The sequence below is a fragment of the Oryx dammah genome, unplaced genomic scaffold (genome assembly GCF_014754425.2).
Source record: "Oryx dammah isolate SB20612 unplaced genomic scaffold, SCBI_Odam_1.1 HiC_scaffold_9, whole genome shotgun sequence".
NCBI lineage: Eukaryota > Metazoa > Chordata > Mammalia > Artiodactyla > Bovidae > Oryx > Oryx dammah.
Window position 1 is genome coordinate 55,041,676 of NW_024070193.1, and position 144,179 is coordinate 55,185,854.

The window sequence follows — 144,179 nt, forward strand, 5'->3', positions numbered from 1 at the left end:
GAGAAGAGGGAGGAAGGAGATAGAGGTGACCAGGAGAAGAGGGGGAGTCAAAAGGAGAGAGAGATCTGTCCATTTATCAGTTCCCTAAGTGTTCTCCAAAGCCCAGGACACCCAAGAAGATTCACAGAGTTAAGTAGAGTAGAGAAGGGGGAGGGATGAGATAAAGGTGACCTGGGGAGAGAAAGGAGAGTCAGAAGGGGGAGAGAGCAATCAAGCTCTCATACTCCTAAGTAAAAATTGGCACTGAAGATTGAATTCTTAAATGTACAAAATTGATAACAGAAAGTAATCAATCATACTCCTAAGTAAAAATTGGCACTGAAGATTGGATTCTTAAAGGTACAAAATTGATAACAAAAACCAAAAAGCAAAGATTAAAAATCTAGAGTAGAGCTTAGACTCTCAAAAATACAATATTAAAAAAACAAAATCACAAAAATTATAAAATATATGTATATGAAATTTGCTTTAAAAATAAGATCTTTTTTGCAAAGTAATAGTAGGTTATAAAAAGAATTAAAGGAGTATTAATAAAGGACTAAGAATTAAATAAAGGACAAAAATAATAAAAATGGAAAACATTAAAAAATTATAATAGTAAAGTACATCTAGGAATTTCTCTGGAGCTGTTGAGGGCAGTGTGGGGTCAGTTCAGTTTCAGACAGTTCCTTGTTCCCACTTATCCTTCTTCTCAAAGTCTATAGGCTCCATCCAGTGTAGTCAGTGCTAACTACAGGGTTTTAATCTTGCACCTGTCACTTCCAGAGCCGTTCCCTCTTCTTTATTTTGGCTTCCTCTGTTTGCAAGTCTCTTCAGTGTCTAATTTCCCCCCTGACAACAAGGGGGTGAAGGTGGTCACTTATTTAAGCTCACTTGTTCAGTCGTGCTGTGGGGAGGGAGGACCACTGCAAACAAATATCACTGGCATATGTGGGGAGTGCTCGCAGTGTCTGGGCCACACTGGGTTTGCCCCCGCTCATGGCGTGTGTGCTTTCCCGGTCTACACTGCTCAGGCTCCAGGTTGCTCTGCAGGGGAACTGTCTAAAGTAGGCCCTGGGTAGCGTGCACTTCCCAGGTCTAAGCCGCTCAGGTTCAGGTTCAGGTTCTCGGGTACTCCACAAGGGCGCAGACTCGGTGGGGCCTGCGTTTTGTGCCCTTCCCAGGTCCAAGCAGCTCAGCTGACCAGGTGTTTGGTGAGTGCTCTCTCTCCAGGTGGGGGTGCGTCTTATCGCCTCCCCAGTCCCAGCCCCTCGGTTTCCTGGGTGGCAGCGTGAGCGCTGTCTCAGGCGTGCTGTGTGTCTCCTCTGGGGAGCTGATCTCTGACTGTGACCCTCCTGGTGGATGTCAACCATCCAGGATCCCAGGAAGACTTGGTTAGTAACTGGGAGCCTGCTCACAGCTTGGTGGAGGATGCCACTTGCCTTCCCGCTCTGGCTGTTGCCCACCTGCCTCCCTGCCTCCAGCAGGGGGAGGGCCCCGTCTGCAGCCGGCTAGCTCTTCTCTGGTATTTGCTCAATCCTTTGTTCTGTGAGCGGGCTAGGTTGTGCCTCAGAGCTTTTCCCAGGAAAGTTGTCTCTTTTCTTTTCTCTCTGGCTATCCCACAGTTTGGGTTGCTATCTCAGCTTAGCTCCCTCATTTTGTCCTCAGGGCATTCAGGCCCAGCACCCACCCTATGCATGCAGCCCGCACCTCCCTGTTGAGCCCCCGCTGCCGCTGGCGGACGCGAGTGTCTGGGCTACCTCTCCACTGGGAGTCGCAGGTAGGCACATAATCTGTGGGTTCTTTTTTTTTTTATTTCCTCCCGGTTATGTTGCCCTCTGAGATTCCAAAACTCCCCACAGACCAGCCAGTAAGACGGTTTCCCGGTGTTTAGAAACTTCTCCTTCATGACTCCCTCCCTGGGACAGTCTCTGTCCCTAACTCTTTTGTCTCTTTTGATCTTTTATATTTTGCCCTACCTCCTTTCACAGAGAATGGCTGCATTTTTGGATGCCTCGTGCCCTCCGCCAACGTTCAGAAGTTGTTTTATGGAATTTGCTCAGTGTTCAAATGATCTTTCAATGAATGTGGCGGGGAGAAAGTGGTCTCCCCATCCTAGTCCTCTGCCATCTTAGGACTGCCCCTCCAAATTGCCATTTCTTGAGGATCCAAAATAAACCCATTTTTTGCTAGAGAAATAAATGGAAGAATATTTATTTTAAGTCAGCGTAGCTTTATAGTGTGTTTTCAAAGTAGAGTAAGCCTTCCAACTTAGTTCTTTCAGAATTGTTTGTGCCATCTTAGTTCCTTTGCACTTCTACATACATTTTAGAATTTCCTTACTGATATCTATCCAAAAAAAGTTAGAATCTGGATTGAATTGTCTTGACTCTACAGATCAGATTGGAGAGAATGGATATCTTAGCAATACTGAATCTTCCAATTCATGATCAAAGAATAGCATTCCATTTATTTTGGTCTTTTCTATTCATCAATTTACTGTGGTTTCCAGTATCTAGATCCTGCATACATTTTGTTAGTGTTTAAGCTGGTAGAGCTTTTCTCACTTTGGGGAAGTCGCCATTATGCTGTCTTCTACTCTTGTCCAGTTTCTTCACTAGCATCCTCAATCTGTATATTTTCCAATGAATTCTAAAATCTAAATCATCTTACTTCTTTTAACTTTGATATATTTCCTTCTTTGATATATCCATACTGTCTACTCTGAATTTTGTAATAAAAAAAGAAAGAAAGAAAAATCCCAGTGTCTTTGAGTAAGGTAAATGAAGAAATTGTGGTGTATTTGTGTTTTAAAAGGTAAACTGAACTGTAATAAATTGTGAAGACTTACAGCAAACATCTGTTGGAATAGGGGAGTGTCAAACCACGAGTAGTTAGAAGTACTTCATGGAAGGGAGCTAGTGGCAAGGTTTTATACAGAAGACATGGCTCATCTTCTTCATGGGACCATTTTACCCAATGACTTGGGGAACATTGTGTATTTAAAAAAAAAATTTACTGGAGTATAGTTGATTTACAATGTTGTGTTAGTTTCGGGTATACAGCAAAGTGATTGAATATATATATACATTCATTCTTTTTCAGATTCTATTCCGTATTGGTTATTACAGAATACCGAGTTCCCTGTGCTATACTGTAGGTCCTTTTTGATTATTTATTTTATATATAGCAGTGTGTGTATATTAACCCCAAGCTACTAAATTGTCCCCCCACTACAACATTTCCCCTTTGGGAACCATAAGTTTGTTTTTTAAATCTTTGAGTCTGTTTTTGTTTTGTAATAAATTCATTTCTGTTTTTTCAAAAATAGATTTCACATAGGAGTGAAATCATGTATTTATCATGCTCTAACTTAGGTCACTTAGTAGGATCATCTCTAGGCCCATTCCTGCTGCAGCAAATGGCATTATTCATTCTTTTTTATGGTTGAGTAATATTTCACTGTATATATACACACACACACACACACACACATACATATATACACCACTTCTTCTTTATGCTTTCATTTGTCAATGGACATTTAGATTGCTTCCGTGTCCTGGGTATTGTAAATGTGCAGTAGTGAACATTGGGGTGAATGTGTATTTTTGAATTATGGTTTTCTCTATATATACACCCAGGAGTGGGATTGCTGGATCATATGGTATCTCTTCGTTTTTTACGGAACTTCCATGCTGTTCTCCATAGAGGCCATTACCAATTTACATTTCTACTAGTGATGTAGGGGTATTCCCTTTTCTCCACACCTTCTCTAGAATTTATTGTCTGTAGATTTTTTGATGATGGCCATTCTGACCAGTGTGAGCTGATACCTTATTGTAGATTTGATTTGCATTTCTCTGATAGTGATGTTGAGATATTATGTCTCTAAAATATGACACCATCATAACTTCATTTTGGAGTAGATAATAGATCAAATTGCCAACATCCGTTGGATCATCAAAAAAGCAAGAGAGTTCCAGAAAAACATCTGTTTCTGCTTTATTGACTATGCCAAAGCCTTTGACTGTGTGGATCACAACTAACTGTGGAAAATTCTTAAAGAGATGGGAATACCAGGCCACCTTACCTGCCTCCTGAGAAATCTGTATGCAGGTCAGGAAGCAACAATTAGAACCAGACATGGAACAACAGACTGGTTCCAAATTGGCAAAGCAGTATGTCAAGGCTGTATATTGTCACCCTGCTTATTTAACTTATATGCAAGTACATCATGCAAAATGTCAGGCTGGATGAAGCATAAGCTGGAATCAAGATTGCTGGGAGAAATATCAATAACCTCAGATACGCAGACCACCATTATGGCAGAAAGCAAAGAGGAATTCAAGAGCCTTTTGACAAAAGTGAAAGAAGAAAGGGAAAAAGCTGGCTTAAAGATCAACACTTAAAAAACTAAGATCATGGCACCTGGCCCCATCACTTCATGGCAAATTGATGGGGGAAACAATGGAAACAGTAACAGACTTTATTTTTTTGTGCTCCTAAGTCACTGCAGATGGTGACTGCAGCATGAAAATAAAAGATGCTTGCCCCATGGAGGAAAAGCTGTGACCAACCTGGACAGCATATTAAAAAGCAGAGACATTACTTTGCCAACAAAGGTCCCTCTAGTCAAAGCTATGGTTTTTCTAGTAGTTATCTATGGATGTGAGGGTCAGACCATAAAGAAGGCTGAGTGCTGAAGAATTGATGCTTTTGAACTGTGGTGTTGGAAAAGATTCTTGAGAGTCCTTTGGACTTCATGGAGATCCAACCAGTCCATCCTAAAGGAAATCAGTCATGAATATTCACTGGAAGGACTGATGCTGAAGCTGAAACTCTAGTCCTTTGGCCACTTGATCTGAAGAATTGACTCACTGGGAAAGACCCTGATGCTGGGAAAGATTGAAGGCAGGAGGAGAAGGGGATGACAGTGGATGAGATGGTTGGATGGCATCACTGACTCAATGGACATGAGTTTGAGCAAGCTCTGGGAGTTAGTGATGGACAGGGAAGCCTGCCGTGCTGCAGTCCATGGGGTTGCAAAGTCAGACATACCTGAGCGACTGAACTGAACTGAATAGAAATCAATACTTACATGCACCTATCTCTGTCCTAACCACTTTGAAAATAGTGAACTCTATTTTTATAGTTATTCTTACTACTCTCCCAGGTAGGTTCCATTTTATTTGGTAAGGAATCAAATAGAATGATTAAAAGGCTCACACCATGTCAGGTAGTCAGTGCAGAGCTAGGATTTGAACCAAACCAACTGGACATGGAACAACAGACTGGTTCCAAATAGGAAAAGGAGTACGTCAAGGTTGTATATTGTCACCCTGCTTATTTAATTTATATGCAGAGTACATCATGAGAAACGCTGGGCTGGAAGAAGCATAAGCTAGAATCAAGATTTATCAATAACCTCAGATATGCAGATGACACCACCCTTATGGCAGAAAGTGAAGAGGAACTAAAAAGCCTCTTGATGAAAGTGAAAGTGGAGAGTGAAAAAGTGGGCTTAAAGCTCAACATTCAGAAAATGAAGACCATGGCATCCGGTCCCATCACTTCATGGGAAATAGATGGGGAAACAGTGGAAACAGTGTCAGACTTTATTTTTGGGGGGCTCCAAAATCACTGCAGATGGTGATTGCAGCCATGAAATTAAAAGACACTTATTCCTTGGAAGAAAAGTTATGACCAACCTAGATAACATATTCAAAAGCAGAGACATTACTTTGCCAACAAAGTTCTGTCTAGTCAAGGCTATGGTTTTTCCAGTAGTCATGTTTGGATGTGAGAGTTGGACTATGAAGAAAGCTGAGCACTGAAGAATTGATGCTTTTGATCTGTGGTGTTGGAGAAGACTCTTGAGAGTCCCTTGGACTGCAAGGAGATCCAACCAGTCCATTCTGAAGGAGATCAGCCCTGAGATTTCTTTGGAAGGAATGATGTTAAAGCTGAAACTACAGTACTTTGGCCACCTCATGTGAAGAGTTGACTCATTGGAAAAGACTCTGATGCTGGGAGAGATTGGGGGCAGGAAGAGAAGGGGACGACAGAAGATGAGATGGCTGGATGGCATCACCGACTCAATGGACCTGAGTTTGAGTGAACTCCGGGAGTTGGTGATGGACAGGGATGCCTGGTGTGCTGCGATTTATGGGGTCGCAAAGAGTCAGACACGACTGAGCGACTGAACTGAACTGAAGGAAGTCTGGCTCCAGAGGTCCCAATTTTAATGATTTTGTTATGAATAGACAAAGTATGACATTTTGAAGATACGTCATTCTTTTTGATGACTCTCTAGCACCAGGGCTATCATTACTGTCTACATTGCAGACACAGAGGGGGGAGATTAGAGGACAGTTTTAGCAGTGCTGTTTCGCATAGGCTGCACAAGTGTGACTTTTCAGGAAGGTGTTTGTGTGTGTGTGTGTGGAAAAAGTCAGACAGCACACATTTCATAGCATGTGCTATTTTAGCTTAATTAGAATAGGAAGACTCTTAAGATATTTTTAAATGCACCAATATCAGGAGGTATATTAGAATTAAATTTCACCACATGAGGCTGATTGGCAGGCCATGTAATGGGGAAAAGTTCCCAGTCTTGTCTTTATCTGAACAGTTTGCAAAGTAGGTCCCAAAGCCATGGCCCCACACTCATGGTCTGGAGCTATAATTATCCAAGTTCAAAAAACAAAAACTAATTGGAAATGTGATAAGTAACGATTAGGCAGCCTATTTTGGGAGGAAAATGAACAAAATTGCAGATGTCAACTTTAGTGACTTTTGTGAAAATGGATGGACAAGTTTGCTTAAATGAAAACTTCCCTGTCACTCAGGAAGGCTTTTCCCTCAGGACTAGACTATTAGTGGACACACTGTCATTTGCATAGAGAACTTAAAAGCCACCATTGCACACTAGAAACTGCCAGGCACAGAGAGTGCCTGCATTCCAGAGCTGCTGAAGGGTGTGAGAGCCAGAACCCTGCTGAGGGCACTTGGAGATTTACCACCACCAGGAATGCTCTCGACTTTGCAGTAGCCAGAACTGAAATAACCCAGGCAAAACGGAGCCCTCGAGGTGGGTCAGAAGACCTTGGCTCCCGTTTTGGCTGGAGCGCTTGGGCTGGAGCCCAGAATCCATTCCTTTGAGGAACAATCTTCTCCCTAACGGCCACCCCAACCCCTCCAGTGTGCGCTGCATCATCCTCATCTGGGTTTGACCCTAAGGAATCAGACCCTTGAGCATCCTAGGCTCCACCTGCCTTCAACTGCCGCTTCACCTTGTGTTCAGGGTCTATGTGTGGGCTCCAGAATCTGACTGCTTCAGTTGCAGTCCTGGCCTTAGGACCGCTCACCAGGGGCCCTTACTGATGTCTCACTCCCTGCTTCAGTTTCCTCACCTCTAATGTGGAGGTGAGACTACCTCATAGGTTGGTGGTGATGATGAAAACAGATACACATGGTAAAACACAGCACATGGTGTTTGGTGCTTCCCAAGGGCTTGTATGGATCTGCTTCCTTGCAGGGAGCATGCTAACCTCATCATTCCTCATCCCAGCCCCTGCAGCTGTCAAAAATAAGGACAATTATCTACTTAATGCATTAAAAAAAAAGTCAATTCAAGTTTTTAAACTCAGGTATATTTCAAGCCATAATATTTGTAAAAGTCCAGGCTGAATGTGTTAATTTTTTTTCTAGCATATGCTAAAAAATAAACAGACACACTTAAATGTTTTTAAAGGCTGGCACAGTGTGAAACTTTCTGAAGGAGCATGCACATTCGTCCCCCAGTCCTGCTCTCAGCAAGAACTTAGGCAGCACTTCTCACATGAGAGGAAGCGTGTCAGGCAGCACAGATGAGGACATGCACACCTTCCCTGTCCTGGTTGGGCATCCAGCCCCAGGGGGGCAGCGGGGGATGAGAATGATGGTGCTGTGCAGATGAGGCAGGACGTTTTGTGGTGATGTGGCCCTGTTATGCCACCGGGCAGACCAGCCCTCAGGAGACAGGACAGAAAAGAACCAAGCATTCCTCCAAATGATTATTCCAGGTTCGAGGTCCAAGACAACTTGGCTCTGCGAGCAGACCTACCTCTCTGAGACCCTAAGCTTCTTACTGGAGTCTTCCAAGCATTTCTCATCTGTGAAATGTTCACAGTAGCTGCGTCAGAGAGGAAGTCCAGGCCAGTGCTCAGTGAATGGGCATCCTCCCCAGATGACTGGTGTGTACCCAGGACAGGAGCTGCTCTGTGCTCCAGGCTTGCGGCACATCCATTTCTCCTCTGTGCTGTTAGCACTCCCTAAGATGTATCTCAGTCTTAGCCTCTCTGGAAAGCAGCCCTGGCACACTAAAGCAGCCTAACATTGGCCAATATGCCCTGAGGGCTTTCCAATTTCAGTACCAACTCCAAAAGCCTTACCAGTATTCCTTACCACAGTGGTCTCTGGTATCAGATGAAGCCTGTAAAAATTCCATTGTACACATGATTAAAGTGAGGCATGGGAAGATCAAGTAATTTACTCAGGTCACGTAGGTGGTAAATGGAGGATCAGGTGACCTCTAAAATTAGTAATCTCTAAAACGGCCAAGCTGCTTAGTTAAGATAGCATTAGAACTAATGCCCACAGTAGGACAGGACCACGTCCAGCTAAGCGACCCTCAGCGGGGATTTTGTCCCCAGGGGATATCTGGCAATGTTTGGTGGTGCTTTTGGTTGTCACAGCTGTGGGGGTGGGTGCACTGTTGGTGCGAATGCATATTGGTGCAACCACCATGTAAACCAATATGGAGGGTCCTCAAAAATTTCAAAATAGAGCTACCAAACAATCCAGCAATTCCACCTCTGGGTATTTATCCAAACAAAATGAAAACATTAACTTGAAAACATATCTGTGTCCCATGTTCACTACAGCATTAAGCCAATATATAAAATTAAGTATCCACTGATGGATAAATGGATTAAAAAATGTGGCACTTATATACAACAGAATATTTTCAGTCATGAAAATTTAAATCTTGCCATTTGTGAAAACATGGATGGAAGTTGAGGGCATCATGCTTAGTGAAATAAGTCGGAAAAACGCAAATACCATTAAGATCTCACTGATGTGTGGAATCTGAAAATAAAAAAGGTGAGCTACAGAGAACACACTGGTGGTTGCCAGAGAGGCAGAGGGTGGGAGTGGATGAAATGGGTGAAAGGGGTCAAAATGTATAAACTTCCAGTTTATAAGTCCCAGGGATCTAATGTGTAGCATGGCAACGATAGATAATAATACCATATTGCATGTTTGAAAGTTGCTAAGAGTAGGTTTTAAAAGTTAAGGAATGATGCTAAAGCTGAAACTCCAGTACTTTGGCCACCTCATGTGAAGAGTTGACTCATTGGAAAAGACTCTGATGCTGGGAGGGATTGGGGCCAGGAGGAGAAGGGGACAACAGAGGATGAGATGGCTGGATGGCATCGTTGACTCGATGGATGTGAGTCTGAGTGATCTCTGGGAGTTGGTGATGGACAGGGAGGCCTGGCGTGCTGTGATTTATGGGGTCACAAAGAGTTGGACGCGACTGAGTGACTGAACTGAACTGAACCATAAGAAAAAAAATTCTGTAACTGTGATGATGGATGTTACCTAAACTTATTATGGTGGCCCTTTCACAATACATGCAAATATTGCATCATTTTGTTGTATGCCTGAAACTAATATAATGTTTATATCAATTATACCTCAATGAAAAAGCTCCAAGCAAGATGCGGTGGCTGGGTAGACAGGAAGAGGCAGGAAGCATGACAGCTGGAGGAGGAAAACGATGGTGGCAGCCAGTTACTGTGAGAAGGAAGGGAGGGCAGAAGCAAGCATGTGCAGAGCCAAGGCTGTGCCACGCCCCATTAGAAGCCAAGCTCTGTGAGAAGCCACGCCCCAGGAGAAGGCACGGGGAAACAATGGACATGGTACTGTTACGAGATGCAGAGTGACACCGTGCTGACCCTGGGATGAGGAGCAAGACACCACCAGCACCTGCCACATGTCACGGTACTAAGTGACTGATTTTTAGAAGTAGGGACCTGCCACAGTCAGGTGAAGATGACAGGGAGCGTGGGGAAGCTGGAGAGGATCTGTCTTGTGGATTTTTCTGCAGACTACAAAATAACCAAGTGAGGCTTGCGGGCTCCTATGAACAGGAACAGGAGGCAGGAAGCTGACCTGAGTACTTTTGCTTTATTCAGTCGAATAAACATTTTATTTATATAAAAGACAAACAATGCATAGAATGAAAATAAGTGCTTGACACATTTGATATAAAAAGAGTATACAGCATTCACATTCCTATTTTAATACATGAGTATTGCTGAAATGTTCCATAAAAGAATAAAACTTTCCCTTTACGTAGTGAAAAAAGTCAGTATTTTTAGGAACTACAGAATGTTATTCCTTGGTCTTTTTCTTGAATAAGGAAAAAACAAACATCAAACAAGCCACAGTATCATCTACATTCCAGTTTATGCTGATGATGACCCAGAAGTGATAAAGCTCTTTTGAATCTTGGAAGTTCTCATAATGGACCAGTATTCTAGAAATTCACCACTAGAGGTCAATGAGCAACAGCTATTGGGACAGCATCACCAGCCCTAAAGTGCACGGGACTTCTGGGCACTTCCATGGCATTGTGGCCAAACTGCCTTATCTCTGTCAGTCCACCTGAACCGAGAAGGGTTCCTAAAAATTCCACCTAATCCCAACTTCAGCGTGTCTGCTAAAACCCCAAGGAGATGCGGCTTCCAAAACCCAAGCAGAGCTGATCTGATCATTGCCAGTCCCTCTCCAATATTCCTACCTATTTGGCTGAAAATAAGCTTCAAATCATTTTTACAAAAGAGCTTGTTATTTGCAGCATTAACACCTGTTTGTGGATTACCAAGTTTCCTGTGGAGGATTAAAGCTCATTCTTGGTTCTTACCCACATGGACACAGATTTCCTAACTGCAGATGGGACTCCTGCATCCCACATTCAAATTCTGCAAACATTGGGAAGGTGGGTATGACTAAGAGACTGGTAACCATGACAACAACTTCTTGGAGTAAAGGTCTCCCCCCTTGAATGCAGAGGGGAACACTCTTAACATACAAGCAAAAGAGTTTTGGGTTAACAGGGACCATCCAGAGGCAGTCCCTGTCACTCCAGAAAAAAAAGGCCAACTTCAAATTTTAACCCCAGGAAGGGAATCAAAACCACACTCTATTAGCCAGAGAATGGTTGTGTGAATGCACATTTCTTGCAGGGAACCTTGGCTGGGGAAAGAAGATTTAATTCCCAAACTAGGGTGAGAACAGGGGGAGAGAGCAGCTTTCTAAGTGTGTCTACACCTTCATCTGTGAATGACGTGGGGCAGCGAGAACTGTAAGCGGTCTGCTATCTAGTCTCACTCGGGGATCCCAAATTTTTTTGCAAAATCTCCAGATAGTTAAAAAGTGGCTCAATTTTGTTAAACACTGTGCTGGCCAAGCAAAACACACGTTCCGAGTGCCTGGAGAGATAGTCCTGACTGTCGCAGCACCATGCTGCTTCAATACTGTCCATGTAGCCAAAACGTGCTCAAGTCCCCTGGAGCCTGAGACCTACCAGTGATGCATAGCAAGCGGAAGACAGAAACCAAGCGTGATGAAAAACTGAACATCAAGAACCTGGAAGGGAGATCTGTTCCCTTTTAGGAACTGGGGAACAGTAACATAGGTGGGGGTGGGGGACTTTTTTAAAACGAACACTTTCTCATTAGTACAAGGTGTGGCAATTTCACCGGTAGGGAAACATGTCCTGATTTTTCTGTAGCTTGTGGAGGTAAAAGATGGGACTTAAAACGTTGACGCGATGAGACTTTCAGAGCTAGCTGAGGAAGGCGGTTCACAAACCAGACGTGGGTGTGAAGCTCAGTGCCGAGTCCAGGAGAGATGATGGGACGTGGGGACCTCGGGGTCTGGTCCCCGGACAGTGCGGCTCCAATTGGCTCCACAGCCAGAACAGGACCCAGTGCAGGGAGTTACTACGTTGCAAAAGCAAGTGCAATGTGGCACAGCAGGCTCCAAGACCTGAGCCTCTCTCTGAAGGCAGAGACCCCCTCCCCCTGTGCCCCGAGCCCAGCACATGCGTGCCACCAAGTGCTGAGGCTGCCCATCCAGCCCACGTCTGGACACGTGTGATCTCTGTCCTCACCTCTTTCCACGAGTATGGCTGTGTATATATAGACATATATAGATATATATAAACATAGCTATTTCATATTTATATACAGGCATTAATAAAGTGCAAATGTTATTGGCTATTGTAAGATCAATCTCATTTCCTGAGGAAGTGCTAACACAGCTTATCCTATGACAACGTCAAAGGCAGAGGCTGCTTCCTGCCACCCCCTCCCAGCTCGGGGGAGGGAGCACCCCGGGTTCCAGGAAGCACCGTCAGGGGCAGCTTCCTGCTGACCCTGCTCTTTGGCCACAGGGCGGCCGCGCTGGGCCGGCCGCGGGAAGAGCTATTTGGTAGTGTTGAGGGAGCCGTCTTCGGGGATCTTCTCCTCCGAGCTGCTCCTCCCCGAGAGCCTGTCCAGGTGCTCCAGCTCGCTGAAGCGCTCGGCCACGCACTGCGCCGTGAGCCGGGCCTCGGGGTCGTGGTCCCAGCACTCGGCCAGCGTCTCGCACACCGTCTGGATGCCCTGCAGGGGGAGAGGGTCCACAGGCCCCTGAGAGGGGGTGGCAGCTCCTGGGGTGGGGAGCCCCCCGGCGCCATCTGACCGCAGCACTTGGGGGCTCCCGCTCACAAGAAGCGGGGAAGCGGAGACACAGCACAAGGTCCCCAGCAGGCTTCTGGGGACAGCAGCATCCCGGTTCGTGAAAATTCCCAAGAAGTGGGCTTCCACTGCCATTTCCCACCTCTCTATTCTGGGGAGTGGGGGTGCAGTAACAAGCTTTACTACTGAGGGAAGCTTTAGGTTCACAGCAAAATTGAATGGAAATTACAGAATTTCCATACCATCTACCCCCTCCCCCCACGCAGACCGCCTCCCCCACCATCAACACCCTACATCTGTGTGAGGCATTTGTTAAAACCAGTAAAGCAGCACTAACACATCACTGTTGACCACAGTCAGCCAGAGCGAGGTTCATGGTGAGGTACAGGATCAGGGTTCTGACAAGCGTCCATCATTACAGCCCCCACAAGGTCACTGCCCTGAACACCCTCTGTGTGTGCCTCCTCAGCTCTCCTTCCGTTCCCGAGCCCCCAACAACCACTGATCTCTTAACTGTGTCAATGTTATTGCCTTTTCCAGAGAGTCAGAGCTGGAATCATATGTGTATGTTAGTCACTCAGTTGTGTCCAACTCTGCGACCCCATGGACTGTAGCCCGACAGGCTCCTCTGTCCTTGGGGATTCTCCAGGCAAGAATACTGGAGTGGGTTGCCGTGCCCTTCTCCAGGGGATCTTCCTGACCCAGGGATCGAACCCAGGGCTCCTGCACTGCAGACGGGTTCTTTACCATCTGAGCCACCTGCATTCCTATTTAAATAGGACTGACTATCCCAGTTGGAGTGACATGTGGGCATTAGTCTGGTTGCATTAGTCAAGTCCACATGCTTTGTAAGGATCCAAGCCCATCTTCCAACAGTTTCAAGGACACCCTCTGCTAGGGCCTTCCTCTCCAGCTTCAGCCTGCACCCTGGCAAACAGCTGTCTTCGTATGTCCTGCAGGCTGTATCAAGACCTAACCCCCTAAAGGCCCCACTCAAAAAGGCCCATCCAGAAAATGCTTGTCCACAACAGACAACAACGGCCTCTCTCATGACTTTAACTCTCATTTTGCAAATGTTTTTGTTAGTTCAAGTTGTTTTTTGGAAATAAGGCAGACATGGACTAATTACGTAGCCCAAAGAGTGGAAACAGGCTCTGCCTGTCAGAGGCCTGGCCCTGCCACTGGTGAGCGTGCACATGGGTGGCCTCGGGGGATGCATCCATCCCAGCCCTTCCCTGAGAGTGGCACCTTCCTGTCTGCAGTCAGCAACCCACACCCAGCACCTGCCTTCCCTTCCTGCCCCGTGAGTGAGCACATGATGTTGGATTAATTGTATAATTCCCCTAATTGATGGTATTGATTGATGGCCCTGTTAAGAGTGGAGTGTTATTGTTGGTACACAAGTAACATTTATTTTATTCTGGCACTGTAATTACAGGCAGTAAATTAAATTAAATATTAAGCATTAACTTGAAATCAATAGGGCAACAAATCTCATTAAGAGAAAAAAATGTATTATGCAAATTCTTTCCAGAATTTTATCATCATGAATAATGGCTATTCATTATAAGAACTGTACAGCAGAGGAGGCGACAGAGCTGAAGGAAACAATATCGCACCTTCTGGGTTTAGAGTGAACACAAAACAGCTTTGCATTTTCAAAGTCAAAGAGGCTCTGCTGAAAGCCGGGGAGAAACCTTGGGCCCCCATGGTAGGGTCCACAGCCTGGTGCAGGCTCTCCCCGATGTCAGCGGGCCTGCCCACTGAAGCGACTCTCAGCCAGGCAGGCACACACAGGCTTCCTGCGTCATCTGTCTCCTTGGCCACGCCTGACCTGTGGTTTCGGCTTCTCCTCTGCATTTGCCTTACCCTTAGGAAACCTAGGACTTAGCCCAGCCCTCCCTGGGTGAGGGAATTCATCCAAAGGCAGCCATAAAAGGTTTACGTCAATGGAAAAGACAGGGTGTCCTGAGCTGGGAGCACGGGGGTGTGGTCCAGAGCTCCTCCCTGCTGTGCCAGACCGCCCCCGGCTCCCGCAGCCCACAGGTTCCCCCCCCCCCCTCCGCTGCCCCATCAAAACGCCCCCAGAGCAAAGAATCTGCTGCAGGCGGACGGCCGCATCCACCGCCTGTCAGGAGGTTCTGGAAAGACAGATTTCCTGTCTGTTCCCTGCCCTCTGCTCTTCTTTGCCTTTCTTCATCCCGGCCTCCTCCCTGACAGGCCTGCCGCGGCCTGAGCACACAGCAGCCCCTCGCAGGCCAGCTGGCGGACAGTCCCCTTCTTTCTCACAAGTAGTTCCTGCCAATGCTGAAGGCTCCCAGAAGAAAACATTTGGAGCCCAGAAGAGAACAAAACACAAACTCCCTACGGAAAGGATGAGTGGCAGAGGCTGTAAACACAATATTTTAGTTCAGAACCAAGGGGTCTTGGACAGTATGACAGGTGCCCGTCACGTTCTGTGTGAGCCCTTTCTTACTTGTGGTGGGACATACAGTAACAAGGTCATCCCATTTTACTGAAACTCCTTTATGAAGAAAACCAAGCAGAATCAGGGCACACATCAGATTGATGCCCAGCAGCCTGGACTTCTCTGCTGCCTGAGCTGTCCCTCTCCCTCTGGGTGAATACGTCCCTCCTCACCTGGTGGTTGAGCCAGGAGCTGGGGATCTCTGGGCGGCCTCGATCTCTCAGCACGCTGTCCTTCATGCTCTCCACACAGGGGTGCTCCCGCACCGTAGACCCGAATGGAGGCTCGTAGTCCTTCACTTCTGTTGGAGAGAGCGGGCGGACACAGGGCCTTGAGAAGGGCATGCACGGCCGGGATACTGACTGTCGGGATTCGCCTGTGATTACGCTGGGGGTCGTTTTTAATTCTGATGGATTAATAAAATTATAAGGAGGGGTCATAGAAGGACCCTGAAGTAGTCAATACGTGACTGTTCATTGACCATGAAGTGCTAACGGCTGGAGACAGATCCGAGAACAAGATCAACAAGGTCAGGGGATATGGGCTTTAAGGATCATGGTTCCTGGGAGGTAGAAAAACCTTCCATATTACAAAGGTTTGTGGCCCTGCAAAGGTCCACAGCACATAAATAGATTTAATATGTGGTATTAAATTTCTTGCAGAGATTCAGCCGTATAAAAAAGGAATGAAATTGATAGATGCTGCAACACAGATTATGCCAAATGAAATAAGCCAGACATTAAACGACAAATATTGTATGGTTCCCCTTATGTAAAGTACCTAGAATAGGCTACTTCACCGAGGCAGAGAGAATAGAGGTTGTTGGGGGATAGAGAGACTCTGTTCACTAGTACAGCATTTCAGTTGGGGAAGATGGAAAAGTTCTGGAAATGGATGATGATGATTACACAACATTGTGAATGTACTTAATGCTACCCAACTGCACCACTTACTTTTTTTAAAATCGTAAACAGTTAAAAATGGCTAAACTGGTAAATTTTATATCATGTATATTTTCCCATAGGAATAAAAAGTCGTGGGGAGTAGTGATTACGAAAAAAAAAAAAGTCTACAAAGGCTCCTTTCAATAGTAATAATGAAAAAGAGGTTCAGAAATGCTGTTTTAGTTAGCTGACAGAGGAGAGAGATTGATAACAAACACAATTTTAAAATGTAATTTTCCTTCAGTGGTACTCGCTAAAAAGAAAATAATGAAGGATGATGTAAACCCTTCGTCAATAAGGTCCATTTCTTTTCTTTTTTTAAGGGAAATTCATGTCACTTATTTTCTTCTAATTTTTTCCAATTGAAGTATAGTTGCTCAGTCACGTCCATCTCTTTGTGACCCCATGGACTGGAGCCCACCAGGCTTCTCTGTCCATGGGATTTTCCAGGCAAAAATACTGGAGTGGTTTGCCATTTCCGACTCCAGGGGATCTTCCCGACCCAGGGATGGAACCTGCGTCTTTTAGATCTCCTTCACTGGCAGGCAGACCACATTGTATCAGTTTCAGGTATACAACATAGTAACTCAGTGTTTTTATAGGCTGTGCTCTTATAAAGTTGTAAACACAGCTATGTTTTCTATGCTGTCCACTGTACCCTTGTAACTTATCTATTTCATTCCTAGTGGTCTGTATCTCTTAATCACCCTCACCCATTTCCCCTCCCCTCACCCTCCACCCTGCTGGCAATGAGTGGCAGTTTATCTGCCTCTTATTTCATTCTGTAGATTTCATATTTAAGTGAAATCAAGCAGTATTTGTCTTTCTCTGTCTGCCTTATTTCACTAAGCATAATATCCTCCAGCTCCATCCATGTCATTGCAATGGCAAAATTTCATTCTCTTTTATGGCTAATATTCCATTATGTGTGTGTGTACACATATACTTTTTTGCATGTAGTATGAAATGTCATTTCACTCTTTCATATGTAACTGTCCAGCTTTCCCAGCACCACTTATTGAAGAGAATGTCTTCTCTCTGTTGTATACTCTTGCCTCCTGTGTTATAGGGTAGTTGACCACAAGTGTGTGGGTTTATTTCTGGGCCTCTATTCTGTTCCATTGGTCTACACGTCTATTTTTGTGCCTGTACCACACCATTTTGATTACTGCTGCCTTGTAGTACAGTCTGAAGTCAGGGAGCATGATTCTTCCAGTTTTGTTCTTTTTCTCTCAAGATTACTTTGGCTATTTGGGGTCTTTGGTAGTTCCATTACACATTTTAGGATTATTTTGTTCTAGTTCTGTGAAAAATGTCATGGGTATTTTGATAGGGATTACATTAAATCTGCAGACTGCTTTGAATATTATGAACATTTTAACAATATTAATCTTTTATTCCATGAACATAGGATATCTTTCCATTTACACTTATTCAATGTCTTATAGTGTTTAGAGTACAGGTAGTCTTCTACCCTTGGTTAAATTTATCCCTAGGTATTTTATTCTTATTTGATTGTAAATCAGATTGTTTTCTTAATTTCTCTCTTTCCAATAGTTCATCATTAGTGTTTAGAAATGCAACAGATTTCTATATATTAATCCTGCATCCTGCAACTTAACTGAATTCATTCAATAGTCCCATTAGATTTTTGGTGGTATCTTTAGGGTTTTCTACATATAATATCATGTCATCTGCAAATGGTGACAATTTCTTCTCTACTTTTGGATGCCTCTTTTTTTCTTGTTTAACTGCTGTACCTAAAACTTCCAATAATATGTTAAATAGAAGTGGCAACTGTAGGCATACTTGTCATGTTCTTAATTTTAGATAAAAACCTTTCAGCTTTTCACAACTGAGTATAATGTTAGCTGTAGAGTTATCATAAATGGTCTTTATTATGTTGAATTGTGTTCCCTCTGTAGCATATTTGTTGAGAGTTTTTATCACAAATGAATGAATCTTAGGTCCTATCCACAGTGGCCCATGCATAAACTTGAGGTGAAGATTAGAAAGGCTGTTAATTTAAGTAGGTGGGATGATACCCACGTCAGTGAGTCACAGGACAATTTAGAAAATAAAAACACTACAGTACTGAAACATGTCTGAGCCCAAAGGGAAGAGTGGGCATGATTCAACATTTTCCTCCAAAATAAATACAACCTTTGGCCTTTACTTCAAAATAACCCTGTTTAATGAGTGAAACTTTCAATAAATTGCCCTTACGGGCTTAGAATTGAAGAAGCGTTTAAGACAAAATGACATTTTGAAAAGAGATGGCTTGTCCTTGTTTATTTGACTTTCCCCCGTTCCCAGAACCCTCTTGCATATTTATCTTCTTCAGCCTCACCCAGCTAGAAGCACTGGCAGGATACTGTTTTTTTCCTTAGTTGGGATGAAGGCTTCTCTCACCCTCCTCATACCCCCCATCACTTTGAGACAAGCATAAACCATCCTACTGTGTGTCTGCTTCTGCCTTCAAGAGCCCGCAGCCCCTAAATCTGTACTCCTCTGGAGGTGAGATCTGAATGTTGATTTGGATAGTACTTAGATGTCTTGGAGCTTTCCTGGTGGCTCAGAGGTTAAAGTGTCTGCCTGCTGCAATGCAGGAGACCTGGGTTTGATCCCTGGGTTGGGAAGATGCCCTGGAGAAGGAAATGGCTATCCACTCCAGTATTCTTGCCTGGAGAATCCCATGGACAGAGGAGCCTGGTGGGCTACGGTCCAAGGGGTCGCAAAGAGTCGGACACGACTGAGCGACTTCACTTTCACTTGGATGTCTTATTTCTTTCTTCTATTCCCTTACCTTTTTTACCAGGCTGTAAATTCCTAAGGACCAAGACACAGATTGAGTTTTATGTCTTAATTCCCTCCTGAAATTATGTCTTATACATAGGTGGCTTTCAATAAATATGAGCTGGCTTGGATTCAAGCAAGAGCTGAGCACTGAGAATCAGTTTGTTCTCAGTAAGGATTTACTTTGACCTAAGTCTTCTCTTCTCTAAACTGAATGGGCTTCTGAACTGGATGACCTCCATGTCCCCGCTCCAGAGCTGCCTGTAGCCCAATCCGATCAAATGATGGTGCTCTCTTGGTGCCACGCCTTGAGGTGTGTATAATATAATGTGGTGTGACAGGGTCTGCATATGACATAAACCGCTCCTTAGACAATGTATTAGTCCACTGACTCTCCCTTTCCAGCCGTTTTGGCTGCCATAGCAGGTGTGGCTGGCAGCCTGCCTAAACCCCTCTTACTGAGCCATAGGCACTAGCCCCCAGCTGCTGCAGGCATTGGGTCGTAAGGGCACACGCTCTCTCCCTTCTATGGAGAACTGCCCTTGGCTAATAGGAGCTTCCTGGCCTGGAGATTTCTAGAACATGACAGCCTCAGCCCTGGGGGCAGTCTGAAGCCAATGACAACATGAGAGTCTGAACAGTCTAAGTGTCTTGCCTCTGGAGGATATGACTGTGGTGCAGTTCATGTCTGGATCAGGATCAGTCCCGGGATCAGGCTGGTGGCAGTGCAGGTGGGGAAAAGTGAGACTGTGGCATTTTCCTCTTTGTGCCCTTGATTAAATAATATGAAGAACAGCAGAGAAAGCAAGTCAAAGGGTAGGTCAGAGAGTGCCATCTTTTAAAATACCATCTTTTAAAAATTTGGGGACTTCCCTGGCAGTCCATAGGACTCTATGCTTCCACTGCAGGGACCACAGTTTCAATCCCTGGTCAGGGAACTAAGATTCCGTGTGCTGTGCACTGTGGCCAAAAAAAAAAAGAAAAAAAAAGGAAATACCTCTATGAAAAAAGAATCAGGGAGCTTAGAGAGTAAGATTAAGTTTAGCGCTTAAAACAAAAGTGCTAACAATATGCATCATAAGCAGGGATATTGTTGGTTGTGCCTGCCTGGATCCCATCACAAACTAGAGGTGAGGACTTGGAAGAGAGAGGGCAACACTTTGTGCCTCAGTTTCCATATCCACAGCACAAGAGAGAGTGCGAGTGCCGCCACCATCACTCAGCACACTGCTCCCTCAGCACCCGCAGGGGCCGGTCCCCGGACCAGAGGCAGACGGCAACATCCGCGGATGCCCAGTCTCCCACTTGATCCTCTGTATACGTGAGCTTTGCATCCGTGAGTCAAGCAGCTGTAGATCATAAACTCAATACAAGATCTGTGAGCAGTTAGAGCCAGGAATGCAGAACTGCAAATGCCAGTGGGAGGTACACTAACTGTCAACTGATAGCAGGTGGAAGGTAAACCCGGAGTCAGGGGTGTGATGCTGAGATGTGTGTGCGCTCTGCCCCAGCGTCCGCAGGCCCCAGCGGGATCATGCTTCATCTGTTCCCCAGGTAACTGCCTGGGGCTCACCAGCTCCCTCCACGTCCTGTCTCACTTGCTGTTCCTTCTCTCCTAGGCCCTTCCTGCCTTCTTTTCCCTACAGACTGCTGAACTTGGATTCCTCTTCAAGAGTCCAGCTGACCCAACGGTTCGGTCCATCCCCTGGCTAACACCCCGCTCCCCCAGCAGGACCACCTGCTGAGATCAGCGGGGAGGGGGGTGGTGGTGGGCGGTGGGGGACGCCCACCACTGCCCAGGGCTAGGTACACCAGGGACACCCTGGGATCTCCTTGAAGGCTTCAAACAGTTGCCGCTCTAGGAAGGTTCTAGATCTTGCTGCTCTTCTTTCCACCCCCATCCCAGGCTCCCCTGAGGGCCAAGGCCTCAACCCTACCCCTTGGCACTCTTTGTCTGGCTAGAGGCTGTCAGAAGAAAAGTCCACATCTCGAGCTCTGGTGCTCAGAGGGGCCTGGGCAATAGGGATGCTCCTCTTAAAGTCAGCATCTGGTCCACAGCTGCTGTTTTGATCGTGGTTCCAACTTCACAGAGCTGCAAAACTGTTGGCAGTTTTCCCCAGAGCGGAACCCTTTTATATCTGTCTTCCTTCCAAATTATCCTGCCTCAAAACGCAGGAAGATGAAGGTTGCTATCCCAGGCTCTCTTCACTCCTCTCCCACCCTCTTCCCTGCCCCCACCCCACTCCTTTCCTTTTGATTCATTTTTTTCTGCCTCACAGGCTGCAGCAAGCTGAGTTTGTTTCTTGTCGTCTTGTGAAAATACTTGCTCAGCTGGCTGCTGTGTGTCAGCTGCTATTCAAAGGCTGACATGGCAAGGGGTTTGAAAGTCAGGCGGCCTGGGGGCCAGTTTGGCTGGGTGACATGAATACTGCCTGCCGTGCTCCCAGAGAGGGGCCCTGAAAGGACCCACCTTCCTCTGCCTCCCACACATTACACACAAACTCCTGCATGGACACCAGACGAACCAAAAGCCAGGACAGAGATTTCTTTGTAAGAGAGCTAGTCTCCAGGTTTGTCCTGGAGAGATGGTGAGTTCATGACTTACTCCTTTATAAAACAATAACACACCAGCCAGCTCCTTCCATCTTGTTCCCGAATCCTCAAACAACTCTGAAAAACCTGTTTTCTTGGTTTTTCTGTTGCATACTTCCAGATGACCTAAGTCTCTGAAATAACAGTCTCTGTTATTAGCTATGCCCAGCTTGGTTTTTCTTTCTGCAACCATCATCCCCAGCCCTGATACTGACACACTACTTGTCTTTCTAGCATGTTTTGTTGTTCAGTTCCTAAGTCATGTCCGAGTGTTTGGCAACCTCATGGACTGCAGCACGCTGTATTAGGTCTTTATTAGACACTCTGTCCTTTGAGGACAAAGATTTTTCTCACTGCTGCACTCTCAGCATTTACAAAAAAGTTTATATTGGTCTATAGTTGATTAAAAATGTTGTACTAGCATCAGGTGTACAGCAAAGTGATACATTTATACATATATAGGTATCTATTCTTTTTCAATTTCTTTTCCCATTTAGGTTATCACAGAATATTGAATAGAGTTCCCTGTACTATACACTAGGTCCTTCTTGGTTATCTATCTGATACATAGCAGTGTGTATATTTCAATCCCAAACTCCCTATTTATCCCTCTCTATCCCCTTTTTCTTTAATAACCATACATTTTTCTAAGTCTGTGAGTCTGTTTTGTAATTCATTTGTATCTTTTAAGGTTCCAGGTATAAGCAACATATCATTTGTCTTTTTCTGTCTGAACTTATTTTACTTAGTATAATCACCTCCAGGTCCATCCATGTGGCTGCAAATGGCATTGTGTCTCTTTTTCATGGCCGAGTATTATTCCATTGTATATATGAACTACATATTCTTTATCCATTCACCTAGCAATGGATATTTAGGTTGCCTCCATGTCTTGACTATTTTAAATAGTGCTGCAATGGACACTGGGGTGATACCTATCCTTTTGAACCATGGTTTCCTCCAGATGTATGCCTAGGACTGGGATCGCTGGATCATATGGTAGCTTTATTTTTGGTTTTGTAAGGAACCACCATACTGTTCTCCCAGTAACAGTTCAGGAGGGTCCGCTTTTGTCCATAGCCTCTCTTAACATTTATTGCTTGCTCTGATTGGTGTGAGGTGCTATCTCTTTGTAGTTTTGATTTGCATTTCTCTAGTGATTACTCCTGGAGAAGGCAATGGCACCCCAGTCCAGTACTCTTGCCTGGAAAATCCCATGGGCGGAGGAGCCTGGTGGGCTGCAGTCCATGGGGTTGCAAAGAGTCGGACATGACTGAGCGACTTCACTTTCACGCATTGGAGAAGGAAATGGCAACCCACTCCAGTGTTCTTGCCTGGAGAATCCCAGGGATGGTGGAGCCTGGTTGGCTGCCATCTTTGGGGTCACACAGGGTCGGACACGACTGAAGCGACTTAGCAGCAGCAGCAGCAGTGATTACTCCAATCCTTTGGCCACCTGATGCGAAGAGCTGACTCATTTGAAAAGACCCTGATGCTGGGAAAGATTGGGGGCAAGAGGAAAAGGGGATGACAGAGGATGAGATGGCTGGATGGCATCACCAACTCAATGGACGTGAGTTTGGGTGAACTCCGGGAGTTGGTGATGGACAGAGAGGCCTGGCGTGCTGCAGTCCGTGGGGTCACAAAGAGTTGGACACGACTGAGCGACTGAACTGAGCTGAGTGATTAGCAGTACTGACCATCTTTTCATGTGCCTTTTGGCCATCTGTATAGCTTCTTTAGAGAAATGTCCTATTTAGGTCTTCTGCCCATTTTTTGATTGGGCTGTTTGTTTGATATTGAGCTGCATGAACTGTTTTTGAATTTTGGAGATTAATCCCTTGTCAGTCTTGTGGTTTGCAAATATTTTCTCCCATTCTGTGAGTTACCTTTTCATTTTATTCATGGTTTCCTTTACTGTGCAATAGCTTTTGAGTTTAATTAGGTCCCATTTATTTTTGTTTTTATTTCCATTACTCTAGAAGATGGATCTAAAAAGACATAGCTGTGATTTATGTCAAAGAGTGTCCTGCCTATGTTATCTTCTAAGAGTTTTGTATTATCCCGTCCTGTCTTTAGGTCTTTAATCTACTTTGAGTTTATTTTTGTGTATGGTGTTAGAGAATGTTCTAGTTTCATTATTTTACATGTAGCTGTTCAGTTTTCCCAGCACCATTTATTGAAGATATTGCATTTTCTCCATTGTATGTGTTTGCCTCCTTTGCACAGATTAATTGACCATTGGTGCATGGGTTTATTTCTGCCCTTTCTCTCCTGTTCCGTTGATCTGTATGTCTGTTTTTGCGCCAATACCATACTTTTTTGATTACCATAGCTTTGTTGTATAGTCTGAGGTTAGGGAGCCTGATTTTTCCAGCTCTGTTTTTCTTCCTCAGGATTGCTTTGGCTATTCTGGGTCTTTTGTGTCTCCACGCAAATGTAAAAAATTTTTATTCCAGTTCTATGAAACATGCCACTGGTAATTTGATAGAGACTGCACTGAATCTGTAGATTGCCTTGGATAGTATAGTCATTTTGACAATATGTCTTCCGATCCAGAAACATGGTGTATCTTTCCATCTGTTTGTGTTACCTTTGGTTTCTTTCATCAGCATGTATAAAATTTTTGGAGTACACGTCTTTTGCCTCCTTAGGTAGATTTATCCCTAGGTATTTTATTCTTTTTGATGCAATGATAAATAGGATTGTTCCTTTAATTTCATATTCTGGTCTTTTGGTGTTAGTGTGTAGGAATGCAACAGATTTCTGTGTATTAATTTTGTATCCTGCAATGTTACCAGTTCATTGATGACCTCAGATAGTTTTCTGGTAACATCTTCAGGATTTTCTAGCTCTAGTATCATGTTATCTGCAAACAGTGATAGTTTTACTTCCTTTCCAATTTGGATTCCTTTTTATTCCTTTTCTTCTCTGATTATAGAGGCTAGGATTTCCAAAACTGTTGAACTGATGAGAGTGGACATCCGTACCTTGTTCTGATCTTAGAGGAAATGCTTTCAGCTTATCACCATTCAGTAGGATGCTGACTGTAGGTTTGTCATATATGGATTTTGATATGTTGAAGTATGTTCCCTCTATGTCCACCTCCTGGAGATTTTCATCATACAAGAGTGTGAATTTTGTCAGAAGCTTTTTCTCTATCTGTTGAGAGGATCATATGGTATGATGGTTTATTTATATCATATGGTATGAGAGTTTACTATAAGAAACAAATTTATTCTTCAGTTTGTTAATATGATGTATTATGCTGATTTATTTGCAGATATTAGGAAAAAATCCTTGCATCTCAGTAGTAAATCCCACTTGATCATGGTCTATGATCCTTTTACTGTATTGTTGGATTTGTTTTGCTAGTATTTTTGTTGAAGATTTTTGGGTCTATGTTCAAGAATGATATTGGTCTGTGATATTCTCCTTTTCTGATATCTTTGTCAGGTTTTGGTACCAGAGTGATGGCTTCATAGAATGAGTATGGGAGTGTTTTTTGTTCGTTGGGAATTTTAAAATCATGGCTTCAATTCCACACTTGTGATTGGTCTGTTCATATTTTCTATTTCTTCCTGGGTCAGTCTTGAGAGATTGTACCTTTTTAAGAATCTGTCCATTTATTCTAAGTTGTCCATTTTATTGGCATATAGTTGCTGGTAGTAGTCTCTTATGATCCTTTGTATTCTGTGATGTCCACTGTAGCTTTTCCTTTTTCATCTCTAATTTTATTGATTTGAGCCCTCTAGTTTTTCTTGATGAGTCTGGCTAAAGGTTTGTCAATTGTGTTTATCTTTTCAAAGAACTAGCTGTCGAGTTTCACTGACCTTATCTATTGTTTTCTTTGTCTCTATTTCATTTTTTACTGGTCTAATCTTTACGATCTCTTTGCTTGTACTGTAGGTTTTATTTGTTGCTCTTTTTCTCGTTGCTTTGGGTATAACCTCAGGTTGTTTATTTGGGATTTATCCTATTTCCTGAGATGAGACTGCATTGATATAAGCTTTCCATTTAGAACTGGTCTTGCTGCCTCTGTTCTGCACTGTCATGCTTTTGTCTTCATCTGTCTCTAGGTATTTTCTGACTTCCTCTTTGATTTTTTCAGTCAGTGATTGTTTAGTAGCATGCTGTTTAGCCTCCACATGTTTTTGTTCTTCACAGTTTTAATGGAATGCTCTATAAATATCAATTAAGTCCCTCTGGTCTAAGGTGTCATTTAAGGCCTGTGTTTCTTTATTTTCTTTCTGAATGATCCATCCATTGATCAAAGTATGTCACTGTCAATTTCTCCTTTAATGGCTGTTAGTATTTGCCTTATATATTGAAGTGCTCCTATATTGGGCGCATATATATTTACTGATTACCTGGTGGCTCAGACAGTAAAATCGTCTGCTTGCAATGCTGGAGACCCGGGTTCAATCTCTGGGTCGGGAAAATCCCCTGGAGAAGGAAATGGCAACCCACTCCAGTATTCTTGCCTGGAGAATCCCACGGATGGAATATATATGCACATATATATGTACATATATATAAATATATTACAATTGTTATATCTTCCTCTTGGATCGATCCCTTGATGACTATGTAGTGTCCGTCTTTGTATCTTGTAACAGTCTTTAAAGTCGATTTTGTCTGATATATGTATTGCTACTCCAGCTTCCTTTTGATTTCCACTTGCATGGAATACCTTTTTCCACCCCCTCATGTTCAGTCTGTATGTGTCCCGAGGACTGAAGTATGTCTTTTGTAGACAGCACATATATAGGTCTTGTTTTTGTAAGCATTTAGCCAGTCTGTGTTTCTTGGTTGGAGCATTTAATCCAGTTACATTTCAGATAATTATCAATGTATATGTTCTGTTTTTGCTATTTTACTAATTGTTCTGGAATTGTTTTTTGTAGGTGTTTCTTTCTTTCCTTTCTCTTTTCTTCTCTTGTGATTTGATGACTTTAGTGTTGTGTTTTGGCTGGGCTGCTTTATTCGTGTGTATCTACTGTAGGTTTTCGTTTTGTGATTACCATGAGGTTTGGATACAGCAGTCTATATATAAACAAGACTGTTCTAAGTTGCTTGCCTTTTCATTTCAAACACATTTCCAATATCCTGTGTTTGTGCTCTCCTAGTCTCACAATCACTGGTTTTGAGATCATATTTGAATATGAATGATTTCCTACCATTACTGCATGTCTGCCTTTAATGGTGAGCTTTGCCATTTGTAATTTGCTTGTTTCTAGTTGTGGCCCTTTCTTTTTTGCCTAGAGAAGTTCTTTTAGCATTTGTTGCAAAGCTGGTTTTGTGGTGCAGAATTCTCCAGCTTTTGCTTGTCTGTAAAACTTTTGATTTCTTAATTGCATCTGAAAGAGAACGTTGCTTGTAGACTGCTTGTAGATTCTTGGTTGTAGACTCTTTCCTTTCATAACTTTAAATATATTATACCACTTCCTAAGAGTTTCGGCTGAAAAATCAGCTTTATAACCTTATGGGAGTTCTTTTGTATGCTATTTGTTGATTTTTCCTTGTTGCTATAAAATTTTCTCTGTCTTTAATTTTTGTCAACTGGATTATTGTGAGTCTTGAGTGTTCCTCCTTGTGTTTATCCTACCTGGGACTCTCTGAGCTTTCTGGACATGGGTGACTGTTTCCTTTCCCATGTCAGGGAATTTTTCAGCTGATATCTCTTCAAATATTTTCTCAGGTTCTTTCTCTCTCTTCTTGTGGGACCGTATGATGAAAACGTTGGTGCGTTTAACGTTGCTCCTGAGGTCTCTCAGACTCTTCATTTCTTTTCATTCTCTTTTCTTTATATTCTGTTCTATAGTAGCGATTTCCACAATTCTGTATTCCAACTCACTTATCCATTCTGCCTCATTTATTCTATTCGTTTGAGTGTATTTTTCATTTCAGTATTTTATTGTTCATCTATGCTTGTTCATTCTTTAGATCTTCTAGCTCTTTTTTAAGCATTTCTTGCATCTTTTCTATCTGTGCCTGCATTGTTTTTTTTGAGATCTTGGATAATCTTTACTGTTATTACTCTGAATTCTTTTTTGGGTAGATTGCCTATCTCCACTTCATTTAGCTGGTCATCTGGGGTTTATCTTGTTTCCTCATCTCAGACATATTCTGCCATTTCATTTTCTGTGATCGCAGTTTGTGTTCCACAGGCTGCAGGGTTGTAGGTCTTCTTGCTTCTGTTGTCTGCCCCCTGGTGGATAAGGCTGGTATAAGATGCTTGTGCTGGCATCCTGTTGGGCGGGATTGGTTTCTTCCCACCAGTGCATGAGACTGGTTCTTGTCCCTCAGGTGGGCAGAGCTGTGTCAACGGGTGTGTTTATTGGGCAGTCACATGCTCAGGAAGTTTTTAAGCAGCTTGTCTGTTAATGGGTGAGGCTGTGTTCCTACCATTCTGATTGGTTAGCCTTTGGCATCCCAGAATTGGAGCCTATAGGCTGCTGTGTGGGGCCAGGTCATGGTGAAAAAATGATGGCCTTTAGGAGGGCTCACAGCAATGAGAACTCCCCAGAACTATTCCACCAGTGTCTCTGTCCCCACAGTGAGTCACAGCTGTACCCCAGCCTTGCAAGAGACCCTCTAATACCCTCAGGCTCTTATGAGGTCACTGCTTTTCCCCCTGGGTCTTGGTGTGCACGAGACTCTATGCGTGCCCTCTAAGAGTGGAGCTTCTGTTTTCCCCAGTTCTGCAATCAAACCCTGCTGACCTTCAAAGTCAGATGTTCTGGGGGCTCCTCCTCCTGTTGACAGACCGCCAGGCTGGGGAATCTGATGTAAGGCTCAGAGCTTTCATTCCTGTGGCAGAACCTCCACAATATAATTGCTTTCCAATATGTGGGTTTCCCACCCAGCAGGTATTGGATTTGATTTTATCGCAACCACACCCCTCTTACTGTCTTGTTATGGGTTCTTCTTTGTCTTTGGACCTACAGTATCTTTTTTGGTAGGTTCCACCATTTCTTTTTTGTTGATGGCTCTCAGCAGTTAGTTGTGATTTGGGTGTTTTTGTGAGAAGGTGGGAAGCTCACTACCTTCTACTTTGCTGTCTCCTGAGAATCTCTGCACCCTTACCATTTTGAATAATGCCTGCCACACAGAAGGTACTCAAAAAATACAGGCTGGGTGAAAGAAATAATGAATTGATACATCTTCAGAGAAAAAGGGTAAAGAAGTTATCTCAGACTTTAAGGCACCGAGGCATGTGAGGTACACATGCTACAGCATTTAACAGCTTTGGGATTCCATTAACAGACTCACAAAGTCCACCACTGGAAACATGCTGCAGTGAGGCCACCACTGAATGTTCCCGCCAGGTGCTTTCAGAAAGGCTTCAAGTCAAAGGCCATTATACAGAGTAGGACTGACTACCCCTTCCACAATAATAATGGTAATCCTAGCTGCCACAGACTAAATAAGCTATCAATTCTGTAGTAGGACATTTAGGGTCTGTGGGCCAGAGTCAGACAACAGAGCTTTGATTTCTGTCTCCACTATTGTACTTCTTGAAGCCTCAGTTTACCCACCTATAAAATGGGGATAGTAACAGCACACCCTTCAAAGAACGCTTGGTAAGTGGGATGAGTGGTTCCATAATGCTATTGCTTACATAATGGTAGCTATCATTTCTTGGTGGCCTTCTTCATCTGGACCAAACCTACTTCCACCAGAAAGCCTTTCACTTTTGACCACCTTCTTCACTTATGACAATCCATGTCTTGAGCTCCTAGGTGGAATCTTGCGGTAAGAGAGCTGGACCAGCTTGCTTCCAAAAGGTGCTCTTACTATGTCTGCACGTTCTCATCTAAGAAGAATGTGGCTTCTCCAGTGTCATGCTTCCTCTTGCTCATGTTCCCTCCGCGCTGCTTGCACAGAGAAGACATTTCTGAGGCTCACTGTTCCTTCAAGAGGTGATTTAACCCTCTTTGCCTGACCCTGCTGTCACACTATCTTTAGCCAACCTGGGCACTCAGTCTGGTGTACCCTGCCTCGCCTGCAAAAAAGTCTCCTTCAGTGTTCCAGGCCTGGTAAACAGCACAAGACAAAGTCTAGTACTGAGTCTTGTGATAAATGCAGAAAAAAGCAGGCAGCACCTGGGCATCCAGGCCAAAAGTTTGCTCTCAGCCCTGAGAACAGAATGCGGTCCTGTTCTCCAGGGAGGAAAGCTGGGATTTCACATTCTCCCTCTGCAAGAGAGCTCCTTGATGCCTAGACTGCTGCTTCATTCAGTCAGATGTCCAGCTCCTCAGAATAACTGGGAGGGAATATCAGTGGATCTATTTTGTGAAATAAAATATCAATCTATAACTCACCACACTGAGGTGAGCATTTTCCACATTTCCTTTTCTGAAATGAGACTGTCCATGAAAAATACAGTAATTTCTTAGGTTGTATTTCAAGTTATACAAAGAAGTTTAAGCTTCAGGAAGGCCTTTTATATCCTGCCCTCTGTATAAACTAAAGCCTAATATCCACTAGAGTGGTATTACCTATTTTATGTGTAAAGAAAGAAATGTGTCTGAAAATGCAAATATTTAAAAAGGAAAGGGGGGAAAAAGCCTGTTTCATCAGTGGACAGCAAGCTTCTTTACGGAAATCTGTGCTTGTACAACAGGGAAGAGGCAACACATCCTAACTCCCTTTAGAAGGTCCTAACTTTAATGTACCTTCTAAGAAGCTCTTTAAGTATAAAAGTCTCGGAAATTAATATTAGGCTGAAAATCTGCCTTTGCAGTTTTTGAGGCACACATACATGCAATAATAATAATAACACTTTTAAAAGCAGGCAAAAGAAAGGGGTTATTAACATGTGAGTTCATACACTTAGTCAAGAGAAGGGCTGAATGCTGGACCAAAGTGAGGATAGACAAATTACTTTGATTTTTGCAGCCTGATGGGAGAAACCGTACTGTGGGCTTAAGATCAAACAAAATGAGAACTGGGATGGCCTCTTTTCCGGTTCCCCAAAGCCATCTGTTCTTATCCTAAAGGTTATGAGGCTTACTGAACAAACAGGACCCTGTTCCTTCCTTGGGAAAACTTGTTTATACTGTATCCGTTTTTAGATCTTGTAAAAGCTGGTGAACTCGGTTCTTCCCCACCAGCCAGAATTCTTCCACAGTCAGCAAATATCAACAGGAAAGGGCTTCAGTCATTGATAACTACGGAAGCAGGGAGCTCAAATCAGGCCTTAAGAAGGGGGACGGCAGAGACAGTCTCCAGCATATGTTCATAGAATGACGAGCCGTTTTGAAAGGATGAGAGAGATACCAAAATCTAGGTGAATTTATTCTGGCAGTGACGGCAGCATTGTCTCCTCCTTCACAATTCACGCTGGTCTGGTCTAAGGATTCATTTTGGAACTGTCAAAGCTTCGAGCGGAAAATGATTCTCAGTGACTGAAACTTGGTTAAACAAATTTCACTGTGCAAGGAAAAATTCAGTTACTTTTGGAATACTGTGGGGGAAGACATCTCATGCAGAAAACCAGAAAATAACTGGGTTAGCCAGACAGGAAGTGCTATGTCCTGTGCAGAGACTCAGGGATATGGGTGATAGGACAGCAAGGCTCCCAGCCTAGCCCATCCTGGAGAGTCAGCTAAGGAAGTTCTCAGCAGGAGGAATGATCAAAGCCAGCAATGGTGACAACCTAATCCACCTGGAGCAAAATGCTGGAGAGTCTGGCCCAGTGACCAAAACTGACCCAAGTGACAAATACTGATAATATCAAATATCCACAGAATAAAATACCCACAATCCCATAGTCATGTAAACACAGAGTAAAATGAATAAATAACAGGGGCTGGTGAGAGAAAGGACAGATATTTCCTAAGTATCTATGAAAAAATATGTAGAAGGGATAAGAAAAATAGAAAATCACCATTAAGCAAACATTGCAGTAATAATCGTTGTCTGTAAGAACTATTAATTGAATAAAAATCAGCAGGTAAAATTATTATTAAAAAACAGGCTTAGTCTCCTTATTAAACAGGTGTTTAGTAGAGACAGGTCAAAGTGCCTTCCCACAAGATATGTATTAATTACAAATGGAAAGGGTAATGTCTCCCCAGGGAGAGAGCTGGCGCCGCCTTCAGCGTGTGAAGAGAAGGGACAGCAGGCACACTGGCGCACCAGCCACACGCGGAGCCGAAGGCGCAGCACCATTTCTGTGGCATTCCTGCCTGGAAAGGCACAGTCCCAGTCTAACCACAGGAAGGCACCAGAGTGACCCGCAGGGAGAGGCTGTCTGTAAAATAACTGGTCTGAACTCTTGCCAAGGTCACGAAAGAAACAGGCTGAGTGACCATCACACGTTGAAGGAGACGGAGGTGGCCTGGACACCAAGGCAAGGTGGAATCCTGCTATGAATCCTGTTCCCCAATTCTGGGGACTTGGAAATACAAGCGAGTCCTAGAGATTAATTAAGGATATGGTACCAATGTCAATCTCCCATCTTTCACAGCTGTACTTGGTTTAGGTAAGAGATTAACAGGAGGGGAAGCTGGGTAAAGAGCATATGGGAACTCCCTGTACTCCTCACGCAATGATTCTGTGAGTCTAAAATTATTATGAAACAAAGGGTTAAACATAAAATTGGAGTTAGCTTGACTTGACTTAGCATCCAACCAGGAGCAAGTTAGGATATCTAAACTTCTAAGGTGAGACCTCAGATCCTGACGGTAACCACTGAGAGGAGGCTCAGAAAAGGATGAAGTGATGTGGACATCAGCCATGCCTATCTCCAGGAAGATAAGGGGACAATGCCCTCTAAAACATGACATCCCTGGTACCCCTGAAGAATGCTGCATTCCTCAATAACCTCTCTTCTCTACATTTTTCAAAACCTAAACAAATCCATCAAACCATTCTGCTTGTTTTCTCCAGCAAAGGAAAGTTAAGTCCATAAAAGTAAATTTTAAGTAAAATCTATTTTCTGGACCTTTTAATTCTGAAAAACCTTAAAATACAAGAAAAAAAATCAGATAATTTTCTGAATCATGGTTCTCATTTGATAAGCAGAAATGAATTCTTATAAATATTATTAGTGTTCCTCGCTTGCTAGATCTGTAGATACCAGTGGAGAGATAGGTCCAGGGAAAAGTAATTATATACTTCAGGAAAGGAGATAAAATGCTTTATGCTCCAAACCTGGCTTTCAGCTACAGAACCAGCTTTTTAGCACAATTAAGTGATTCCACATCATGCTGGAATATCTGTGTCCTACCAGATCTCAAACAGCTCTTCTGTATCCCTGAACTTGTGCTGAAGCAATGAGCACAACATCATTTGAAGGTGCACCAGGATGGTGGTCTACGCCTACCTCCCACGGCGTTGCAGCGAGACGTCATCTCCCAGAGCACCAGGGCCATGGAGTAGACATCCGTCTGCTTGAAGGACTCGACATTCTCCAGATTCATCCTGGACTCGAGGACCTCTGGAGCCATGTATCTCGCCGTTCCCACCTAAAGAAGAACACACACGGAGGCCCGTCATCCAACTCCAGGGGCAGATCTGCTTTCAAAATACGGCTAACGCTTGGCCCCCTACAGGACTAGTTAGTTGATCTTTAAAAAGCATGATGATTTTTAAGATAATGAGACCTGCATAGAAGGGCAGAGCTTATGTAATTTTTTAAAAAATAGGTTGTCTCTCCCTGAAAAACCTTGAAAGAATACAAAGAACAAATGCCAAAATAAGGAAATGGCAAAGCCCAGAGCTGCTGTGTCTAGGCTCAGGACACAAGATCATCATACCACGTGTGCCGTAACGTCCTTGCAGAGAACCTGAGACCACACTGGTGACTGATACTTTCAGTGTTTTTCCAAATTAAATATCTTTTCATTCTTGAAACTCCAAGATATGAGGTGAAAATAATAATTGCCAGGATTCTTTTTGCCCCCTGAGGGTTGCGTTAATCTTCTTTGTTCACCCCATGGCAGGTTCTAATGTGCCGAAGATGTCATATATTTACATAAAAGCTCTGCTAAGTGGAACTGTATGCAAGTATTTCCATTACAAGCTCAAATCTGGTCATTTTATAATTTTGATAGGCATGCTGTGTGATTTTATCTGACAGTATGAAAACACTGTGATACATAGGAAAAAAGAAATATTTCTAAGGAAAAAATCATTTCAGTGAGTGATAATGCAGCTTGTATAGACTGACTAAATAACAGTGAAGTCCTACCTTCCCAAGGATCCAGGGGAATGTTGATAATATTACTCCAAAATAATGCTTTTTATTGTCATGCATGAGAAGAAAATTTTCTTTTTAATAAGTCATTTCACGACTGGTCACCCTGGCACATGGATTCGTCCGAATTTCAACGTGCTTATCTCCTCACTGGATGTGCACCCCTGGAGGGCTGCCCGAGCAGTGACAAGGTGCTCCAAAACCACACCCCTCAGCCTGGTCAGAGGAGGTGACAGTGCTCCCAAGACGTCACTCTCAGTCACAGCCAAGCTTCTGGTGTGTGAAACACGGGGCCCATCTTTTATAAAGGATGACAGCAATGCTGTGTGTGTGCATGCGAAGTCGCTTCCGTCGTTTCTGACTCTTGCAACCCCATGGCCTGTAGCCCGCCAGGCTCCTCTGTCCATGGGATTCTCTAGGCAAGAACACTGGGGTGGGTGGCCATTTCCTCCTCCAGGGGATCTTCCTGACCCAGAGACTGAACCCGAGTCTCTCGTGTCTCCTGCATTGACGGGTGGGTCCTTTACCACTACTGCCACCTGGGACCCCCAGTGGTAACATCAGGCAGTTTCTAAGAGCTCCTTAGCCAAAAAAGGTTTCCATTTTAATCTGTGAGATGTTTCAAAAGCACTCTCCCTTCACCCAGTCACTCACTCACTCTATAGATACATATTGGTCTCTTTGCCTGTTCAAGGCCTTCTGTTGGATGTGACCAAAAGTATGTGGATTTGGACTTCAAGGAGACTGCCTTCTAAAATGGTTTTTTAAAAAAAGTAATATAAGGACCAAAAGCACAGAGCAGAAAGAGGCTGAGTACAGCCCTAAGGAAAAAGATATACCAGCAGTGCTTGAAGCAAAGAAAAAAAGTCTAAATGGACAAGAAATGAGGATTGACTCAAGGAGAAAATGGCTGTCCTGGATTGGGAAGGGTCCGAGAGCCAGGGGAGAGAAGTGCTGCTGGCTGTCGGAGGCAACCTGGCAGGAGAGCAGGGCACTTCCTGGGCTGAGTGGATCCCCTGGATGAGGTCAGAGTGCAGGGCAGATGGAGCGTGAGTGGGAGGGGCCAGCAGCAAGGGGCAGGGCCACCCTACCTGCCCACTGTTGGCCAGGTCATCTACCGACAGGGTGGGGTCCAGCCGCAGTGAGAGCCCGAAGTCGCAGAGGCAGCAGGTGAGGTCGCCCTTGACCAGGATGTTGGAGCTCTTGAGGTCCCTGTGCACGATGGGCATCTTGGGCCGGCCGCACAGGGTGTGGTCGCTGTGCAGGTGCGCGATGCCACGGGCCAGGGAGCCGCCCAGCCGGCGCAGGTCCTCCCAGCTGATGACGTGGCGCGTCAGGTACTCCTGCAGGTTGCCCTTGGCGTGGAAGGCGGTGATGAGCCAGTACTGCTTGCCCAGCTCCGTCTTGCGCTCCTCGGCCGTCAGGAACTGTAGGACGTTCTCGTGCTTGAGGTTGATGTCCGAGAAGATGTCCTTCTCCGTCTTCCAGGAGGCATACTCCTCGTAGGGGAAGATCTTGACGGCCACGGTCTCGAACTGCTCAGACGTGTTCTGCCTCAGCTTGGCCTTGTAGACCTCGGCGAAGCGCCCCTTGCCCACCAGGGTGTCCAGCTCGATGGGCAGCAGCTCCGTGTTGTGGTTGATGTTGTTGGCGCAGGTGGAGCTGATGTCGGAGCGGTCGTCCTCCAGGATGATGGCCAGGTGCTCGCTGAACTCCATCAGCTTGCGCGGCTTGCCCGAGTCCCAGGCTGGGCTCAGCTTCTGCTGCCGGTGGATGCGGTAGCAGTAGAAAGTGACGATGACTGCGATGGCAATGCCCAGCGGTGGCAGGAGGCTGACGCCTGTCACTTGGAAGATGACCAGCAGCAAGTCGGGGTTACTGCTGGTGTACTCTGGAGTGGAAACAGAGAAGCAGCGGGTCAGCAGGTGTGCCCTGGGAAGAAGTGGTCCGCACCCCAGGCACTGTGGGTTTTCCCATCAGCACAGTTTTTATGGACACAGTATGGTAAGTTTTTATTCCAGGCATGGATGCTTGGGTGTGCTTGTCCATCTGGCCATCTAGTCAGTGTTTTTTACTCTCCCCTCAAAACTTAGCTTGGAAATAAAAATTCACCATCAACCAATCAGAATTGAGAACAAGCTGATTACAAGCTTCCTCACTGGCCTTTAAAAGTGCTTTGCTGGCACTATTCACAATAGCCAGGACATACAAATAACCTAAATGTCCATCAACAGATGAGTGGATAAAGGTGTAGTACATATATACCATGGGGTGTCACTCAGCCATAGAAAGAATGAAATAATGCCACTGCAAGGTGCATGGATGGACCCAGAGGCTACCATACTAAGCGGCGACAGATACCATATGATATCACTTACATGTGGAACCTACCATATGGCACAACTTAACCTATCTACAAAACAGAAACAGACTCACAGACACAGAAACAGACTTATGGTTACCAAGAAGGGATGGGAGAGGGATGGAGTGCAAGTCTGGGTTAAGCAGATGCAAACTATTATACACAGGATGGATAAACAAACTCCTACTATAGCACAGGGAACTATGTTCAACATCCTGTGTCAAACCATAATGGAAAACAGTAGGAAAACGAGCACACAGACATATATATGTATATGTAACGGAGTCACTTTGCTATATGGAATTAACATTGTAAATCGACTATACTTCAATAAAATTTTAAAAAACAGGAAGAAGGAAAAATTTGGTGACTGAATCTTGAAAACCTAAGTTCTTACTCACACTGGCAGGCTGCATGGGACCCAGGGTAGGTGGGACTAGAGGCTGAAGTGTGACGGGAGAAAATGGTTGCAGGAAAAGATTGACCTACAGGAGATACAGAAACTCTTGTGGAGATGCAGATGGTCCCTGTTACCCAGCAAAGAATGAGCCTCGAGATCAAGACTGAGGGCACAGATAAAATGATGCTGATGCAGTGCCAGCACCAGATACCGCAGCCGCCGCTGCAGAAGACAACATTCCTCTCCTGTAACTCCGCCTCTACTATCTGGACTATCCAATGGGAATGTGTTCTTCAAGTGGACACCTGTCTGTAACAACATAACATGTCTTATAATTACATGTGTTTGATTCTCTGCTTGTTCCTCCCGTGAGAAAGTCAGCTCTACAGGGGCAAATCTAGAGGTACTGATCACCACACTCTACTCAGCAGCTGGCGCAGGGCACTTAGATGCTGAGCAGATGTTTCCTGTAGAAGCTCGATGAATGATTAATGAGACCACGTCCCTCCCTTCTTGGATAAAGGGGATGCGGTACATATAGACAACAGAATATGACTCAACCATAAAAAAGAACAAAATGCCATTTTTGCAGCAACATGGATGGAGCTAGAGATTGTCACCCTTAGTAAAGTCAGACGGAAAGACAAACACAATATGTTATCACTTACATATGGAATCTAAACTATTACACAAATGAACTTATCTCTGAAACAAACAGAATCACAGACATAACAAACAGACCTGTGCTTGCCCGAGGGAGAGGGTTGGGGAAGGGATGGATTGGGAGTTTGGGGTTAGCAGATGCAACCTAGTATGTATACGATGGATAAATAACAAAGTCCTACTGTTTAGCACAGGAAACTATATTCAGTATCCTATGATAAACCATAATGGAAAAAAATAGGAAAAAGGGAATGTATATATGTATAAATATATTCCTTTATATATACATATTGGAATGTACATATATATATGTATAACTGAGTTAATTTGCTGTACGGCAGAAATTAACACAACACTGTAAATCAACTAGACTTCAATTTTAAAAACTCCCTCCCATTCTCCACGCTGTTCAGCAGGGGTCGGCAAACTATGGCCCCAGGGGAAAGGGGCTGCTCTAGTTCAGCCTCAAGAGGGATGGATTTTCCATTTTTAAAGGGCTGTTTAAATTAAAAAAAAAAAAGACACTAAGTAGCTCATACAACAGAGCTCACTTCTGGCCCTAAAACATCTACTACCTGGCCCTTTACAGAAGAAGTCTGCTCGCCCCCCTTCTACTGGTGCTATTTTAACAACCTGCAATGGACCGGGGAAATCTGAAGACCTGTCTTGTTCCTCCAACATGAATATTCTTTTATGTATGAGAAAACAACTCAATGAAAAATTCCTAAATATTAATTGCATAATTATTTAGCTGTGTGTCCAATTCATTAAAGGGGGTAAAACATCCAAATGAACTGTTCATGTATCACTGATTATTTTCCAATTCCTGTCCATTTATGAAAAAGAACATTCCTTGCTGATTTCTAGTCTTTTTCGGGTTAAAGGAAACACAGAAACAGAAATCTGAAATTTACTGCTTAAAGAAGACTCTAGAAATCCCCCTTTCAATATCAGAAACCAAATGTTACCTTCCCCTCAAATTTCCTGTGATTTCTTTTTGAAAACCTACACATAAAAATTTGGTGGGGAGGGAATTATCTATTAACATCTGTCAGTCTTGAAACTTCAAAGAGGTGGTGAAAAACCCTAACAATAGCAAATCTGGCTGAAAGGAAGTTCTGGGATGTGGCTTTATCTAAACAGAAGCCACCCACACCCTCTCAGAGTTAACCCCTGAGTTGCTCCTAGAAAAACCAGCAGCTGTGGGTATAGCAGGTACAAGTCAGCTTCACCTTCACTCAGGGACCAGCAGGAAGTATTTCTTCTTGCCAACCCCCAATTACACATAGAAAAATAAACCGAATACAAATTATATACTTCTCTGTGTGCCAAGAGTTTTATATAATATTTATATTTAATTGACAGAAAACCCTATGAGATAGATATTGCTATTATTATAAACCCCATTCTGCAGATTCTCAGACTCTGATTAGAGATGCCTGCTCTTAACCCCATGCCATACTGTTTCTAAACTTCACATCACCGGGAGCCAATTAAGAATGCCTTTATACAAGCGCTCAATTTGATGAAGTGGTTATCTTCACTTGGGGCTGGCCTAAGTGACTTCAGGCCATCCACTAAGTGATCCCAGGGCATCCAAAGGGGCACCTTTGGGTGTGCAGACTGCTCCCTTCGGTTCTTAACGAAGAACCAGAGTTGAGCAGTGTTCCTGCCACTGTGCAAGTCTCTCCTGTCTGGGAATCAAAAGTCTTACACAAGGAACAACCTTAAACCTTTTTGCTTTCTTCTCTCAGCACCCAACATCACAGGACACAGCACGTAGGGAACTAGGATATAATTGCTGAACTACTGGTACTGAGGGAGGAGGCAGATGGGCCCCCCTGCAGGATAAAGCAACTGGAAATTCATTCTCTACTGACTAAAACTCTAAGACAAGAATAGCAGGACAATTAAGGGAGAAGGCTGGGCCCTGCTCAAACCACATACTTCTCATTCCGAAAGTCAGGAAACCTTCCCGACCACACGTGCACAGAAAAGCTCCCTGCAGGCCGGAGAGGGAGCTATGTCATGGGATGCTCTACCCAGAGGATCCATCTTGGCTAAGAGACGTGTGCGCACACTTGGGAGGATCCTGAGATATACCAAATACGGATTGTGAACCAGGCAAATCAAAATGACTGGCCAAAGGAAAACTGGGGAAAAATGCCCCATATAAGTGATTTAAACTGCCATGAGGATGCGACTCAGGGACTCTCCCTCTCAGTCTGCCTGTGTGTCGATCCATACATACTGTACTCTTTCCTGCTAATAAAACACTGCGCTGGCTTCACTGCGCTCCACCTTTGTGGAAGTTCTCTCCTGCAGAGCCGAAGGGCCAGGGCCCTTGTCAGTGACCACTGGCCTCGTGGCTACGGTCCAGTGCTTTTGCTGCTGCAGCCCAGCCCCAGTCTCTGGATGGGAACCCAAGCCCCGCTCCAAGACGCTGCAGGCCGAGGACGCCCGAGATCAAAGATCAGTACTCTCTATGAACTACTTGGACACACAGGTAACCAGTGCTCAGAACCCGAGGTTCACTTTACACTCCCTTGTTGCAACACGGGAAAACAGTAGCCACACTGAGTTCTGGGGTTCCTACAAAGGAGGGGATGCCTCCCAGGTGCACACAAAGGTGGCTCTCAGCCTCGGCTCCAGAGACAGAATTCAGTGGGCCTGTAAACTTGCGTGGGCAAAATGATACCTTTTATTTTCTCTAATCTTTAACTAAAATTTCACATTTCCCAGCATGAGCCATGCCATAACTTTGTCACCAAGAGAAACCACAGATATTTTTATGCCGTGTTAACGTTTCTTGCAGAGGCCTCAACGAATCCTCTATATGTAGCACTTAGCCATTCCAGTTTGTTCCATCTGATGCTAGATCTTGTTACTTAAACCATTACTATAGAAGCAAAGATTACTACATCACAAATTTCTTAAGTCCCTTGTATGGTTTAATTGTATGACTCTATGTTGGATTTTCTTTGAATTTCTGTGTGTGCTGTTTTAAAGACATCACTGTGAAGAGATCCACAGGCTTTGCTAGGAGTCCCAGCATGAACAGCATGCACAGCACCAGAGAGCTCTGGCAGAGTGAAGGCACTGAGTGCTGGTCTCTCTGCCTGGGTTTCCTGGAGCAGAAACTTCCAGACGCCTCTGTTTCTGCAGGAACTGAGTAAGGGAGAAATGGTGCCAACGAGTGTTCCTCCTGGGGTGGTGTGTTGTACCCCAGGGACAAGGGTAGATTTTGCCCTTGTGTGGGGAGCTCTGCAGTGGACAAGGATGGGAAACCCTCCTCTGAACTCTGTGAAGAACGGTGGAGGTAACCAACCCCTTATGGGTTTTACTGAGCTGAGTCCTGGGTCCCTCACTGTATCAGCAGCATCTCACTTTACTTCCCCAGCAGCCTTCTGTTCACTGCCTAGTTTACAGAGGAGGCTACGGGAGGGAAGGGAGGGGAAGGTGGAAAGGAGGGAAGGCAGAGTGAGCGTTGGAGTGGGCAGGGGAGAAACTGAGAGGGCCCCATTTCCTGCAGGTCTGATGGCTCCAGAGCCCGTGTTCTCTCCACACCACCAAGCTGTCTCCCCAGCAATGGACCCAACAGGCTGTTTCAGTTCAGTTCACTTGCTCAGTCATGTTGGACTCTTTGCGACCCCATGAATCGCAGCACGCCAGGCCTCTCTGTCCATCACCAACTCCCGAAGTTCACTCAAACTCACGTCCATAGAGTCGGTGATGCCATCCAGCCATCTCATCCTCTGTCGTCCCCTTTTCCTCCTGCCCCCAATCCCTCCCAGCATCAGAATCTTTTCCAATGAGTCAACTCTTCACATGAGGTGGCCAAAGTACTAGAGTTTCAGCTTTAGCATCATTCCTTCCAAAGAACACCCAGGGCTGATCTCCTTTAGAAAGGACTGGTTGGATCTCCTTGCAGTCCAAGGGACTCTCAAGAGTCTTCTCCAACACCACAGTTCAAAAGCATCAATTCTTCGGTGCTGACCACTGGAAAAACCATAGTCTTGACTAGGCAGACCTTTGTTGGCAAAGTAATGTCTCTGCTTTTCAATATGCTATCTAGGTTGGTAATTCCCCAAATTTCCAACCAAATGTGTCCCACATACAGGAGCCCAAGTAAGCTGCAAATAAAGAGCCATTTGCAAATGTCAGAATCTTGATAAATAAATATTTTTAAGGACAAATGTCAAAGATAAATGTTAGTATGCCATAAAAACATACAAACTGGCAGAAAACCTCAAGGGGAATGTCCTTGGTATAGGTTCCTCCTGAGTAATTTAAAAGTAAACAACTTGCCTAATCCCCCACACACACACCACAATGAAAAGAGGTCACTCCCAAGCTCTTTCAAGTCCTCTGTGAGGCCCAAATCCATCGCTGCTTGCCAAAAGGAACTTAACACTGAATCTCTATAATTTATTTTTTCTTCAAAAAAATCACATAGTGAAAAAGACATTAAACTAAGGTCAAGAGTGAAAATGCCTATATGGATTGCTTAATGCATCTGGATAAAAACCAAATCAGCAGAGCTGACCATGAGAGATGTGCGCTTACTTCGCTAGCTGAATTGGCTCTGCAATTCCTCTGACTCAGTGAAGCAGTCTGGGCAGAAATTTACCAAGGCACGAAGTGACCCAAGCAACAGAAAGGGCTACAGATGCTCGCTCTCTATGTGCCTCGGTGCACTGTTGAACACTGCAAGGCAACCACAGAGCTTCTTGAAGCCGGCAGTGAGACCCAACCACAGAGACTCCCCCATGCCAGCATGTGCATCTAAAGCAACAGGATATATATGCAACTGGCTGAGAGCCAAACAAGGAAGCTGTGCTCAGGAGAGAGAGGCTGGGGGAAGGGAGAATTTCCTGTCTAAAACCACTGGGTTAATGGTGATATTTAAAACTACAGCTTTCATTTACTGAGAACCTACTAAATGCCAAGCACTGGTTTCATGTGGATCATTTTGAAGTCCTGTAGCCACGCTGCTGGATCTGAATCAGGTCTCATTTCCCAGACACACACACGGGAATACTGTGTGAACAGTGGAGGCTGGCGTGGCAGGTCACTTCCTAGACACACACACGGGAATACTGTGTGAACAGTGGAGGCTGGCATGGCAGGTCACTTCCTAGACACGCGCACGGGGATCCTGTGTGTACAGCGGAGGCTGGCGTGGCAGGTCACTTCCTAGACACGCGCACGGGGATCCTGTGTGTACAGTGGAGGCTGATATGGCAGGCAGTGGCCAGCTGCAGGGGGAATGTCCCTCAAGAGGGATGCTGACGGTAGCTCCCAGGATCTTCAGCCAACAGAGGGTTCAAAATGAACTTTTAGAGAAAGGACCAGAGTATACAGTCAAAGAGAAGGAAAGAGAGTAAAGAGAAACACTGAAATCAGAGGAATGGAAAACAAAGACACAGGAGGGATCAGCAACACTCTGGATAGACTCTGCTGCAGTGACCAACACAGCAGATGAACCTTGGTGACACTGATGTGCAGCGAAGGGCAGACAGAGGCCTGGGGACACAGACTCTCAGGCACCGGAAAAACTTTTTGCCAGTAAGTTTGAAAACTTAAACAATACTGGTCAACGTCCTAAAAATTAATATGTGTAATTTACTAAAACTGAGCCCAAAAAATTGAATAATCTTACAAACATTAAAGAAATTGAGTAGTTATAGAGTACAACTGTAATTTCGAATCTTTTTTAAAGCCCATGATTCACTGTCAAATTTCTTAGTACCAGTGACTGGATACACATGTCAGAGTTTGTTTTTTGCAGAATTGTCAACCCCCTAAACTTCCTACAATAAAAATGCCAGTGGACTTTTTATAGAAATGTTTGACCATTGTCAAAACAAGTGGGGAACCATCAGATATATCCAGAATGTGCCTCAATGAAATCAGTGGTCCACCTGTTTAAAGTCAAAGTCACAAAAAATCAGAGACACATGGAAGAGTCAGAACAACTGAAGGCCATGCCTGGTCCTTGACTGGACCAGCAATGACCTCACTGCTTTGGGGAAACTGAACTGTGACTGTAATATACCCCCACTCCTGAAAATACCCACGGGGATGAGAAGGCGGCAAATGGAAAGGGAAAAGGTACACAGGGGCTCATGGTTGCATTCTTTCAGCTTATCTGAAAGTTTCTTTTTTCCCAGTAGAAACTGGGGAAGAAAGTATCCAAAAACATGGGAGCAACAATGTTCCCCTCAAAGCCCCTAATACACACCCATCTCAGATGAAGTTGAGAGCCACCAAGCTTTCAAGGATAGGTCATTTCAATGTCACCCAAACTCAGTAAATAGGAAAAGCACTGTGTCTCATACTTTGAAAACAGGACGACCAGAACCAAAAAGAATATATGAAAATTACAGAACAATCTCACTCACATACTACGATTTGAAAAATGAATTCTAAATAAAATTGGTGTGTTGTGCAGTGCTAAGTTGCTTCAGTCATGTCTGACTCTTTGCGACCCTATGGCCTGCCAAGCTCCTCGTCCATGGGATTCTCCAGGCAAGAATAACTGGAGTGGGTTGCCATGCCCTCCTCCAGGGGGATATTCCTGACCCAGGGATCAAACCCTTGTCTCTTATGTCTCCTGCATTGGCATTCATACCACTAGCACCAAGAATAAAAATGTTAGCAATCCAAATCCAGCCAAAGCTATAAAAGTATTATTTTAAATTAAAAACAAATATGCAAAGAAAACAACTCCTATCACTGACCACACTAATAATTTAAAGGAGAAAAAAAAATGTATGATCAATTCGGTAGATACAGAGAAAGTATATGATAAAGCAAAAGGCCTCCATAAGGAATACATACCAACAATCTTCAGCAAACCTTATTCTAATGGGGATATTTCAAATGCATTCCTTTGAAAAACAGCTCAGGCACTGAGGCCAGCTAGAGCTATTTCTACTCAACATGACTTACATCCCGACCAACCAGTACTGGGAGGCAGAATGGTGGAATGTGCCATACCAGGTAAGAAGGTCTACCCAGATAGGCTCATCTCACTTGGTCCTTTACACCTGATCAGTGTTGTTTAGTCTCCAAATGTCACTGGGCTTGCTCATCTACTGTATGAACAGAGCCACTCACAGGCAACTGCCTTTCTGATGATACAATTTATATGTAAGGGATGATGTGGCATCAGGAAGACAAGCTCACAATATTTAAAGCACTCTTCATTCAGTCCAAAAACCCTATTATTTCCAAAGAGACCAACACAAAGTACATTTTGTTAAAACGGCTTGAGAAGTTTTATCCCAAGTGTCCTGTATATCCCCAAATCATATCTCTGCCCTGCTGTGTTGGCTGCCTGGGGTTTAAGGTCACCTTTTGTACAGGACATTACCCAACAGTGACTGAATTTCAAATCCTGAATTTCAACTCCTTGCAGCCCTTGAAGGGAAACTTCTCTTGAGCTTTCCAAGTCTACAATCTAAGAAAGGTATTGTACTTTTCATGTTACTTCTTTGCCTCTAAACCAGACACTACATCGAGCTGAGATTCGATTTCATGATTTTCTTAATACACACTTACAAGTTGCCTTTATTGACAATTTGAAGAAAAAATTGTCAATAGAAGTCTAGAAAAAAAAGTTCTAGACTTAAACTAGTAATATTTTACCAGGCAATAGAAACCCCTAAGAATAATCAAAGTAGATTCTACAGTGGCAGTCCAGTGATGGGACTCTGTGCTTTCACTGGCAAGGGTCTGGGTTCTATCCCTGGTTGAGAAATTAAGATCCCACAAGCCATGCAGCATGGAAAGAAAAAAACAAAACCAAAACCTGCCAGTTATCATTCTGTATACTTAGGGGAAGCAGCGTGGTAGAAGTTGGTTTTCAAGAACTTGGGATTCTGAAGCTTTTGCACAGCAAAAGAAACAAAAAGACAACTCAGAGAACGGGAGACAAGGTCTGCAAATGAAGCGACCCACAAGGGATTAATCTCTAAAACATGCAAAGAGCTCGTGCAGCTCAATATTAAGAAAAAAAAAAAATCAAAAAAGCGGGCGGGGTTGTTCCTGGTAGCTCAGTGGTGAAAAATCCATCTGCCGATGCAGGGGATACGGGTTCAGCCAGACACAGGAGGATCCCACAGCCCGCGGAACAACTGAGCCTGCGTGCCACAACTACAGAGCCTGTGCTCAGGAGTCCCAGAGCCACAGCTACTGAGCCAACAGGCCGCAACTCCGGAGGCCCACATGACCTGGAGCCCAGTCTCTGCGACAAGAGAGGCCCGTGCACCGCGACGAGAGAAGCCCGTGCACCACGACGAGAGACGACCCAGCACAGCCAGAAGTAAATATTTTTTTTAATTCTGAAAAAAAATGAGAAGAGCTAAATAGACATATTTTCAAAGAAGACATATGTATATCCAAAATGCACATGAAAAGATGATCAGTACTTTAATTATTAAATAAAAGCGAATCAAACCTACAATGACGTACCACCTCCCATTGATCAGAATGGCCATTATCAAAAAATCTAGAAACAAGAAATGCTGGAGAGGACGTGGAGAAAAGGGAACCGTCCTACACTGTTGGTGGGAATGTAAATTGGTAACAGCTACTGTGGAGAACAGTATGGAGGTTTCTTAAAAACAAAGCTATCATACAATCTGGCAATCTGACTCCTAGGCATGTATCTGGAGAAATATGTTATCCCATGTAGCACTATTTACAATCGCCAAGACATGGAAGCCACCACAATGTCCATCAACAGTAAAAGAAGGCATGGTGTGTGTGTGTGTGTGCGTGTGTGTGCGTGCATGTGTGTGTGTGTGTGTGTGTGTGTGTGTGTGTGATGGAATAGTACTCAGCCATTAGAAAGAATGAAATAATGCCATTTGCAGCAACATGGGTGGACCTGGAGATGATCACACCAAGTGAAGTAAGTCAGACAGAGAAAGACGAATTTCATATGATATCACTTCAGGTAGAATCTAAAAACCGATACAAATGAACGAATTAACAAACCAGAAACAGACTCCGAGATTTCAAAAATAAACTTAGAGTTACCAAAGGGGAAAGTGTGGGAGAGGGGATAAATTAGGAATATAGGATTAGTAGGTACAAACAATTGATACTACATATAGAACAGGTAAACAATTAAGGACCCATATAGCACAGGGAACTATATTCAATACCTTGTAATAATCTACAGTGGAAAAGAATGTGTGTGTGTGTATATGTATATATGTATATATAACTGAGCCACTTTGCTGCACACCTCAAACACCCACAGCACTGTAAATCAACTATACCTCAATTAAAAAAAAAAAAAAAAAGCAGGTAGAAGGCTATGGAGGGAGTCAGTCTGGCTATACTAAGAGAAGAGAGGCAGGTGCTTTTTGGCTATCTGGTTTGAATTCTGTTTTCCCAGAGGCAAAACACAGTTTTACCACATATCTAGTGATGTTGGACCCAGTTATAATAAAGATGTTGAAAGTGAACAAAAGGTACCAACATCCCGTAAACATTTACTGGGTAAGTTCCAAGTGTGTTCACTCAACAAACAAGGGAAGCATTACTGAGTCACAGCCCTGGCCCCTAGAGGACATGGATCCCTAGAAGAAAATATACAGGCTATCGTAAGAAGCAAAGCAAACTGCCTCCTTATTCTGCGACATCCACATCCTATTAGCTTTCCTCTGTTCTTGCCCCGTCTCTCCCTTACGTCCTCATCCATCATACTACATATATACTTTCTAATCCGGGAGTTACTATATATACATACTTTCTAACTTGGGAGTTCCAAAATTTTGTATATTTTCTCATCTTTAAAAATACTGACGGCATGGTACAAAAAGAATCTCCTGGAACGCTGCTGTTCAGGGTATGCCCTCAGACCAGCGCAGTCAGCAGGCACCAGCTGGGGACTTGGGGAAACTCCGCATCTCACCCTGCAGCAGCAGCCCTGCGTGTGAGGGAGTCCTCTATGAGACTCACTTACACACTCCGGTTTGAGAAGCACTGCTTCAGCGAACATCCCTTGGGAGTCTGCCACAGACAGGACTTGTTGGCAAAGCCCTAGGACAACCATACACTGCCAGCCAATGAGAAAATGGCCCATGAGAATGTTCTAGTAGAAAAACTGCAGGGGGAGTGCAGAGAGAGAGATAATTCCCTATCCATCATCTCAAGAAAAAGTAAACAAATTCAGCCAAACAGTAAAAAACCATTTTAATTAAACAACAGAAGGCCAGGAGCTCATGCAGGGCCTAATTAAACTTCCAGCATGTGGACAGCATTGTTTGACACTAGACAGACTTCGAGAACACTTTTTCCCCAAATGATGAATTCTCTCCAGCCCATGTGATTGCTTTCTTCTAACTACATATTTCAGAAGTAAGTTTTGCCTCCCTCCTCACATCCCACTCCAGTCTCCATTACTTACTTCTTCCCTTCCTCTCTCCCCCGAAAAGGGCCTTTCAGGCAGTCTACTCCAGGATGACACCTCTTCAGAACACTCCTGAGAGGTGCAGAGGAAACCTGCCATCAAAGTAACCACAGCAGGACTCCACTCCTCTATAAGTCACCCCATACTCTACACCCCGACAGACATCTTAGGAGAAAGTCTTAACACTGGGTTATTCTAAAACACACTCTTTATAATCAGGTATGGCCTTCCCATAAGCCCGCTTACCAGCTTTCCTGCTATTCTCTGAAGCAAAAGATGACACAGTGCCTCCCTCTGCTATGGGATGGGAGTTCTCAAACTGTTGCTGGGCATTTAGCCCATTTCCCTAAATCATCTTTTTCAGGCTCAACATCTCTATTTTCTTCAGTCACTCCTGAAAAGACCTATTTATCACACTCATATTTATCAGACCCTAAAATCTCCCCACCCAGCAAGAAGCAGGCACCCCATATACGCTGGGTCCTTTTTCTGAGTATAGTGATCTGTTCTCCGAAATCATTCTTGTTCCTCAAGATTCTCTGTGACGTTTCACCAGACCCAGCTCCACCACGTGGAATGTAGTAACGCAGGACACCCACCGCTCTTAGCAAGGCATGAAGACGACTCCTAGCTTGTGTGCTCTTGTCTCCCTTACGCTGTCTTCACCAAGTCTCCAGTTTCAAAATGACCTGAACTCACCTCTGAACCCGCTGAGCAGATGCCGAGCCTGCATTCTGATAAGCTGCTTACTTGCCATCAACTGTGTGATGGACAGGCCTCGTCTCATACGTGTGTTTGGCCCGGTTTCCCACGTGGTCATTTCAGGCAGGCAGAGCCCGGGTCCTGTCCCCGTTGGCAGCATTCCTGCCCCTGTGCTGCTTGTCCCTCCCGCAGGAGACAGGGCCTACAAGGAGCCAGGCTCTGCCTGCGACGCGGACACATCTCATGACCGTCTTTTCTCCATGGGCTGACCACGCTCTCTGGAGCAGGATCTCCTCACCCCCTTGTCCAGGGAGAGTCCTCCGGGCGCTCACTCAGCCTGGGCTTGGTGTAGACCCCCCTCCTCGCTGCTGCCCCAATTCTCTCATTCTGCTCCTTGGCTGGAAAAGAACAGTCTGGGCCGTATCATCTACCCTGTCTCAGGGCCCTTCGCGTTTTCGCGAGACCTTAAGGTAGAGAGGCTGGGCTGGAGTGACCGCACTACCTTCTCCAACAGGGCGGCCAGAAGGCTTTAGGAAAGCACATCAATTGTGCACAGTACCAACACCTGCCTCGTTACCAAAACACCTCCACCCCCGGCCTTCCCTTTGGCTCCGCCTGAAGCACGCTCTGGCTGGTTTTCGGCCCCCACCCCTGCCATCTCTCCTCAGGGCTGCAGATGCACCACCCGGACTGTGTCATTTCACCGGTTCCGAGATGCCCACCCTGGCCTCGTTCCAAAGCGCGTGCTCGTGGAGTGCGGCGAGCGCTGTGATAGCCTCTATAAGGGGATCGGGCTCTTCCCCAGGGAAGGGCTGACCCAGGTGTGTGGCCTGCTTGTTCTTCTGCTCCTCTGGCCTTAAGGGCTGAATCTGGCTACTTCCTGTGGTGGCCGCCACTCTAATTGTTCCCATCCTCTTTCAGGTTATATGGGGAACAGGATGAAAAATATAAATCCCTTTGGCAGAACAAACTGTCTTGAATTCAGTGGTTTCCAACACTGGCTACATATTAGAATATCTTGGTGAGCTGGGGTTTTTTGTTTTGTTTTTTTTTTTTTTAATCCTGACACCAGGCCCCAGACCAATTAAGTCCAAAACTGCAGGGCTAAGACCCAGTTAATGAGTCATTTTTTAAAGCTTCTCAGGTGTTTCCAATGTGCAGCCAAGGCCGAGACCGACCTCATCCTGACAGCAGACTAGGATACGACCCCAGAAAAAGAGAAGTCGTGAAAAGAATTTCAGTCACCAAGTGGAGGGTCCCTTGTTCCTGACACTGAGCCAGCGACAGAGGTGTGTATATATTTTTTAAAGTAGAGAAGCAAATATGTATTGTTTCTTTAAAAGTTAATATTAGCTTTTGTAAGGCATAATTATTGCTGGGAACATTGAAATTTTACATAATTAGCAACGAGCAAGAGTTATTTGAGGATCAGAAAAGGTTTTCTGAAAAACCAGTCAGCCAGATATCCAACTAGAGGTAAATACAGCCTCTGGGGTTCAGAACGGGCGGAAATGAGGGTCAGTTTCCCAGTGGCTCGCTAACTCCAGTGTTTTTCCACTGGTGGGACATTGGGGTACTTGGAAAGGAGCAAACAGTCTCCTGGCCCCTTTTCACCGTCACCCATCTGTGTCTTGTTTACAGAACACGAGGCGGCGGCTGGGAGAGGGGAGACTTGTAACAAGGCCAGCCCCACTGGCCCAAGCATCTCACTGGCCACTCACATCCAGGGGCTGGGACTCGAGACAGACTGCGTCCTTAATGGATTCCACTCGGCTGTGATTCACGTCAGAATGAGGTTCCAGGGTAGAAATATTCACAGCCGGCAACCACACATGGCCTCAAAGCATCTCTGTTTACTTTGCTGCTTAGGGAAAAGGGGAAAAAAACTACAGAAGCCAGTTGCTTTGCCTGAAGACACTTCAAATACACGCTAAGCCTCACTGGACTGAGTCACTGTACCCTCCGGCATGTACGATCTTTATCATCTCCTTGACCAGACATGGGCTGTACTCGGGGATTCGGGGGTGCTTCTAAGTCATTCATGATCCAAGGCTCTTTCAGCACTGAGTCATCACCTCAAATAACTGATTTCTTTTCCCAGGAATGAGACGTGGAACTTTAATCCATAATTGTCTTTCTCATCTAACAACTTTTCTCCACCACGTTTCCACACTTACTGTTTTCCTTTTCCTTTGAGACCAGAAAGTAAATCTGCTTTGTTTTCCTTGAAACAAAAAGGCCCAGCTGGCGAGGCGGCTATTTTGAGTGGCGAGGGCGCGCTCACAGGCAGCAGCACACCCAGGGCCGCCCGGCACCAGCATTCTGCTGCTGCTTTACCGGCAGAAACTAGGCTCTCCCCCTCGGAACCAGCCCCTGCCTGCTGGAGCAGAAGGAACGCAAAGTGAGACTGGAGAGGAAGGAGGCAGCACATCCCAGCCCTCCCTGCCTCACAGACCAAGACGCACCCACAGAGCGTGCAAGGCACGTGGTCCACACACGGAGTGGGTCTGCTGGGTGGCGCGAAGCGACAGGATTAAGGGCACACAGGTCCACGGGGACCCAGCTCGCTGAGATGATCTGCTAGCAAGTTAAACAGAGACAGGAAACCGCGTGTCTGATACTGTAAAAAAAAGTCATCTGTCTTCCTGCCAGCTTTAGGCTTGCAAACCAAAGAGTCTGTTTTCATTTAAAAGAAACTCGACAACAATGAGAAAGGAATGATGGAGACTCTGTGGCTACCAGGAGCCCCGGCCCCTTGCGCTCGGCCTCTGGGGTACCTTGGGGCCTGCAGGCAGCTCGCGGGCAGCCAGCTGCACTCACATTGCTGCGTGGATGCTGCATCGCTGTTTAACCACATAGGGTGAGCTCTGAGTCAGAGTGGTTTCTAGAGCCCCGGTTTCTAAGTTAATTAGATATAACTGACGTATTTACTGACAGTTCCATCCTGTAAAAATATAAAATCTCATGCAACCTAGAGATAGATGCAGTCAGGGGAAAGGCCAAGAAAAATTAAGAATGGGAGCTGGAATCAAGACAAATGGAAAGTAGATGCAGAAAAACTGGCAAACGTGTGATGTCAGTATACAAAATCCACACCAACATACTTGCCAGAAGCATGACTCAAGCTCTTCTGGTAGCACTGTAGGGAGAAATACAGTAAAACGTGACATCCGCATCAGGGGCTGGCCCGAAGCCATGTTTTGTAAATAAAGTTTTATTAGAACACAGCTGTGTCCTACTTGTTTACATACTGCCTGTGGCTGCCACAGAGGCTCTCTGGCCTGTGAAGCCCCAAATAATCAGGAACTGGTCCTTTAGCAAAGAAGTTTGCTAATCCCTGCTCTATCTGAAGCTCTCTATGCTTCAAGCTGTCCTGAAGATCAGAAGCAAATATACCCTCATGAAGGGAATAATCTTTCCAAGGCAGAGAGCTGAGAGAAATTTCTCCCGGCTTTCTCAGCAAGGTGACATGCAGAGAATAGTTTCCTCAACAGCGTTCTTGACAGATTTCCTCTGATTCCCAGGGCTGTTGCTGATGATGGACAATACCTATACACGTGTCTGCTGAAGGAATTTTCTGGAAGGAGAATGCAACACGACGTTGGTACAAAGCGCCTCATTCCTCTGGCTAAATCCAAAGACAAGATTCAAATGGATCAAAGGAAACAACAGTGACTCTTTACAGCCAGAACGTGTAGCACACCTGCTCTCTGCCAGGCCTTATTCTACGTTCCACACATGAATAAACATATTTATCCTCACAGAAATCCTATTCAAAGTGAGCACTGTTTTCTATCTCCATTTTTCAGAGGGGAAAACTGAAACTGTTTCATCCAAGGACAAACCACTTATACATGGCTTAGCTGGGATCTGAACCCAGAAAATCTCCCTGGGGAGACCACGATCATCTCAAAAGATGAGCATCCCACTAGTCATCATTTGTGAAGATCAGTCCTCTCCCAAGCCCGTGAACGGTACAGCCTCTGGATGAGCTTCCTGCCTCGGACTGGCTGAATGGGAAGTCTGGGTACAGTTCAGTGACCAGGTGCCTGTCCATAGCCTTGCAGAGGGTGAGACAGTTGTTAACAAGCAACCCTCCCACCCCCGAACATGGGAGGTTGATGGTATTCCCTCAAAAACAGACCAAATTATCCAACTCTCCCACAGACACATGGTGGAGACCCACCTGTGAAATCTTGGGAAATTTATACATCACTCTCTAAAAACCCATTTCTTTGTGGGTAAAATGAAAAGAGTTTGGACGAGCTAACTGCATGGGCTTCCTTTCAGCATAAAAAAGTTATGGCCCTAAAAAGGACTGAGATGACAAGCGCTGCCGAGAATGTGAGGAAAAGGGACCTCCCTATACTGTCGATGGGAACGTAAGCTGGTGCAGTCGCCGTGGAGAGCAGTACGGAGGCTCCTCAGAAAAAGAGAACCAGCATTTCCATTTGACCCAGCAATTCCACTCCTGGGCGTTTATCCAAAGAAACAAAACCAGGATCTCAATGAGATACCGGTACTCCGTACTCACTGCAGTGTCATTAACAGTCAGCAAGACGTGGAAGCAACCCCAGTGTCCGTTAAGGGATGCATGGATAAAGATGTGCTGTGCATACCCGATGGCGTGGTATCCAGCCACGAAAAAGAGGGGAATCCTGCTGCTCGTAACACTACAGACAGACTTTGAGGACATTATGCTAAATGAAATAAGCCAGACAGAAAGACAAATACCTCGTGGTATAATTTACATGTGGAATCTTAAAAAAAAAAAGCTAACTCATAAAAACAGAAAAATGGTTGCAGATTGCAGTGTTATAGTTAGTGCTTTTTAACCACATTAGAGATAAACTTAGGTCCAATTGAATCCAAGAATACACACATTTAACATAAGCAAAATAAATGTGAAAAAGTCAGCAAAAAAAAAAAAAAGAAAATGGTGGTTGCCATGGGCTGGAGAATGGGGGAATAGGGAGAGGTTCTTAAAAGAGTACAAACTGTCAGCTCTAAGATGAATGAGTATTGAGGATCTGGTGTAAAACATGGTGACTACAGGTGATAACATTATTGTACAACTGAAATTTACTAAGAGAGTAGAACTTAAATGATCTCACACACAAGACAAATATGTGAGGTGATGGATATGTGAATTGCCTAGATGGGGGCGGTGGGGAGTGGAAATCCTTGCACAAAGTATATGCATATCAAGTCACCATGATGTACACTTTAAATATGTACAACTTTATTTGCTAAATATACCTGAGTAAAGTTGGAAAAAATGGTACAGTATGATGTCAAAAGTTATGCCTGTAGCAAAGCAGTGCGCCTGAAAGCAGTCAGCACAGGCAGACCAACCACACCAGGCTCCTACCCAGGAGAGAGGCCACTGATACTGCTGTTCAGGAATTTTCACAGCCTGGGTTTCAGGTATGCTGCACACCAGTTAAGAAGGGGGTGGGCCTCTGGCCTTGAAACCAAACTTTTCAGAGTCCAGGCTTGAGGTTACTGCTAATGCCCTTTCCCGCATGGCCAAGAGGCCTTGCCATTTCCAGAAGTTCAGCTCTAAGTCAGGAGGAGAATGGGATGGCCAGGGATCCAGCTTCTCACCCCCGCAGATGAACATAATAGACAATTGAGGAGCAAAATGATGCAGGCGAACCCGTTTAATGCCTCTCTACTCCTTGTCCAGGGTTCCTCAGGCTATCCAACAGCTCCCTTGGAGATCCAGTTCAGAACAGCATCTTGTGAAATGCATCCTGAAGGCATTCCTATGTGTCTTCCTGCTTTAGGTGATAGTATGGTTACAATTCCACAGAAAAAGTACTGTGAACATTATCATGGAAACCAAAGACATATTCCTGAAAAGGCACCTCACCTTCTCTATGTGCCCATGCTGGCACAAAGTCTGTGCCACACACACACACAAATGTCTTCACTACCACTATGGAAAAACACCTCCATTTCATTGGGGAATTCTGTCACATGAAAGGACTGAGTAAAGATTACTTAGCTCATTTCCAAATGACCAGGTTTAAGGTCAACTGTATCCTTCTTGGGTTGACTGATTAGTTTGGCAATGTTACCAAAACGTCCATCAACACATAAATGGATAAACGGGTGGTACATATCCAACCAGTCCATTCTGAAGGAGATCAACCCTGGGGTTTCTTTGGAAGGAATGATGCTGAAGCTGAAGCTCCAGTACTTTGGCCACCTCATGCGAAGAGTTGACTCATTGGAAAAGACTGTGATGCTGGGAGGGATTGGGGGCAGGAAGAGAAGGGGACGACCGAGGATGAGATGGCTGGATGGCATCACCGACTCGATGGACGTGAGTCTGAGTGAACTCCGGGAGATGGTGATGGACAGGGAGGCCTGGCGTGCTGCGATTCATGGGGTCGCAAAGAGTCAGACACGACTGAGCGACTGAACTGAACTGAACTCATCCATAAAAAAGAATGAATAATGCCATTTGCAGCAACCTGGGTGGACCTAGAGATGGTCATACTAAGTCAGAAAGAGAAAGACAAATACTGTATGAGATCACATATATGTGGAAGCTAAACTATGACACCAGTGAAGCTATCTGTGGAACAGAAACATGAACACAGGCAACAGATTGGTGGTTGTCAAGGGGGACGGGGCTGGGAGAGGATCGACTGGGAGGTCGGGATTAACAGACGTATGCTTTCATATACAGAGTGGATAAACAACGAGGGCCTACCGTACAGCACAGAGAACTGTATTCAGTCCCCTATGATCAGTCACAAAAGAATATATACAAAAGAATGAGTGTGTGGGGGACGGGGTGGGTGTATAACTGAATCACTTTGCTATATAGCAGTAATTACTAATAACACATTACAGGTCAATTATACTTCAATTTTTTTTTAAGTTTTCATTCTTTAGTATAAAGAAGAGATAGTGGCAATAAGAGAAATCGATCCCAAAGTGTTCTAATACCTGATGTTATAGGTGAGGAAAATATCCCACCATAGAGGAAAGACTTATTTTTAAGCATACTCCCTGGAGCATTTCAGAAGACTCTGAAATCACTCAGCTATCTGAGTCATCAGCTGTGCTGGATTTCTTGAATTGTACAATGAGAAACTGCCTTCATGCTGATTATCTCACCTCACAAGGAAACAAACAGTCTGATAATGAAAACATGAACGCGTGCCCATGATTATCACATGAGTGGAAATACACTGAAAACTGAAGTCATAAACACCTTAAGAGCATACAGGAGTACACACACACACATAAAATATATCCAACTTTCAAGCCATTTGTGAACTTTTGTCAACTTTGAATGAAATAAATTCTTCCATTGTGGATAAGCCAATATGCAAAAGCAAAGAAAAGTTTCACAGATGATAGTAAATATGAATGGATATTCCACTATTAGGGATTAACTCTTTTGGCTTAGCCTGGGCCTTCTTTTTAAAGGTGAAGTACTTGGGGAAGGTTAACAGGGTAAACCAGGACACCAGGGTTGCCATGTTCTAGTGTGATTAAATCTAGTTGCAGCATCTCTCCTAACTTAAATTACATAAGGAAAAAACGAAATGGCATGCTTGGAGGAGGAAAAGGTAGGAGAGAGGAGTGATTTTGAAAAGTGCTGTGCTAACAAAGTGCAGATACCTGCCTTTGCACGCTGAGAGTTTCACACGGACGGGAGGCTGAACAGGAAGGGAGGGAAACTGGCTAAAGGACACAGAGGAGGAGGGGTCTGCAGCGCCCATGAGCACCACAAAGCAGAGGCTCACCGTGCCCCGTAGCTGGCACACACACGGCAGAAGGGGTAGGATGCCAGCCCAGCACCTGGGTTTCCAAAGGACTGTTTATTGAATTGGACCTATGGAGGGCTAAAATAATTTTTCCTTATTCTGATTTACAATTCTAAAACCAAAAGAATATTATTTTCATTACTGCTTGGAAAAATTAAAAGACATAATCTCCAGTGTTGGAGAAAGTAGATGGAAATTCATACGCTTATGTATCTTTGGGGGCATGAGAACAACTTAATAGTAAATTATCCAAATTTAAACTGTGCATATCTCTGATCCAGAAATTTCATTTCTAGAAGTCTATCTTGCAGAAATATTAGCACAAATGTGTAAGATGTTCTTACTAAGATAGTCAGTGTAGCACTAAGTGGAAAACTGGAGATATCTAAAACAATCTATCAACAAGGGAATGGTTAAGTCACTTGAAGATATGCTTATACAATTCTAGATAGCAATTAACAGGTTACAATAGATCTATATATATTATCTTGTTTAGAAAAGGAATAAAAGTGGCTGAGTGAAAAAAAAATATTGCCAGGTAATATCTATAGTATGATTAACTATTTGCACTGAAAGATGGATGAGCGGGTACAATGAATGGATGGACAGATAGATGGATAGGTGGGTGGACGCATGGACAGAATAACAGATGGATGGCCAGACAGATGGACGGATGAATAGACAGATGGACACGTAGATGGACAGACGGATGGACAGATGGCAGAGTGGACAGACAGACAGATGGGCAGATGGAGGGAGGGAAGGTAAGTAGGAAGGAGAGAGGGACGGAGTAGGGAAAGAGGGGAGGGAAGGAAGGCTAATAAGGATGGAAGGCAGAGACAGGGGTGCACCCAGCAGGCCATCTACAGCTCATCTGCTGGGCTGGGGGTACAGGAACAGGTGAAGGTACTTCCATTTTAAAGTTGTTATATACTGTTGGATTGTCTGTATATTCGGTAAAGGGCATATACTACCTTTGTCCTTAAAATCACTGAACATGTTTCTACACTGTAGGAAACGTGGGTGCCCTCCTTCCACACTAGCCAGCTGCTGCACTTCCCCGATGGGCACTGGCTGAGCTGTGGGCTGGCCTCACTGCCTCTGCACCGCAGTCCTCCTCAAACGCGACAAAGGGTAAGTGCCCTTTAGACAAATCCGAGGAGTGAGCGTGCGCACACGACCACGTGAGCTGACTCAAAGCACGGCTCTTCCCGAATCACACAGCTCCCCCCACCGCTGGACCAGTCGTTCTCAAACTTGAGCAGCATCAGAGTCACCCGGAAGGCTTGTTTAAACGCAGACTGCTGGTCGTGCACCCAGAGTTTCCGGTTCCACGGCCAGGCTGGGGCCCAGAACCTGCACTTCTATCAAGTTCTCAGGTGAGGCCGCTACTGCCTTTCCAGGCCCTGCGCCTGGAGAACCACGGTGAAGAATCATAATGTGGCCCCCAGGAGCCAGACTGGATACAGACCGGAGCCGACCCTGTCACCCCTTAAGCCCCTCTTTCCAGCAAGTAAGGGGGCCTGTGAGCCCGCTCCCACCAGCCACGGAAGGGCGTACCCGCGCCTGCAGGCTTCGGAGAGGACACTTACCTTCGGAGAAGATGATGTGGTCGTTGCACTCTTCAGAGCTGCAGGAGCACATGAAGAAGGTCTCTCCCGACCCCTTTCTTTCCTTCATGATGCACTTGGGAGAAGCAGCATCATCCAGGACAAATCCGTGGTAGGCAATCTTGGGGTCGTGGCAGACCGTCTCCAGCGTGATGTTCTCATCATTCTTCCTCCTGGGTGCAGAGAAGGCAGGCAGGTGAGCGTGACCCCAACGAGGCGGTCTGGGCCGCGTCGACCTCGGGACATCGTCTCTAAGTGGCGCTGCCTTCCGTCACTCACAGCTCCATCTCCCACAGCTCGCCCAGCACCTCCCGCGCCTTCCCACCCACTCCACTCTCCCCTTTGCTTATCTCAGAGCCCACTTAGGACCACAACATGACGGCTGTCCCGGGGACTCACTTGTTGGGAAAGTACACTTGAAGCCTTAAATCACTCATTCAGTCATTAGAGGGAGGGCGTGGGGGAAAAGGAGATGGCTAGTTCCTGGGGGTGACTCTAAACCTTCCCTCCTGACCGCCCCGTGAGGCTGCCAACACATCCCTAGTTCGCTGGACAGAATCTAGCTAAATTATTCTCAGGGAGTGCGTCTGGCAAAGAGGCTGGGGTTCTGCTCTTTTTGTTTGCTGGGCCCGGGGCTCCGTGAGTGAGGGCGCCGTCCCAGCCAGCAGCTGGCGGGGCTGGCAACAGAAGAAACTTCCAGATGAAGAACTGCGGTTTCCTGCACGACAGAAAGGGACATGAGGGAAAATACAGAGCGACGTGGGAAAGAACTGCAAGGCGTCCTTCTGTGCCGACACCATAAACTGACTGTCTCTGCACACCGCACGCTTGGAGCCCAGCTCAGCAGGCAGCCCAGAGACTCCCCCACCAAAGTCTGCCGTTTGCAGCAACATGGATGGATTTGGGGGAAATTATGCTAAATGAAATAAGACACAGAAAGACAAGTACTGTATGATATCGCTTATATGTGGAATCTAAGGAACACGACAGAGCAGCGAACGTAACAAAACACAAGCAGGTTCACAAAGAGAACAAATCAGTGAGGAGGTGGGGGAGTGGGAGGCACAAACTGCTGGGTGTAAGGTACATGCAAGGATGGGAGCATAGGAGTATTTTCTCATCATTGTAAATGGAGTGTGACCTTTAAAAACTGCATAAAAATTAAAAAATAATTTTGAAAAACACACTTAAAAAAATCCTTCCCTTAACCCCCAAGTTATTGGGAGGCCTTGAGGAAAACAGTGGCCGTGAAACAAGAGGCCCTCCTTACCCCATAGGGTGTGGGCTGTGGAGAGAGCTCAAGGGCTCTCGGGGGGAACGCAGGTGGGTGAGCACACAGGTATGTGCTCATCTGTGTTGGGGGGGTCTGCGTCTGACTTTGGTAACAAAATGAAGGCACGCTGAGTCTCCCAAGCTCCCAGGGAAGGGCATGGTATCGTTCCTCTGCGAAGCTTCCAGGGGCCCTGGGATGGGACAAGGAAGAAACTGGGAGCTTGAAGAAAAGCTGCTCCAGAGCCCTGGGCCGGTTCTCTCTGAGTCCTCGCCTTTCACCGCCACTAACCGCAGAACAGGGACCGCAGGGAGGGGGCTCAACCTCAGTACCCGAGGCAAACCAGAAGCGCAGTCACGGACGTGGAAAACACATATGTGTTACCGGGGGCGGGGGCGGCAACCGGGGACTGCATACACGCACTACTCTATGCGACTGACACTAACAAGGACCCGCCGCATAGCACAGGGCCTCTACTCAGTGCTCTGAAATGACCTATACGGAGAAAGACTCCAAAGAAGAGGGGCATACATATATGGATACACGCAAACATACATGGGCTTCCCTGTTAGCTCAGATGGTAAGGAAACCGCCTGCAGTGCGGGAGGCCCAGGTTCAATCCCTGGGTCGGGAAGATCCCCTGGAGAAGGAAATGGCAGCCCACTCCAGTTTTCTTGCCTGCAAAACCCCATGGACGGAGGAGGCTGGCAGCCTACAGTCCATGGGGTCGCAAAGGGTCGGACACGACTGAGAGACTTCACTTCCTTCACTACATATATACATGAGTCAAAAGGAAAAAAACAACAACAACAAAACCTTGAGGCTCCGTAAGGTCCTTAAGGGCTTCCTCCACTCAGCGCTGTAACAGCGCCCCCCGGACAGACAGGGCCCGCTGTGTAAAACATTTTGGATTCACTGAAGCACAGAAAGGGAAAATACAGGGAAATGAACACAGACTTCTTTGTCCTGCAACTGAAAAGACTGTCAATATCCAGCACGAAAGAACCACAGTAATCAAATTAATATTGGTTCCAAAATATTTCTATCCTTGAAAAGGACTTAAGCATTTCACTTGGTGAGAGCGCACAACTGGCTTCAGTTCAACAAAGGAACGAGTGAGAAGACTAGAGCAGATCACAGAGAGCAGTCTTCTATTCCCCCGCTCGGCTGTTTCTAACACAGACTTGTGTCTGAGTGTGAGGCCCCGGCACGCAGACTCTGAGGCTGTGAGAGCTCCGTGCAGGTGCTTTGGGGAAATGTCCCTTCAGGGCGCAAAGCTGCAGAGCGTGGACAAGGGGTTTGCGATGAGGCCTCAGCTGCCCTGTGGGCTGCTGGGGGTTGGGAGGGCCCATCAGAGCCGTCCCAAGTTGAGGTGATGTGGTCAAGCATTCAGGCCCCTGCACCAGCCAGTCCTAGGTGGCTGGTCCCTGGAGGCAGAGCGACTCCAGCTTGGTCAGTGCAGGGGAAGGGCCCTCCCTGGAGGGCGCGGGGTGAGTGCCTCGGTGCTGCAGGGGTGGGGCCACAGGAGAGCGCCCACATTGGCATCCCCTCTCTTCGCCTCTGGATGTGTCTTTCTGCAGACAGTTTACTCTACATCTGAAACATGGAGGGGGCAGAGCGGGGCCCCACCTTCTGAGATAGCAAACCATCAATGCCAGGAGCGCGCGCTTCACATTCTACCCCCTGCACTTGGACTAGAGGTAGGGAAACCTCCCCTGAATGAAACAGTCTGCTTTTGGTGCAGAAGTTAAGTTCTCATCCCCAGTGGCTATGTAAGCAAGGGTGAGCAGAGAACAGACACGGAGGAGGAGCCTGGGGTCACCCGGTCGGGATCTGAAGCTTCCTGCCCTGAACCTGACCAGTGGTCACTCTCCCCGTCTTGACCTTGGTCTGATGCTTCCAGAGAAGGGCACCTGCCCCACTGGCAGGAAACCATGACTGAGAGAACACCTCAACTGACCTTGAGCTCAAGTCTGTCTGTCCATCCCCTTCGAAAAGCTGTGTGTCTCTCCAGCCTTGTAGGTTTCGGCATAACCATTTACTACATGTCCCACTCAAGAGCCCTTCCGCTCTCTCCGCAGAGCCCACGTCCTCTTTACTGGACTAACTGGCTCCCTGCCCCCGCCAGCCCTTGGCTGGCAAGCTTCTGGACCTCCCATCACACGTGTCCCTCTCCTCGAACACCACCTCTGTCAAAACCCTTTTGCAAAAGCAGGGCTGAGAGCTGGACACAGTGCAGCTGGCAGGTAATGGCGAGCCACTGTGACAGGTCTTGGCTGTGAACATTCCTTTAGCTCTTAAGAACCTGATTCATGCCCCGGTGGGTAGGGAAATATGCCAGGCTCTCAGATCTACTGTCCAGGCTGAGGGCACATGGTCTGGAGAAAGTCTCCGGAGACTCCTGCCCAAAGGCGCAGGCAAAGATAACTGGGTGGATATTCTCATTTGCTAACAGCCAGGAGACACAGAGCTTACTTTAAAAAAAATAGCTGATACATTGAAACCATCTATATAATTCTTCAAAATGTTACATTTCATCAACAAATGTATACTTTTTTTTTTATAAAATGAGGACTCTCTTAATTATCACTGTTTTTTTAATCTCTGGCTCATACCCCCAATTCATAATACGTGTTAATAACTACGTGCTAATCAAATGCTTCCCACTGTGTGTGTGTGTGTGTGTGTGTGTATGTAGCAAAAATGAGAGGATGGGGGAGGGAAGAAGAAAGAGAAAGAAAGGGAGGGAGGACAGAATCTGCTCCCAGAGGAAGAGGCGGAGTCTGGCCAGCAGTGGTGTGCCGCGCTGGCCAGGCTTCTGACTAAGGATCGGGTCATTTCCTGATGCCCGGAGTCGCTGCCCCATCTCCGACAAGTGCGTGCCTCTTGCAGCAGCCCGGCATCCATCTCTGTGAGGCAGGGCTGAGTCTGCTTCAGAACAGAGCTCTGCAGGGTCCCCAGGGGGGTCACTCAAGTGTCTGGCAAGCAGCAAATCCCTCTCCTTGACTCAAGGAAGGGGTGTGTGTGTATCTGAAACTGTACAGAGTAGCTCAAGAAATCACACTGCGTAACTGAGAGAGAGGGTCTGAAGGGGGGGGAAACGGGACAGATGCCGAAGAGACGAGACACGTGACTCTACACCCCACGAACGCGCACTGCTTGTAGGGGAGGCGGGAGCAGCACTGAGAGGCACCCTCACCAGACAGCCACGCAGACCTCCTCCGGCTTCTCGCAGATGGCCGTGATGCTGCAGTTGCTCCAGCAGGACTTCTGGTTGTCACAGGTGGACGATCGCACGTCGCAGAACTTACACAGCTGCGACAGCTTGACAGCGCCGTTGTGGTCAGTGACCATCACGTCGCTGTTAACTGCAGAAAGAAGAGAGACGCACCACACGGTGAGCCAACGCAGCCAGCTACCAACGGAGTCCTGATACAACACGATGCCAGATGAACCCAGGGCCACTAACAAGGCACGTGGAGAAAGGGTGCTAACACCTCCGCACCAGAGGAGAAGGCTGTGATGGAAGCCAGCGAGGGGTGGGGATGGCTGGGCTGCGGGAGGCCTGGCAACTCTTTGCCTCTGTCAGTGACCATCGTAAGGCACTCCTTCCACCAAGACCTCCGCGCTCAATCCAGAGACGGACGTCAAGTCAGCCTACCACGTGGTACTGGGTGCTGCTGGACATACTCTTAAAGGAAGTTATAGTTTAGCTAGTTGGGTGGAGATGAAAACAGACCAAGGCAGGGCAGTTCAAAAGAGAGGCACGCACAGAGGACACGGGAGCCCAACAAGAGGGCGGTGGGCAGACCGGGGTCACGCAGAGCGCAGCCACCGTATCTGCAAAGGGAGTCAGCTGGCTTGGAGCAGACCCTGGGGAAGAGGGCAGACTTGGCTGCTGCTTTCCCGACCTACACTCACCAGAGCATCAGGGCCTTCTTGGCAAAAGCCTGGCTCTGACTTCGCCCTATTGCCCTGAGCCAACTCAGCTGATAAAAGTGTGTCTCCCAGACAAACACACACACATACACACACACAACACACACGTGTGCGCCAGCGAGCTCCACCTCCGGGCTCTGCTGCCTGCCCCTCCCTGCCCTCAGCCCTCCCAGCACCACCGGCTGCCCGCTCTCTTCACTCACTCCCCTCGAGGACACCAGGGCCTCTCCCGGGAGAAGCCAGGCTCCCGTCTGCCTCAGATCCTGCCCTTCCTCTGGCCTTCACCTGCCCTCTTGCGCCTTCCTGGCCTCTGTTAAATGTCACCACGTGATCCTAAGGCAGCCCGCAAGGGACCAACACAGCGCTTCGTCTAATCTTCTGCACATTCTCCACCACCCAGTGGCTTCCAATCCACACCGAACGCAAGCTCCACGCGGCCTCTTCTCTGCGTTTCCACGCGGCCTCTCCAGGGCCAAGAAGAGGGGCTGTCACACGGATGCCATCCAAAACGTGTACTGATCGATGGTGACCGGCTTCCACGAAGGCGCAAACACAGAGGTGCACATCTGGTTCTGCACCAGGCAGGGAGGGACAGAGCGCGCCCCGCTCACGCCGGGCAGAGTGTGCTAGCAAACGCGAGACTCCTTCACGCTCACCAGTGACACGCGGAAGGCAGACTGTCCCTGCAGCACATGCCACGCTGAGGGGCGCTGACGAGGCACGACACCCTCGCCCCTCTTCTTCCTCTGTGAGACCCTCTGCCATTGGCAGTGCTGGTAACTGAAGGTGTGAGCCGGGAGTTGGAGCCCGGGCTGTCCTCAGCAAACGTGAACTCAAAGGCCCTTCTTGCTAGACGAGCAAAGACAGGGCACCCGGGCGCAGGGGCACAGGACCAGACCCACCCTCAGGAGGCGGGACGGTGCTTCTCAGGCCTGAGCAAGGCCTCCTGGTCCGCCCCTGCGTTGAGGATGCTCGGGCCTGAGGCCAGATGCAGAGCTTCAGGGCCCTCCCCCGCCGCTCCCTGCTCATGAATTCTAGTCTGCCATCGACGTTCTGCCACGCAGCCTTCTGTCGCTTGGGTAAAACACCTGTTTCCTGGGTCTCTAAAAATAAAAACTTACATAAATTTAAGATTTGCTTTCTTGTGGTACAATAAATATAGAAGCATAAAAAAAAAAAAGCCCATTCATCCCTCTCAGGCCTCAAGTCCATTTCAGGAAATGTATTTTGAGGTAACAAACTATTTTGAAATTCTCAATGTCTCCCGGACCAAGAGCTCTAACTAAACTTAGCTAAAAATACAGGCTGCAATGTTCTCTGAATCTTGCATTCCATTTGGGACTAAGACAACAGGGGGGCGGAAATACGTACATATATATATATATATATATATATATATATATATATATTTATCCTACACCGGTTAGATTTGGATCCATTTGTGAAACAGCTAATTTAACCCTTTGGGCTTCCCTAAAAGACATGGGCAAGGAAAAAAAAAAGCCAGGCCATGTTCTGTTTGATTTTTTCTTTTTTAATAGAGTAGCTTCAGACAAACATCTATTTGCTGGTTAGAAAGCTTTGTTGCTTTTAAATATAACATCAAGCCTTCAGGACTTGGAATTCAGCCTTCCAGCATTTTAGGATTTTAGCCTCTATTAGTGGTTATCAACTTTGAGGCCAATGCTGAAATCCATCCATCATTTGGGGTGCTTAACAAATTCATGGAACACTCCACCCCGCAGACATGCTGATATAATTATTCTGGAGGGTGGCCTGGGCACCAGGACTTTTAGAAGCTGCCCAGACAATTCTCACATGCAACCAAGGCTGAGACACTCAGCTGGAATTAGTTGGAAATGACATAACTGGCACAAAGCAAAACGGCACAAAAATGCCCTCCCCGTCCACAACACACACACACACACACACACACACACACAATGCATGTGACAGGGGAGGCCAGCCTCTCGGCAGAGCCGGACAAAAGCACGCACCCACACCACATGATCAGCACGCCGCCACCTGCTGATCCAAAGGAGCCCTTCCCTGGGCTGGCAAATCTTTTTCTAGCAACCAGCTAAGAAATGTGTCAAAAGTGACAGTCAGAAGTGATGGGAGAGCAAGACAGTCAGATGTGACTGGCAGCGAAAGCTGCAGCAGCAGCCACAGATGTGTGCACAAGCAGAAGTGCTTTAGATCTGACGCCTGCAAAACAGTCCACAGGGAAGAGGTAGAAAACAGAAGGAAGAGGAGGAGGAGAAAGAAGGGCCAGCAGGCTGCAGGGTTAGGGGGCCGGGCCTCGGGGCGCTGCCTAGCCTGGCTGCCCAGTGGGGAGGCCAAACGTGAGAATTCACGCCAGTGAATTCTGGGGAGAGGCAAAAGGACAATTTGACCCCCTGCTTGGAGGCACAGGCCCATGGAGGGAGGCAGTTTGTGTGCGCCTCACCTGTTTGTCAAGGTGTTCAGTTCCCCAGTGGCTCAGATGGTAAAGCCTCTGCCCGCAATGTGGGAGACCTGGGTTCGATCCCTGGGTCGGGAAGATCCCCTGGAGAAGGAAATGGCACCCCACTCCAGTACTCTTGCTTGGAGAATCCCATGGATGGAGGAGCCTGGTGGGCTACAGTCCATGGGGTCACAAAGAGTCGGACACGACTGAGCGACTTCACTTTCCCTTTCAGTTATCACAGAGCCGCCTAGGTTACCGCAAGGAGGCCCCATTTTTCCCTTTGTTACAGTAAAAGCTACCACTGCTAAAGTGAATGGACTTTCTAGCTTGGCAATGTTTTTTCTTTTTCAGTTTGAAAGCCTTGACACAGGGCAAAGTCCTTGCCATGCCCCCAGCCCTACCAGCCACTTCCTACTAGCTGACCAGGAGGCTCCTGACCCGGAGCATTCCACCAGCAAGTAACTTCCAACCTGTGCTCAAAGCCAGCACTGTCCTCTGTGAACAGGAGCCCTGGTGGGGCAGAGAGGTAAGTGCAGGAACGCAGCGCTCTTCACATCTTTGTTGGGGGTCACCTAATCTTGATAAAAGATTTCTGCTCTCACTCTGGAGGGAGGGTGTAGAGAGAAATGCATACAAACTTTGGTTCATTGCTTCACTATTCCCTGAAGGGCCGTAGTCCCAGGTGAAGAAACCTAGGCCCACTCCAGAGTCGTCACAGGTCACTGAGAACCTGCTGGATAGTTCAAGGCTAATTAGAATGGGAGGCAAGAGCAGCGGGGGGGAAGGAGCGGGGGCAGGGGGACATGGTCATTCACTCCACATACGACTGCCTCCGTGCATTCCAGTCCATGGGAAAAGAATGGCAACCCACTCCAGTCCTCTTGCCTGGAGAGCCCCAAGCAGAGAAGCCTGGTGGGCTATAGTCCATGGGGTCGCAAAGAGCCGGACACACTGAACCAGCATGCAGCATTCTCCAGAATGAGAAGCTCTCTCACCTAGAAAGCCACCCAGCAAAGGAAGTGAGCGCAGGTGGCCTCCTTCAGCATATGACAGTCACATGGACCGTCACATGTCACTTCTTTTCACACCGACCCATGAGTCAGGGCAAGACCTTCAGTCTCGATCACATCGCCTTCCTCATTTTAGAGCACGTTTTCCCCAAACTTGCTGCCTGGAGACCTTGCTGCCAAGTCTTGAGAATATGAACAAAGTAAATGCTTAGCTATGTCTATTTCTAGAACAGTACTGTTGTCTTTGAAGGTCAAAGATGAGCAGCCTAATAAGGGTTAGATTATTCCATAAAAATATTAAGGATTTTGCATACAAACTGTGACTGCTTACCTTTTGGAATGGTGTCTACCATTAGCTGAACTATTAGGTAAAGTCTCAAAATTCCAGAAATAATCCCAAACATTTGGGTAGAAATGCATTTGGGTAGCTTTGAATTCCTGCTTCTATCTACTGTCATTTTACAGCATGTTTTGAGGGCACTTAGAAATTCATTTATTCTACAAACACCTGTGGATGTCTTGCTTTGTGCTATAAATTTCATAGCAAGGATTATTAAAACTGATATAACCAAGTGCAGCATCTCAAAGAATAATCCAAGGCAACTGGCAAACAGAACTACTATGACTCAGAGCAGTGCTCCTCCGACATTAATAAGCACACAAATCCCCTGGGAACACGCTAAACCCACCTGGGTGTGTGTACTACATGTACTGGTTCATGCAAGGATGGAGATGGCCAGTCTGGAATTTCTAGCAGGCCGGCAAGCTGGAGACTTGGGCAGGAACCAGTGTTGCAGTTTTCAGGCAGAATTCCTTCTCCAGGAAACCTCAGTTCTTGCTTGTATGTAAGGCCTCCCAACTGATTGGAGGATCCCCAGTCACGTTACTGAGGGTAATCTACTTTTCGGAAAGGTCACCTGATTGTAGCTGTCAATCCTCTACCTTCACAGCAAGCCCCAGGCTCCTCTTTGATTAGAGAACCAGCACTGGAGCACGCACCAAGCACCCAACCAGCACGCACAAAGCACTCACAGGTACCGCCCCACCTCTCAGGTAGGTGCTGACCCCGTTCTCAGCTGACGCTGAAGCTGCCCGGTCACTCTTCGGGCAGTCTTGCGGAGAACCCAGTTTGTGGCTGGCCATGAGTCCCCTGTCTCCACTCATTCTGGATCTAGCAAAATTGAATATCAATTCCTCACCATTTTTCCAGCCATGCTCTCCTATGACAGTTCTTCCCATCTGCTCTTCTCTTGAGCCTGGCCCCATAAACGGTCGTGGGCCCAGAGTCTCTGATCACCATATGGTCCCGGAATGGAAAGACTTGTTCTCGGCAAGAAGGTTTTCAATTGCAGTTGGCATTTCAGAGTCAGACACGGAGGCTACCATCTGGCAGCCAGCCGCCATGGTCTGCGATGCAGGCAACAGACACCCAGGGCCCCTGAGACCAGTGGGACCAGCCTACGGGCCTGTCTCACGCGTTCTCTAGCCCAGAATGAAGCACCGAACAACCGCACAGGACCCTTCATATTCATAATGAAAGAGAGACATTCCCCAGTGAGTCAAAGCCTTTGGCCAATTGCTATAAATAAGTAAATAAATACACCAAAAAGACACCTCATAATTAAGCCAAAGAGAGCTGAAAAAGATTTTCCTTCTCTGAACATCTGCTGCATACTCGGAACTTCTAACACAAGGCGATACCTTCTTTACTAGTTTTAAAATTGTATTTTAACCCTCATCCCTTAAGTAATGATAAGTATACTGAAAGCAGGAGAGGAGGGGCTTTTCTCCAACGGCAGTCCCCCAAGGTCTTGGCACCAGGAGCTGTTCTGGAAAAACCACCACAAAAGTAACTGGGAGGCCAGAGTCTGCACAGGAAAGACTCAGAGACACTGGCCTGAAGGCATCCGTGTTTCTCATACAAATACTTTTTTGCAATGATAATACTCCTTAAGGACCCTCCAAGCATGGCCTAATCCATACTCTAAAATCTATCTGAAGAGGCAAGGAGATGGATCATTCCTAACAGTCAAAAGCCTAGTAAGAAAAGACACCTATTTTTCCACATTGAAACTGCCGACTACATGGTCAACAACCAGGGTTCATCAGGTCTCTGAAATCCTCTCCACACAGAAAGACACTTAAAACAAACATTAGGTGGGTCCCTGCCCTCCTGTGGCTTACGTACTAGATAGAGAGGCAAGGCTATCAGATGCAACCAACTTGCTTTCCGTGCAAGCAAGAGGTCAGAAAAGGACAAAAAGCTGATACGGGGATAGCCAGATTCATGGAGGAGCTTATTCTTAAAGGATGGGTGGTTTTCAGAGGCATGAGAGGGCAGAAAGGCACTTTCCCTGGGAGCAGAGCGTAGACCACGAGAGGCTGAGCAGAGCGGGGAATCCAGACAACCCAGGGGCAGGATCTCTGGAGACAGAGAATTATTCAACAACAATTGTTGTTTTGACAGATGGAGAGAAGGAGAGCCACAGGGATGTCCGAGGTTTACCCAGCTCATAGCATGGCTTGACCAAAACTAGATTTACAAAAGGCAAGGAGAGTGAGGAGGCATAAAAAACGTCCCAGCAGACGCACAACAGGCAACAACAGAATCTGATTTTGTCTGCCTAATCTGTTATGAGACTATAGACCAGGACTGTTCTATTCTCACTAGGACTGTTGCTGAAGCTGAAGCTTTAACACTTTAGCCACCTGGCGTGAAGAGCCAACTCACTGAAAAACACTCTGATGCCGGGAAAGACTGAAAGCATAAGGAGAAGGGGGCGACAGAGGATGAGATGGCTAAACAGCATCACTGACTCAACGCACATGAGTCTGAGCAAACTCTGGGAGACAGTGAAGGACAGGGAAGCCTGGCGCACTGCAGTCCATGGGGTCGCAGGGAGTCGGACATGTCCGAGTGACTGAACGACAGCAACACTCTAACAGTGAACTGAAGAAACTCAAGCCTGGTTTAAAAACTTAAAAATCAAGAGCTGGTAAAGAAACCCCTGAATCGGGGCAGTTGCAGGCCCTCCGCCCTCTTAATAAAACTCCAGTCTAATGTCACTTTTATGGAGCTAACTCTGAAGCCCTGGAAGGTGTGTGTGTGTGTGTCTGTGTGTCTGTGTGTGTGTCTGTGTGTGTCTGTGTGTGTGTCTCTGTGTGTGTGTCTGTGTGTGTGTGTGTCTGTGTCTGTGTGTGTGTGTGTCTGTGTGTGTGTCTGTGTGTGTGTGTGTGTCTCTCTCTGTGTGTAGTTCCCCACCCTCTGACTTGTTCAGCTGAGGGAACTTAGCTTTGAGGATTTCTTTTTTTTTTTTAGCCTTTTTGGCTCATGAGTTTAACGCTTCACTATGGATCTATGGATGGCTTTAAGCCATATAAACATAAATTTGTATTCCCCAAACAAGCAAATTAAGGAATTATGGGATGTTTCAAAGGGATTAATTCCATAGAGTACTTTAAATTGAAAACTTGATTGTGCCTTTGAACTAGGATTTTTAAATTTTGATTTGCAAGGAACTAATAAAGGAGTTATATACATATAAAACTAATAATATATGTTTAAGACAAGCTAGAGCTGACTAGAGTGACAAACGTAAAACAGCTGAGTAAGAATTTCACCTGCTTCTTCCCTATTTTATACTCCCCAGCCCCACGAACGGGGAAGGCAATGGCACCCCACCCCAGTACTCTTGCCTGGAAAATCCCATGGACGGAGGAGCCTGGTGGGCTGCAGTCCATGGGGCCTTTAAGAGTCAGACATGACTGAGCGACTTCACTTTCACTTTTCACTTTCATGCATTGGAGAAGGAAATGGCAACCCACTCCAGTGTTCTTGCCTGGAGAATCCCAGGGACGGGGGAGCCTGGTGGGCTGCCGTCTATGGGGTCACACAGAGTCGGACACGATTGAAGCGACTTAGCAGCAGCAGCAGCAGCCCCACGAACTCCAAATAACTCCCAAGCAGGCAGGCTCTGTTTTCTGCTTATCCCTGAACTTCCTGGATCACTGAGGAATGGAGTACAGTTTGAGTTCTCAAACAAGCTGCTGAATTCGCCTTTTTTTTTTTTTTTTCCTGACATATGTCCCAGAATCAGGTCACATATCAGGTGACAAAACGCAAACATTTAAAATGACTCTTGCAGATGGAAATATCCGTCTTGTTGCCAGAGGCAGTATTTCAAAATACAGGCACTTCTGCCTGTTCAGAGAGCTGCAACACTTTTAGGTCTCCCAACTTTAACAGAGATCTCATGGATAAAACACTCTTCTGAGAAGGCTGGACAGAGGTGAGCAGTCTGCAACAAAAACCACCGTCCAAGCTTGCCAATTTTAGTTCATCACTGAGAAAGCTGATTTTTAACAGCACGTTTATCTGCAGCGCATAAATCCTAACTGTAGAATTTTTGAAATGAGCCAAAACCCAAGAGCATGCCAGCACTGGGGCTGAGGAAAAGAGGAAACAAACTGACAAAAAGAATCCACATCAACGCACACAGGGTCGTTCACCGAGTGAGGAGCAGACTGTGGTGCCATTTCACAGACCATCAAAATAGTAACCATCCTGCTAGGAAAGGCATTAAAGTCGGCCTGTTACAGAAAGTAATAGTAACGGAGAAAACAAGTCTCCTTCAGGTGATGTGACTTGACGATGGGCTGTAGCAACAAGGAAAATAACACAGAGATTATTGAAAATAATAGATGATTAACTCTCTTAGTGACAGTCAAAACAACATGGTAAATAGTCTGATGGAGGCAAGATAATGAGCACAGGATTTATGGATTTATGCATTCCAATTCAGCTAAAATCATTTATTACTTAGCAGAAAAATTAGCCAACAAAAACAAACATGCATTATTTATCTGCCCTGGAAGAGCCTTCTTATTAACCTTTTATGGAAAGGTTGGACAGAATAGAGCATGGTTCTTTCTGCAAGATGTTTATGATCTGACAGGAAATTAAAAACACACACAACATGATTTTTGCCAAAAGAACTTCGAAATGGTCTACCCAAAGATATGCTTTTCCATTAAGTTATTTATTTATGAATTAAACGATACTTTAACTCACAATGCTGAGGCAACTGAAAGCAAAATGCCAGAACTAATACAAAATCCCGGTAGGAAAGGAGTTTTTAAAAGGTAGCAACTATCTGATCATCAGAAAAATAAGCATTTAGGTTAAGCTGTTTGCCTCAACTAAGCAAGGAATCTGGTCTGAGTGTCAGTTTCCTGTGGGATCCGGCTTTTCATTTCTAAATTTCTGTGGCGGTTTTTCCCTCCCTCTCTTTCAAAATGTGCTTCAGTGTTCTGTTCTAGTGTGTGCCCAGTGCTGGAAAGGTTTCTCAACTACAGTTTTATGAAGTATGTGGAAATATCAGTCAAAGCAGATAATTCCCATATTTGTGATCTGGAAAAGGGCCGGCAATGCTGCCATGCTCAGGAGAGACACTCCTTTAGATGGTGAGTCTGGTTCGAGAGGCTGGGTTTCTGGCAACGAGGGAGCCTGGGGCTGGCCCAGGCTGGGAGATGCCACAGCCGAGATCACCACGTCGGGCGGGAGGTGGGGATGGCCCCCAGACACGGCTTAAGTTCTGTTTCAAATGTGAACCAAGTCTGAAAATGAGGAGATGTTACATGAAAAGCTGGATTTCTAACTGAATTTAAGAAAATAAAAAGATGGGGCAACAATCTGGAGGGGAGGGTCGGCACCCTCGAGGTGGTACAAAGCATCTGTACCTGCACCTCCTCCCAGCTGCTGCTCTGCGTCTCCAGCCTCCCTGCCCCACCCTGCAGCCATCTCAATGTTTTCCATTAGTGAGTGTTTATCATGTCCATTCAATTCTCTCTTCCATTACTAGAGGTTTCACAGGAATGTAAAAATTTGTGATGAACTCTCTACTATGGATATTTTCCAATATGCATTTGCTTCTCTACTCTGGATACTCACATTTCAGTTCAAGGAGAAGGAACATTTTCTGTTTCAGAAATCAGATCTATGCGAACTAATACTATTATTTCTATTATCACCATTTACTGGAGGCAAGCCAAATGCATAGTCCAGTGCTAAGCGCTGTGATGATTAGTTCATTTACTCATGGAATTTTCTCATCATCATTTCATAGATGGGGAAATTAAGGGTCGAAGAGGTGAATAACTTACGGAAGGTCAGTGAGAGACAGTCAAGGAGAGACAAAGCCACAGGTCATATGTAAGCCCTCATCTTTCTGGCTATGAACAATAAAACAGATTCCTGCTACAGAGGTCTAAGAGCAGCGGTGTACGCTCATTCCAGCCGAAGGCAAAGACCCTGAATGCAGCCAGATGGAGCTGAGGGGAGCAGGTAGAGGGTGGGGGAGCAGTAAGCTTCTTAGAAGACAGCTTTGGTTCCCTGCAATTACTTCACTTATAATAAGGGCAGGCTAGTAAAGTCCAAGACTTTTCAAGACAAAAACGTGAGTGTGAGTTCAGGTTTGGGGGTCAGCCACTGAACTTCTGAGAACCTCCATTTCTTGATCTATGAAATGGTACTTTTTAGGGTCAAGATGGAGATAAAACAGGCTTGACATACATGTAAGAGCCACACAAGCTCTCTGGTGAGAAAAGGGACAGGGAAGGCAATGCTCTCTCTCCGTTACGAACAGTACAGCAAAGGCTTGCCAGCGACAAAGATAACCAAGAGTCTGGCAAGTCTATTCCCAGTTACCAACTGGATGCAGCAGGCTGATGACTTCTAAGAAATCTTTCAGGACACCTGAGGGAATAGACAAAACAAAATATAACAACTTTTGTTACTGTGATGCTCCCAAAGCTTTCAGAGATAGAATGGAAACAATCATTGTTACCAAAAGGTTTCCAAGAGTGCTTAGGGTCTTTTAACAATCCTTCTAGAAACAAATAATGTGGTTTTAAAATACTGTCTATAACCAGCTTAGATCTGGCAAATAGGTAGTAAGCTGAAGGTCAAGTTTTCCAATCCTCTGCTGACCTTTGCAAAACATTCAACAAGCCAGAGCTGATCTGCTTTGGCTTTGAGACACCTAGTGTGTTATCTGGCAACGTGCTGATAAAATTAGTGAATTTCAACATTCAGAGATGGGGAGGCAAGGAGGCACTTTGAGATTCTGGAATTCTAACATGCTGAAATACGGTTAGGTTCACAGCGGACAGAAAACGGAGGACTGAGACAACAACTCGACTAGATTTTTAAGTGTCTAGCTAAGACGGGATCCATGCCATTCAGATATATGGAAAGCACTGTTCCTTAACCTCTTTTTCTTGAAGCCATTTCATCACGTGAAATGGGCTACTGCTCCCCGAATCACACTGGAGAGCCAGCCAGGCAGGGAGTTGAGAAGGCTCTAGAAGACCACGACAGGGCTCCAAGCTCCCACCCAGCTTCCACAGCTCATCCTCGGACCAGTCAAATACTGTGCTGAGCACAGTGATGTCTCAAGTCCTTTTCATTCTCGAAAACATTCACAGTTCCACCCCCAAAGTCATGAAAGCTGAATAATTCAAACATGTCCCAGCATTGACCTGGCAGCCCTACTTAAATGGCATGAGACGCCATGGTTCCATTCACGAGAGAAACGGCATCAGGGCTATCGCTTTGCTGTGTGTTCTCTGCAGATGGAGAAATCCACTGTGGGCCACTTCTCAGCACACTGCTGAAGGACCGCATCCCCCCTTCACGCGCACACACACCTGATCAGGCAGCTGACCCGGGCTTCTAAGAACAAAACCAGAGTGCCACCCGTGCATCACGAGATTGGAAAGAAGGAAAATGCTGTCAGGGGACAGAGGATCACTTTCCACTCAGTCTGTAGAGAGGCCTTTCCACTAACTACGGAGGATGAGGAGGAAATTCCAATTTAGAACAGAGACTTTTACTGTTAACAGTTTATTCCAGATCTATTTCCCCAGCTCAGCTTGAATGATAAGTAATAACAACAGGAATGGTTACACAAAAAGACCCTTTTGCTTGCTCAATTCCTTGATTATGTGTGACATATAGTTATGAAAGACTGATGTGACGGTTCTCACTCTACAGATGAGGGAAGTGTTTAAGTACCTAGCTGAGGCTGGTAGGCAGCGGCTGGCAACTTCATGAGGGCAGGAATGTCACCTGTCTTATTCCAGGACAGACAGCCTCAGCCCAGGTGGACCATATATCAGGGGCTCCATAAGTCTTGGTTGAGTTAAAGGCCAAAATTCAAAATCAAGCTCCTACTACTATGCCATCTGTTTAAGGTTGATTCTCTCCAAAATGCAAATTAAGGAAAAGAAACTACAGTCAATTTTAAGGAAATGAAAGTAAAGAGCACTCTGAGTCTCAGTGTTATGTGAACAGGGACCCAGTTCTAGAAGGACTTGGCCATGGGCGAGGGAAGGGGGAGTGGGGCACCTTCACTGCATTAAGAGCAGCCAAACAAACCTTGGCTTGCTGGCTTTGGAGGAGGAAAAAGCATGCTCAGGCTCACTTTGGCTTCTAAGATAATGCCACCCATTTTGAAACCCCCCTCTTCGCTTCCTTCAAGCAGAGGAAGTGAAACAGAAAAGAAACAAGTTTCAAGCATTGTTAAGTTCAAGTAGGGAATTTGAAACAAAATGAGAATCTGCCCTTAAATTGGGCAACTTGGCTTGTTTTCTCAAGGAGCAGCTGGATGAGAAAGTGAGGCGGGTCTCTGCCCTTCCCGGGCTGCCAGGACCTTACTGTTACTTGCAGTAAACAGTGTGAAAGGCTCTGGGCAGGTAAGTACCTGTGAGCCACACCATGCTCTCTCCCAGCAAGTGAGAAGTTAAAAGCCCCACCCCCACCCCTGCAAGTCCTGAGAGCCCCACAGTCGGTGAGAAGAGAAAGCAGCATTTACCTGACGATCTTTGCCAACAGGTTGCAGGAGGGTCAAGCTAGATCCCAATAGTCATTTTACTTTTTAAAATTATTTAAGTATAGTTTATTTACAACATTTGTGATAATTTCTGCTGCAAAGCAACGTGATTCAGTTATCCAGAGATATAAATCTGTTAATATTCTTTTCCATAGTTCCCTGTGCTACACAGCAGGGTCTTGTTGATTTTCCACGTTACATGTAATAGTTTGCCTCTGCCTCGTCTAGACTCCCGTCCCCACCTGCCCCTTGGCAACCGAAGTCTGATCTCACTGTCTGAGTCTCAGAGGTATGCTCATTTGCATCATGTTTCAGATTTCACATGTAAGTGATGGCGTGTGGCATTTGCCTTCCTGCCTTCACTTGGCGTGACCATCTCTAGTCGCATCCATGGGGCTACAATGCATTATTTCATTGTTTCATGGCTGAGTAGTATTTCATTGTGTGTGCATGCCACGTCTTCTTTATCCACCCAACAGTCATTTTAACCAGGAAAAATGAGAACCACAAGGCCCTGGAAGTGCATCTGATCACTAGGTACTGGGATCCCGTGGGCTGCTTCCAACGATGGGCGATGGTGAAGTAACATTCACCACAAGGGCTGAGGGTGAAGCATGCAACTTCAACTTCACAATGTTGTCAATTACCCTTGACTAGGAAGTCAAGCTACAGTTCTTGACTACAGTCAAGTTTACAGTTCTTCAGAAGAGTTTTTTTGCAAGTTCCTGTATGCAACTGAATTTGGTGTCTTTGATTTGCACTCAGTCTCATTCATTAAACCAACCCTGTGCTGGAGCAAAGGCCAAGGTGTGTAAAAAGCGGCATGGTTCCTAGGAGACTGAGAGAGCACATTCTACTCCATTTCACGGTCTCTCACCACCTTGGTGGTGGTGGTTTTAGTCGTTAAGTTGTGTCCGATTCATGCAACCCCATGGACTGGAGCCTGCCAGGCTCCTCTGTCTATGGGATTCTCCAGACAAGAATACTGGAGTGGGTTGCATTTCCTTCTCCAGGGGATCTTCCTGACCCAGGAATTGAACCCAGGTTTCCTGCTTTGCAGGAAGATTCTTTATTGACTAAGCCACAAGGGAAGCCCCCTCACCACCTTGGTCTGACCTTCTTACCTACACCAGTGCTGGTGCAGTCTGGCTCCGTTTCTATGGAGCACAATGTAAGATGTGTCTATAAATGTAAAAAGAGAAGTAAATACGAAAGCCAGCAGGCAGTTGGGCGGGGGGAAAGGTGACAAGCGGCCTCTGGTTTTAGAGCATCTGAACTGGCTGTTGCCTCCAACCAAAATGTTCTTGTTCCAGACACCTGCCTTCTGCTCACAAGGACATGCCAATCATCACTCTCTTCCTACATCCTGAACTCACCATCCCTGAGAGACCAGCAGAGTCCTATCTGCTCACTGCTACACGTGGGCTTTGTGCTCCAGACTGCCAACACTGCCTGACACGCAGTGGGCCCTTTCCAGTTTTCCATTTCCCTGAGTTCTCAAAGGCAAGTTTCATATGCCTTCCTTAGGTTCCAAGAGAAACCTTCTACCCTCCTGATAAATTCTCCTTACTTGTAAAAAATTAACACATATTTTCTGGAGCAGGAATAAAAATATACTCGCAGAGAAAACAGGACAATGGAGACAAAAAGATGCATTGGACCCAGACATGGAGGTATGAACAGTCAGGGCAAAGCTGAGAGAAAATGAAAAGCTCGAGATCTGGTTGGTCAACACTAGCCATAATATAAAGAAGTCAGTTCAGAAGTCAAAGAAGGATAAATAACAAGGGCTACTGTATGGCACAGGGAACTAACTATATTCAACATCCTGTGATAAACCAGAATGGGTAAGAATGTATATACAAGTATAACTGAGTCACTTTGCTGTACAGCAGAAATCAACACATTATAAATCAACCATATTTCAATAAAATTTAAAAAAAGAAGTCAAAGAGAGCTGACATTTCAATTTAAATTAACTAAAGTGAAATAGAATCAAATCTCCAGTTTCGAGCAGCAATAGCCATTTTCAAAAGGCTTAGTAGTCGCATTTGGCCAGGATAGATTTAGAGCATTTTCCATTACAGAAGAAGGGTCTACTGGACAACACTGATAGAAAGAAATCCCAAAAGACCTGGGTTTCTCATCTTCCAAGGAGCTCTGAAACCAAAGGCTCCGAGGGACATGGAAGGGGAAGCAGGACACAATAGAAAAGATGCTCCCCAGAAGAGACGTGCTGACTGGCTAAGATGTCCTTGGAAATTAAAGCTCTATCTTGACTTCATAAGAAATGTGATTTGTATTAAGTTTCTATTAAATGACTGCCCGTGTGCAGTATTACAGCTGAAGAAAGGACAGAAGACAGTCGGGGACAGGGGCTAGAGTTCCAGAGTAAACCCACAAGCTGTGAGTGGCAGCCGCAGAAAGTTCCAGAAGTGAGAAAACGTGGACCGAGCCAGATTTGCAACAGGCTGCTGCCTGGGAGGACTCACGCCAGCTGGCACCACTCTCAAGATACAAGTCCCTCTGTTTAAAACAACACTCTGCACACAAAGCGAGGCCCATCTGACTCCTAAGGCATCAAACAGTTCTTATTAAACCCCATCTCAATGGCTGAGACCAAATGCAGAGGGAGGCGCACAGATCACATTTCCACTCAAAGCCCACATAAGCCTACAGCAAGGAAATGAACATTTCAGGAAAAATACTAGCTTTTTTTTTTTTTTCAAAGTCTTTACGAGGGTGTAAGTCACAGCATGCCAAAGAAGGGTGAGCTCCCAGAAGAACGCAGCAGAGACGTGACCAAGGCGGGGAGTATTTATTCACAAGGGAAAATTCCAGTGCCCTCAGGGAAGTTTCTTCCCCTGGAGTCTTTTGAAGGAAGAGGAACCCAATGAAAAGCATTCCTTCAGGAAAAGTTTTCTCCCTGAGATTTCTACCTGCCTCTTTAACTTCTCTTTACCCGGTTTCCCAGGAGGAATGTTTTACAGTCTCTCCCTTTCCCTGGGCAGAGACATTATGCATATTCTTCTCCTACAAGACAATACTGTTTGTCCAGTCCTTTAAAGATTAAAACAAACAAACAAACAAAAAAAAAAAACCACACAGAGATAATAAGAGGGCTGGCTGTATCCTCTTACAGCAAAATACTATAATTCAAGTATTACTGCTGATGAGTATTTCCATAGACATTAAGATATCATGGATCCGGGAAAGAGACAGCCGCTAACTAATTCCAAAAGGCAGGAATGGAGAGGTGCAAATAATTCAGTCCGTCCTGCTAAGAAATGACCTGATTGCCCTCACTGGATGACTTGGGGAGAAGGGGAATTTGAAGGCAGTAACTGTCCTATCCATTATGGTAGGCATGTCGGTAGCTCTATGTACATGTGGATACATCCATTTAACTGAAATAAAATAATCTTTATAATTCAGTTCTTTAGCTGCAGCTGCTACACTTCAAGCCATCTGTTTGTGGCTAATGGTTATCACAGAAGACAGCAAGCACAGATACAAGGTAAGGTCACCACTGCAGAGAGCTCCACGGAGCAGGGCTGCTTACCAAGATGCCTACACGATCTGTCTCCATGACGTCATGAAGATTATGAAATAGACAGCTCCCTGCATACCACGTTTCTGGGCTATTGGCATCCTTCTCCACCTAGTGAATTCCTTGCAGAGGTTTATCTATGTTGTCCAATCAACCCAACCTCCCTGGGCGCAGGCATTCAAATGGCATTAGGTAGAACAAAAGGATTCCGCTGAGGCACTCCTCGATTAAAATGCTACATTCTTTAGACTTCTAAAAGTATGAAGCATACAGTTGAGGTACCTGTGGTGCAGACATGCCAGGAAAATATGAGTGAGGCCTGGTAAAAGAAAGTGCTCCCTTGGAATGAATGAATCTATGCCCTTGTGTTTTTCACACTGTATTTCAGAGGAGTCAGCAGGCTGTGAGTGATGTGAGGTCTACGTGGAAACTAAGGTAAGCGTTAGTCACTCAGTTGTGTCTAACTCTTTGTGACCCCATGGACTGTAGCCCGCCAGGCTCCTCTGTCCATGGGATTTCCCAGGCAAGAATACTGGATGGTTGCCATTCCCTTCTCCAGGGGACCTTCCCGACCCAGGGAATGAAACCAAGTCCCCCTCACTGCAGGCGGATTCTTTACAGCCTGAGCCGCCAAGGGTAAGTGGGGATACTAAAGGCTTTGGGCCTCTTAAGAGCTTCCCTATATATCTTTGGAGGTGCCATGAAGAAAATACTGTTTTAAAAAATTATGAAGTGTTTGGGGGAGAGAAGGATTGCGAGCCTGTGATGAGCAGAGGCAAACTAGTATATAGAGGATGGATAAACAACAAGGCCCTGTGGAATGTGCGAGCGTGCTGAGTCGCTTCAGTCGTGTCCCACTCTTCCTGACCCTATAGACTGTAGCCCGCCAGGCTCCTCTGTCCAGGCAAGAATACTGGAGGGGATTGCCATGCCCTCCTCCAGGGGATCTTCCCCACCCAGGGATCAAACCCGCATCTCTATGTTTCCTGCTTTGGCAGGCGGATTCTTTACCACTAGTGCCACCCAGCTCAGGGCCACTATCCTGTGATTAACCCATAATGAAAAAGAATATATATATATGTATGTATATATATATATATATGTATGTTTATATATGTGTGTGTATAACTGAATCATTCTGTTGTGCAGCAGAAATTAACACAAAATTGTAAAACAACTATACTTATTAAATTAAAAAATATGTATGTAAAGCCATAAGACACATATTTCACCATGGGATCAGAAACAAGGGTCCAGGAGCTAACTTGACGCGCAGGGAGGTTGCGATGGGCTCCCCTGCCTTCTGCTCACTGCACACGCGTGACAGGAAAGGAAGAAAGGAGTCCACTACCTGAACATCACACCCTCCTGGTCTTGCAATGGTTTGAGGATGACATGCCCCTACTTATAATCTGCCAGTCACCAATTAGGCCAAAGGGTTTCCCCAGTGGCTCAGCAGTAAAAGAATCCAACTGCCTATATGGGTTTGATCCCTAGGTAGGGAAGATCCCCTGGAAAAGGGCATGGTAACCCACTTGCCTGGCAAATCTCATGGACAGAGGAGCTTTGCAGGCTACAGCCCATGAGGTCTCAAAAGAGTCCAACCTGAGTGATTAAACAACAACAACAACAATTAAGCCTAAAGGACCTGGCCTGGCACCAAAGGCCCTCATAATCTGATTAACTTCCTGCTCAAAAACCCCTTATCAGAAACCCTTTGATATGTTCCTTTCTTGTGCTTCCCTCACCCCAGCCAGGCCTTTGTACCTTCCCCCAAGATCTCCTGGCTGTGCCAAGGGATCACCCCCTAGGAGGCCTGCCCCGGCCCCACAGAAAGTTCAGTGCCCCTGCCAGCAGCTCGGAGGGTGACTGGGGCCAGGAGAACAGCTTCTCCAAGGAGGCCTGGTGTCCACAGCAGGCTGAGGCCCACCTTGGCTACGGTCAGGGAGCTGGAAAATGACCTCGGTGTGCTCGGCGGGCACACATCAGAGGCAGGCGTCTTCCCAGCTTGCCGGTTCCTTGAAGGCAGTTCACAAGTCTGACCCTGGCGGTCAACCGTTTCCTCCTTTGGAAAAGTCATCGATCTCCAACCCAATCCACAGCATTCTGCCTCCTTTGGCCTTGACTTTTCACCACCTCTATGGTGACGTGGGCCTATATTTACCCCACTCTGGAGATAAGTTTCCAGAAGTAAAGGGATTCAGATTCTCCTTCAGCTCTATAACAAAACCTTGCTCTTATCGGTTACACTGGATTTAAAGTCAGAAGATGTGAGATTTTGAATCTAAAAAATGGTACTTCTTTGCTGGGAGACCAAGTAAATCCCTTGGTCAAATTCTCCATTTGTAGCCCAGCTGGGTTAGGCTAAACCCTGTGTTTCTCACTCTGGGTTCCCCATGAGAACCATCTGGGAATCTTTCAAAACAATCCTGATGCCAGGGCCTAAACCCAGGGCAAAGAAGTCAAACTTTTAGGGGTTTAGTTGAGGCATCTAAAACTCCTTAGATAATTCTAATGTGCAGCCAGAATTTAAATTCTGTTCAGGGAGGATTTATGCTATACAGAATGAAGAACTCAGCAGGGACAAACTTGTAAGGACAGGGGTATGGTGCCCCTGGACATAGGTGGCCAGGCCTACCAGCCATCGGCCTGCTGTTAGGAAAACCACAGACTGCATTTAAACTGAACCTTATTATAAATGTTTACACAGGCAGGGTCAAGTTCTACCTAAGCAATCTTCATATGTGACTCAAGAAATCGTTTTAGGATGAAGCAGGGATCACAAACATAATGGCCTCCAGGCACTTGTTTGCTATTGTATGAATTCCTTCCAGGAAGATCATTTTTAGATTAATTTTTAAGTGCAGATTCACAAGTTCCTATCATTTAAAGGGTAGAAATCCTCTGTCAATCACGGAGGGGACAATAGGCCTAAAGGAAGGTCTGTTTGAAAAGTCTGAGGAGCAGGCTTCCTGAGAAAGCTAAATTTCTCAAGTGTTTTGACCCTCATAAGGGAAAATGAATAGTGAGTTCAAGGAGACGAACATGAGAAAGCCTATCTCCCTTTAGAGAAACTAGCAAAGAAGTTAACAAGATACACAGTTCCTTAGATCAGAGGTAACAGTTGTAGATAAACTCTTCCTTCAGAAAAATCCACATAGTTAAGTAGACAAAAAAAAAAAAAAAAAAAGGTAAGTTTTAAGTCAGTATGCCCCAGCAATATAATTTCTATTTCTGGTCTTTGTGAAATTTTTCTTTTTTCTATTTAAGCAAACATATATTGAGCACCATTTATATGACAGATTCAAAAAAGGACCATTTCTAGAACGTTCAAAATGTATTTTCCGTATTACATTTGCCTTAACAGGAGTCAGTATGTAAAATGATACAGGATTACATAAAAGGCATTATTCCAGAGGATTTACTACAAGTCCCTTTACAAAAGAAAGTGTATAAAAGGTAACACTGAAATGTATTATAGTTGGGAGAGTCTCTCCAATTATGATACAAATTCTTGAACCCAGTCATTATGTAAAGAAGCTCATCTGTTCTAGGGAACATCACTGAGAAAGAGGGATCAGACTCATCTGGGATCCTGGTATGGGAAACCATCCTGATGGACCTGCTCAGAGAGAAAGTGCTCTGTGGGACAGATGGGGCTGCTTTTACGCATTTCCTTAATTGAAATATGGTAAAACAACAGCACAACCCAACTTCTCTTTTTATGAACTCTCTTAACTATCCTTGTGTGCTGGCAGCCTGAATGAGGCTTCTGCCAACGAGGCCATTTCTTACCAAATCCTTTCAAGATGTCATAATCACAGGTGCAATCTTCACAACTCCTCAAGGTATAATTTCTTTACTATCAAAGCAATGTGACTAAACACTGGATGTCTAATGTTACTCATATTCTGCCAGCCCAAACAACTCTGTTTTTCCCTCCATCTTTTCCAGGCATCTGTCTTTAAGAAGATCTTCGAAGGGATCCCAGAAGTCATTGATCTCTGGGCCTTCCCACAGAAAGACCCTCACGTTCCTGACCACGTCGTGTACCTGGAAGCTCAAGGTAAGGGCAAACCTATAGGACTAGGGCCACGGCCACAGGCTCTTCTAAATGGCAACATCTGTCTCGGGACGATGGTGACATAACCTTCAGAAAGTAGACCACATGGTGTTAAAAAGAGAAACTGTCCCCACAAGAAAAGGGGAAAGAGAAAAATGACTCACAACACAGTCTGAACTCCAGTAAGACTGGTGGACAAAACCCTCAGAAAAACGTCTGGCAGGAGGAATGCGCCAGTCCTAAAGCCGGCTTCTCCAGTTTAAGGCAAAAACACGAGGCCTCTGACACCAACCCTCCCCTTCGCTTTTCTACAATTCAGTTACAGAAACAGAAAAACATGATGGGACCAGGGCTCCGATCTTATATTTAATTAGAAAGGAAGCAGCGAGGGAATATAATGACTAAAAATGATGAAAGACAAACGGTACTTGACGATGCCTCTGGGGGTTTCATCTTTCTAGGCCTCCGTTTGCGTGTCTGTGAAATGGGATAAGCAGGCCCGTCTCAGAGGGTTGTCTCCAAGGTTCCATGTGATGGGCAGAGGAAAGTGTTTTACAGATAACGAAGTATTCTGTGAACATATGGGATAATTAAAACACCGTTATCATCAGACATGCTCAATACGTTTTCTTCAGTTAGCTGACTAGATCTTTGGCACTGGTTTTCTTCAAAGTTAGCTGACTAGATCTTTTCCACTGGTCTTCTCTCCCCAGTTCGTCTCAATGGTAGTGCGTGTACCCGCATGCTCAGTCCTAGCCGACCCTCTGTGACCCTACGGGCTGTAGTCCGCCAGGCTCCTCTGTCCACAGAATTATCCAGGCAAGAATACTGGAGTGGGTTGCCATTTCCCTTCAAGTTATTCAAATCACTTCTCTTTTCTGCTCCCTGGCACTAGTTTTCCATCTGCCTGGACAAGTAAGCAAAAGACTATTCTTGCAACATTTGCTGTGCTTTAAACTTTCATTTAACAGCTATTTTAACAATGAAAGACATTGTATATGTTCCCAAGAGATATGCACACAGAGGGCGGTGGGCAGAAGCGCTCACTGAAATCAGGCCCTTCCCCTGCAGCCGTGCTCGCTGCTGAGAAAAGGCAAACGAGCCCATAGTGTCCTGAGGTTCATGTGACTGCTGTCAGCCAGCACAATCCTCAGTTCCCCATGGCCTTCTGCTTCTCTTACAGCTTCAAGGCCCTGCAACTGTGACAGCACGAGGGCCACAGTTTCCGTGGGCTGCCTGTGTAACCTGGAAGACGATTTAAGAGAAGTGACTCGGGACCAATTCGACTTTGCCAAGAATTTTCAGGGGCTTCCTCCAAAAACTTTCAGGAATATAAATTATTTTAGAGTACAGGTCATCAGCAAAATAGTCCATTGTATCAGAGGTCAGGAATTGTTTGAGGCTTCCTTTTCCAGAACTTAAAGCAAGATGTATAAATAAAGACATACAGAGAAGAACAAAACTGCTTTGACTGGCAGAACGTGAGTGACACGGACAACTAACATTTAGTCCATTGTTTTTACATAAAAGAGGGGATCCCTTGAGAAGCAAAGCCAATAGGCTTAGAGCAGAGGGGTTTCAAGGTTCAAGTTCACTGGAGCTCTAACACTCATTCAAGAAGTAACCACTGAACTGTTGGGAAACCAGATTCCGTACTGGGCCCCGAAGACACAAGAGGCCTCTAATTCAAAAACTGGTAATGGGACACACTCTGATTTTGACAAACTGCTTTGCAAAGTGTTGCATAAACAGAAGTGAGTCTATAATTGCCACAAACATCTCCACATTTTGGAATATTCATTTTTTCAACAGTTTTGAAAGCTCACCAACGGCACATCAGATTGAAAGCATTCTCTGTCTAGTAAGTGCCACAGAAATATTAAGACACAAATTCCTTATTTCACCTCCTTTCCCCCCATCAATAGAGCAGGCGGGGCTAGCTTGCTAGTCCATGTCCACGTTATTTTATGAAGTCTACTCCAGAATGTCCACAGTGGAGGGCTGAGGGGTGAAGACTCAGCTGGAAAGGAGGGGAGATGTGTCTGGAAGCCGTGCTGGTGCAGGAGGCACCCCAGCAATGGAGTGTTGACACGAGGGCTGTGGTGATGGCGGGGCTGAGACCTTCCAGGCCTTCTCTGGAGACCCATCCCTATTAAGTGCCCACCTAAGGCAGCCTTTCTACCCGTGAGCTATTTCCACAGGACTTTTCCAAATGTGCCAACAGGAGTCCCTTGCAGACGGGATGTTTTCCAGCAGCTCTCCACCAGCCCACTACCCCCAGCATTCAACAGCCCCTTCTCCAACCATCCCAACACAGGAAATAAGCTATGAGTCAGAAAATGAAAGGCAGAACTGGCAAAAAAAAAAAAAAAAACTGTCCTAAGTCGTCAGATGGTATGATTTACTTTGACTTTTTCTGGCCTCTGCAGTCACAGCACACTGGGCCCTCAACAAAGATGTGCACAAGAAGATAAATGAATCAAAGGCGGCTGTGATGGGGTGGAAAAACAACAGCCCTCCCACCCACGGAGTGCAGCTCCCCCAAATTCACAGAGACTCCAGGCTGAACACACAGGAAACCTCCACTGTAAAGAGCCACTTACACAAATCAGGACGCGCGCGATTTCCCACAAGCCCGTGGCTCGCTCACATACCCCCACAGGCGGCTATAAATAACCAGCCCTGGAGGACGCACCTGGGGGAGCAAAACCCAAAATCTTGTCCAACACCCCCCTCCATGTTGGATTTATAAGCAGCATCCCTGGCCTTTAAAAGTAATGAATTTCAAACCCAACAATCTTTTCAGCAACAACGCATGCTGAGCACCAGGGAAAAATCGGACAGATGGCTCTCCCTCAAAGGGTTTTCCTTCTAGGATGAGATTTAAAACACACACACATCTAGCCACAGGGAGCTTCCCTCCAGGGCTGCCCAAGAGGAAGCCAGGTCTGACGGAGAGACTGTGAAGGGGGAAACAGGACACACTGACTGCAGATGCGACAGGAGAGGTGGGGTTTGGCCAGGCGTCGCTTCAAAGGAACAGAGGTATCGCTGGGTATGAGGAGAGGATGGGGAAACGGCGGAGCAGAACAGTCGCGGGTTAGAGAAGCTGAGTGAAACCAGGGCCTAAGGCTGCAAGAGGGCAGAATGGGGCTGAGGGAGAGGCTGGTCCCATCCAGGCCCGTGGTCATCCAGCTGATGCCGGGTCCTGTCTGTGCGCCCTCGACCAGGGATGTACCCAGACCTCAGGAAGGAAGTGACGGCCTTGCAGTCACCTCGGATCCATGGAGAAGATCCATGGAAGGCTTTCCAGCAGCTCACCTGTCAACATGACAGTTGCGGGGCAGAGTTAACTGACGTGATACATACTGTGTGCTGGAAAGACGAGGGGTGTCCATGGGCAGAGACCAACACGGAGAGCCTTACAGATGACTGAAAACAGGAGTTCGGTCTTGCACTGTGGTAGCACAATTTAAAAGCAAAAATGCATCTCTTATAACTAGGTGATTGTTGTAAATAGTGTCTGATTAATTAATTAAGAGAGTCGGAGGCTTCTCAGGTGGCACTAGTGGCAGAGAACCTGCCTACCAATGCAGGATCCCTGGGTCAGGAAGGTGCTCTGGAGTAAGAAGTGGCAACCCACCGCAGTGCTCTTGCCTGGGACGGGCCGATGAGCCTGGCGGGCTACAGTCCATGGGGCCACAAAGAGTTGGAAGCGACTGAGTGTGTGTACACACACACTATATGGGACTCTATTTGAAAGCTGAAAAGCCTCTTGATGAAAGTGAAAGAGGAGAGCGAAAAAGTTGGCTTAAAGCTCAACATTCAGAAAACGAAGATCATGGCATCTGGTCCCATCACTTCATGGGAAATAGATGGGGAAACAGTAGAAACAGTGTCTGACTTTAGTTTGGGGGGCTCCAAAATCACTGCCGATGGTGATTGCAGCCATGAATTTAAAAGACGCTTACTCCTTGGAAGAAAAGTTATGACCAACCTAGACAGCAGAGACATTACTTTGCCGACTAAGGTCCGTCTAGTCAAGGCTATGGTTTTTCCAGTGGTCATGTATGGATGTGAGAGTTGGACTGTGAAGAAGGCTGAGCGCCGAAGAATTGATGCTTTTGAACTGTGGTGTTGGAGAAGACTCTTGAGAGTCCCTTGGACTGCAAGGCGATCCAACCAGTCCATTCTGAAGGAGATCAGCCCTGGGATTTCTTTGGAAGGAATGATGCTAAAGCTGAAACTCCAGTACTTTGGCCACCTCATGCGAAGAGTTGTCTTGTTGGAAAAGACTCTGATGCTGGGAGGGATTGGGGGCAGGAGGAGAAGGGGACGACAGAGGATGAGATGGCTGGATGGCATCACTGACTCGATGGACGTGAGTCTGAGTGAACTCCGGGAGTTGGTGATGGACAGGGAGGCCTGGTGTGCTGTGATTCATGGGGTCGCAAAGAGTCAGATACGACTGAGCAACTGAACTGAACTGAACTGATAAATAAGTTGAGATCTGATGGGAAAGAAGTAACAGGAGACAAGGCTGAATGGAAAGTTTTTTCTACTTTTGTTTGTTTTTACCAACTAAGATGTCAAAAGAAAAAAAAAGTCAGAAAAGAAAATTATTTGGAAAAATCAAAAAGTTGTTATGAGAACGAGTTGTTTCAACTGACAGGGAGCCACAACTATTGGAAGATAAGAGCAGCTGAGATGCAAATATTGCCTTTTGTTGAGTAAAATACAGAAGCTCCTCAATGAAGAAGCCAGTCATAGGGCTCTCAGAACAGTCTAAAATTAATGTTGAGAGATTCAAGAAAAATGGAATCCTCCCTGAGCATTGACCAAAAACATTTCTCAAGACAATAGATTTTTTTTTCCATATTGAAAAGTAGAACCACTTTCTGAAAAACCTGACATTAATTCATCAATTTATTGGAAACATACTTTATATACAAGGGAGTGCAACATATTTTAAGACACGCCAGCATATAATAGCTCCTGACTTAATTACAGCCTACAAATGTCAAGGAGTTCTGTGATTAAATACCTAAAAAGTAAACGTGATGGATGCTGAGTTTAGCAAAGAAAAGGATCCCTAGGAGCTACACTTGGTAGTCTTGGGACAGTCAGTGGAGGAAACAGGCATGAAGGATGATCTGGGTAAAGTGAAAGTGAAAGTTGCTCAGTCGTGTCTGACTCTTTGTGACCCCATGGACTTCTCCATGGAATTCTCCAGGCCAGAATACTGGAGTGGGTAGCCGTTACCTTCTCCAGGGGATCTTCCCAACCCAGGGATCAAACCCAGGTCTCCTGCATCGCAGGCGGATTCCTTACCAGCTGAGCCACCAGGGAAGGCCTAAAGATATGGGTTAAAACCTCAATTAATTGACTCACTTTCAGCAATTTTCTTTTCTGCTAGCCTTAGAGCATTACTTACCTTCGGTTAAAACGGGCTCTGTAGCTGAGGATGAGTCAGAGTACCCTCATAAGATGGACAGCTACCCTTCCTTGAATTCTTCCTTCTTTTCCTCAGTGATAGAAAAAAGTCTGATCGGACATACTGAAATCTCTGCAGATCACTTGATACTCCTGTGGAAAGGTTTCCACAATATTGCAACAGTGCTTCTCTCACTTTAATGTACACAGACATGAAACACCCAGAGATCTCGTTAAAATGCAGAATCAGATTTGAGGCAGTAGGTCTGGGTAGGGGTCCAGCATTCTGCATTTCCCATAAACCCTCAGTGATGCAGATTCTGCTGGCAGCCGGACCGCCCTTTGGGTAGCAAAGTACTGGAGCATCTTTCGTTGCTGTTAGCAGGGGATGATAGAAAGGCATCATATTTGACCTCAAGAATTTGGCCTCACGGCACACTACAGGTCATGAAAGGTAGACGTGGAAAGAGAAATGAGGCTCCTGGAGGGTGAGAAAGGAGAGCTAGCAGGGCTGCAGGGGGTAGGGGGACGGACAACAGAAGAGGGCAGCAGATGAGAAGGCTGGCTGGCCCGCTGGGCATCAGAGTGAGTAAGTGGCGACGAGAGAAGCTAGAATAGAAGCGTGCCCAGGCTGGGTCCAGAGGGCCAGAGATTATTTTAAAACAATGAACTTCAAGGGATTGCAGAACAGTGAATACAAAATGTTACTATTGGGTGTTTTGTTTTGTTTTTGCCTTTTCACATATTTGAAGGCAAATTTTATCATATGGTCTTTCTTTTTTTGCCCAATTCTATGGGTTTGAGAGACTAAAACATAAATGTGAGCTGTGATAACAAGACAGTCATCCAAAGCAACAGTCAGAAGATTCCCCCGCTGCTGACTATACAGAAATGCTATTATGGGACTCAGAGCTATGCCCCTGCCGAAGAGAGTATCTGAAAACTGTCCGGATGAAGCAAATTCTGTCCTTTCTGAGAATGTCTGGAGAAATTTTTGAAAGGCAAGACAAGACTAGTTATATTCAGACAAGTTCCCACTCGTTTCCCCCAGAAGACAGATGCTCCTTCAGGGTTCTCTTTTCCTAGACGTAGAGAAGCATTTCCTAACTCTCTACCTTAGGAAAACTATTCACAGACCTTCTCACCAACTCAGAGGAAGGGGAGGATGCCAACACTGTAATTAACCAGAGGGAAATGGTGTTCCCACCCAAACCCAGGCCGCCTTTCTTCGGCCAGGAGGAGAAAGCGGGAGTTGCAGGAAACGTGGTCTCTGGTGAGGACGTCTGCACAGGCTGCACTAGGAGATTTCCAAAATAACCGTGGCTTGTTTCTTTTTTTAATAGCATCCATTCCCAACAAACTCCAACTGGATGTCTGTGGTATTCGTCTGTTCCAATCTGGGATGACTTTCAATAGTTTTCTATTTTGATTAGTTAATGATTATTTTTCTAAGTCAACATCGATGATTTCCTTCCCTAACACCCAGCTTTTTCAGGACAGAAAAAGCTGCAAATCTTATCCAGTTGAATTCATGTCACTATACATAGAAGAAAAATGAGACCCAGGGAGCCCAAAGAAGGCAACCAGGCCCCGAGACACCTTGACAGTGCCAGTATGATGGGGTTTAATCTTCATCAGTGGTCTCCTAGGCAGAGACTTAATCTCAAAACCATGGGTCAAAGCAGGCTTAGATCATTCAAGATCAAGGTTCTGTGATAATTACATATATACAACCTCTTTTTCTACTTGGCATGGGGCCTCTAAACTAGCAAAATGATGAAGACGTTAGGGAAAAAAAGTTTTGGTCTCGTAATGTAACAATGCAGACTTCAGAGTATTTGTATGGGATTGGGGGTGGGGAACATTTAAAATTTATTTTCTAAGTCAACAAGCAAACCCTACCATTAGGCACAGAATCAGGTCTTCTGGAAGCTGAAGTTTATCAATTTTAAGGGAACTCTTTTTTAAGAAAAAGAATATAAAATTAAGAACAGAAATTTAGGTATGAAAGTGAATATTTAGAATTTAGAGTGGCATCTTACAAATTCCAAATTTTAAGAAGCTGTATATACCACAAATATAAAATTTGAAAGAAAACAAATTAACTGCTTGATATACCTCTCAGATACATGCTACTACAGTTTTTGGTTGCATTGTCTTTACTCATCTCTTCCAATGGTATTTCGCAATATCTCTTTAGAGAAAATTTAAAATAACTTGATACTTCCTCTAGAATTGATAACCACAATTTGTAATTTATTCTCCTTTTCCCCTTCTTTCTGGATGCACTGTGTGGCATGCGGGATCTTCGTTCCCCAACCGGATTGAACCCGTGTCCCCTGCAGCAGAAGTATGGAGTCTTAACCACTGAACTACCGGGGAAGTCCCTAGAATGTTTTAATTTATTCTTGAATAACTTGGAAGCATTTTTTTGGCTTCATAATTAACTCACGTAATTAGTATCATATGAATGTTTTGAGATGCCTCTAAATTTGGGAAAGCCTCTCTATCAAGTTTCTTCTACAGATGAGCGGTAATTTTCAGGGCATTGCAAGATGTCTTAAATATTCTTTACCTTGATGACATTTGTTAACTGTATTGCCAGGGTCCCTCCTAGAGCAAGAAGGCTGGCCTGTACCAGGGAGAAGCCTTGAGGTTAAGTTCTATCCACATCATGGTAAAACCACCTTGGCATACCATATATATCCCCCACCTACTTATACATCCTTGAATTCATCCTTGAATTTCCCCAGTCCTTCCAAATAAAGTGTCTGTTTGCTCAGAATACCTAAACTCCTTGATGGCCATGATTCAGCCAGGGCTATTTCATCTGATGTGTATATTTCATTTTCCCATTAAGGTCACAAGATAGGCCTAATGTCTGACTACCTGGTGTATGGATTAAACATTCTTTCATTTAAAGAAATTAAATGGGATAACATACAAAGAAGGCCAAAGCATTAGAAAAATGTTGGCTATCACCATTATTTCTCTGAACTCCCAGCGTCTCCCAGCAACCAGGCTATAAAGGAGAAGTGGTCTGTATCAATTGAGGTGGCCTGTTCAGTACAGCATAACACTTAGGGTCTAGGTACCCAAACCAGACCATCTTGGGTTCAACCCCAGTCTAACCATTTGCTAACTGAGTGGCCTTAGTTAATTTCCCTGATCTCTAGAAGACTTACTACGAGCATTATAAAGTTCGCCTGCCTGGAGGTTAAGTAATACACATTGGACTCAGTGTGGTCCAATGAGTGTAACTAAAATCATAACATTATCAGGAAACCTGTCCATAAAATCTCTCACATGAAGCTTCCTCAAGACGAAACACCCTTGCGGAGGCTTGGGCCACTGTCGCCTACTTCAGCAAAGTTCTGCAGAGTTCAGGACAACCATCAGTCATCCACAAAGCAGCGGAGTGAACTTCCGCCACAGCTAATGAATCCTCCACAATTTACACCTTTAACAGAAAAAGTAGAAAACGTTGATAATACACACCTGACTCCCTAGTTTCCTTCAAAGACACTCATGTTGATTCTGCAAAGCTACATTTCCCAAAATGCACAGTTTTGACAAAAATACCTTGTACGGTATCCTAAGGGCTTTTTATTTCTTTATACTGTACTGATATTCCTGTTTCCTTAAAAAGGCTTGAGAAGGCCACAGATCACTCAAATAAAATATTTACAATAGGAGAAGAAAACATCCAGATAAGCTGCACCGTGCCTCATGTTCCCAAGACCAAGAGGAAACGCAAGCAAGACACTGGGAAATCTTAAAGAAGCTGTGTAAGTGAAATCCTGGCTAGAACAAGTCAAATGAATAAAGCGTAAGTTTCCTGCAGGAAAAGACAAGCCATGAAAAACTGAATTTCCTCAAGGAGATACAATACTATGATTACAGCCAAACTCTTAGCCTTTTCATTAATGAGCAATCTCTTTACTCCAGGGAAAATATGATACAATCCACAACAACTAATTTTGTACCTAACACCTCAGCAAAGGCATGTGGTTTATATAGATCCACCCCCGGCATCGGAACACCCAGGGCAGCGGTGTACAAAGGGTGGCCCACGGATCACAGGTCAGAATACTGAAAGTTACAGATCACACTAACCAACTGTTCAGCAAAACAGGTTTGATTCTTCTGCCTCAACTGACAAGTGCACCTTGATAACGCCTTAGAAAAGCCTAAGTTCAACTCTCAAACTCTTGACCTGCTCAGAATCCAGCCCAGGAAATGGGGAAACACCGTCCCAGACCCGGCCAACGGTCTACCTTCCTCTTTCCACTGGCTGCTCCATCCGGCACCAAGAGAGACCTTGTAAGCTCCCCAGTTTTCACGTTCACACCCCCTACAGCCCATATATACACAGCTGTGCCTTCACCACCACTCCAGCCCACAGACCAGTGGCTACAAAGGCCCACAGGAAGACGGGCCAAAGGTCCACACGAGCTGTACAAGCTGGTCCACAGCCGTCCGAGCAGCATATTCTGGGTTGCCAGGCACCTGAAACTGATCTACAAAGGGGAGACTTTGAGGACTTCCCTGGTAGTCCAGTGGTTAAGAATCCAACTTGCAATGCAGGGGATGCGGGTTCGATCCCTGATCAGGGAATTAAGATCCCACATGATATGGAGCAACAAAGCTCGCATGCCACAACTACTGAGCCCATGGGCCACAGTTAGGGAGGCTGTGCGCTGCGATGGGAAACCCCATGTGGTGCAACGAGGATCCTGTGTGCAGCAACTGAGACTCAAAGCAGCCAACTAAACAAATGAATATTTTTAAAAAATAAAAAGGGGAGACTTTGGACACACAGGCCCAGGGGTTTCCTCATCCCATGGACAGGGGCCTGACCAGAGAAGAATAAAAGCAGTGCCCTTTAAATCCCAGGGTAGAGGCTCCTGTTGCCTGTATACTAGGCCTATATTTTAACTAAGCAGAAAAACTTGGTGAGGGGCAAATATCTTATCGGAAAAGAGCAAAAATAAATTTTAAAAAGAGCTGCATAAGATAAAGGGCAGGCAACCGTCCCCAGATACAATCTCACCATCCCACACACTTGCCCCAAGATAAGTCCATTCTAATGATCTATAGCTTCAGCCCTGAGAACACACCTAGGAACGAAGAGGCTAAGCAGGATATCCTAAGTTGACCACAGGCAAGGAGACAGTTGAGTGCCAAGACTGAAAATGCTGATTACAGCAAGTAAAAGAGATCCTTTCGTGAGGCAAAGAATATTAACCACATATAAGTTTTCCAATGAGTGAGACACCAAAAATCAAGACATCCCCCTTTGTGATCCTGGATAAATCCTACTAAACCCACCCGCTCCAGCGGCTGTTAGAGGTCTGTACACAGATGCTGGTCCCACACGCCTGGAATCGAGGGTTGGCAGAGCACATCTTGAGAGACAGTCGGCCCAAGTCCAACTGCTGTCAGTGGTCAAGGGACGGGTCACCGCAGGGAGTCCCACCACTCAGACGCTATTATTAGGAATGGTGGAGTTTTCCTGGGGAAAGAGACTCTCCCTATCTTGATTTTCTGTAGTACGATGACAATCAGGTGACAATCAGGTGACAATCAGGAAGGAGGCAGATCACAGGAGCAAAGCAAATCATGGTCTCTGGGGCAATGAACGGATCAGTTCAGTTCAGTCGCTCAGTTGTGTGCGACTCTTTGCGACCCCAAGAACCACAGCACACCAGGACTCCCTGTCCATCACCAACACCCGGAGTCCACCCAAAGCCATGTCCAGCGAGTCAGTGATGCCATCCAACCATCTCATCCTCTGTCGTCCCCTTCTCCTCCTGCCCTCAATCTTTCCCAGCATCAGGGTCTTTTCAAATGAGTCAGTTCTTCACATCAGGTGGCCAAAGTACTGGAGTTTCAGCTTCAACAGCAGTCCTTCCAATGAATACCCAGGACTGATCTTTTTTAGAATGGACTGGTTGGATCTCCTTGCAGTCCAAGGGACTCTCAAGAGTCTTCTCCAACACTACAGTTCAAAAGCATCAATTCTTCGGCGCTCAGCTTTCTTCACAGTCCAACTCTCACATCCCGTAGCCTTGACTAGTCAGAACTTTGTTGGCAAAGTAATGTCTCTGCTTTTGAATATGCTGTCTAGGTTGGTCATAACTTTCCTTCCAAGGAGTAAGCGTCTTTTAATTTCATGGCTGCAGTCACCATCTGCAGTGATTTTGGAGCCCAAAAAATAAAGTCTGACACAGTTTCCACTGTTTCCCCATTTACTGAATGGATATTAGATGGTAAATTCCCCTTTCCTATGACATCTCTTGACTCACTTCATAACTTCCATCTCCACACACGTACACACAGATACACCGAGAAGGGCCGAGCAGAACACAAGGAAGACGAGGTTAGAACACACACACACACAGAGGCTAACTTCAAGTGGCCTTGTACAGACGCCACCTTCCCCATTTATAAAATAAAGATAATGAAACTTATCTTCTCCATTTTTTCTGAGAAGTAAATTAGATAGTAATGTCAGGCCACTGGCTCAGAGCAGCTTCTCAAATGTTACTTCTCCCTTCTCCTTACTTGTCCTTGAGATGAGCCAGTGTGCCTGCTTGGCTTCCCAAACCCCATAACATGCCAGGCACGAAGGACCATCATCATTATCCCACCTTGGTCAGAAGCCACAAGTGCATACAGAGCAAAATATTACAAGGGAAAGAAGGAGTGTGAGACACATGGTGAGCATTCCTGCTGCTCATGCCTATCTGTTAAATCACTTCTACTGAAAATCATGAGTTATTCTGGAACGCTGTTCCAAAGGCCCCAAAGGGCAGGAGCCAACAAGGTGACAAAGTTATGTTTTTCTGTGGAAATTGGCTAAATAATGCCATGCTGCAGCCAGGAAGGACATTTCCTCCACACCCTATTTTAAACTGTTTTGGTGGTTTGCATCAGACCTAAATAATAGCGACACTGCTCTTCTGCAGACAGCAGCTGCCCCAGGGCCACACTTCCCTTAGACAGACTCTGCTTCGCTGCTTAAAAACCCAAACAGAAGACCCTGATGAAAAAAGAAACTTCAAAGCTAAATTTAGATTTCTGCACTTCATTTTTAATGAAAGTCTCCTTTCGACAATTTTCTAGAAAAAAAAAAGGAGGGGGGATGGATTTGTATTTCCAGTATTCACTGGAAACTATCTTTGGGAGATAGTTTGAAAAAGTTTTGCAATGGCTTTGAATGCCCTACACAAATTCAATTGAATAGCTAAAGAGGCTGGATGAAAACTCGCAGCTTTCCTCCATGTTTGTCAGAAGTTAAAAGCAGCTTTTCCAATAGATCATCAGAATAAAAGGACCAATGACACAGTATAAAACAGCAAAATTGCCTATTGAGATCAGAGCCAAACTATTCTCACTAAAAGTCAAGATTTGACCATTCAGACCAAATACCCAATAAGCAGTGACGGCCTGGGTGTGAACATGCTGGCCTGGCCTGCCCTGCCTCCCGGAGGATGAAGTGGAGGCTCAGTGCGGTGTCTCCTGGGTGCTAAGTGGTGCGCCAGGTGCTGCTGGAGACCTGGAGACAGGAAAGCAAGGAAGACTAATCCACTGCCTTTGAGAAAGTCCCATAGAGGATCCTGCCTTACTACCGTTACCAGCAAGGCCTGCCCCCTGGAGGGAAGCTTTTGCTCCACCCAGGGCACTGAAAGCAGGTTTACTTAAGATGACCCTTGAGGTAAATCTTGAAAGATGACTGTAAATTATCCAAGGCAGCAGGAGTTCCAGACAGCAGCTTGAACTAAAGTGGGGTGACCCAACTAAGGGCCTGGAACAAGGCAGGCATAGAAAAAGCATGGATCAATGAAAAACCTATGTTCAGAGGGACAGTGGAGGGAATGGAAGGAAACACTCAACACTCAACAAAGTGGGCTTCTAACAAAGGGGTCTAGGGTCCATAGTGCTTTCCCAGGACCCAGGGTTAAAATATGTATCCTTCTCTGGGTCTCAACACACTCCTATATCTTAGACTCAACAGAGGCAAAGACCAGGCCTCTTATTCACTTAAGATGCTGTTTCCAGGTCTGAGCCACCTGCCTGGCACCAAATGACATTATAAATACTGTTAAGAAGGAAGAAAGAGTAATGGCCATTTTCTGCAACAGCACCAATTAAGTGTCATTCTTAATTGGAAAAATAGGGTTTGAGAAATTTTTTAAAGTTGTGTTGATAACGGAAATGGAGACCATGTAGCAGGCATGCTGGTGTTTCAAGGTGGGGTGCTACCCTGAAAAAAAGACCAGGAATCCAAAACGTGATGAGTATCTTACAAAAACCGCAACTGCTTAAAAATAAGATGGCATTAATGCAAGTGGCCTAGAGGTAAGAAATGTGCTTTCTGGGAACAAAAGCAAATAGATCAAATTCTAGGCCTAGTGGTTTCCAGAACCCTGACAAAATCAGCGGTGATTTGGGAAAAGAAATTTATCTGTACTGACATTTTCATCAACACTGAGTCCTCAACAAGGATATCCTGTTAGGTATTTGAAAAGTAAAAGTTATATTTTTCAGATCTGAAGAGTTTTCAGACATTTTAAGTTCTCCTCCAAAGAGTAATTACATAATTTGAGGCATTTCAGATAAGTGAGTCTACTAAGTCAAAAACAAAAACTCGGATACCTTTAAGTATATAGCTTAGTAAAGTTTGTCCATGCACTGAAATCCTTGGCTCACCTGTCAATATCCTAAACATAAGATGGAATTTTTTTTTTAAGTAACCCAAAAGAAGGCTATAAAAAAATCTTATTTCTTCCCTTACTATGCATTAAGATATATTGAAAAATGTCATGACAGGTTACTAATTATGTTAGGAAAATCCTGAAACCACTGACTTCCATGGAAAATTAAATACAAGTGGAATTAGGTTTCCTATCTTGATAACAGCTACCTTTGACCTTTAACTATCTTCAAAAATGTAACTTCAAATGAATACCAATTACAAGGGTTAAACCATTTTGTGGCTTTAATTCCATAAAAATATGAAATCTGTGGGTTTTGTAATGCTGTTTAAAAGCCCAAATAAAAAGCCAGTTGGCTTTTAAGCTAATTGTTTAAAAGTGTGTATATAGATGAACTGAGACTGACTCATGAACTACCGAGTCTGGAATTTGCAAATCATAAATCTGATCCTTGTAAACAAACCTGAGCAGAATCAGGGCCCACTAATTTCCTTCCTTCATAAACTGAAACAAAAGTTTTAATGATTTCTAATGTAAACTGAAAACTAAGGGTGCCATTTAAAATATTAGCAAAATAGAACTTGGTTTTTTAAGAGTCTGGGGTATAATCAGAGAGTCAAACATTCTGGTACTGCAATGTAAGAAAGCATCCAAGAAGAAAACAGTGGACTGTTAGTAAACTGTAGAACTCAAATTTGTGTTAGGATCTTTTTGTTTACAATATTGCTTCTTCCTCATTCTACTAAAAACTCCCATCTCCATGCCACCTTCAACATAAAACATAATTCTTAAAAGCTGTCAATCCACTTCAAGTACTATGGAATGTCCTGCGTAGAAACTCTTCCACATTTTTTCCAGACAAAACCAAAAGTGGTCTGCCTCTGGCCCTTGGTGAACAGAATGTGTCCTCAGGAGGGAAGGGGGCTGTCCGATCCTCTCCATTTCATCCCTAATCCACGCGGGGCGTCTCCAAGTCATCAAAAGCAAGGAGGGAGACATAAGATGATAAAGATGAAGGGAACTAAAATGATCCAGACCCTAACCACGTCCTTTCGCAGATGAGGAGACTGAGGCCCACGAAGGTCCAAAGACTCTGGGTCTGTTACCAGATCCCAGACGCATATACTCAGTTCTGTAGCTAAGAGTTGCAACATTTCTAACTGTCGAGGTCTCAGGGGTTGGATACTTTCCGTAACAAATCCTCAAGAGCGCTATTTCTGCATTTTCCTCCCCTCAAAACCCTCTAGACATCAAGATCAGGTGGGCAGGGTGAGTTAAGATTTTAACCCCTCTGTTTCCACCAAACCACTGCAGAGAGCCTTCAAGCCCGGAAGGCGGGGCTGTCCTGCTCCGGGCAACATCTCAGGCACCCAGCACCTAGCAGGCACTCAGTAAACACTCCGCCTTCCACCTGACAAGCCCCCGCCTCCGGCCTCATCCATGCCTACCCCAAGTGGAACCAGATAACTTTCCCTTTGGCAATCGCTCTCTTCCTCGAAACTTTGCTAAAGTTACTCCGGGCCAAGAGGCCGGTCCAGGGGCATGTGACCCTGGGAAGGAGCAGAGAATGGGGGCCCCTGCCCTTTCGGGGCGCTGGGCCACCCCAGGCCCGGACCAGGTGTGCCCGCCGCTCACTCCGAGGCCCGCCGCGTCCTGCCTCCGCCGATCACCAACTTCTCAAACTTCCCTTTCCGGGGGTGGGGGCGGCCCGGGACGCAGCGCCCTTCCTGCCCGCACAAAGGGGACCGGGCGCCCTGCGCGCCCCCCGCCGAAGCCACTTTCCTGGCCTTTGGAAAGAAAAGCCCACCCGTCCCAGCACAAGACACCGGGGCACGGGGACCCAGGCCACGTCCCGGCTTCGGCCCGCCTCCCAGGCCGCCTGTCAAGCGCAGCCCGGCGGGGACCCGGGGACCCCGGCGCCAAGTCCAGGCGGGGAGCCACTCACCCGACTTGGGAACGTGCGGCGGGATCGTGCTGGCGATGCGCGTCCACAGGACGACGTGCAGCGGCCACAGGCCCCCGAGCAGCCCCCGGCCCATGGCAGCCCCCGCCGCTCCTCATAGACCGGCCCGAGCGCGCACGCCGCGCCTCCGCGCCCTCCGGACCCGCGCCGGGCGCCCAGCAGCGGTGCGGCCAGATGTGGCGCCGCGGGCCGCGGGGAGGTGGCGGCGGGCGAGGCGCGGGGGGACCCGGCGGCCGAGGGGAGCGGAGGTGGAGGCCGGCCCGGCCGGCGGGTGCGCGCGCGGAGTGTCGTCGGGCCCGGCGTGCGAGTGACTCACGACTTCGCCCGGGCGCCGCGGGGGAAACAGGAAACTCCTCGCCAACAGCTGGGCAGGACCTCTCGCCGCCCGGAGCCTGCTCCCCGGCTCGGCTCCCGGCCCTCGCCCTCTCTCGCAGCTGCCAATCACGGCCCCGGGACCGGCCCCTCCGGGGCTTTGGCAAACTTTCAGCGGCCCCTCGCTGCCCTCCACGTTCCCCGCTCCGAGGACTGCTGAGCAATAAAGTGCACAAGTTCCAGAAAGTCACTGAACGCAGGGTGTATGCGCACTCTCCAGAGCACCCCCAACAAGCATCCTCCCACTTCCCTACAACCCTCTTCGGGCTGCTCCTAAGTGCCTCAGAGCGGGGTTTTCAAACTTCAAGTGGCTACCCAAGAGTAGATGCTGAAATCCGAGTTGTTAGCACAAGTTGTTTTTTTCCCCCAATAAAGTAGTATTTCCTCATTAGACTTGTTTCAATTAATTGTGTTTGCCTACATCGTCACATTGTAAAATGTTTATCTTACTGCAGGTGGAAAACTTCAGTGTACCCACGGACCCCCTGAAAATCGTGTTAAAAGGCGGCTTCTGCTTCAGCATGTCTTAAGAGGCAGCATTTCTGATGAGCTCTTGGGTGATGCCTCCCAGTTGGAATCGACTCTCTTTCTGGGAGTGACTCAGTGAGCAATTACTAATACAACCCATCACAGAGTGATAACTGTAACGGGAAATGTTATCTTCAGAATGTATCGGGTAGGGCAGAAAGTGTGAGAGTAAAAGTGGCCTGGGGTCAGCTAAGTGCCAGGGTTTGCCTTCCAGCACTGCCTGTGATAGGACAGGACCCTGAGCCCCTCCCTGCCAAAGGGGACATGGGTGAGAGCAGAACAGGCTGAACTTCCAACTTCCCCATCTTGGTAAGGTGGCCAGGTTTGCCCCCAAACAATCCTGGTGTATATTTGCTTCACAGTTGAATTATTAGCAGGCCCCCTTCTCTTTCCCATGTGTCCTGGTTAGATATGCTCACCCTACTTCTAGCCCTGAAAGATTTAGATTCAGTACAGCCCTCTGGTCAGGAGATCTTCCAGCAGTTTGCACAATAAAACTCTTTTATCTGAGAGAAAGCTTGTTTGCAGAGGCAGGTGGCCAGCCTTACTGGGAATAAAGGCAAATAGCTCTCCCTGGAAACCCAACCCTGCCATCTTCCCTGTCAATCTCAAGAGTTCTTTTGCGTGATCCTGGAATAAACTTAAGTCTTGTCACCACTGCTCCACCCAGCATGGAAGCTGCCTCTGCATGCATCTTTTAGGAAAAGACTACTTCCTAGCTCTAGAATTTAGGATGTAGGAAGTGGGATGAAATCAGCAGGGGTGGGCATCTTCCTTCCCACCAACGGCCTTGCCAAAGCCACTTGAGTGATGGAGGAAAGTTGAGTTCACAATCCATTTCTCCTATTTCCTCCACAGTCGCCACCCAGGCCACCAGCATCCCTTGAGTAGGAGTTTCCCATCCATGCATCCCCCGTCAGGGCCATTCTGGGCCTTTTCACTCCATTTCTCAAATTAGAGTGGAAGTCAAATTTTCCAAAACGCAAACCTTATTGTACCAACCCTTCTATTAAAGTCATTTGAAGACCTCCCGAAGCTCTTGAGCTAGAGAATAGGAACAAGCTCCTTTAAGGTATCCTGGAGCCGCTTCCCTTCTTGTGACCTTCCCGGGTTTCTCCTCTTCCACTGAGAGCATCTCTAAATTCCTAGAACTTGCCCAGGGTGTGTTCCTCCCCACTCCACCAGAGGGATGTGCACCCCCCTTCTTCCGCTTCCTCTGACCTCCCTTCCACCCAGCCTGCTCCTGGTCTTCCTGGGTGAATCCTGACTTCCTTGATCGGCAAGCTTTCCCCACCCTCCCTTTTATTATAGATTCACTTGGTATCATAGGCCTTTCCTTTTTAGCACTTACTACACCTGCAGTTTTATAATAATTTGTGTCCTTTTTTTCCTTTCCATTCTCCCAATTCACGTCCAAATTTCTCGAGGACAGGAATTATATATCTTTTCCTCCACTCACTATTGTATACTCAGGACCTAGCACAGAATAGGTGTTTAAGAGATATTTGTTATGTGAATAAATGAATGATGTAATCAAGAATCAGAAGAAAAGTGTACTTAATCATCCTATTTAATCACTTGGGACAAGGCATTCTATTACCTAACAAACTGAGATATAAACAAGCTAGATTTTAGCTTAGGATGATGTCATACTATTTCCTTTTCTTACAAATGGAGAAGTATGTGGTTTTGTTTTTTTCTTTTTTTCTAAACCTACCCAAGTTCCTCTGGCCAGTATACATACACTCACTTCCTTACTCCCAGAAACATAGTGAGGCAAATAAATGCCCAATCAATTCCAAAGGTCTTCTTTTCTATATTTATTGCATGCAATGAACAGATATTCTACATTCTTAGAGGCCAAGTTGAAGGTATTTGAATCCAGGATGGAATATTTAACTGGTGATCTCTGTCACTGTATATGCTTAATACTGATTTTAATTTTGTTTGCCTTTAACATTTCTGATATCATCCTCAATCCCCTGGGAAATTGAGAGTCTGAATTCAGCATAGCCAAGTGCAGACTCATCTTTCAGAAACCACTGAGGTGAAATCAGAGTCATGTAAACTCACGTACACTGTAATTTGACAGTCTTACAAATCTGTCCATATGACCTTCCTTTGGGGATTCTCACTGTAAGAGCAGTCTGATACCCTTAAGCCACGGTCCTCACACAGAGTTGCATATTTAACTTAATGTCATCTACTCTGCATTCACACAAGCAATTAAGATCCAGTTGCAAAAACTAGGCCTTTTACAGATGGAAACAAAAACTAAAGTATGACTCCTGGCTTGAAAAACAAGGAGGGGGAGTTTTCTCTGGTTGTCTAGTGGCTAAGACTCCGAGCTCTCAATACCGGGGGCCCAGGTTCAACCCCTGGCCAGGAAGCTAGATCGCACATGCAGCAACTAAGACCAGCACAGCCAAGTAAACAGACAAAGAAATAGAAAACTGGAGTAACTGTGTTAAAAAAAAAAGGAAAACAAGGGGGAAATTTTTATGTTCTGATCAAATTGAAAAACAGTAAAAACCCACTTGAACAAAAGTTACACAGCTTGCGTATCTTCATTTTTTCAGCTTTACAAACTCTGAACATACACACAGAAAACAACTGGGCTGGATGAAAATGTGGTTACTGCAAGTCTTGCATCTCCCAGCTGTGATGAGGCAAGAACTTTCCACTCCCCTGAATTTTCTGACATGCAGCTGTTGAGGTTACTGGAACTAAAGCAGTGGTCAGGGAAATTCCTCTCCATGTACCTTGGCCATTCTGCATCCTCGGCTCTTACCTCTGGACCAATTTTCCTTCCACTGTGAAGCTGACCCATAGCACTGAGATGGCAGTGAATGCATGAAGGACACTCAGCCTCTCAGTTCATTCATCCAGGATGCTACCTCCTCCAGGAAACACTGTGATTCCTCCAGCCTAATGTCTTCCCTCCTCCCCCAGGGAGAACTCTAGGAACATTTAGTTTATTTAACCTATCAGGCTTTCCTGGTGGCTCAGTGGTAAAAAATTTGTCTGTCTCCCAGTGCAGAAGACTTGGTTCGATCCCTGGGTTGGGAAGATCCCCTGGAGGAGGAAATGGCAAACCACTCCAGTATTCTACCCTGGGAAATCCCATGGACAGAGGAGCCTGGCAGGCTACAGTCCATGGGGTCTCAAAAGAGTCGGACACAACTGAGCGACTAAACAACAACCACCTATTTTTAAAATGTTTGTCCCATTTTGACAAGGAGCATATTTGTTTATTTAGAGGAATTTTAACCCACCAATTACAAAATCTCTGCAAACACAGATTTTTCTCAGCTGTGAACCCCTCTGTGCCCTACAGTATTCCGTGCACGTCTGTCCTCACTAAAGAGAAAAATGAGCCTCTTTCTCAACTCCATTTTCATTTCCTTGTTTGCAGTTCTCCAGATAGTCACAGAAACTGCAATTCTGCCACATGTTTACAGAAAGCATGAACAGCTTCTTTTGGAGACAACAAAACCTTTTAAAATCACAAAAGTAATATATGTTAACTTTAGGTAGAAAAATTCTGAAATACAGATAAGTCAAAGGCAGAAAATGAAAAGGATCCTTAACCCTGTCACCCAAAGATAATCCCTTAACTTCTGGAGCACATCCTCACAGTATTACTCTACTTTTCAACTTGCAGGTAAGCACACATGAGCAACTGAGGTGAGAAAGACTGTATTTGGCCAAGGTTGCAGAGTAGTATGGAGAAGGAGATGGCACCCCACTCCAGTACTCTTGCTTGGAAACTCCCATGGACGGAGGAGCCTGGTAGGCTGCAGTCCATGGGGTCACAAAGAGTCAGACATGACTGAGCGACTTCCCTTTCACTTTTCACTTTCATGCATTGGAGAAGGAAATGGCAACCCACTCCAGTGTTCTTGCCTGGAGAATCCCAGGGATGGCAGAGCCTGGTGGGCTGCCGTCTATGGGGTCGCACAGAGTTGGACACGACTGAAGCGACTTAGCAGCAGCAGCAGCAGAGTAGTAAGGACCAGAGCCCGGCTGCGAAAGAGGCCTGTCCAGCTCTGGAGTCTCCACTCTAGGACAAGCTGATCAGACAGTTGATCTACCTGCACCCTGTATTCTGAGAAGACTTTAGAATGATCAGCGCCACCCTTTGCTGTTGCTTCCTTGTCTCTTACTCATTATTCAGCCACTGCAGCCCCCACCCCCTATCCAGTGGAAACTCCGATTGGCTCACACCTTGGTCGCAACCAAATACGTTGGTTGCAACCAATACACCCAGTAGGCACAATTCAGTCGGAATCTTGTCTGACGCTGTAGATACTTGCACATCACCTCCTTCCTTTGACTGCCATGTTGCTTCTGTATCTCCTTGGTACCGACTGAATTGTATCCCCAGCATTCACAGGTCGAAGCCCTACCCTACAACATGACTGTCTTTGAGGGCAGGATCCCGACCCACTGTGACTGATGGCCTCAGAAGGAGAGGATGTTGCTGTGAATACACAGACAAAAAGCCATGTGCACTTACAGCGAGAAGGAGGCTGCCTGGGAGCCAAGACGACAGGCCTCAGCAGAAACCAAACCTGCCAACACCCTGACTTTGGACTTCCGGCCTCCCGAACTGTGAGAAATAGATTTCTGTTGGGTAAGCCATGGAGTCTGCGGTATTTTGCTATGGCAGCCCTAACAAACTAGTCCACCCCACTTTCTGCCTGCTTCTCCAGCTGCTCCTTCTCAGTATCTTCACAGGTTTGTTTCCATCCAGTCATCACTGGTCAGTGCTGGTTCTTACTGTTTGTTCTCTGCTCCTTCTCTCGTTCCTTCTGTGGAACACAGCTAATTCTATGACTACTAATCTATGATTTCCAAATCTAATTATCAGGCTCTGGTTTCTCACGTAACCTACAATCATTCCCACTGCCTACTCGACTCTTTTCATGGGTGTTCCACTGGTACCACATGCTCATTATTCTAAAATTGGACTCCAGAATATCTTCCCTGTGGTACATTTCCAATATGAAGAAAAGGCTCTATCTTTCATGGGTAACCCAAGCCGGAAACATAAAAATCAGCCAAGAGTTTGCCTCTATTTTACCCTCCAAAACCGACAGGGAATTAGGATATTTTTATTTTATAAATATTGGGTTTGTTCTGCTCTCACCCTCATATTAACACTGGTATTACTTTAGTTCTCTCTCTCATTACTTCATAGAGTCTTACGTCTGTTTCCTGATCTTTTCACCTCTTCAACCTCACCTGTTCTACTACATTCTTCACTGCTACAAAACTGTTCCCCCACCGAAATTACAACAATAACAACCACATTTAAAATTATCCAGTGGCTTCCTCTTGCCTTCAGGATAGAATTTCAGCCTACTGTCCATCCATTTACTTGACCAGCATTTGATTCTCTACTGGGACCCAAATACTCTTTAAGCACTGAAGATATGAGGACTCAGAAAATGTAATCCTAGCTTTAGTTGAAGGGCATTAGGCTGTCTTTATGATCTAATGTGAAACATATATAAGTAAACACACAATATTAATAAATCTGATAATATGATTAGCACAGTGGTGATGAGCTCCAAGCACCATGGGAGCAGACAGGCAACAGAGGCCTTTAATCTAGCTTAAGAGTAAGAGAAGGCCCGGGGGAAGAAATGCCTTTTGAGCTGAATCTTGAAGGATGGTCAAGTGAAGGCATAAGGAAAGATGTTACGGGTATATGGAATGACAGCATGAAGACAAGATGTGTGACCTTGGAGTGCATAAGGACAGGCAAAGATTTCAGAATGCCTAGATTATAAATATGAGGGGATTTTAGATGGAATGTTTTGGCCCCAATTCTGCACACCTCCCGCAATTTATGCTCTTTGCCTTGGATCTGTATGGCTCTTCTCACTAGAGGCAAAGAGTTCTTAAAGTCAAACACTGGTCTGAGGCTTGTTATGTGGATGGTAGATGGTAAATATCTAATGTGACTATTACAGTGTTATCTGAAGTTATATACAATTATGTAACTGTTCTACAATGTTGGTTATAGTATATAAGCTGTATATAAGCAGTTACAGAACGTGGCCAACACTGTTGCTTGTATAAAATCTATTCTCCCTTTTCCATACTGTTCTCAGAAATCCAATTTTGATTAGGGTGTGACTTTAACTACAACTTAGGGAACAGACTCATCCTTTTTAACGATAGATATGATCCAATTTCACACAAAGACATGTAACAAGAAATCTGATCGGAGCTTGCGAGAAAGATTTTTTCTTTATGTGACTACGAAGAAGCGCCCAAGGAAAGCCACATGCCTCTCAGCACTTCCGTTTCCCACCTCTGGACCTGATGAGGAGGGACTGACACAGAGGTGATGCCATGACCTTTCAACAATGAGAGGGATGCCAAAGGTATCACAGTAGAACCAGTGAGTCAATACGGCAGCTACCTCCATATGGATGTTACCTGACAGGTAGCCAAGCCCTCAGAATTGGCTGTGATCCCTCCCTCCCCTCACTGGACTCACACGTTCCTTCCTGCATCCAGAGGTAAGATGGGGTCTATGTTCTATTTTCCCTCTCCTTTGAAGGGCTGGCTTTGTATCTTACTTTCCCCAACAGAATATGATGGAAACGACACACCACCAGTCCAAGGACTAGTCTCAAAGAGGGACTTCCTCTCTCAGAAATGAGTTACCAGGTTAAGCAGTCTACATACCCAGAGACTGTCGTGCTCCGAGGAAGCCCACGCTAGCCACGTGAGACCACATGGAGAAAGAGGCCCTGAGCCAGGCACCAGCTATCCCAGCAGCCCGGCTGAAGCACCAGACATGTGAGTAATGAAGCTATCTTGAACGTTCCAGCCCCAGAAAATGCAGAGGGAATCGGCTCAGTGAGTTCAATCCAGATGGCAGAACCATGAGACATAATAAACTGATATTGTGTAAGTCATTAGTTCCAGACAAAACCATTCCTAACTAATACCAGAGAAGTTCACTGATCATAAGGAAAGAGGAAGATGCTCTAGTCACCATATGGCTATTAATCTGTGTACCAAATATGAATCGTATCAACTATGAATTAAGAACTGTAGGATTTCTCCAATTATCTTGCGAATTACACAATTATATTTATGTATTTGTTCTCATAAATACATATGAACATGTATTTGTATGTTTATTATACATTGCAGACATGGAAATGTACAAAATTTTGAGAGTTTTATTTTAGCAGTTCTGCATTTTCACACATTAATAAGGCATTTCACAACCCCAAAGGGAGGACTTCCCTGACGGTCCAGTGGCTAGGACTCCGTGCTCCCAATGCAGGGGACCCAGGTATTATCTCTGGTTGGAGAGCTGGATCCCACATGCCCCAAATAAAAGATTTCACATGCCACAACTGAGACCCGGAGCAGACAATAAAAATAAGTATTAGGTGTCGTGGTCCAGGCGCAGGTTGGTAAAAGAATTTCCAGACATGAGACTGAATGAGAGGGAAATAAACTTTATTAGAGTGGGAGACGCTGTTAGAACAGCGGGCCAGCTCAAGGGAGAACTGACATTGAATGGGGGTTCTTCATCCACTTTTATACCCAGGGTACAAGGAGTGGGATAGAGTTCTTGCAGGTCATTTGCTTATTGGATGAGGCAGGTATACTGAGTGGGCAGAAGAGTAAGGCAAATATCTCCTCGAGGAGGGGAGACAGGTTACATGGTTCCATTAACAGTTACAACACAGGGGAGGGAAGGACGAGAAGGGTCTGGTTTTTCCATTCCTACATTCCAAGATGCAGGAACAAGAGGTGTTCCTCTTGTTCCGAAAACCTCCCTGGTTTAATCTGCTTTTTCGTCCTTGGGTCACCACATTCCTCTCTCTCTTTATTTTTAGGACCAATTCTTTGGCCCCTTTTGATACCCTGCTCATCTCTAACTATCTACTTATTTCCCTTCTCAGGCATTTGGGAACCCAGTCTCAAAGGAAAAGGGGCGATGACCACTCTGGCTTCTTTAGGCTGTACTGGGGCATCGTGGGGCTCTGGGTTCCCTTTGCCTGTTCTCTGTCAGGATGCATTTACGGAGGCAGATGAGAGTCCATGGAATGATAAAGTGGCTTGTTTCAGCATTGTCTGGGTCTTGGCCAGGGAATATTGTCAAACTATCACTCGGAGATTTGTTGTATTCTAGAAGAAACAAACTTAACAAGAAAGTTAAAGATATTTGTCCCAAAGAGTAATAGAAACAGAAAAGCTGCTCAGGGGCTAGCCAGGAGAACCAGGGCCAGACCTTGGTTTGTGACATTAGTGTTTCTCTAGGTACGAGAAGACGCAAGGATCTGGGCTCATAAAATCTTTACCTGAAAACATCTGACTATGTGAAGGCTGGTTCTTCTGGGTTTTCCCCAGAGCTGCTGCTGCTGCTGCTGCTAGGTCGCTTCAGTTGTGTCCGACTCTCTGTGACCCCAGAGACGGCAGCCGACCAGGCTCCCCCGTCTCTGGGATTCTCCAGACAAGAACACTGAAGTGGGTTGCCATTTCCTTCTCCATTCCCAGAGCACAGGGTGCCTTATCTCTTATCTCCACCCTGAGCTCCTTTCAGGGGGTGTTGAAGGTCAGCAGCTTGCAGTGGTCATGATGTAATCTTTGCAGAGGCAGCTGGTGAGTGCCCACTTCCAGTCCCTTCCTAGCCCCATATTTGACCATGCTTTGGGGGTATTTCCTGGCCACTGTGTCCTGCGGGGCTGGTAAGGCTCATTCCCAGGTTTAACGGAGATTCCGTTGACAAGCCACTCCGTGTGCTGTTACTGGACCAGGCATTGCGAGTAGCAAAAGTCTCTGGGCCATACCTGTTTTACTAGCCTCTTGGTCCAGGAAAATATTCCCTCTTGTTGCTTCTTCTCATATCTAGAGTTATATTATTACAATCATTGATCTCATGTGGAACTGCATATCAGCATTTTATCACAGGCTCAGGCACACATTTGGTAACGTAAGAAACAATCTTCTGAAACAAGTGACTTAGAAAAGAGTATAGTGAGCAGTTATTAGAAAGGTCACAAGCAAGATTTTAAGTCAAGAACCTTCATTAGGTAGAGCCCAGTATACCCCAGGTCATCGGACTTCACTTGTTAAATGCCTATAGCCTGGTGTTAATCTCCTGGGTGTACATCATGGAGCATCTGATCTTTATCTGAAGATTGGTAACTATCTCAGAAATGAATCTTAGTAAACACTAGACCTTAATTAACAAAACTAGAAACTTAGTTTAACAATGAACAAAACTTAATACAGTGAAACATGATTTTTTTCATTATGAGGGCATTAACCCTGTAGCCAGGGAAGGCTTTAACCCATCAAATGAAAATGAGGTTTGTCAGGGAGCAGGGAAAAGCCAAGCGGCTGTCTTGGATTTCCCATAGCCCTGACGCTTTTCTTTACAGCTATTGTTCACCCATTTTTAATTCCTCCATTTAGGAGTAGACTGTTGCCATGTTTTAAGGACATCAGGATAGCAAAAGTTTAACCAAGAGGGCTTATTTTTTTGTAGAAGCAGAATGAGCTTTGTCTACATGTACCGTAATCTTAAATAATGCTTCTTTACTTTACCAAAGTAACAAAAGATTTAAAAAACAAATATAAATCACTTAAAGGCAAAGAAATTCATAATCTGTTATTGAAAGCTGCATTCTAAGAAAACTTTGTTCTCTTAACATAGAGAGTAGACTAAATTACAGTCTGTTACCAGTTTGTCAGATAACAAACAAGCAAAATTTGTTTATTGATTAATCTCAGAAAAGTCTTTTCCATAAATCTTGAAGTATCAGTATTCTTGCAAAGGCATCAGAGTGAAACCATATAGGGCTTCCCTCATAGCTCAGCTGGTAGGAAGGAAAATCTTCCTCAGCTGTGTCAGGAAGATCCCCTGGAGAAGGGATAAACTACCCACTCCAATATTCCTGGGCTTCCCTTGTGGCTCAGCTGGTAAAGAATCTGCCTGCAATGCGGGAGACCTGGGTTCAGTCCCTGGGTTGGGAAGATCCTCTGGAGAAGGGAAAAGCTACCCACTCCAGTATTCTGGCCTGGAGAATTCCATGGACTATATGGTCCATGGGGTCGCCAGAGAGAGTAGACTAAATTACAGTCTGTTACCAGTTTATCAGATAACAAACAAGCAAAATTTGTTTATCTGTTATTCTCAGAAAAGTCTTTTCCATAAATCTTGAAGTAGCAGTATTCTTGCAAAAGCATCAGAGTGAAACCATATAAGACAAGTTTAAAATCTGATTAAATTGCAATTGCCCAAGTAGCCTGGTCATTGCTGTGATATGTAATACTTTATTATGATAACTAGAATTATAATGACCACATTTTATCAGGGCATATAAGATCTATATGAATTCCACATAATTTCAGAATATCTGTATTTAGTAACATCAACCATACAGTCTAACCTGAGAAGATTTATCACCCCTTCAACAGTACTTCCCATTTAATTTAACATGTCCAATGAACCCAGGTAGGTTAATAGCTCTTTGGGATGTCTCAGGGGCCCTCTGAAGCATCCCAAAGTCAGCCAGAAATCAAGTTATCTAGGAAGTTTTGTCAATAAATAGCAAAAGGGTTTATAACACTCAGTCAGATAGAATCATATAGATCACTGTGAAACTATATATCCACTTAGCCAAAGTAACAAAGATTTCAAAGGTAAACGTAGAACAGATCACTTCAGAGGTAAAGAAACTTAAAATCCATTATCAAAGGCAGTTCAACATCTCAAGAAAACTTGTATTTATGTGCAAAACTCTTGCCTTGGGGTCCACTTTCCATACAATCTTACCACTTTCTGGACCCATTACTTTGTTCTCCCATCCTGAAACAGCCACCTGTAAGTCAGACCTACTTCCTTTTCCCTTCATAAAATGTAATTCCATTCCTCATACCTTCTTTACTGAAAACACACATCCTACTTTCCTTAAGCAACCAAGAACTGACCTTTATACTAGCATTCTATAGATTGGTGAACATAAATACCAGTGATAATTTCTTTAAAAAAATTCTAGAGAACATCTCAGGATGTCATCAAACATTATTCATTAATAGTCCAAAATCTCTAGTTTCTCTGTAAGAGGAAGTTAGTGCTACCGCCAAGTGAAGATTTTGAACAGGGGAGGGGATGATCAAAGACAATTTTATAAGATTTTCAAATTAGTGACTGGGACAACTGAAAGATGCATCTGAGGGTTTAAGACTCTTGTCAAGGAAAGCAGTGTGAAATAACAACTCTTACTAGAGTCACGATCAGGAGTGGAAGGAAATAATATTTAACTTATAATAAACCCAGGCACAATGAAAATATTATGCTTAATGTTAATAACTCTTAGACATAGCTATATTAGATTAGCAAAACAAACATTAATACTAGATATTTAATATTGAATATTTTCCAGTTCACATGAATCTGACATTCTCTAGGTTAATTTCTCTTGTATTTAGAATTGTCTGATTTGTAAGCATTTATTTTTCTTTAGGCCAATTAAATTAGAACTCATTTACAACTTCAGCAATATTATTAAAAAAAAAAAAAAGACACACATTAAGACATACATAAATCCAGACAGACAGACGGAGATCTCACAGTTTTCCACTTGATATTTAAACTATCTCTTTGATACTGCCCCCGCCTCCCCTCCACCTTTTTTTTTTTTTTTTAAGTTCTAATTTCCCCAAGGCTGAGGTCTCAGGCAAAGTGAGCTGTGCATTTCAGGGATGCTGAAAGGGTTAACTTCAAGCTTTCCCTAGGCAGGCTTTTTAACAAGCTAGCTGTTTTTAATTGCATATGCAAAAAGAACAGGTTTTGCAGTTTCCAAGAAAAGAATTTTCATTTTAACCAGTTTTCTCCAGAGTCTAAAGAATATAATGGCCATCCTGTGTCAAAAAGTCATCTTTCCTTTCTGTAGTCACCTAAATTATAGACCAAATAGTGCTCAAATTAGCTCTGATATCAGGGGCAGATCAGCTGATAAAAATCTTGGATTGTCCCTTTGGTGAGAAGTGAGGTCTTTGTCCCATCAGAAAAATCTGAAGGGTTAAGGGGATTTGCAGGAGTGAGGGAGGGAAGCTGGGTCCTTCCCCGCCCTGAGAAACAGGAGTAGTTAGAAGGGAATTCTTTAGGATGTTCAGGAGTGGGAAAAGCTTGGTTCCCTCCCCACCTGAAAGATAAGTGTAGTTAGAAGGGGATTCTTTAGGATGTTAGGAGAGTTTTTGATCCTTCAGGCTTTTGAATATAGGACAAAGACCTGGACCAAAGGGAACCTCCAAATCCTTTCCTAGAGAGCATGTGGATATGAAAAGTCCAGAAGGACTGGTCTAGGAAATCTGATGGAGAGAGACAGAGGGGGCAGGAGATAGGGAGGCAACTGAAAGACATGAGGCATGAGTCCCTCCAATCCGGATTCTGACTGAGGGCCATGAAGGACTGAATGTAAGGAAATTCTGAGTCCTTTCCCTGCTTTTGGCAAAAGCTAGCATGCCATTCAGAGACCATTTTTGGGGGTCCCCAGTTTGTACTGGGGCCAGGCCTTTTGCAGGGTCAAGATTTTCCAGTTTCTGAGAATGTAGCCAAAGGGTGAGTCTGAGAGAGGCTCTCAGGACGTACCAGAACCCAGTCTTAGCCTACCGCCATAGAATGGGGGCACCGAGAGTCATCGGCTGACAGAAAGGCGTCCCTTTCGTCCCAGTCATCTCTCCATGCGACTAATGGCACAAAAATGGCCGGCCCTCCCAACAGTTGCATCCGACAGCGAGAGGTGACCCCTGAGAACCGTGTGGCTAGGGCACCATGTGAGTCACCCTGGGAGCAACGGGGTGACTCAGCATTTGGAGATTTCCCTGAAATGTGGAGGGCACTCTTGGGATGGCTCAGAGGCAACACTTAGGCTCCTGTAAATCAATCCAGACTAAAAAGGGAAAGAAGTGAAAGTGACAGGGAAGAAGGCTGAGGAATCCGCCTTGCAATCCTATAGGGAGGCAGTGGCCGGGGGGTGAAGGTCTCTGTTTTGCTTCAACCACTATGTGCCTGACACGGTGCATGGGAGTTGTCTTGCTGGGGGCGGATGCCCTTGGGGCCTGATCCTTTCCGTGTCCCCTTTATCCTCACAGGTGAGTCTTCATGTGGCTGTTGCTGCTGCTGCTGCTAAGTCACTTCAGTCGTGTCCAACTCTGTGCAACCCCATAGACGGCAGCCCACTAGGCTCCTCTGTCCCTGGGATTCTCCAGGCAAGAGTACTGGAAGGGGTTGCCATTGCCTTCTCCAATGCATGAAAGTGAAAAGTGGAAGTGAGGTCGCTCAGTCATGTCTGACTCTTATCGACCCCATGGACTGCAGCCTAGCAGGCTCCCCCTTCCATGGGATTTTCCAGGCAAGAGTACTGGAATGGGTTGCCATTGCCTTCTCCCTTCATGTGGCAGGTGCCCTAATGGCTTTTAAGTGCCTGACCCATGCCCACACAATGAGGACTTGCTTAGCCTAGTCCTCAGTTGAAAAGAAGACGAAAGAGAGACCCTCGTTCCGGCACCCTCACTGGCAGTACTGGGTGCAGTGAGCAGTGGGCCTTTGGAGCATGCCAGAGGATGACCCTGGCCAGAGTTCCTCAATTGCTTCCACAGCACTTGCCTGTTCACAGAGGGTCCCTATGAGGAAGGAGAAGTGGGGAGGTGGAGAAGAGACCCCAAGGATCCCCCCCAAGAGGAAGAAGTGAGGAGATGGGGAAGAGACTCCAAGGTTCCACTCCGGGCCACCAAAAATGTCTGGGCATGGCTTGGAAAAGAATTTCTAGACATGAGACAGAATGAGAGGGAAATCAAGTTTATTAGAGTAGGAGATGCTGTTAAACAGTGGGCCAGCTCAAGGGAGAACCAATGTTGAATGGGGGTCCTTAGTCCACTTTTATACCCAGGGTATAAAGAGTGGGATGGGGGTCTTGCTGATTGGATGAGGCACATATACTGGGTAGGGGAAGAGTAGGGCAAATACCTTTTCCCTATGTGGTAGAAGGGGAGACGGGTTACACTGTTTCATCAGTAGTTACAATATGGGGGAAGAAGGATGATAAGGATCTGGGTTTTCCATTCCTGCATTCCAAGACCCTCCTTGGTTCAGTCTGCTCTTTCATCCTTGGGTCACCACATTAAGGGAAAAAAGGGGTCCCCCAAGAGGGACCCAGGACTACTTGATCTCCAGGAGACCCCGTTTTCCATGTCAGACTAAGAGTGTATTTTATACTCAAGACGATGATAGACACTGAAGGAGATTTTGAACAGGGGAGGGAGATGATCAAAGACAATTATATCAGATTTTCAAACTAGTGACTGGGACGACAGAAAGATGCCCCTGCTGAGGGCCTAAGACTCTTGTCAGGGAAAGCAGTGTGAAATAACAACTCTTACTAGAGTCACGATCAGGAGTGGAAGGAAATCCTAGAGAGGAAACGTAACCAAGAGCTCAGTTTGGAGGGAATTGGTGTCTGAATTGATTTGGATAAACCACAGGGATTTCTTGTGGAAGCAGCTCCCAAGCACCCTACACTTAATAATAACTACAACCAACACATGTTGTCCGCACATGTCCCTGTGTGATGTGTCCTCGTTTCACAGGTGGCGATGCTGAACCACAGGGAGACCAAGTAATGGCAGCCAGAATTCCAGCCCAGCCAGAGGGCTGCCGAGGCCAGGCTCTCGGCAGCTTTGTCACCTACTGCCACCACACCAGCCCCTCCTGGGCTCCCCGCCAGACTGAGACATTCTTAAGGCAGGGGCTGTCTTTTTCAGATCTTTAGCTTCTTTTGCCTGATCCATATTTGTTGCTCAATAAATACTGTGAAGGAGAGGCTGATTCAATGGATAAATTCCGTACCATGTAACACTCGAGAACGGAGACTCTACACATTGTGACATTTTGGAACTAGAACCTATGGTGCCCTTGATGCCTGAAGATAAAATGAGACAAGAAATGCTTGTCAAGAGATCTGAACACCAGCATAAGCTTCCTTTTAAAATGTGAGAAATGAAAAAAAAATAAAAAAAAAATAAAAAAAAAAATGTGAGAAATGCTTCCCAAAGTGAACATAGTACAAAAGAGGATAGATTTCACCCAGGGGAGAAGATTTATGTGTTTGACAATTATGTTAACCAATTCTGTCTAACAATCTTTTTGTCTAACAATACAGCAGTCTTTGGTATCCACAGGGAATTGGTTCCCAGAGCCTCTCAGATACAAAATCCTCAGATGCTCAAGACCCTTACATAATACTGCTAAATATTTGCTTATAACCTATGCACATCCTCCCTTAAGATATAATTTAAATCTTATTTCAATTACTTACAATATCTAATACAATGTAAGTACTATGTAAATGGTTGTAAATACAGTGTAAATGCTATGTAAATAGTTGCTGGTAGATTAGGAAAATTCAAGTTTCGCTTTTTAAACTTTCAGGAATTCTGTATATCAAGGCTTTTTCATCTGTGCTTAGTTGAAATGCGTAGATTTGGAACCTGTGGATACAGAGAGTTGATTATATTTACTTTCTAAGAAATGCTAGATAACTTCCCTCTCATTTTGACATCATTTTCCAAGCTTGAAAATCATTCAATGGAATACTGATTAGTTACATTACAGGACTTGAAAGTTAAAAACTTAAACATAAGTTATGACTTTACAACCAACTGTTCTAATTGTTCATTTCACAAAACTACAAAATCACTTAACAGTACATGTTGAATGACAAAAAAAATTAAGTATCTTAAGGAGGATTTATTTCGTTGGGGTCAGAGAAATACGTAACCATTTTAAGAGCTGCATCATGTAATTTGTACTCTAAATGCATGCTACTTCACAGCTTAGAACATAAAATATGCATGTATGCTAATTAGATGTAATGCATATTTGAGATTTTCTGGTAAAAACTCTGTATGGTAAAGTATTCAGAGGGTAATGGTAGCTTTTAGAAAAGAAAGTGCAAGTTGCTCAGTCTTGTCCAGCTCTTTGTGACCCCCTGGATTATACAGTCCATGGAATTCTCCAGGCCAGAATACTGGAGTGGGTAGCCTTTCCCTTCTCCAGGGGAGCTTCCCAACCCAGGGATCGAACCGAGGTCTCCCACACTGCAGGCAGATTCTTTACCAGCTGAGCCACAAGGGACGCCGTTATCAAATGACTGCACCCATAGGCAGCTTCCCAGGTGGCACTACTGGTAAAGAACCTGCCTGCCAATGCAGAAGACATGAGACGTGCATTTGATCCCTGGGTCAGGAGCATCCCCTGGAGAAGGAAATGGCAGCCCATGCCAGTATTCTTGCCTGGAAAGTCTCATGGACAGAGGAGTCTGGAGGGCTACAGTCCACAGCGTTGCAAAGAGTGAGATACGACGTAAGTGCCTTAGCACACATGCACTTCTCCTTTACTTGAGCCTTTTTTTTTTTGCTGCGCAGCTTATGGTATCTTTGTTCACCAACTAGGGATCAAACCCAAGCTCCAGCAGCAGAAGTGCAGAATCCTAACCTCTAGACCACCAGGGAATTCCCAAGCCATCTTTATCACCAGAAGTTTTGTCAGTTGACAAAAGGAGGTGATAAATGAATTTTCATTGGTGAAATAACTGGTGCTGGGACATGGAGACTGGTTTAAAGGAGTGGTCCCTTAAGCCTCACCCAGTATCTTGTGTTTGCCGCTTTTGGGAGAGTCTGACCCGTAATCTCAGATTAACTGAATTCCACTGCTACAAAACAGTCACATTTTCCTGAACTGGCTATTTCCTGCAAAATACTTTCAGGATATACAAAAGGACTGAGAGCAGAGTCTTTCCCTTCCTACAGAAGAAGCCAATGCTAGTTTGCTGACAAATATTTGTACACATAGCAGAATTCAGTCTGAGATCCACTTTCATTGTGAAGCATTACCTGGTAGCCAGGAGGTGGAGAGACCTGGAGTTCTGATCCATCTCCAACTTGTCTCATCAACCAAAGGAACCAAATATTTGTCAGTGATAAATTGGTGGGTTCACAGCAATTCTATAAACAAAGAAACTTTAGATTAATGGCTAAGAATGACTGCAGGGAGTATTTGGTAACAAAACACTTACCCTGAGCATATCAGGGGTGAAGAATTCACAGTGGGCTGCAGTGCTCTTGTGTAATCAGTTGCACAAGACTCAGATGTTATTAATTATTAACCTGCTGAATCACTGGGAAAGCATGAGTCACTTGCGCTGCAGGCATTTCAAAGGGCTGCCTCCTTCCTGAAGTTGACCATACACTCGTTGGTCCTTGTTTAGAGTTGCCAAGGCAAATGCTTATCGCCAAGTCATAATAACATCAAAACATCTGCTCCACGTCTTCATTCCTCACCTAGAGGCTATCAGAATGCTACCAGTTCTACAGATTTCACAGGAAGTCATTTAGAGAGGCTGCCTTTGAAATTTACCATTATCATTTTCCCTCCACACACACAACAAACTTCTGAAAGACAATTAAAACCTTGAGCTCTTTTCGCAGCACTTAATGTTTTGCTTGACTGATTTTATAGACACCTTTTATTATGCTCGACTCTTTCATCTGACCCATCTGCTCCAAGAAAGCATACTTGCTTCTCTAAAGCGGAACACCCATGTTCCCTATGACATTTTTCTTTAACTAGAGAAAGACAAGATTATGGTTTTACCACTGAACTTTTATAAGTTTTCAAATCAGGTCTTCTACATAAACGTGTAACAGAAAAGTAACAACTCTGTACATAAAATTCTACTTCTGGATGAAGTGTACAATACATTCTTCAGTTAGACCTTAATGTTGGTGTAGCATTTGCCAATAGGAGTTTGGAATTAACACACACACAACCATCCAGGTAATCAACAAGCACCTGCTGTATAATGCAGGGAACTCTACTCGATATTCTGAAACCTAAATAGGAAAAAAAGATATGGAAAAAGAATACGAATATATATATACGTATAGCTGACTCTCTTTGCTGTACACCTGAAACTAATTCAACACTGTAAATCAACTATACTCCAATATAACATAAAAATTAAAACAGACAGAAAATTAAATAAAAAATAAACTCCCATGAGGCACCCTTCCTTTGGTGAAGAGGCCGAGACGGCGCACACGTGCTGCGCTGGAGGGGGAATCTGTGAGCCGCGCTGGGTTAGGCGTCTTCCCCTCCGGAGGCTGCATGAGGCCCACTCCGGCCCTCAGGGGTTGTGCTGATGGTGTTGAAGGCTCTGGGTCTGTTCAAGGGATTCACCCCTGAGACATGCAGGAAGTCAGAACTCCCCAGCTTTTAGACCTCGACCCAGGAGGCTCTCCCAGTACCACCCATTGCGGCTTCGACCCCCATGGCCAACTGGCTAAGTAACTGGCCACTACGTGATCACACTGCTGGGAGGAGCCACAGAGCTCCTGCGAGACCCGAGCAGAGCGCTACATAGCACGGAAGCGACGCTCGACGCAGAGCGGCTCCAGGCTGGGGCCAGCAGCTGTTCTGGAAGACTCCGCCTGGTACCAGAAGCCGCGCCTGGGGGTTTACTAGTGGCAGTGAGCGGCCGCTTCCCCCTGAGCACGCACCGCCCCAGGTGGAGCGTGCTGACTTGCCTCAAGAGCCCCAAAGGTAGGAGTTTGGCAGTTTTTAAACCAGGTGCTCCAGGCCTCAGATTTCTCCTCCCTGTTCCTGCGTTACGGATGTCAGGTCTAGCTGGGTGGATATGATCAGATGGGAAGGACCATATCTGGGTCAAGTTCATCTGCAAGTTGAGTGGCGAAGATGTATTTGGAATCTCTTTTCCTCTAATTACAACTGAAGCAAAACTGGTAAAGTCTGCTGGCAGTGCTGTTTGGCTGAACAGAGAGATAAGACATCTCCATTTAAATGGTATTAATTTTTTGTCAAGCAGCAGAATAATTGGATAGTAGGTCCCTGAAGGAGAAAGCAATGGTAACCCACTCCAGTACTCTTGCCTGGGGAATCCCATGGACCGAGGAGCCTGGTAAGCTGCAGTCCATGGGGTCACAAAGAGTCAGACACGACTGAGCAACTTCCCTTTCACTTTCATGCATTGGAGAAGGAAATGGCAACCCACTCCAGTATTCTTGGCTGGAGAATCCCAGGGACGGGAGCCTGGTGGGCTGCTGTCTATGGGGTCGCACAGAGTTGGACATGACTGACGTGACTTAGCAGCAGCAGCAGGTCTTCATGTTTTTGCCCCTTGCAGAGGTTGACCACATAATGCAGCTGTATGTCAAAGGGCCAAAAAAGCAAGATCCTCAGAGACAACTTGCTGCAGAAGTCAGAAAACTTGTTCTTGGACAAGGACTCTGGACTCTGCTCAAAGGTGCACACAAGCCATTTAGCAGTATAGATGCACTGGAAACCATGTCTGACCTAGAGTTAAAAGAGTTCTGAAAGAACATTCATTTTCTGAATTCGTCATTGTGGACTGAGCGTCATAGATTTGCTGCAAAGCAAATGCCATTTCTGATGATTCATGAGGATATGAGATGGTCACAGGAGGTGGAGTCAGAGTATATCACAGTAACAGATGCTGAGAGTTGGTTTTGGTTGTTGGACCCTGTATCCTTGAGAGTGGCCTTTCCTTACTTAAAATGGAAAAAAAAAAAAAATTCCACACGATACAATGGCTTCAGCTATGATGAAAAATCCTTCTGGTGGTTCAGTTTTATTCATCATTCATTCTGAACTTATACCTTGGCTTATGGAAATCCAAAACAGTATGGAGTATACTCGAGGCCTGACAGTGTGAGTTACTTCATTATTTATATAGATTGGTTATGTTTGTGTAATAGTATGCTATTTTATTTCCTAATCCTTGAACATTGAGGACTACAGTAGAAAAGCATGATTTCCAGGGTTAATCTCTTTCAGTAATAGTTTTTTTTTTGTGAAAAACTAAATGCTGCCTTTCCCACTCTGTTCCCTCTTTGGGAGACAAGGAAGAACAGTGAAAAAGAGGTATAACATGGAATTATGGATACTTTTTTAAAAAAATCATTTTTTATTGAAGGATAATTGTTTTATAGAATGTTGCTGTTTTTTGTCAAACCTCAACATGAATCAGCCATAGGTATACATATATCCCCTCCCTTTTGAAGCTCCCTCCCCATCTCACCCCTCTAGGTTGATGCAGAGCCCCTATTTGAGTTTCCTGAGCCATACAGCAAATTCCTGTTGGCTATCTATTTTGCATATGGTAGTATAAGTTTCCATGTTACTCTTTCCATGCATCTCACCCTCTCCTCCCCTCTCCCCACGTCTATAAGTCAGATTTCTATGTCTGTTTCTCCACTGTTTCCCTGTAAATACATTCTTCAGTACCATTTTTCTAGATTCCATATACATGTGTTAGAATATGATATTTATCTTTTATTCCTGACTTACTTCATTCTGTATAATCAGTTCTAGATTCATCCACCTCATTAGAAATGACTCACATGTGCTCCTTTTATGACTGAGTAATATTCCATTGTGTATATGTACCAGAACTTCTTTATCCATTCATCTGTTGATGGACACTGAGGTTGCTTCCATGTTCTAGCTATTGTAAATAGTGCTGAAATGAACAATGGGATACATGTGTCTTTTTATATTTTGGTTTCCTCAGGGTATATGCCTAGGAGGGGGATTGCTGGGTCATATGGTGGTTTTATTCCTAGCTTTTTAAGGACTCTCCATACTGTCTTCCATAGTGGCTGTATCTATTTACATTCCCACCAACAGTGCAAGAGTGTTCCCTTTTCTCCACACCCTCTCTAGCATTTATTGTTTGTAGACTTTTTGATGATGTTCATTCTGACTAGTGTGAGGTGACATCTCATTGTAGTTTTGATTTGCATTTCTCTAATAATGAGTGATGTTGAGCATCTTTTCATGTGTTTGTTAGCCATCTGTATGTCTTCTTTGGAGAAATGTCTGTTTAGGTCTTTTCCCCACTTTTTGATTGGGTTGTTTGTTTTTCTAGTATTGAGTTGTATGAGCTGCTTGTATATTTTGGAAATTAACCCTTTGTCAGTTATTTCCTTTGCTAATACTTTCTCCCATTCTGAGGGTTTGTCTTCTCACCTTGCTTATAGTTTCCTCTGCTGTGCAAAAGCTTTTAAGTTTAACCATGTCCCACTTGTTTACTTTTGTTTTGATTTCTATTATTCTAGGAGGTGGGTCATAGAGGATGTTGCTTTAATTTATGTCATCGAGTGTTCTGCCTATGTTTTCCTCTAAGAGTTTTATAGTTTCTGGTCTTACATTTAGGCTTTTAATCCATTTTGAGTTTATCTTTGTGTATGGTGTTAGGAAGTGTTCTAATTTCATTCTTTTACATGTAGCTCTCCAGTTTTCCCAGCACCATTTATTGAAGAGGCTGTCTTTGCTCCATTGTATATTCTTGCCTCCTTTGTCAAAAATAAGGTACCCATAGGTGCATGGGTTTATTTCTGGACTTTCTCTCTTGTTCCATTGGTCTACATTTATGTTTTTGTACCAGTAGGATACTGTCTTGATGACTATAGCTTTGTAGTATAATCTGAAGTCAGGAAGGTTGATTCTGCCAGCTCCATTCTTCTTTCTCAAGACTGCTTTGGCTATTCGGGGTCTTTTGTGTTTCCATATGAACTGGTGAATTTTTTTGTTCTAGTTCTGTGAAAAATGCCATTGGTAATTTGATAGGGACCACATTGAATCTGTAGATTGCATTTGGTAGTATAGTCATTTTTACAATATTGATTCTTCCTACCCAGGAACATGGAATATCTCCCCATCTGTTTAGGTCATCTTTGATTTCTTTCATCAGTGTCTTATAATTTTCTGTGTATAGTTCTTTTGTCTCCTTAGGTATTTAATTTTTTTGTTGTAATGGTGAATGGGATTGATTCCTTAATTTCTCTTTCTGATTTTTCATTGTTAGTATATAGAAATGCAAGTGATTTCTTTGTATTGATTTTGTATCCTGCAACTTTGCTAAATTCACTGATTAACGCTAGTAATTTTCTGATACTAGTTTTAGGGTTTTCTGTGTACAATATCATGTCATCTTCTCTGATTGCTATAGCTAGGACTTCCAGAACTATGTTGAATAATAGTGATGAAAATGGACACCCTTGTCTTGTTCCTGATCTTAGGGGGAATGCTTTCAGTTTTTCACCATTGAGAATAGTGTTTGCTGTAGGCTTTTCATATATGGCCTTTACTATGTTGAGGTAGGTTGGAGTTGTGGATACTTTTTATCAGGTATATCTCATTGGATTTTTTTGTTGTTCGGAAAGCAAATGCAGTTTTCTGTAAAAAAGGAGAAAAGTCAGAAACCATAGTTGGCATTAGAAGTTACAGAAGAAATAGTTTCTTTTCAGGGAAAAGAAAAATCAGTACTTGACTTTTCAGAAAATTCCTAATCAATTTTCCAGTCCCTTGCTTGTGTTTCCATATAATTAAACTTACTCATAGCTTTGTTTATTTACTCAGTAAAAAAGGTAGCAGTGTCTTAAAGCTAACTTAAAAGTTGATAAATCTACCCGAAATCTGAATCTATTTCAACTTCTGTCCCCAGTCAGATTGCAACTTGAGATCAACCAGAGTTAAGTAGCCAACAAAATAAAAGAGGCAAATATTATTGCTAGATATCCAACCATATCTTTTGGTGTTCTCATACCAAAAGATATTGCAATCAGGGAAGTTTTCAAGTCAAATTTAAAGGCTTTGGAATCAAAACTTGGTTCAGGGTTCAGTTAAACCCTGCAATCATTAGGCAAGTTTCTACAGAACTTTTTCCAGCATCTGAAAAATCAAGTTAATAGCACCCCTATCCTATTTTCCTCTGAGGATCAAGTGAAACACAAACATATACCCCAAATGACTTAGAACCAGATTTGTTCTAGAAAATCTTATAGGAGGCAGCAAAGCATGGCTTCTAAGTTCAAATTCTAGTCTTTTTTTTTAACCTTAATTACTTGGATCAAGTCATTATCTCCATATACAAAAATGGAGATGTAAGAATATCTCAATTACAAAAATCTACAAGGAAAATAGTCATAAAACTTGCATATAGTATAAGCTGTTTTGCTGTGTTCCAAAGTAAATTCATATAAAAGCTGTAGTTTTAAAAATATCTTCTGGGAGTAAAGTTACAAACAATTCCTTTATTGACAGACTCTAATGTCACTTCATACTAGTAATTTTATTTACACCATAAAAACATACAGGCATCCATTATAAATGTCAGAGATCATCTCTACATTTCATAACTTCACTCAGTTTAAGGGCCAACAAAAGGTGGTTTTCATTTGTTGAAAGTCATCTGTGTTATTTCCAGCTTGGGGCCTATTATGAGCAAATCTACTATAAAAGTTCTTTATCATTTTTTGGTATGAACAAGTATCTTCATTTTGGGGGATAAAATGTCTAGGAGTTGAATTGCTCTCTGTATGTTTATATATGATCTCTATATGATCTCTGTATGTTTAATTATTTAAGAAACGGCCAAGATTTCCAAAGTGACCACACCATTTTCTGTCTTACCAGTAACATACGAGTGACCCAGTTTCTCCACAGCCTCACCCGGATTTAGTGTTGCCCTTATTTTTTATTTAACCGCACTCATAGGTATACAGTGATAGCTCCTTGTGGCTTTAATTTAATTCTCCAATAAATATTGATCTTGGACATCTTTTATGGGCTTATTTGCCACCTAAACATTTTCCTTCCTAAAACATCTTCTCATGTTGTTGGCCTATATCCTCTGATTGCTTTGTATTGTTGAATTTTGCAGATTCTTTTTGTATTCTAGACACTAGTTCTTTATCACATGTGTGGGATATAAAATTTTTACTTACCCATAGCTTGTCTTTTCATCTTCTTAAAGCATCTTTCACAGAACAAAGATGAAATTAGATTTTGATGAAATCTAATGTATCCGTTTTTGTCTTTTCTTTACTCTCTCAAAACTAAGAACTTTAATCTACAGCTAGTTCTCAAGGATTTTTCCTCCTCTGTTTACTTTTCTAAAATTCTTATGTTTTATGTTCTGCATTTAAGTCTGTGATTCATTTTGAGTTAATTTTCTTATAAGAGAGTTCCAGCTGAGCCACCAGGGGAAGCCCGAGAATACTAGAGTGGGTAGTCTATCCCTTCTCCATTGGATCTTCCTGACCTGGGAATCATACTGGGGTCTCCTGCATTGCAGGCAGATAGTTTTACCATCTGAGCTACCAGGGAAGCCCTATAAGAGAGTTAGGTCAAAGTTTTGTTTTGTTTTTGCTTTTTGCCTATGAAGTCCAAACACTCTGGCACCATTTGTTGAAAAGGCTACTGTTCCCTTTGCCCGGGAACCCCTGTGCTTTATCTCAGTTTATCTTGTGCATGCTTAGCAAGATGTGTCCTAAGGTAAATGCCTCTCTTTAAGGCAACACTTCAGCCTATAAACATTTCATAGGAATGCTCTGCTTTCAGAGAACAGGGGAAATCTGTGGACAACATTCCTGAAATGAGAAAAGTATAAAATTGGAGAACAGACTAGTGGTTGCCAGGTGTTCAGGTGGGTGGAAGGTAGCAGGGAAGGGATGTGGCCAGTAAGAGGCAACATTTGGGGACCGGGTGATGATAGAAATGTTCTGCAGCTTCTGCATGAAAGTCAATGTCATCATTGAAATACTGTATAGATTTGAACTGCGATAGATTTCACCTGTTACCACTAATGGAAAATTGGGTTTGGAATACATGGGATCTGTCTGCTTTATTTCTTATATCTGCATGTGGATCTATAATTACCTTAAAAGTTTAATTAAAAAAGCCATCTCTATCTATAGACCATGAGAATCAAATGTGATCATGTCTATGAAAGCTCTTTATAACATATATATGTATGTATGTATGTGTGTGGCGGTGTGGTGCCTCAGTCACTAAGTGGTGTCCGACTTTTGCGACCCTACGGCCTGTAGCCCTCCAGACTCTTCTCTCCATGGAATTTCCCAGGCAAGAATACTGGAGTGGGTCACCATTGTCTTCTCCAGGGGATCTTCCCCACCCAGGGGTCAAACCCGTGTCTCCTACATTGCAGGAGCCACCTGGGAAGCCCATATGTCTGTGTGTCTATATAACTTAATATCAAAATAACACACGTGGTAAACATTTCTTTGCAGGCATATGAATGTGACATTTTTTCAGTCTGTTACATTCAGTGCGTTTTCAAGCATTTAACTTTCAGTTTCTTAAGTGTATATGAAATGAAAAATAGCCAATGAGCATGCAGGTCTGATTCTAATGATAAAGAGAGATAAATAACCTCACTCCTGTGTTTACACACACAATGTGCTTTTTAGTGTTCGAGGATGCTGATGCCAACAGTGTAACTAACAGTGATGCACCAGTGGTCCTGGGCAACTGATTTAAATTCTCTGAATGTTATTTCCAAATCTTGAAAATATATTTTCCCTGGCTTAGATCAGTTCAGTTCAGTCGGTCAGTAGTGTCTGACTCTTTGCAATCGCATGAACTGCAGCACGCCAGGCCTCCCTGTCCATCACCAACTCCCAGAGCCTACCCAAACTCATGTCCATCGAGTTGGTGACACCATCCAACCATCTCATCCTCTGTCGTCCCCTTCTCCTCCTTCCCTCAATCTTTCCCAGCTTCAGGGTCTTTAAAAATGAATCAGTTCTTCGCATTATGTGGCCAAAGGATTGGAGTTTCAGCTTCATCGTCAGTCCTTCCAATAAATATTCAGAACTGATCTCCTTTAGGTTGGACTAGTTGGATCTCCTTGCAGTCCAAGGGACTCTCAAGAGTCTTCTCCAACACCATAGTTAAAAAGCATCAATTCTTCAGCGCTCAGCTTTCTTCAGAGTACAACTCACATCCATACATGACCACTGGAAAAACCATAGCCTTGACTAGACGGACCTTTGTTGACAAAGTAATGTCTCTGATTTTGTAGAGACATTACTAGGTTGGTCATAATTTTCCTTCCAAGCAGTAAGCGTCTTTTAATTTCATGGCTGCAGTCACCATCTGTAGTGATTTTGGAGCCCCCAAAATAAAGTCTGACACTTTTTCCACTGTTTCCTCATCTATTTCCCATGAAGTGATGGGACCAGATGCCATGATTTTCGTTTTCTGAATGTTGAGCTTTAAGCCAACTTTTTCATTTTCCTCTTTCACTTTCATCAAGAGGCTTTTTAGTTCTTCTTCACTTTCTGCCATAATGGTGATGTCATCTGCATATCTGCGGTTATTGATATTTCTCCCAGCAATCTTGATTCCAGTTTGTGCTTCTTCCAGTCCAGCGTTTCTCATGATGTACTCTGCATAGAAGTTACATAAGCAGGGTGACAATATACAGCCTTGATATACTCCTTTTCCTATTTGGAACCAGTGTGTTGTTCCATGTCCAGTTCTAACTGTTGCTTCCTGACCTGCATATAGGCTTCTCAAGAGGCAGGTCAGGTGGTCTGGTATTCCCATCTCTTTCAGAATTTTCCACAGTTTATTGTGATCCACATAGTCAAAGGCTTTGGCATAGTCAATAAAGCAGAAATAGATGTTATTCTGGACTCTCTTGCTTTTTCCATGATCCAGCAGATGTTGGCAATTTGATCTCTTGTTGCTCTGCCTTTTTTAAAACCAGCTTGAACATCTGAAAGTTCACAGTTCACGTACTGTTGAAGCCTGGCTTGGAGAATTTTGAGCATTACTTTACTAGCATGTGAGATGAGTGCAATTGTGTGGTAGTTTGAATATTCTTTTGCATTGCCTTTCTTTGGGATTGGAATGAAAACTGACCTTTTCCAGTCCTGGGGCCACTGCTGAGTTTTCCAAATTTGGTGGCATATTGAGTGCAGCACTTTCACAGCATCATCTTTCAGGATTTGAAAGAGCTCAACTTGAATTCCATCACCTCCATTAGCTTTGTTCGTAGTGATGCTTCCTAAGACCCACTTGACTTCACATTCCAAGATGTCTGGCTCTAGATGAGTGATCACACCATCATTATCATCTGGGTCGTGAAGCTCTTTTTTGTACAGTTCTTCTGTGTATTCTTGCCACCTCTTCTTAATATCATCTGTTTCTGTCAGGTCCATACCATTTCTGTCCTTTATTGAGCCCATCTTTGCATGAAATGTTCCCTTGGTATCTCTAATTTTCTTGAAGAGATCTCTAGTCTTTCTCATTCTATTGTTTTCCTCTATTTCTTTGCACTGATCACCAAGGAAGGCTTTCTTATCTCTCCTTGCTATTCTTTGGAACTCTCCAGTGAAATGCGTATATCTTTCCTTTTCTCCATTGCCTTTTGCTTCTCTTCTTTTCACAGGTATTTGGAAGGCCTCCTCAGACAGACAGCCATTTTGCTTTTTTACATTTCTTCTTCTTGAGGATTGTCTTATTCCTGGGGTCCTGTACAATGTCATGAACCTCTGCCCATAGTTCATCAGGCACTCTGTCTATCAGATCTAGGCCCTTAAGTCTATTTCTTGCTTTCACTGTATAATCATAAGGGATTTGATTTAGGTCATACCTGAATGGTCTAGTGGTTTTCCCTACTTTCTTCAATTTAAGTCTGAATTTGGTAATAAGGAGTTCATGATCTGAGCCACAGTCAGCTCCTGGTCTTGTTTTTGCTGACTGTATAGAGCTTCTCCATCTTTGGCTGCAAAGAATATAATCAATCTGATTTTGGTGTTGACCATCTGGTGATGTCCATGTGTAGAGTCTTCTCTTGTGTTGTTGAAAGAGGGTGTTTGCTATGACCAGTGCGTTCTCTTGACAAAACTCTATTAGCGTTTGCCCTGCTTCATTCCGTACTCCAAGGCCACATTTGCCTGTTACTCCAGGTGTTTCTTGACTTCCTACTTTTGCATTCCAGTCCCCTATAATGAAAAGGACATGTTTTTTGGGTGTTAGTTCTAAAAGGTCTTGTAGGTCTTCATAGAACCATTCAACTTCAGCTTCCTCAGCTTTACTGGTCAGGGCATAGACTTGGATTACCGTGATATTGAATGGTTTGCCCTGGAGATGAACAGAGGTCATTCTGTCATTTTTGAGGTTTCACCCAAGTACTGCATTTCAGACTCTTTTGTTGACCATGATGGCTACTCCATTTCTTCTAAAGGATTCCTGCCCACAATAGTAGATATAGTGGTCATCTCAGTTAAATTCACCCATTCCAGTCCATTTTAGTTGACTCATTCCTAGAATGTCAACATTCACTCTTGACATCTTCTGTTTGACCACTTCTAATTTGCCTTGATTCATGGACCTAACATTCCAGATTCCTATGCAATATTGCTCTTTACAGCATCAAACCTTGCTTCTATCACCAGTCACATTCACAGCTGGCTTAGATAGGGATGATATAACATGAGAAATCAATGGATATAAAAGCACCTTATGAGGATATGCTCACATATTTTAAGATTTATTTATTAAAGTGTTATTACAACAGGGAAATGATTTGGGGGCATTCTGATCTACAGTATTTCTGAAGATTAAATGATATTCCAGGTGTGAACCTGATGCTGTTAAATATAGCATGTTTTAAGAACCTGTGTGAGTATTCTGTCCTCTTGAGTCTAAGAGAACTTGGAATGCACTGATACACAGAACACCATGAAATAACACTGAGTGATTTCTGAGGCTAGGTTCTAAAAGACGGTCCAGCTTCCACCATGTCTGTGGCAACACTAGCTGTTGGAATTCCACACTGCCAAGTAGGAAATCCGACCACCCTAAGGTGGCTATGACCATGAGGCATTCTGGAGAAGACACTTGAGGAGGCCTTGATGTTACTCCCAGGAGCTCCAGTGAGCCCCAGCCACCTGCATCATCTTGGCTCAGGCACCAGACGTGCAAGGAACAAATCCTAGGTAGGCCCAGGCCTCATCCGCTCAAGCCCCAGCCATTTGAGTCTTCCCCAGACAGTTTCCAGGCAGAAAAGTGCATACAAGCCACATTGACTACCTCTTGTCCAAATTCCTGAGCCATGACGTTCAAATATGGTCATTGTTGCTGCTGCTGCTGCTAAGTTGCTTCAGTCATGTCTGACTCTGTGCGAGCCCATAGACGGCAGCCCACTAGGTTCCTCTGTCCCTGGGATTCTCCAGGCAAGAATATTGGAGTGGGTTGCCATTTCCTTCTCCAATGCATGAAAGTGAAAAGTGAAAGTGAAGTCACTCAGTCGTGCCCGACTCTTAGCAACCCCATGGACTGCAGCCTACCAGGCTCCTCCATCCATGGGATTTTCCAGGCAAGAGTACTGGAGTGGGTTGCCATTGCCTTCTCCCAAACATGGTCATTGGTTGTCACTAACTTCTGGAGTGGGTACATTATACAGTAATAAATAATCAGAACAGTTTTTTAGCCAGTTTTCATGAAACCCAGCATAATCCTCATTTTTATAGATGGAAGCTGAGAGTCAGAGAACTTATGTGACTTTTACATCTGCCTTTGATAACGGCAGATCAGGGACTGGAATGCAAAAGTAGGAAGTCAGGAAACACCTGGAGTAACAGGCAAATGTGGCCTTGGAATGTGGAATGAAGCAGGGCAAAGACTAATAGAGTTTTGCCAGGAAAATGCACTAGTCATAGCAAACACCCTCTTCCAACAACACAAGAGAAGACTCTACACATGGACATCACCAGATGGTCAACACCAAAATCAGATTGATTATATTCTTTGCAGCCAAAGATGGAGAAGCTCTATACAGTCAGCAAAAACAAGACCAGGAGCTGACTGTGGCTCAGATCATGAACTCCTTATTACCAAATTCAGACTTAAATTGAAGAAAGTAGGGAAAACCACTAGACCATTCAGGTATGACCTAAATCAAATCCCTTATGATTATACAGTGGAAGTGAGAAATAGATTTAAGGGCCTAGATCTGATAGATAGAGTGCCTGATGAACTATGGAATGAGGTTTGTGACATTGTACAGGAGACAGGGATCAAGACCATCCCCATGGAAAAGAAATGCAAAAAAGCAAAATGGTTGTCTGGGGAGGCCTTCCAAATACCTGTGACAAGAAGAGAAGTGAAAAGCAAAGGAGAAAAGGACAGATATAGGCATCTGAATGCAGAGTTCCAAAGAATAGCAAGAAGAGATAAGAAAGCCATCTTCAGCAATCAATGCAAAGAAATAGAGGAAAACAACAGAATGGGAAAGACTAGAGACCTCTTCAAGAAGATTAGAGATACCAAGGGAACATTTCATGCAAAGATGGGCTTGATAAAGGACAGAAATGGTCTGGACCTAACAGAAGCAGAAGATATTAAGAAGAGGTGGCAAGAAGACACGGAAGAACTGTACCAAAAAGATCTTCACGACCCAGATAATCATGATGATGTGATCACTAATCTAGAGCCAGACATCTTGGAATGTGAAGTCAAGTGGGACTTAGAAAGCATCACTATGAACAACGCTAGTGGAAGTGATGGAATTCCAGTTGAGCTCTTTCAAATCCTGAAAGATGATGCTGTGAAAGTGCTGCACTCAATATGCCACCAAATTTGGAAAACTCAGCAGTGGCCCCAGGACTGGAAAAGGTCAGTTTTCATTCCAATCCCAAAGAAAGGCAATGCAAAAGAATATTCAAACTACCACACAATTGCACTCATCTCACATGCTAGTAAAGTAATGCTCAAAATTCTCCAAGCCAGGCTTCAACAGTACGTGAACCGTGAACTCCCTGATGTTCAAGCTGGTTTTAGAAAAGGCAGAGGAACCAGAGAACAAATTGCCAACATCTGCTGGATCATGGAAAAAACAAGAGAGTTCCAGAAAAACATCTATTTCTGCTTTATTGACTATGCCAAAGCCTTTGACTATGTGGATCACAATAAACTGTGGAAAATTCTGAAAGAGATGGAAATACCAGACCACCTGACCTGCCTCTTGAGAAACCTATATGCAGGTCAGGAAGCAACAGTTAGAACTGGACATGGAACAACACACTGGTTCCAAATAGGAAAAGGAGTACGTCAAGGCTGTATATTGTCACCCTGCTTATGTAACTTCTATGCAGAGTACATCATGAGAAACGCTGGACTGGAAGAAACACAAGCTGGAATCAAGATTGCCAGGAGAAATATCAATAACCTCAGATATGCAGATGACACCACCCTTATGGCAGAAAGTAAAGAGGAGCTAAAAAGCCTCTTGATGAAAGTGAAAGAGGAGAGTGAAAAAGTTGGCTTAAAGCTCAACATGCAGAAAACGAAGCTCATGGCATCCGGTCCTATCACTTCATGGGAAATAGATGGGGAAACAGTAGAAACAGTGTCAGACTTTATTTTTTTGTGCTCCAAAATCACTGCGGATGGTGACTGCAGCCATGAAATTAAAAGACACTTACTCCTTGGAAGAAAAGTTATGACCAACCTAGATAGTATATTCAAAAGCAGAGACATTACTTTACTGACTAAGGTCCATCTAGTCAAGGCTATGGTTTGTCCAGTGGTCATGTATGGATGTGAGAGTTGGACTGTGAAGAAGGCTGAGCACCGAAGAATTGATGCTTTTGAACTGTGGTGTTGGAGAAGACTCTTGAGAGTCCCTTGGACTGCAAGGAGATCCAACCAGTCCATTCTGAAGGAGATCAACCCTGGGATTTCTTTGGAAGGAATGATGCTAAAGCTGAAACTCCAGTACTTTGTCCACCTCATGCGAAGAGTTGAGTCATTGGAAAAGACTGTGATGCTGGGAGGGATTGGGGGCAGGAGGAGAAGGGGATGACGCAGGATGAGATGGCTGGATGGCATCACCGACTCGATGGACGTGAGTCTGAGTGAACTCCGGGAGTTGGTGATGGATAGGGAGGCCTGGTGTGCCGCGATTCATGGGGTCACAAAGAGTCGGACACGACTGAGCGACTGAACTGAACTGAACTGAGGATGGAACCCAGGTCTGCCTGAAGGCAGATTCTTTGTCCTACCCACAGTCAGGCTCACCTCCATGGGCAAATGTGTGCCTACTTTGCTAAGTGCAAACGATGAAGGGGCAGAAGGAGAACTGGGCATTCTTACTCTGGTGCTTGTTTTTTTCTGCCTGTCTGCAGGGTGATCATTTGAGGGGCTGATTCCTTCCCATTTGTTATTATCTGCCTCAGACATCTTAATTAAATGCTTTGGAGGCCAGTAAGTACTATGCAATCAAAACTCAAAGCAGTTTTCTCTCTCTGGAAAAAAAAAAATGTAAAGTTTCTGTTGACGGTTCAGATTCCAGCTATTGATTTCTGCTCTTGTTTTTTTAACCTATTTTCTCTCCAAGAGTGCAAGTCCGCCAATGAGATAAGAATAAATAAAAGCAAGTTGGTGTCATTTGAGTGAAAAGTGGGCATGTCAGGTGGGGTGGATCAGACACCTGATAAGGCTTGGGCTGATAGTTCAATAGCAGAAGGTTTAAGAGACCTTCAGTTAAAACTTGTTTGAACTTGAAAAATCCTTTCTTGAAATCCCTATGCAAGATCTTTTTACTTTTATAGTCATGTTTGTTCTACATATACTCTCGCAATGAGAATAAGAAAAAGTTGAGAGGCAAACCAAGAGAGCAAAGGGATGATGTATCAAACAGTGAGCATTTTGTCAAGTAATGATTTACATGGAAAAGAGCCCAAGGTCTGGAGGGCCCACAAGGTAGTTCCAAGGTGGCAAAGAAACACCAAAGTAGTGTCTGGAGGAGAATTCTCCATTTTCTACACTTGCTTCCTAAGAGCTGTCCATATTCATTCTTATATATTGTTCATATTTATTTCTATTATGCTTGTTTTGCATAAAATTGGGCACTTTGGTTCTGTGAGCTTGTATTCACAATAAGAATGATCACCAGATTCTTAGAGAGAGTGACAAGTGGAGAAAGAAGGAATGTGTGCTCTGTGCTCAGTCGTGTCTGACTCTTGGCAACCCCATGGACTATAATCCACCGGGCTCTTCTGTCTGTGGAATTTTCCAGGTAAGAATTCTGGAATGGGTTGCAATTCACTATACCAGGGGATCTTCCCAACCCCGGGATCAAACAGGCATCTCTGCATTGGCAGGCAGTGGTGCCACTGGGAAACCCTGAAAGAAGGAATAGGGTTTGTTTATAAAAAGTGAAATATCAACTCCATTATAGCCGTCGACTGAGCATTAGTAATGTGTGGGAGGCTCCGACTGCAGATCTGCATATGTTTTTCATTTAACCTCACAGTGCTGTGAGGTTAGTTTCCATACTCCGTTTTGTGTGAGAAATTGCGTTTTAGAGACATTAAGTTACCTTGGAAATGGCAAAGCTCCCATTTGAACACCCATTCACCTTATCTAAAAGCCTATGTTCATTCTGCTGTGTAGGTGTTTCCCATGTATATACAAGGTGATCTTAGTTCTAAGATGGACAGCATTCGTTTCAATATTTATGTATTTATTTAACAGTATATTAGGAAAATTATGTAAGAGGCACATTAAGCTCAAATATGCACAGATATTATTTCTCACAATAGAATTTAGATACGTATTTAGGCTTTTTAGAAAGTAGCTCTTGAGTTTTAATTTGTTCAGATTTACTGATACTTAACACAATGGCAACCCACTCCAGTACTCTTGCTTGGCAAATCCCATGGACGGAGGAGCCTGGTAGGCTGCAGTCCATGGGGTCGCTTTTCACTTTTCACTTTCATGCATTGAAGAAGGAAATGGCAACCCACTCCAGTGTTCTTGCCTGGAGAATCCCAGGGATGGGGGAGCCTGGTGGTCTGCTGTCTATGGGGTTGCACAGAGGTGGACATGACTGAAGTGACTTAGCAGCAGCAGCCTCAGCAACACAGATATGCAGATGACACCACCCTTATGGCAGAAAGTGAAGAGGAACTAAAAAGCCTCTTGATGAAAGTGAAAGAGGAGAATGAAAAAGTTGGCTCAAACCTCAACATTCAGAAAATGAAGATCATGGCCTCTGGTCCCATCACTTCATGGGAAATAGATGGGGAAACAGTGTCAGACTTTATTTTGGGGGGCTCCAAAATCACTGCAGATGATGATTACAGCCATGAAATTAAAAGACGCTTTACTGCTTAGAAGGAAAGTTATGACCAACCTAGATAGCATATACAAAAGCAGAGACATTACTTTGCCAACAAAGGTCCGTCTAGTCAAGGCTATGGTATTTCCAGTGGTCATGTATGGATGTGAGAGTTGGACTGTGAAGAAAGCTGAGTGCTGAAGAATTGATGCTTTTGAACTGTGGTGTTGGAGAAGACTCTTGAGAGTCCCTTGGACTTCAAGGAGATCCAACCAGTCCATCCTAAAGGAGATCAGTCCTGGGTGTTCACTGGAAGGACTGATGCTGAAGCTGAAACTCCAATACTTTGACCACCTCACGCAAAGAGTTGACTCATTGGAAAAGACTCTGATGCTGGGAGGGATTGGGGGCAGGAGGAAAATTGGACGACAGAGGATGAGATGGCTGGATGGCATCACTGACTCTATGCACATGAGTTTGCGTAAACTCTAGGAGTTGGTGATGGACAGGGAGGCCTGGCGTGCTGCAGTTCATGGGGTTGCAAAGAGTTGGACATGACTGAGCGACTGAACTGAATTGAATTGAACTGAACTGAACACAAGTGAGATGTGGTTTTAAAAGTGATAGCAGTGATATTAGGATTGGAGTATGCTGTTAAAGGAAAAGCATCACTCCTTTCAAAAGTTTCTGTTTAATTTATTAGGAATATAAATCACATGTATTTCCACAGTATTGTTCTCCAATAAGATACTACTCATCCATCTGTCCATCCATCCACCTGTCATCCATCTGCGCCTCCACCCACCCATGCACCTATCAGTCCATCCATCCATCTACCCACCCATCCCATCTGCCTATCCATCTATCTATTCATCCATCCATCTACTCATTCAGTGGCATTTACTAATACCTGGAATGTTATGGAAATAGTACAGTTAATGCATGTTCCCTGTGTTATAAGAGTGCATGTCTACTGGGGGAGATGGCCATACAAACACATTCTTGTGACATACATATTCGTTAGCAAAGTACTGTGAGTTCAGCTGAGGAGTAAACTACTGTCCAAGTCTCCAGATTTCTGAGAACATTTCACAATGTGGAGAATTCTATTGTAGACATAAGCTGACACTAAATCTAGTCTACCGGCAGGACGGGTTGAAAACCTGCTACCTATATCTGAGAAGTCTACCAGATGCAGGTGCTGCCTACGTCTGGGAACCTAGTTTGGGGGAAATGTGAGACATGGCAGTGTAAAATGTGAGAGCTCTAGCATAATTACCACCCAGAGCTTATGCTACTTCAACACACTTCTTTATTAGATAAAATTATTTTCAGTAGTAATTTTCATAGTAATAATGATCAGAAAAGAAACACAGAGTAATGGTTTAATGCTTTTTAATTACATTAATGTATTCTTTGAACAAAGGGGAAGATGTAAGCCATCATATTGTTCACTCATAGTAATGAATGATAACATTACATTTGGCTTTTGAGGCTTAGCTTCTGCCAATTTATTAATAACCTCATCAAAATTAATCTTAACATATTCCTAGAAAAAAAGAGGATAACTAGATTTTTAAAATTGATTTCACTCACAGTTTATCAGAGAACACATTTTATTCATTTTAATTTCAGGAAGTTTCTTTCACATGAAGCAACGTATATAAAAATAGTTACAAAAAATTTTAAACATCAGAGTAAATTTGGCAGAGATTATTAAAACTCTATTTTAAAACAAATCTCCCCAAATACAACAACCCATATATTTGTTCCTTCAAGACAGTGTGATTGATTGTAGGGGGTTAAATTAAGGTTTCTGCAGTTGAAGAACTATAAACACAAATTAAAACACCAAACAATGACAGAACTCGTCACTCAGGTTCTGTTTCTTGTCTCTGGAATCACTGTGCCATTTTTATTTATTTCCAAGCTACTGTCCAGACCCAGGAAGGTGTAGTACAGCAGAGGTTAGAAATAGGAACTTAGCCCAAACTCCGCTCAGAGGATTTCAGACTGTCTCAAAATTTACCGTCAAAGTGGATTCACATAGCTGGATCTGGGTGTTCTGGGTCAAGCTGTCTAACTACGGATTTTTCAGAGTTTCTTGTAGAAATAATATATTAATTTTCTGCTTCTACATTAAAAAATATTATAACCACAGCAATTGCTTGGAACTTAAGCAGCAACATACTTTTATAGAGAAGAATATCTCAGAATCACTGGCAGTCTTCAGGTTTGCTAACGTGTGCTATTAATAAGAGTAGGCTGACTTTTAGTCAGTTTGATTACTGTTTTAGTGTTGTCACATGCACTACACCCCTGTCCGATTGACTGCGGTGGGAATCAGCCCCTCCTGGGCTCTCCTTGGTCTTGGGCAATCTTTGTTAGATGTTGGAACTGAATCATGTCTCATGAGGCCCCAGGAATTGGGCCTGGCCTTTCCAGCAAGGTTAATGATGTTGTTAGTAACGATAAACTGCTAATCCCTTGTATGAGGCTCTTAAGTTTATGGGGAGAAAGCAGTCTGTCCAGGTAAGGATTCTGCCCATACCCCTGCCCTCTGGGATCCCTGCTCACTGGCGTCTGGAAGGAAACCACATCATCTTCCCAGCACAGAGGGCTTGGGCTCTCTGTGTTCTGCTTGTCTTTGCCCCGCTGAGGGATAAGCTGGCTTCACCTGTAGATTTGCGACCTCAGTCAAGCTGGAAAAGTGCATATGCTGAACTCAAACAGAAATGACATGTTCAGATAGCAGTGGAGGCCAGCAGGCCGTGGGCAGGAGGAGGTGAGGCTGGGGATGCAGCCTGCACACAGGAAGGAGGGCCTCATTCTGTCCCAAGGGAGTAGAATCTACTTCATCCTTGCCAGTCATTGCCACATGAAGGCTTGCTGCTGACAGATACTTTAGTGTTTTAAAACACATACCAGTCGTTTTGCTTTTCAATGTTAAATCTCGTGTTTTTAAATGTAGGCAATGCATTTAAAATATTAAAAACCTGTCTGAGCCAAACAACATTTCTCTGCAGGCCAGTTGATGGCCTCCAGATTGGGTGGGCTTTCTGATTCTTGGGTTTCCTTCATGACCCCACCTTGCTGGAAAGAAGAGGCTGAGCTGTATTTCCTGGGTAGGGCATCCAAGGGGCCTTCCCAGATGGCGCTAGTGATAAAGAACTTTCCTGCCGATGCAGGAGACATAAAAGACAGAGGTGCCATCTCTGGTCTAGAAGACCCTCTGGGAGGAGGAAATGGCAACCCACTCCAGTATTCCTTACCTGGTGAATCCCATGGACAGAGGAACCTGGTGGGCTGTGGTCCATGTGGTCGAAAAGAGTCAGACACGACTGAAGCAACTTAGCACACACATGGGGCACCCAAAGAATGGTTTCGTGAGTGATGCCAAGCTCACAGCTTGGACTTTCATAAATCAATGAGTGCATTGTTGGTTTGATCCAAATCTGCTTAATCCATCCAGATCTCACCCACCAGGCTGGGAGAAAAGGGGTTCACCTTCTTATCAGTGATCTCCATTCTACATTGTGGTTCTGAGCTCCATTTAACATCAGGTTGACTTTTGCCAATTAAGACTTAAATACAAATGGAAATGAAACAAAAAGAAATTCCCAAAGACAGACAAAATGAAGGGCCAGAATCATTTTGTGATAATAAGCTTCTTTATTTTCATGATGAAAGGTAGGTCATACCCTTCCTAAAGGATACATTCAGTTCAGTTCAGTTGCTCAGTTGTGTCTGACTCTTTGCGACCCCATGAATCTCAGCACGCCAGCCCTCCCTGTCCATCACCAACTCCCGGAGTTCACTCAGACTCATGTCCATCGAGTCGGTGATGCCATCCAGCCATCTCATCCTCTGTTGTCCCTTTCTCCTCCTGTCCCTAATCCCTCCCAGCATCAGAGTCTTCTCCAATGAGTCATTAAGTAAGAATTATCCTTACTGTTTGCTTTTGACACACTTGTGTGTGGGTACCTGTGTGTGTGTGCACTTCTATGAGCTTGTTTCTGTGTGCATATGTATATGCAACATTTCCAACTTGAGCAATTATTAAGGACACTTTTAAAAAAAGATTTTTTGATATGGACCATTTGGTTTTAAGTCTTTATTTAATTTGTTACAATATTGCTTCTGTTTTATGTTTTGGTTTTTTGGTACAAAGCCGTGTGGGTTCTTAGTTCTGTGACCAGAGATCCAGCCCACACCCCTGGCAAAGGCTTAACCACTGGACCACCAGGGAAGTCCCTAGGGACACTTTTTTAAACTTGCAGTTTCCTGCAGCTTACTCTCCCTGCCCGTTTCAGTTCTTCTTTTATTGCCTCAGTATTTTCCTAAATTATACAAAATATTGTTTTGAAGAAGGGATTTCTAAAGATTCACAAGAGATAAGAAGTCATGGAAATTAAAAAGGGAAAAAGGGGAGCAGGAGGAGGCGAAGTCAGAGGAAATGAAGCCTGGACAGAATTGTTACTCATTTTAGTCATTAAAGACATTGCTCTTTATCACCATCTGGGTCCTGGCGGGCTTGCCTTTTCAAGGAAACCCTGTACTCTCTGGTTCTTTGAGTCCCTGTTTCATTGTGATGGGAGGGAGCACTTATTCAAATATAATGCCCTTTCCGGAGAAATTAGAAAAACATATTGAAAGTCAATGTGTGAGAATTCTCTCATTCCCAGTCTTCCTGCCTTAAAGGACATTTTCATTTGCATTGTTTGTTGTGAACAATTAAACTAGAGAAGAGAGCATGGCCGATTGTAAATTAAACCTTTTCAGAAGAGGATTAAAAATGATCCTATAAATGGGCTCTTAAGTGTGAAAGAATAAGCTTTAACTCTGAGTTGAAAACCAATTCTGTACAGGAACTGAAGCAAGAGCATTTAATTAATTACTGTTGATCCTCTTGTATTGGGATAAACAAAAAGGAACTAATTTTCTTAGGACCTTTCTGTTTGGTTTTTAGGAACAATTGCATTCACTGAGAAGGGTAATTATTAGTGCAAAAAAATGCCTGTGGATGCTTTACAATCACAGGGACAATATTGAAAGTCCATGCTTGAAATTTAATCTGTCTCTAGCTGCTGTGATGTAATAAAATACCTGAATTTTAGCCATTCACAAAGTACTGCTTGCATTTGTCTGTACTCTGCCTGTTTTTGTTTTTGTTTTTAAACTCCTATATAAGAAAAAATCTGCATCAGTCATTTAGAATAGTTATTCTAAAATATTGCCTCATTGATGAAAGGAGCAAAGCATTCCTGGTATGGGCCAAGAAGTGACTTACGTATAACATTTCCAATGAATATTTTACTTTTTAATTTGCGTACATAGACACAAGCCAAAAGAAACCAGGAATGTAATTTCAGAATCTGTATATGAGAATTTCAAGGCTGAATGTCAAACACAAGAATTTAGAGAAGAAGAAGAAAAAAGAAACCAATGTCAAAGACAAAGGGATAATCATCCTTGTAACTGAATCTTTGCTCACATCCCAAATTATTGAAATAAATATCTTTTTAGGGCAGTATTGGTTATAAGGAATCTCAGTGGGTTTCCAGTTTTAGACTTTGCTTGAAATAAAGAAACTTGGTCCCTGCCCCAAATTAATGAATCCGAATATCTAATTTATGAGCCTGGAATGGAATCTCGGAAACTGAATTTTAAATAAACAGGCCTAGGGGATTCTGGTGCAGAGCACATTTTGAGAAACCCTACCCTACAGCTGCAACAAATTACACGTTTATCAGACGTTTTGTGAGCAGCTAAACGCTTTTTAAACTCAGTATAGAAAGAGAACAAACAACAGAGCGGCTGAGACCAAGGCAGGTGGTCGGTCATTCTAAGAAGCGGCAGCCTTGACCTGCCCTTCAACCTTCAGAGGTGACCCAGGAAATGTCCCCAGGGCCTGCCAACCAGTATACATTGCTTCTCAAGCTTAATTCCACAAAAGCCCTTCTAGCCCTTTACTGGGAAGAACTACAAAGTTGACAGGAACATTCTTGTGAGAATTTTGCTACCGTTTTGGGGGACTTGTGTCTAATTGAGACTAACATGTACAGGGCAACCGCATCTCCGCTAACCCACCTTAAACACCCCAGGGCAAAGTCCAGGAGAACATCCGACTCCAGCCCCTCGCACATTCATGGTGGAGCTAACGCACTGAGCGAGAGCCGGCTGCTCCAGACTTGTCGATAAATAGAAGTCAACGGCCTCAAACTTTGGGTCTCCTTATAGTTTAGTGTTTTTGTTTCATTTACCTGAGAGTGTTCAATTAATAACTGATGTTTACAGCAAACCTCATCCTTCTTCTCTGGCCCGTCCTATCTTAGTATAATACTTTCCTAGAAATTTTTTTTTTAAGTGGTATTTCAGAGTTTCTAACGGGACAACCTATGGTACAATTTGTACACGCACACAGGCACACACACACTTGAGATTCAACATCAAACTATCAGAGCATCCTAAGTAAAATTCTATAACTTGCACAAGTGCTCAAAACTATCTTCTCACACATCGTTTTATTAGTGAACTGATATCAATTTGTGTTTTAAAAAACTTAAAAACATTCAAAAATTACAGACACATGAAATAAAAAGAATTAGGATGAAATCTAAATGCAAGCAAGGGTCAGGGCACCCAACAGAGCCTGGAGGGAGGAAGAAAGAAAATGCACAACCTGAGATCCTCTATTGTTGGGATGTATATTTGTTTTTAAACCAAGTAGTCCTTATTCAAAGCCAACCAATTGTTCGGAACAATTGTAACTATTCCTGATCCTAATGTCAGGAAGGATATATTTTTCAAGGACCTTTGTAAATGGATCATTGTGTAACCGAGTCGGACTGTGCACAGAGCCTCCGTTTGACAGTGGCCGCTGCACCAGCCTGCCCAGCGCTTCCTGGAGCTGGTCCGCTTGCTCGAAGCAAAGCAGAGGGGAACAGATGGTCTGTCTACACTGACCACCTAGAAAGAATTTAAGGCACACACTCCCAAAGCCCTTGCCTACAGCAAATAAATGGAATCTAATTTTTAATAAAGACATGTTATGCTCTGCTGCTGCTACACTTCAGTCGTGTCCGACTCTGTGCAACCCCATAGACGGCAGCCCACCAGGCTCCTCTGTCCCTGGGATTCTCCAGGCAAGAACACTGGAGTGGGTTGCCATTTCCTTCTCCCATAAATATTAACGGCACAGATTCTTGAGGCCAAGCTTCCAGGCTTTAAAAGCCCTCACCGTACTGCTATTAGTGGAATGACCACAGACAAGTTATATAGTCCTTACTAGCCTCAGTTTCTTTGTAGGGATGGTAACACTTAGCTCACGAGGTTTTGTGAGAATGGTACGTGTTACAGTGCCAGGCACATAGTAAGTATTACGTACATGTAGTTATCCTATACAGGTCTTTGAACTGAACCATCTAAAATGTTCTACTCCTAATTCTAGCATATCGATAGATGGATGGGGGAGAGTGTTTTCCATCCTAAGTGGCTTTCTTGCACCAGCTGAGCATCCTAAAATTTGCCTCAGTTCTACCCAGTCTACTGGAGATAATGTCAGATCCCAGGGGGGAAGGGCTCAGTTCTCCAGGGCTGCCCTCAGCATCTGATTGCCAACCACAAATCCAGGTGGTCTCTTGTTCTTCTGACTGATCACTGGCTATAAACCAGAGGTTCCCATCACCCCATTCTTTGGGTTCAATTAATTTGCTAGAGCAGCTCACAGAACTCCAAGATATTTTATTTACTAGATTACCCCTTATTTAAAAACACACACACACAAAACAGCCAGGTGAAAGAGATGTGTAAGGCAAGGTATGGAGAAGAGCTTGGAGCTTCCCTGCCTTCTCCAAGTGTGACTCTCCCAGAATTTCCACGTGTTCACCAATCTGCAAGTCCTCCAAACCCTATCCTTTTGGGTTTCAATGGAGGCCTCATTACATGGATGTGGGTGATTAAATCACCTGCTACTGATAATTTATTCAATCTCCAGCCCCCTCTCCTCTCCCCAGAGATCAGGGGATTCCAACCTTCTTCTCACTGTTGGTTGCCCTGGAAACCAGCCCTCAGCCTCAGGTCCTTTCCTAAAGTCACTCCACTAGCTAAACCCAGTCTTCATGAAACAGGGGTTGTAATGAATAACAAGGTACCCATTTCCCTGTAGGACTCTGAGAAGATTTCAGAAACCAAGGACAAGACGTGTGCATGCTCAGCTGCTCAATCATGTCCAACTCTTTGCAACCCCGTGGACGGTAGCCAGCCATCTCTGCCCATGGGATTCTCCAGGCAAGAACACTAGAGTGGGTTGCCATTTCCTCTGGGGATCTTCCTCAGCAGGGATCAGACCCGTGTCTCCTGAATTGGCAGGTGGAGAAGAGCTTGGAGCTTCCCTGCCTTTTTACCACTGAGCCACCTAGGAAAGCTAAAGACCAGACACCAAATATTATAATGAGATATATTCCCACACCTCTCATTGGTAAGGAAATTGCAAGCATTTGAGGGTCTCTGATCCAGGGAACATTGATAAAGACCAAATAAATGAGAAGTAATTTGGTCATATTTCTTATCAATTATAATATCACACATGGTATATGTATTTTTTAGGGTTCAGATTATCTATTCCTCATAAAAAATTGACCCCAAACATAGTGACTTTACAAGGCAAGTATTTTATTACATCTCTCAGTTATATAGGACAGGAGTTTGGTAGGGCTCACATGGGTAATTTTTCTGCTGCAATGACGGGGTCGTTCGGTGGGTCTCAGCTGGTGGCTGGGCTGAGCTGACCTGGGATGCAAAATGGCTTTATTCACATGTGTGGCACTTGGGTCCACCTTTCAGCAAGCTTACATGTGGTTTATCCAGATTAACAGCACCTGTGTAATGAGTCCTTACATGGTGGCTTATGTTTTTCCCAAAGTGCTTATTCCAAGAGACCCAGGTAGAAGCTGCAAGTCGTCTTAAGATTTGGCCCTAGAAGTTCCAGAATATAACTTCTGCTGCATTCTGTTGTTGAAGCAAACATAGAAACAGATAGAGATTCAAGGGGGAAAGGGCTAGTCCACATCCCAATGAGAAAAAGTGAAGAATTTTATCTCATCAAGGACATACCCTTCTGGTCCAGCCCAGGACATGTGCACTCCATCACTGCCTGGGAATGTATTCCCTCTTCAGCCTCACTAGTGCTGCTGCTGAAACACAGTTTAAACACTATTAGGGAAAAATTGTATTTGGGGACTTTTGGCCACACAAAGCATTGAGCTGTTAATCCTTTAATATTTCTATCAATAAAGCTTTTTTGTACTATAAGGCATGCACAGAATTTCTTGATTTTAAGATGGGCAGTCTTGACTTTCTCTTATGTGAATTGAACCACAAGAGAATTCAAGCCCTTAGAAATTGGTGACTGTGTTCTTAGCTATCTGTCACCTCCTTGAAGCTATTGGATGTTGTAAGAGATCATCGCCCAGCATCCAAAATGCAAGACCCATACATCAGCCAGTCTTCAGACTATGTAGGTGGATTAGAAGATAAATGCACTGCATTTGAGATGAATAATAAAATATCAAGGTTTAACTCACTGCAAAATGCCTACAAATGGAAGAAACCATGAGGAAGGCAGAGAATTGGCTTTCAGCTCATCAATAAAGGAAAAGTGGAGAGTCTCAGGTTTGTATTTTACTCAGGAGAAGTCTCGCAGTAGAGGATCCCAGATTGAATTTGTCTCTCACTGTCCAGGGGACATACCATTTTGCTTGTGTTTGTTTTCCTTGCTTCTGATGTTTTTATTGTGAATTTGAATGTGCTTAGGTAGGGTATTCAAGCCACCTTTAGGCATGGTCCCACTACTCCTTGCTGAAGTGCACCGATCCGGTTCCCTTAGGGACATTACTTGCGTAGGGCCTGAAACTTGAGAAGGCCTTATTAGCTTAACGGCCTTCTCTAAGGTCTTTCAAGTCTTTAGTTCAGAAACTCACCTCTATCATGAAGGGAAATGAGTACATAAAATATATATCACCACTGTTACCTACTGAGGGTAGCTTCTAGTTCTGGGGCCCGGGTGAGCTGGGGGAGGATGGAGTGCTCCCCACAGCACTCTGTGTCTGGGGAGCTGACACACAGTGGTGGTATCCACCTCTGGTTACTCTTGCTGGTTGTCTGTAGTTTGACCACTAAGATTTCAACTCTGTATTGAGTAGATTGGCCCTTATCTTCTCATCACTTTCT

At 44.6% G+C, this 144,179-nt stretch overlaps 1 protein-coding gene and 1 pseudogene across 2 annotated transcripts; one reads left to right on the top strand and one right to left on the bottom strand.

The window, feature by feature from the left end:
* Window positions 1-10,196: 10,196 nt before the first annotated feature.
* TGFBR2 (transforming growth factor beta receptor 2) lies at window positions 10,197-99,202 on the bottom strand. Of its 2 annotated transcripts, XM_040246330.1 has the most exons (7): window positions 99,007-99,202; window positions 62,206-62,374; window positions 57,719-57,909; window positions 34,872-35,671; window positions 32,908-33,049; window positions 15,414-15,541; window positions 10,197-12,698 (listed from the first exon to the last, which is right to left on the bottom strand). In XM_040246330.1, the coding sequence occupies exons 1-7, from the start codon at window positions 99,098-99,100 to the stop codon at window positions 12,519-12,521; spliced, it is 1,704 nt and encodes a 567-aa protein (XP_040102264.1). In that variant the 5' UTR covers window positions 99,101-99,202; the 3' UTR covers window positions 10,197-12,518. The 2 variants fall into 2 exon arrangements, with proteins under 2 accessions (XP_040102264.1, XP_040102265.1); XM_040246331.1 differs by lacking the exons at window positions 10,197-12,698; window positions 15,414-15,541 and adding an exon at window positions 26,447-30,958.
* On the top strand, window positions 99,199-119,613 carry LOC120867655 (annotated as a pseudogene).
* Window positions 119,614-144,179: the final 24,566 nt, after the last annotated feature.

Excerpts from the sequence above, each read along its gene's own strand:
- TGFBR2 (XM_040246330.1), bottom strand. The coding sequence starts at position 99,100 with ATGGGCCGGGGGCTGCTCGGGGGCCTGTGGCCGCTGCACGTCGTCCTG. Across the intron at positions 62,375-99,006 it reads GCCGCACGTTCCCAAGTCGG|TTAACAGCGACGTGATGGTC; the intron begins GTGAGTGGCTCC and ends TTCTTTCTGCAG. Across the intron at positions 33,050-34,871 it reads ACCTGGCCAACAGTGGGCAG|GTGGGAACGGCGAGATACAT; the intron begins GTAGGGTGGCCC and ends GTTCTTCTTTAG.